At 40.3% G+C, this 121896-nt stretch overlaps 3 protein-coding genes across 8 annotated transcripts; 2 read left to right on the top strand and 1 right to left on the bottom strand.

Moving 5' to 3' along the window:
* Positions 1–722: 722 nt before the first annotated feature.
* On the top strand, positions 723–15431 carry esyt3 (extended synaptotagmin-like protein 3). Of its 2 annotated transcripts, XR_011692518.1 has the most exons (24): positions 723–1447; positions 2788–2829; positions 3042–3176; positions 3404–3480; positions 3650–3719; positions 3807–3896; positions 3982–4037; positions 4167–4287; positions 4509–4685; positions 5703–5785; positions 6601–6649; positions 6944–7033; positions 7185–7247; positions 7344–7403; positions 9794–9865; positions 10088–10174; positions 11248–11397; positions 11618–11991; positions 12155–12253; positions 12720–12851; positions 12972–13077; positions 13348–13397; positions 13984–14535; positions 14566–15431. XR_011692518.1 is itself a non-coding variant. In XM_071487852.1 (23 exons), the coding sequence occupies exons 1-23, from the start codon at positions 1094–1096 to the stop codon at positions 14021–14023; spliced, it is 2577 nt and encodes an 858-aa protein (XP_071343953.1). In that variant the 5' UTR covers positions 723–1093; the 3' UTR covers positions 14024–15431. The 2 variants fall into 2 exon arrangements, 1 of the variants encoding a protein (XP_071343953.1); XM_071487852.1 differs by having other exon boundaries at positions 13984–15431.
* A 1159-nt stretch (positions 15432–16590) lies between these two features.
* dnah7 (dynein, axonemal, heavy chain 7) lies at positions 16591–88866 on the top strand. 2 transcript variants are annotated; one of them, XM_071487305.1, is made up of 66 exons: positions 16594–17018; positions 17282–17378; positions 17536–17716; positions 17990–18065; positions 18591–18771; positions 18876–18948; positions 19201–19326; positions 20258–20377; positions 21287–21470; positions 21617–21796; positions 22119–22391; positions 22748–22875; positions 24314–24392; positions 24744–24968; positions 25150–25296; positions 25774–25953; positions 26860–27000; positions 27118–27485; positions 29215–29401; positions 36053–36246; positions 37543–37741; positions 37927–38067; positions 39203–39415; positions 39565–39674; positions 40604–40772; positions 42334–42436; positions 43157–43284; positions 43378–43590; positions 44449–44547; positions 44899–45147; positions 46446–46595; positions 49218–49400; positions 51238–51414; positions 51703–51834; positions 53802–54023; positions 55076–55273; positions 57818–57973; positions 58233–58401; positions 58915–59041; positions 59747–59966; positions 60148–60774; positions 61128–61373; positions 61613–61842; positions 62033–62363; positions 62483–62829; positions 63263–63443; positions 63781–63966; positions 64510–64673; positions 65745–65899; positions 68272–68462; positions 70426–70559; positions 70670–71005; positions 71218–71344; positions 71665–71859; positions 74543–74635; positions 74775–74951; positions 75146–75307; positions 75421–75621; positions 75845–76006; positions 76757–76942; positions 78080–78217; positions 80009–80239; positions 82366–82518; positions 85039–85216; positions 86032–86135; positions 88588–88866. In XM_071487305.1, exons 1-66 carry the CDS (start codon positions 16950–16952, stop codon positions 88792–88794), a joined length of 12009 nt encoding a protein of 4002 aa, XP_071343406.1. In that variant the 5' UTR covers positions 16594–16949; the 3' UTR covers positions 88795–88866. The 2 variants fall into 2 exon arrangements, with proteins under 2 accessions (XP_071343482.1, XP_071343406.1); XM_071487381.1 differs by lacking the exons at positions 85039–85216; positions 86032–86135 and having other exon boundaries at positions 16591–17018.
* A 1986-nt stretch (positions 88867–90852) lies between these two features.
* Positions 90853–118455, bottom strand: slc39a10 (solute carrier family 39 member 10). 4 transcript variants are annotated; one of them, XM_071487489.1, is made up of 11 exons: positions 118062–118455; positions 109273–109353; positions 105163–106452; positions 104651–104828; positions 99396–99571; positions 98503–98667; positions 98272–98380; positions 97870–98190; positions 96150–96230; positions 93800–93990; positions 90853–93617 (listed from the first exon to the last, which is right to left on the bottom strand). In XM_071487489.1, exons 3-11 carry the CDS (start codon positions 106429–106431, stop codon positions 93465–93467), a joined length of 2643 nt encoding a protein of 880 aa, XP_071343590.1. In that variant the 5' UTR covers positions 106432–106452; positions 109273–109353; positions 118062–118455; the 3' UTR covers positions 90853–93464. The 4 variants fall into 4 exon arrangements, with proteins under 4 accessions (XP_071343590.1, XP_071343750.1, XP_071343668.1 ...); XM_071487649.1 differs by lacking the exon at positions 118062–118455 and adding an exon at positions 113998–118007; XM_071487567.1 differs by lacking the exon at positions 118062–118455 and adding an exon at positions 110261–111451.
* Between the last annotated feature and the right edge of the window lie 3441 nt (positions 118456–121896).

Below are 121896 nucleotides of genomic sequence, written 5' to 3'. Positions count from 1 at the left end.
ATTGAGCACTTTTATACTTTTTTCTTTTTCTTTTTATACTTAAATTAAAGAATGTCTCCCACCCCTGGGATATCTCTCCCTGTCAACTTATGTAACTTACAAATTGAAAGCCTACTTTCAAGTCTACTTTTCTAATGCATTTAAAATATAAAAAATCGTGGATATTAATATTTCAATTTTTTTTACATTCAGTTGTAACTTAGGCATACAGTCTGCAATGGCAATACAACAAATTTGAATATGAAAACAAAACTGAGGGAAAGAGTGCAAGGAAATCTTATAATAAACAGAGCAGCAAATGGGATAAACTGTTGAAGTTTTGTATCAACTTGCCAATGTCACAAGAACCAGTCACACAGCAGCCAGTGAATTTCAAACCTCGACAGGTTTTTTTTTCTTGCTTTTTTAAATGTTTCATTCACATCGCATGTACACAGCGACCACCAGACTGCAGACATGTTCGTCCTGTATGTGTGGAGGTGCTTCCCTCTTGTGGTCAAAGTCTGCAAACAGTGCAATCTAGGGGCCAAGTTCACCACATTAAACCCATCCTGTCATCTGCTGTTTCACAACACTAAAGCTGTTTGGTTTTTTTTAAACTTAAAATCACTCATAAGTTTTTAAAAAATGATTATATTTATTGGCCATAATTTGCACTTTTTTTCGATTTTTTATTTCATGGCTCCCAGAGTGCGGATTGAAATCACAATAAACCCAGTTTCACAGATTTTATTTGACAGGGACGCTCACACACAGGATCTTTCTTTTTTCTTTACGACATAACCACCCTTTTTAAAGTTCTCCATGAACATTATTGGCATTCATTTTTAGGGTGGACTTCCTTTTTTTTGTCACGCACACTTCCCACCCACGGGCGCAGGTGTGCCTACCTGCGCTGTGGAAGTTTGCAACACGGAAGTCTTTACAGCTGCACCCACAGGGACTGTGGGAGATAAGTCTGATTTAGCTTTTATTCTTTCAGAGAGCCGCTCAGAAGTGAGGTGCAACAAGCAGAACATAAATCTGCACAGGCAGCGGTCGCTAACTTATTTTGGGCTTTTGACGAACCGGGTTCCAGCGGGAGTCCGACCCAATGGCATCCGCCGGACAAACGCATCCAAGCGGCCCGGAGAGCGGAGCGCGGCCCGGTGAGAGCGCGTCTGTCCACGGCAGCACCGAGAAGCTGAGCCCCGCCGCTGTCAATCGCATCCTGATGGAGTTCCTGATCTACTTTGGGAGAGCCGTGGTGTTCTTCTACCCGGTCTACCTGACGGGGTACCTGGGCCTCAGCATCAGCTGGGTGCTGCTGTGCATGGTGATGATCACCTGGTGGAAGAAGAATCGGCAGCTGAAAGACGTCCGCATCGGGACCGCTATTGAATTTGTGGACAATGAAACACATGTGATCGACAAGGAGCTGAAAAGTGCTTTACAAATGGCATCATGGGTATGTATCGCGCTGAAATCTAACACAGGGGCTTCTGCTTGGTAAAAGGCTTAAATGGGGCAAAAGCCTGTAAGGGCGCTTCTGCAGCCAGGCAGGAGAGGGGTCCAGATCAGCAGCACTCCAGCTACCACACAGAGACCAAACCCTGGATGTCAAAGCTGTGTTGTTTTGTTTTTTCTGTGTTTTTTGGTCACTGATATCTGTGTTGGTCAACCTAAACAGCCCCATATCCAGCAAAGTCGTGTAAAACATCCAGAAACAAGCGTCGCTCTGCAGGGCCGGTCACACCCGCTGCACCTCATTTGCATGACATGCCAGCTTTGGGCTGAACCTCCCGTACCCGGGGAGGGACGGGGAGAGCCGGGGAGAGCCGGCCAAATGTGCTGCTGACACCACACCCACTCATGACTCATGTGAGCTCAGAGGGGAATAACATGAAGGAAGAGGAGGAATGTAACTTGTACAGTAGATGTGAACTCAGATCAGATTTGACTGGTGGGGGCCTGGTGTGTGAGACACAGAGATGATGATGGTGACATACTTTACAGTGTTATGGCTTAAAACCTAAAAGTTTTTAATACATGCAGAGTTGCATTTTAAGACTTGCAGAGTTCTGACTTTATCCCACTGAGTAAGTTACTGTCAGCAGAACTCACTGAAGGTCTATTTATTCATTTATTTATCTTTATTTATTCAGGCAGTCTCACTGAGATTTCAATCTCTTTTTCAAGAGAAACCTGAGAACAAGAATCAGTCACAATCCACAGTCAACAACAAAGACAACACAACTACACAACACAAGAAACCAAGAAACGAATAATTAACAATAACAATTACAGTAATCATAAAATGTAACAAATAATAAAGCTTTATCATCTCCAAGGGAAATGTAAGAGTCTAGTTTGAGGGCGGTTTGCAGCTCATTCCCTTTAAATGGTGCATAGTAACTGAGGTTTTGTCTGGATAATGGGTGGACACATCACATCAATGATTCACAGTCTCTGTTACGGTCCACAGTTATGATGCAGCAGAGAAGCCTTGGTAAGCCCAGAAATAACCGCTGTGTTACAATTAAATTTATTTTTTAAAAAAATGTTAATTTGCATCTAACAGAGAGACCTTTTTAATTTGGTAAATTGACTCATTTTACAACATTTTTCAATTTGCATGATGGATAATTAATAATCAAAAACTGAATTATCTACATAATTTGAACAGAATAAGCAATAACTTTATGAACAGCACGATTCTCACCGTCACCGCCTTCAAGTCCAGCTCTGTGATTACTGCTGACTGGAAATTGGACTGAACTAACTGAACTGTCACGTCTCGTTTTTCAGGTCCATTTTCCTGATGTGGAGAAAGTTGACTGGATCAACAAGGTAACAAGTTATTTCTGTTAAAAATAAAGAGTCAGTCCTTATGGGATATCTTTCAGTCTTTACAGATCTAACTTTCCACCCCACATTTGAAGGCTTCATCTGTGTCTGAGTACAACTGTGCTTTGAAAATGGCTTAGAAACAGTTTGATGCATAGTGCTTTTACATATTCAACCAAGCTGTTCTCACACGCTCTGTTTTGCCATGTATCCAGCTCCTGGAGCAGGCGTGGCCTTTCTTTGGGATGTACATGGAAAAGCTCCTCAAAGAAAACATCCAGCCCGCTGTCAGGCTCTCCAGCGGCGCGCTCAAAATGTTCACTTTCACTAAAATCCATTTTGGACACGTAGTGAGTTTAAATTCGTTTACTATTTATATTTTTCCTCTTTTACTCACTTTCACACTCAAAGCCGTTTAAATCCTCCTGAATATTCCTATTTTCAGTTAAATAAATATCCTCCTGGCTGCATGTTTTATAAAGCAGGTAGAAATGACGGCATCACTCCTGTATCTTATAAACACAGGGTGTGGTGTCTTATTAAAGGAGGTTCCTTTAAAATGTTTTCCTAATTCCAGCCTCTCAGGATCACCGGGATCAAAGCCTACACCCATGAAGTGGATCAGAAGGAGGTGGTTCTGGACATGAACCTGTGGTTGGTTGGAGGCATTTTTCTCATCAGAGCTGTGTCTGTCTTATCATCAGGTGTTAAACATGTTTCTGCCCCGCTGTTGCAGCTTCACTGTGAGCAGTAGCCCAGTGGGTGTGCAGGTTGCTTCTCCTCCGCAGTCATTTAGCTCTCACCACCACTGTTCACTTTGCAGTTATGATGGTGACGTGGACATCGACGCTGAGGTGCAGCCGCCAATCGTAGCTGGTGTCAAAGGACTTAAAGTGAGCGTGTCACTCTTCTCTTCTCTCTTATCAGCATCACACTGTATGTGTTTGTTTCTCTTGTAAAAACTGCCCTCAATCCTCCAGCTCAAGGGGACAATCAGGGTCATTTTGGAGCCCCTCATTGGTCAAGTACCACTGGTAGGAGGAGTCACCTTCTTTTTCATTCGGCCCCCGGTGAGTAAATACAGACGTTTCCATTATCATATTGTGAAAGCTTTATGATTATTCATTGTTAAAACTCTAAATAACTTTTTTTCAGACCCTAGAAATCAACTGGACTGGCATGACCAACCTTTTGGACAGTCCTGCCTTCAGGTTAGTTTCCACAGAGCCCTCCAACCTTTTTTTTTTTTATTGGCTTAAGCAGTCTTAATAGTCACCTCAATCTTTCGCTGTTTAGTTATTTGGATGTAAAGCTCTCTCGTCTCATCTGTCCCCTTCCAGTTCGTTGTCTGAGGAGACCATCGTAGACGTCATTTCCTCGTTCATGGTGTTGCCCAACCGCATGTGTTTTCCCCTCGTAGACCAGGTCAAAGTGGACCAGATGAGGTTCCCACTGCCTCGTGTATGTAAGACATGCTTTACCATTTCCGTTTTATGCAGTCACCAACTTCAGTCGCATTACATATGGTAGGACAAAACCCCCTACCAAAATAAAAGTTTATGCTACTTTGACCACTGCAGCCTTTTAAAATATGCTTCGTTTTTATTTTTTATTGATTTATTTTTTTATCACGTGGGATGATGTTCTTAGTTTAAACCCTGCTTCCCTCCTCTGCTCCTCAGGGTGTGGTGAGGGTCCACTTGCTGGAGGCCAGAGACCTGTTGGCTAAGGATACATACATGATGGGTTTGGTGAAAGGCAAATCAGACCCCTACGCAAAACTCAGAGTCGGCAACCGGCATTTCAAAAGCAAGACCATCAAAGAGAATTTGCACCCGAAATGGAATGAGGTGTATGAGGTAGTGTAACACTGACATACTCATGTGAACTTCAGTCATTTTAGTATAAGTATTTTAATTTTTTAATTATGCTTTCAATAATAGGATTACTACTTTATTCAACCAGTGTATGTACGGTATGAACATTTTTTCTCTTACTCTGTAATCCTGCCAAGGGCATAGGTTTGGTCTCAACATTGGCAGGGACACAACAAAACAAGAGGACTTTTTAATGCTGTCAACCAGATTATTTAACAACTTATTTATTTACATATTATCATTTTTGTGTATTCATATTCCCATTAAATTCAGTTTACTACCTATTACTGATGCTCTGGGTGGGGAAAAAGCTCCTGATGCCTCTTTTTTGGTGGCATGATGTACAAAACATGCTGGGATGAACAGAATTCAGTTACGTCCCCTGCAGTTAAGGCAATAGAGGAAGAGGAGGGACATCTGAAAAACAAAAATTTTCACTCATGCTTGAGGTATGGACTGACATGGATAACTCATGGCCTCCTCCTTGTCTGGCAGTAAGTGCTTTATTTGTACATGAAGTGAGCCTCCAGATATTCCCCGCAATCAAATGCCTAAATCAGTCACCTCCAAGACGTAACCTCTGGGAGGGCACATCGGAAATATCTAATGAATTCACTCAAATATTGGTGCTGTCAATATGCAAACCTATGCCCTTGAATCCTGCATTTACTCTGGTATGCTGCTCTGCAAAACAGGCAAACTACTAAAACTCCATTACACATTGTTTGTAAAAAGGCAAAGACAAATCCTTTCTGACTGACAGATTGCAAAGAAAATCACTGTTAGCAACTCATTGTTTGAACGCTGAGGTTTCCACCTATTTTCTTGGAATTTCAGGGGTGATTCTCATCAAATAAGATTATGTTTATTATGTATAATCTTCTAAAGCTTTTCCCTAAATTTTAAATCCAGTATGCTGAGCTGGGCCATGGACCTAGACATCAACTGTCTCATCTGAGAGACTTTTCATAAACACCCAGCTTTTCTTTCTGTGCGCAGTTTGTCATCCATGAAGCCCCAGGGCAAGAGTTGGAGGTGGAGCTATATGATGAGGACACAGATAGAGATGATTTCCTTGGAGGGTAAGACACTGCCTAATAACACGATCGATGCAGTTTGAGTCACACGTATTGTATTCACTATACCACATTCCAGTCATGTCATTTTAACACTCACTGTTTAGTATATTTAATCCTTTACACTGAAACACATATCCCACCCTGGCACTACGTAACAAAACCCAAGGTAAAAAGATTACATTCAAATGTCAAAAATGTATTAATACCATTACTGGCTTGATTACTGTGTAATTATTATTAGATATGACTACCCAAGGAGCAAATAATAAAAATAAACCCACAAATCTTAATAAAGTGACCTAGCATGGTGGCTAAACACATTTTCCACTCATATACTTCCATGTAGGAAGATGACAAAAAACTTTCGGGAATATTTTCCCACTGTATATGTGCTTACAACTTGACTTCAGCTTTCTTGTGTCGAATAGAGTCATCATCCTCCAGTAATCTAATACAGCAACTTTGTCTGTGTGATTTATTGCAATTTGAAAATGAATCTTTGAATTAATGAAACTAGAAACTGTGGTTGAACTTGAGAGTTGGCAAGAACCATAAGCTAAATAATGTCTTCATGTGATGGGTCAACATTAATTCAAAATAGTTATTTGATAAAAAATACTATATTGCAGTATTTAATTTATACAAACATTGTTTTTACAGAATATAACTGAGTGGTGAAGTATACTGAGGCAAAAGTATATAGTTTGCTCACTTCTGGTGTTAGTGCTGAAAATATTAGTTTTTATTGTTAGTGGTATAAGGTTTTCACTCGCTGACATCATCATATTTCATTATGAAACATTGCCTTTCTGCATTAGGTATCACCTTGATTTCGGAGTGGTGAAGAGGGAGAAAGAAATGGATCAGGTGAGCTTTTATTTAATGTTGTGGTTACACTAAATGAAGTTAGTTGTCTCTTGTTTGTACAGTCTCTCTTCTACTGCAGGAAAAAAAAGTGGTATTCACAGGATAGTACAGAGAACTGTTTCCTGTTTTGATTGCCTTCAAAATAAATTGACACTTTGCATCAATAAAATTTCTAAAATGGAAAAAAAACTCCCAGATGCCGCTGTATTTGTAACCATTTTCACCAGTTTTCCATCTAAATTAAGTCTTAATATGAATGTCATGTTGATAAATGAATCTCTCTCACTGTTATAGTGGTTTCCGCTGGAAGGGGTCCAGCATGGAGAAGTTCATCTCAAGCTCCAGTGGCTTTCCCTGAATACTGACTCCAGCCTGCTGAATCAGGTGCAGTAGCCCCGTCTTTGCTTACATCTTATCTTATTCAACTTGACAGTCTCCTGGCCACCGCTCTTAACTGTTGGTTGCTCCTGTGTGTGACTGAGTTACCGTCAGTTGTGTGAATTACGTATTGCTCCCTCCCTTGACTCTCTTCCAGTCTGCCGATGGCCTTGCTTGTGCGATGCTTGCGGTGTATCTGGACAATGCCTCAAACATACCAGTAAGTGGCTTCTAACAGGGAGCGTTGCTGTTGAGAGCTGATGATGCAACATGGATTAAGGTATGTGCTGATGTGCATTTTTGTGGTTGTCCCCAGAAAGACCACAAGGAGATCGCTGAGCATCACAAACATGGGAAGCACTCAAAGGAAGTTCGGGTAAGACAAGATTGGGATGGGAACGGGAAAGTGGTACATATATATATATATATATATATATATATATATATATATATATATATATATATATAATTGTTAAGAATAGAAATAGACTTTGGTATGCTGTTTTCTTTGTCATAGGAACCTGAGAATAACATTGCATTACATATATATATACACAATCAATATGAATGCACATTTGATTTCTTATCAATCCAATGATCTTGATAACATGTTTTGAATTGGTGGTGATTTTACATTATTTTCTTCTCCAATACCAACATAACTGTTTCCACAAGAACCAAACTGTTTCAAAGACATTAGTCTGTACTTGATTTAACACCAGAATATGAGAACACATAATCCAGGGATCTTTGGTATGCAGAGGCCCAACCCCTCTTCCAACAGAACCTGTTCATATAAAGGTTTTATCTCTTGACATTCCCCATATGGTGTGGAGGAAACTTCACTTGTGTTCTCTTACATCTACAGCACACACAATCTCCCTTTTAAAAAAACGTTTCTGTTGCATAATGGGCTGCAGATGGACATATGCATTATGGGTTGTCAAATGCTTTTTAGACATCTGCTGTAATATGAAAATTTCTGTTTCTTTTTTATTTCTCATGAGCAATTATACGTGAAAAGTGTAGTATGTTAGAAAAATACAGCAACTCTGTATTTGAATCGGTAGCTCATGTCAAAAGAGGATTGTGTGTTGGATTTAGAGTAAGGACAATATGTGATGGAGAATATTTTATCAATGTTTATTCTTTAAGGGTTAAATGAAGCAGTCAGATAGTTTCCTTTTCACTTTACTACTTAACAGCTGAAGATCCTTTTGTATCTTGATATCAGGCAAAGGCCTGGTCACGTCCCATACTTTCTGCTGGGGCAGAGGTGTATTTGTCCCAGTTCATAGCTGGTATTTCCTGTTTGTCTGGTACATGGCTGTCATTTTATGAGGGTGTGTTATTACCAGCTGATGTTCATGTGGCTAGATTTCCTCCTTTAGCTGAGGCTTGTTCAGGGATTGTTTCAATGCCTATAGAAACACGCGGAGAAGAGCTGATGTGTAAAAGAACATATTTGTGTTGAGGACAGTAGCTAAATAGTCATTAAATCAATACACATATAGGCTGTTTTTTTTTAAGGTCCCATATTGTAACAGTGAGATTTTCATGTCTTTTTCGATTATAAAGCATTCAGGAAACTGAGCCTTAGAAGAAGATGCCTGGATTTCTGTATCTTTGTGATGTCACAACAAGGCAGCCCTCAGCCATGCCACTGTCCAACCTTGCAGGATTTGGTTTCTCTGAGTGTTCACCTGAAATCCGCTTTATATTTATCTTATCACTCAATGAACTCAGAAACTCTCTTCTGACCTTTTGTTACTAGACACCAGAAAAGTGTAAAATATGGGACCTTTAAATTCTATCTATCTGGTCATTTAAGCAGTGCTCAACAAATTGTGAAAGCTATTAGAAAGAAAACTGTGTTCCATCCTGTTTAACAAACCTACTTCATTTCAAGGTGTCCTAATTTGACCTGTGAACAGAGACCATTGCCTCTGAAAGCCCTCTGCTGGCCACTGTGTCAAAATACACTCTCCAAAGTGAGAAATGAAGTGTTTTAGGTTTCACTATCCTGGAATGTTAAAATGACACTCAGCCACACCCGTGCTAGCTGTGCAGCATTCAAACCAGTCGCATTCAGTCATAATGAAAGGCTGCGTAAACATCTGTTTTACGTGTCCCAGATGGTGTGCAGTGTCTGCACTGTATTAGGGAGTGGAATGCAGAACCTACCTGACCTGGAGGGCATCAGACTGCCTGCAAACAGACTCCCAACACCAGCTTGTTGCATGACTAAAAGCAGCATTTTAATGGCAGAATTCTGTGTATTATGGGAAAGAAGCACAGTATGAGAGATGTGATCAAGTAGTTGTAAATTACTATTTTAATTCAGTTCATATTTTCCTGATACACAATGTAACCAAAGCATTCAGATGTTAGCATCTCAAAATGTTATTTATTATACACAGTTTTTGATGATCTAAATCTATTTATCAGTCAGACAAATTCTACCATCATTTTACACTTGATGGATGATCCCAACCTTGTTTCTTCAAACTGCATCAGCACAACAATGACTTAGTTCACTTTTTAAAATCAGTCAGTTTGCTACCTCCCCTGGGTGTATAAACTCAGATATCAGATATTTGTCTATGTTTTCCTGTCAGCAAAAGGAGATAGACATCATACCAACCACTTCTCTATCCTTGTGTCAGATTGTAAACTGTGTTCTTAATATTGAGACTGACAGAAACACAGACTCGATGAAGCAGTGATAATAGATTTTCAGAATTTGCCTCACTCATTTGTTTTCAGCTCACAAGGAAAACTGCCAACCCCAACTCCTTTGTGGAATTTTCCATCGGTGAGGAAGTTCAGAAAAGCAAGGTACTCCTCTCACTTCATCACATTCAGCACTATTTTCTCTTCAGTTCACTAAAGTAATAGTCATATTTGTTCATTACTAAACAAGAAAGCGGGAATGTCACTGACAGATTGAAATGCTTTACTCCAAGATGACATGTCTGAGGTGTAAAGATGTGTCAGCACCTAACGCTATAGTTGTCTGTCTAGTTGCAACAAAAACAACTCATTATCTTCTTTCCACAGATTATCTTTGCATCCAAAGACCCGGTGTGGGAGGAGGGCTTCACCTTCTTTGTGCATAATGTTCAAACACAGCAGCTCAGTGTTAAGGTTTGTTATATATTGCTGCATACACAGCATACAGATGATTTCTAAGTACCTCCACTGTGTCTTAAAACATTGTAAAACACTTTACACATAAATTAATCTCCAGCATGGTCATCGTCAGTGTTTAAAATCTCTCAGATCTGAGCTGAGGAGAACTGCTGTGAAAGCATCACTATGTATGTAGCTGGACAGTAGTCAGACCCCAAAATAATCTATCAATATGATAATAAAGTTGTTCCAATCCTAATACTACATTTACATTTACTCATTTGGCAGATGCTTTTATCCAAAGTGACTTACAAGTGAAACTAGTATCAGAAATGCCTCAAATACTTCCTAAGTAATGGCACTGAGTAACAGTGAGTACGCGAGCCCATGAACCAATCCAATACCACATAACTTATAAATAATTTTTATAGTTTTACACTCGGACAAAACAGCAGTTTTCCCGGAAATCATCTTCTCTGCTCTAAAACAGTAGCTTACACAGGAAGTTTGGTTGTGCAGCCAGTGGCAACTACTGTTTTAGAGCAGCGAAGAATTGATTGCTGGCAAATAGTGTAACGTTAGTCATGTCAGCAATATGCTGCATTGGAAAGTCCCACCAGTAAAAAGGCAACATGTACAGTAGGTGAATCTTTAATCTTGAGGGGTGGCATAATTGACAGTCAAATCAGATGATAAAAGATAGATTTTATGGCATTCATGTATTTGTTCATGTTTACAAAGGGTTTAACCTGAGCCATGCCATACAACACTGAAAACCATCATATCACATACAGGGTTAGTAGTTTACAGCTGGTAATGTTATTTTAATGCATTGGTATTGGATCATTACTTGGTATTGGCTGATAAGCAAGTTTAGGTATCGGAATCAATATCGGGAAGGAAAAAAAGTTTTTGGAACATCTCTAATCATAAGTTTGTACGTAACAAAGCTGGCATTACTAGATGAAGGCTTCAAACCTTAATCGGCATCTCCACATTAAGAAATCATGGAGTTTTTTCCTGTACCTTTTTAAACTTTAATTTATTCACTGCTTCAGTATCTTTATGTCTGTGTTTGTGTGGTTCAGGTCAAAGAGCATGAGAAGAAGACTCTGCTTGGCTCTCTGAACTTGCCCCTGAGTCGTCTCCTCAACACCTCCAACATGACCCTGGACCAGCGCTTCCCGCTGGAGCGCTCCGGAGCAAACAGCCAGATCAAGCTAAAGGCCACTCTCAGGGTGGGTACATAGAAACTCATTCTCATACCAAAACAACATTCAGCTGCTTTCTGTTCAAAGCTAATCATCTCTTTCATTTGAAGTTAGTTTCCCTTTTGCTGTTATCCGTTTCTAGCGGATATAAGTCAGATGTTATTTAATCAAGCGTTCATGAGAACTTGCAAGTGAGCACTATTGCATTCATCTTTTTACATTTACCATTTTCTCAATCCCACGCTAGATTCTTACTTTGGAAAAGCCTCCACCCAAGATTATCCTCAATCCTCCACAAGCCACACAACAAAAACCACAGACCAACCAAGGAAGTAATGGCTCTGTATCCAATCCCTCCATTGCTACGTCCTCCTCTTCAGCACTTCCCTCCAACAACACACCTGCTACCCAAGCTTCATCTCAAAATTTGGCAGCTGATTCCAAGAATGGCTTTAATGAAGGTTATTTAACTCACCGCCGTGGTTCCTTCCTGGCTAATGAAACGTGGCGGACATCTTCTTCCACGTCAAACATGCGTCGGTACGACTCCCACAGCCTGCTGTCGGACAACTCCATTGCTTCGTCACGTTTTGACCTCTCAGAGGGAGCCTCATATCCAGAGTGAGTCTAGAGCTTGGTTCTGTATGCATCCACACATCTTTTTCAGGCGTATAGTGTGCTGACTTCTCACCTTTCCACGTCATGTTCTGAACTCTATGTATTTTAGCAACCGGAATAAAATTAATAAAAGTGTGATTGAAGAAATGTTTTTTAATCAATGCAGGGCCCTTAGGAAACATCAGGGTTCATTTGGGGAGATCCACCTGACTGTACGCTATGCCAACCTGAGGAACAAACTCATCATTGTGGTTAACGCTTGCAGGTACAGTAGAGGTTTCTGTTCATCTACTTCCAAGCTGCATGGAGAAAGGAAAAAGTCAAAACTCCAGGAACACTTGCAGCATACAGAAGAACTTTACTATTACACCTACATGATGAAGGCCACAAGCTGAAACATGTCACACTAATAACAAAGTTCTTCCGCATACTGCAAGTGTTGCTGGAATTTTGACATCTATTGTTTGCAGGTGCACCAGAAAAAGCGAGCCTCTCTAGTGCTGCCCAACAGCACTAATACTGACTAGAAACTTACTCAACCTTTAATGAAATGCACATGCATAGAGTAGCTAAGCCTAGCCTAACTTCTTTGTCAGCAGCTGGTAGAATAAAAAAAATACTTTTATGGTGTGAATTGTTGGATGCCATTATTCTGTATTTACTTGGTTTGAAACCAACATAACAAAACAAGAGATTTTCTGTCACTCATTGTGTGTACCTGTTGCCAACAGGAACTTATTCCCCTGCAGTGACAATGGCACAGACTCTTATGTCCGCCTATATTTGCTGCCTGACCAAACCTGGAGACACCGCAAGAAGACACAGGTCAAGAAGAGGACGGTCAATCCTGTCTTCAATGACAAGTACGCTCATTTTCATCACTTCAGTTCTGATCATCAAACTCATGTAGATTCTGTGTTTTTAAAGGCTCAGAGGTTGAGAATAAGCCTGGCCCTCTTTCTGCCAACTCTCTTTCATCACAGGTTTGAGTTTGATGTGTCACTTGAGGAGGCGCAAACGAGGAAGCTGGATGTGGCGGTGAAAAACAACAAAATGTTCCTCACACGGGAGAGGAAGGACATTGGCATGGTAGTTACTGCAGCTTGTGTTCGACCGTGTCCTTTTATTCCTCACACATGCTTTAAAAGGCAGTTTTTAATTTGTAAGACACTGTCATTGTTGAGACAAATATACAGCCGCTACATCTCCAGATTCATTAGGGTTCAATGACGTCAATGTTTTCTTTTCATATATAAAGTGCAGAACCAGTGTCCTGACTGTTGTGGTTGTCACACTTTTGGAGTTTGCTGCTCAGTCTGGATATTTGACAGAATTTTCAACTTCTGCTTCTGTCCACAGGTGATGATAAATCTTTCAGAGTTGGATCTGGTCAAAGGCTCCACAGAATGGTATGGTCCAGAGTTTTCTACTTTTTCATGATTTGGATGAAACAGTAGATTACAGAGGTGTGAGATTTAAGTCAAATGACTTAAGTCATACTAAGTCACAAATTAGAGGACTTGAGACTTGCTCAACCAACATTGATAAAACACTTGACTTGGCTTTTGACTCAGTATCATGACTCGAGACTTGAGACCTTGCATTATTTTAGATGACATGATCGGGTGATTTCTAGTGCCATGACCTGGCAACCTACGAGGATGGAGCAGACCAGCAGAGACCAATGCACAAGGCAGCTATTATGGGGAGGGGTTATCTTCAGAAATACTGAGATTTGGATTGCGGGACTTTGTTCTACGCTCAGGACACTGTCACTCCACTATATCTTTTACATAGAAAATAGTTGTTTACAGCTACATTATTTAAAATCTTGTTTAATCTTGTTTACAGAACCTTGAACTGGTTATGTGCTGGGCTATTATATAAGTCTGGTTGCAAAGGCCCTCTCTGATGAGCAGTAATGATGTATGGAAATGTATGTGAGGAAACAAATGGTAAAAGTATAAGAATATGTCACATCTCTTTCCCCTTAAGGTATGAGCTCACACTGCCCGGGCTGAAGAAATCCAGCTAGCAGGTGGAACTATGAAGAGCAGCCTCCCAGTCACTGCAAATACTTGCAGAATTGCATATTCATTTGTCTGCCTTATCATCTCCGGTCAGATTCTGGTTTTCCAAACGCAGCACTAAACTCATCTCAGGTAGTGGACATGCTTGGTGTTTATATGTCAAAGTGTGTATAGTCAGAAGCACATACTGTACAGATATGTTCCAAACCCCAGTCCTACTTCAGGTTTTACTGGGAATAATTGATTCAAGTGCATCTCAGCTCACTTATGTATATCTGACATGATTTTAAAATATATTTAGATTTGAATATACTGTTCTAAATGATCTTGAGCAGACAGACAGACAGACAGTTACAAAAAGGACTGTTAAACATACTTGGGTATGGCAGATAATGTTAGCATAAGCATTTCTAAGTATTATTTTGGTTTACAGGTAGAAATCAAATGATTCTGAACAACAATGCTATTACTAAACATTTTTTTTTCTCCATACAAAGAATGTAATTCATCAGAAAATGTTTGTATTTCTACTCTATTGATAAACAAGGTGTATATTTTGGATTGATATTTTTTTGTGAGAGGTTTGGTTTTTGAGTTGATCTAAGCCAAAGTTATCCTTTTGTATTTTAATGTAAATAGCTGTATTTACAGTTTTATGTAATATATTAAGGGGAATAAGGTAAAGAAAATGTGTTTGTTGCAACAGTCCATGAGAGTCATTGCATGGTGAGGAAGGGTTACATGCCTAAATACAAACTGACACCGATATATTCACAGCTGAAAGGTGTGGCGTGTGGGCAGCTGAGCTGTTCTACTGGAGCAGTAGGTTCATTTGAAGTGAAACTGCACCCAAGCAAGGCACACTGAGATACAATCCTTACTCAAGTGCAGCAGTGTGGCCAATGTTACTGAAGGAAGTAAAGAGTACATCTATTAAACCACCTGATCTTTGAGTCATCTTCAGTTTCAATATTTAAAATACATTCACTCCACTTTTATGAGTAGTTTACACGTGTTTCCAGGAAAAAGGATTGTACAAGTTGATTAACAAGCTTGTATATCCCCCGTTTCATTATTGTTTTGGTTTTGAGATGGTTTTCTGTAGAATTTAACTTGAAGACCATATAAATACATTAAGACATGGAAAAATTATTTGTTAGAACCATCATCTCGATACATCTCCATAGGTCTATATGTAAAAAATGTTGTTGACAACTAAGTGTGAAACGTTAAGCCAAAGATTTCAGTCTTAATCCTGAGCTGTTTATCTCTTGTCCATTTAAATTATTCGGTTGCTGGGAAATTTATGAAAACTTTCCAATTCTGATGTTTTTCGGTTGACACTCTCATTGACTGTAAAAGTTGTTTTCAGCTAACATTTTTCTGACAAATAAATGCCTTGAAGCAAATACATACAGATTTTTCACTTTGAATATGAGTGTGATTGGTTGTCTAATTACATACTATTTCCTACAGTCTATGAGTTGCTTGTCTGTTTGTATAAGCCCATGTACCCTGCCTTTCAACCTAATTAGTTGCTGGGCTTCAGCCCTTATTAGCCCTCAGACAGTCCTGGCTCCAGCCAGGGGGAGAACATGCTTGGGCATTCAACTCAAAGGAAAGGTGCATTTTCAAATTTGGGAAAGTTGGAGACTGCCCGGGGCCTTCAGCTCATAGAGCCAACTATACTATGATGATTTGGCTTCACGAATTTCAGTTCGTTTCAGTAAACAGAAAATTGCACACATATCTAAACATCCCTGTTGTTAAAGTCATTGAAACTAGAGTATGCAGACTCCAGACACTACCAGGTATTGTACTCGAAGTCAGACACTGAAGCAGAGCTATCACAGTGGACATTTTAAAATAAAACACATGCACATAAATAGCAAAACTCCCAGCAGTAACCTTCATTTGAAGATACACAGTCGGTCTAGCTCAGTATTAGTAGAAACAGAATAAAGGTTTCGCAAATCTGAAACTGTGTTTTAAAGAGTCTTTAGTCTTTCTGGGATAATCTAGTCCACATTTGACCAATAGTGGTTTCTGTTCTGGAACTGGTCTGATGTGGTCTAGATGGCAGTGAAATCACCCGTTTTGCATTTTCACAGATAAATAACAGCTTCACAAATTTGCACAATAAAAGGTCCTTGTCTCTCTGGGGTAATCTAGTCCAGATTTGACTGGTGCAAACATAGTGGTTTTTGACCTGAACCTTGTTCCAATATGGTCTGGACGTGGGAAAAAAAAAAACAGTGAAATCTCCCTTGTTTTGCATTTTAATATATTTAGATTTGAATATACTGCTCTAAATGATCTTGAGCAGACAGACAGTTACACAAAGGACTGTTAAACATACTTGGGTATGGCAGATAATGTTAGCATAAGCATTTGTAAGTATTATTTTGGTTTACAGGTAGGAACCAGAAAAAAAAAAAAAAAAAAATCAGAAAATGTTTGTATTTCTATTCTATTGATAAACAAGGTGTATATTTTGGATTGATATTTTTTTGTGAGAGGTTTAAAAAGAAAGGAAAAAAGTTATCCTTTTGTATTTTTATGTAAATAGCTGTATTTACAGTCCAGACTTGACTGGTACAAACATAGAGGTTTTTGACCTGAACCTTGTTCTAATGTGATCTAGACGTGGGGAAAAAAAAAAACAAAAAAAAACAGTGAAATCTTGTTTTGCATTTTACACAAATAAAGGCTTCACGTATTTATTTATAAAGCGGGTTTCCTGCAGCGTTAAGGCTTTTTCTTATCCACAGTAACAGGTGCAAAAGTTAAGTTAAAAGTTTCCCTTAACTTTACCCTTAACTGCCGAGTCGGAAACGGACTTCAGCGTCATCAACACCATTGCTTACTTAGCAACGGCCCTAGCAACGGCACAAGCTAACGTTAGCTTATGATAACTTTGCTAGTTCCAGTATGAGTTTATCGAGGAAAAACACGACTAATACAGATAGTGTAGCATTCTTACCACAAACCCGACCACAGGTAAGTTTAGCAAACTTAACCAGTAACCATCCAACTGAGTTACTTGTCTGTCGACGTTTTGAGGTTTTGACTTTTAGTTGACTATCTGCCTCTTTAACTGCCTCTTACACCAAGCTAACGTTTTCAGTTATTGTGTAGTTAAAATAACGATAACGATAGAATAAATAAAAAGTGAGTATCTTTTACCAGTCATTTTCCAGGTTGTTAGGTTGCTTGCTTATTTTAACCAAGACACATCTAACGTAGCTGTGTCAATTCTCCAGGTCCACAGAAAACAACCGTGGATGGAAACCAGACCTTCATTTTCGCTGTATCCCCCACTCAAGCAGAAACCTCAAGGAACTGACGACGCTTTGAAAAGTGGGTTCAGTTTTTAATATTTTGAGTTGGTAATCATTTTTCACTGAGATAACATATATTGGTTTTATGCCAATTTATATATATATGTTCTTAAATACTGCTGTGATATGTAAGTGTTATAGAAGTTCTGTTTTTGGTTGCTGTGTGTGTTATGTAGGAGATGTGCTTAGTGGAGTGACAGACTGTAGACCTGTTAAAAGTTATGGCAGAAGCCAGACCCTGTTACAGAAGAGAAAGGCAGGGCAGATCCCCGGGGCCTTCAAGCCCTGCAGCAGCAGCCGCACACAACTCAAGCAAAAGCACAAGAACCTCCGTGAAACTCTGGTTAAATTCATATGGTGAGTTGCACCTACATCACTGTTTCCTCTATGTGGGTTTAGGTTAACTAACTAACTAACTAACTAACTAACTAACTAATAAGGCACTTAAATTAAATTAGATTGTGAATTTTGTTTCTTATTATAAAGCCTTTAGGTGGCAGTAAAGTATTTAATAGCAGTTTTGTACTGTAAACTATAGATAAGGCCAAACAATAGCTACATTACACTGCCCAGGAAATTAAAGGCTATATAATAAGGAGGTTTTTGACATTTTTTTTGTGTTCTATTTAGTCAACAGGAGGAGGAAGATGGCAGCTGTCCACCATGTGGCTCTACCAAATTTACAGCACAGAGTGACACTGAAATGGTGAAATGCAGCACACACTTTATGAAATATATTTGTAAGAATACAGGCCCTCTGTTGTTGTGCACATGTCCATAATGAAGACATTGTGCTCATCATTCTTTCACATAATCTTTTCAAGACACTTGATATGGTGGTGTTTGTCACAGTTTTGTTTGGTTGGTGTCAGTGGTTGTAGTTGCTAGGTACTGTATGTCTCTTTTTTAATGCAGTCTTTTTTCTTCACTTAAAAATATCTATCATTAATAACTTTTAATGACACCTATTTCGTGAACTTTTAAAATTCTTGCCTATACTGAGGCCAAGCAATAACACTATCACATTTTTTTTATTTTAGCATTTTGATGTGTGTCAGGTCACAGTTGACAAATTAATCAGTGAACTCTCAATGAAAAGACAGCTTTAGCTCAGGTACACGGCATGGAATTTTTTCATCATCCAGTGGCACTGTCACAAAAGATCATGTCAGAAATTGTTTGTTTAAAAAGTCCCTACAGTTACTAAAAGTATAATATTCTGTCCAATCAGAGATACAACTACTACATCCAGAAAGGGATAGACCTGGAGAATGTGTCTCCCCTGGAGGACTCTTGCCTTGAGACCATTCTGGACATGGTGCCATGCTACCTAAAGAGCCTGAACACACCACTGGAGCTGTTGGTCGATGAGATCAAGGAGGACTACTTGCTCAGCGTCAAGAAAGCAATCCGTATTTATTTTACTTACCCTAAAATCTTAAGTGACTGGATAATTTGCCATTCAAAACAATGTCATAATCAAATATTGTTTATTGTCTTTTGTTTGTGATTTCAGTTAAATATACATTCAGAGATGCAAGAGAAAGTGACAATGACAAAGTAAAAGATCTGCCACCTCACAGAGTTGAGTAAGTCAGCAGGATGTGACGGAGAATGTTGCATGTTTATCTTGTGAGAAGTATACAGTGCTTCTACCTAAACATCTTGTGAAGCATGGCTTTCATGACCAGGCCATACAGACATTCCTCGTTTTCTTTTGTACAAGGGAAACCTAGGTTTCAATAAGTGGTGCCTGGAAGCCTGTAGAATGAAGAATCATATATTTTGCCAGAGTAAAAAAGTCTGTTTTTCTCAGTCCCTCTGTTATCTTTCACTGGCAGAGTGGAAGTATTGCCAAAACCATGGAACAAATCCTTTGTCCATGCGCGAAAGAGGATGAGAGATAAGCTTCACTCTATCAACCCCACTATGCAGCAAGTGCTGTGCCTTTGGCATTTCTCTTACAAGTAAGTATGCTGGATATATATTTTTTACTTTACAGTTAAAGCTCCATCCCATCATTAAGTTTACTATTTTAACTAAAATAAAAATGTAGGTGTTGAGTGAGTTTGATAATCTTTGGTCGAGTTAGGCTCTTAAAAATCACTGTTAATAATATACTGGAAAATTATTTTTTTTAGAAATGTTATTTTGACTTTTTAAAATATTTTTCATCATTTGAGGATTGTGTTCATAATTCTTCATATTTTTTATTGTGTAATGCTTATACTACAAGCCAGAAGCACAACATGTGAGGAGTAAACAGAAGTTGGTGACTCACATAGTATGAAGACCATAAAAACATGCAGTGCCAGACACAATATGAATATTGTAAATATACTAAATAAATGCATTCAGTGCTAGGTTTACCTTTACTAATCATGGCATTTTTGCACAATTGAATGTTACTCCATACATTATGTTATCCATAAATTCTATTTATACAGCAATTGTGGGAATATTTGTATGCTAACATTACAACATAGTAGCATTTGGAAGCACCTATCCTGCTGAAAATAAAAAAATTTGCACTGAGCAAAAGACAAACATGTGCATTATATATTGTATAAATCATTTCCTCTATTCATGAGGAATAGTATTCCTGGTTTCTGAAATTTCTGGGGACTGCTTTCCAAACCTTTCATAGTATTTGTACGCTCGTGAGCAGTATTTGGAAATAAAAGCTGCTGTTTTAATGGCCTGGACATGCACTAATGTTTAAGAAGTGATAGTAATAGAAAATGGTGCTAGATTGACAATTTATGATGTTTTCATGTTTTCATGCTTTCTGGTTTGTGGCTCCACTATACAGAATTATCATGTTTCACACGCATTACAATAATGTATGATTGCTGTCATCTTACAATCATCTTAACCTCTTGGATGACCTGCTTTCAGAAATGTCCGTCTGGTAGATGTACGGGAGTTCCACAGCAGAGAGGAGTCCATGGAGCTGTCTGTGTTTCAGCAAATTGTCACTAGACATGTTGATAATGCCAGAGGAATCCTCGTCGGAGAGTGAGTCCACATGATCATTTATCACCAAGATACCGGATCTCAGTTAAATAACCAGTAGAATCAAAATTGCTTTTCTTTGTGGATTTGATGAACAGACGTAATGGATGTGCAATGAACAGAGTTCAGGAGTACTGTTAACTAGAAAAAAAACACAATTTCATCTTTGAAAAGCAAAAGCATTGATACATTATATTTGTACTGCTCAGGACTTTAAATGATATTTAAATGATGTGAACAAAGAGATCTTTAAGATGGCATGGGTAAAATATGACTCCTCAGCAGTAATATCATTCATCACTCCCTGGATGGTGAGTAGGGAGTAGTGAATGAGTGATTTCTTCCACAACCTCATACTTGAGTTCTTGCAAATTTTCTGCATATCAGTACTCCATAAAGTTTGACCTAAGGTTGTATATCACAATAGAATAAATTATATATTCACACCCTAATGAAATTTTACACTATTTAAGATGAGTTTAATGTAACAAATTGAGCTTTCATTATGTTGCTTCAGGAAACACATTAGCATGTGACTAACCTTAGCTACATTATAAATAGTTAACCTCACCAGCAAATAACTCTGCATCAGCACAGAAGTTTTAATTGAAGTTCCCTTCACCTTTCACAAGTTGACCTGAAGTTCAGAGAAGTAGAGGCTAGTTCAAGGGGCCTGTGACATTGGGGCCATCCCAGCATGAACACAGAGCTGGACTGGCTCTGCCTCTTTAGAAGGCTTGTAATCAGCAGCTGTTGAGGTTACATGAGTTCAATCCAGCATATGACATGGTTATTTTGTGGCTGGTATATGTCTCTCTGACATTTGCTTGTGTAGTTTGGGTATTGAGTACATTTTAACAAATTTATTGAATATAATCTTGAAAGTTATTTTTTTGCTGTTTTCTATCCTAGTTGGATTCCTGCAGTGCAAAACATTTACTACTCTGGGTACAGGCACAAGCAGGTTCCTGACTTTAACAACATGGCCAAGATGTGTTCTTTCTTCAACTGTGCGGCTGCACTAATGACCACCCAGCTGCAGAGCCTTGCATTAGATTCAATAAGGGACTATACGAACCTAATTTCGCAGGACCTGGTAGGAGAAAGCATAAAAACTTCACAGACTAGGCTTAAAAAATGATTTCATTAAATTCTAGATTTTGACTTCGATGAATAGGTGGACACTTTTAAAGTTGTTTTTTTTTTCTTTTTCTTGTTTTGGTTTGTTCTCCATCATTGTAGCAATCAGAGCGAGTGTACGAGCATCCAGGCTTTGTGCTGCATCTGATCCTGGAAGACAGGGAGATTAAGTTTGAGCCTGACTTCAAACTGTATGAGGAGGCCCTCATTAATGTGTATGAGTTAATGCTCAGGTCTATCAGCATGGTACCTCGTGTGGAGACCAAACTGTTCCCTGACTGGGTAAGAAGAAATGTGGATGTGTGTTTGTGGTATTTATGAAAAAATTAACTGTATTAAGTCACGTTGTATTATGCTTTCCATGCAGTGAATGAGACACAAAAGGGGTCTTCTGTGCCTCAGTAATTATATAACACAGTGTGTATGCTCTAAATATTGGCAGTGGTTGGTAGGTTTCCCTGCTGATATGCTATTTGGATGCTCTGTTTTGTGTTTTTAAAATTCCAGTAGCTAATCATAGCATTGCATTCATTTTCTACTTGCACCACTGAACAAAAACTTTGGTTTTCTGCCTGGATGTAAACCCCACTTCATGTGTTTCCAGCCAAGCTCACAGTTTGGGAGCACTCTGAAACCCGTCATCCTGCCAGAGATCCTTGAGGCCCAGCAGGAGGAGGTGCACAGGGTGTTCTGGGCTGAGTGTGTCAGGCCCAAGGAGTATGTCCATGAGTATGATAAATATGCCACACTGGTATCCAGACAGGCAGAGGAAGATGTGGAGCAGTTCCTCAGTGAGAAGCACTCCTTTCAGGAACTTATGGAAGAGGTGGTACACTACCAGCATCTCGCTGACCAGATCCAGTACACATCATGCAAGGTACTTAATCAGCAAGGTGGAACTTGTCAAAAATGACAATCCAATTGTATGAACGTACAAAAGACAGGTCTAATGTAAGGAAACGTCAACTTAACAATCTGAGGTGATTTTGAGCATTTAAGGTGTAGATCTAATGTTTCTTCACTCTCTAAGTCCAGTACTAACTATTATTCCCCACAGGACACTATCTAATAAATCCTGAAAACAGAAACCATTTTAAAAACTCAAAAGCAACAGTCTTGATGATTACCATGATTACTACTGACTATGCTTATTTGAAAATTAGCTGTATTATAGGTGTATCACTTGACATTTTTAAAATATTTACTGATACTGACCTACACTGTGGGGTTTAGGTGGTACGCCTCGGAATGTTTGAGGTCCAGTCCCATAAGCTCATCCACTCTCTTGTCAAGCATGCTCAGGAGCTTCAGCAGAAACTGATTACACGCATGCTACAGGACCATCAGGAACTCAACAAGAAGTCAGTTGATTCTTTTTTTTTTTCACTTTTTCATTTATAGCATCATAGCAGGAGAATTTTCTCACCACATCCATGAAGACATTTTGAAATACAGCTGAAGCAAATGATCATTTTACAAACAGTTGACAGGGATTAACAGCAATTTTGACACGTACCACTGAAATGTGTGCCATTCTCTCTCAAAATAAACAGCGGGCCTTGAGGAAGAACCAGTTGTACAAAAAGACACATGTGCATTAAGATGCATGTGTGAGCAATTTGAGAGACTTAGTAGCATTCACCAATTTTCCGAAATCTATGATTTAAAAAATTCATGAGTAGTTCTGACCAGTCATGCGAGTCATGAACAATTAGACTACTTTTCTAGATAGGGGGTGAAAGACACTTGTTTAACTTAAAGGCACTATTTCTAAGTTTTGCCATTCTATATATTCTATATATTCTATATATTCTATATATTCTATATATATATATATATATATATATATATATATATATATATATATATTTTATGCCTTTATTTATTATAGTTGCAGTGAGAGAGGGACAGGAAAGTTGCGGAGAGAGAGAGGGGGGATGACATACAGCAAAGGCTGTGCTAACTCTTGTCTCTATCACGTTTCTTCTGCTGAAGTTAGCACGCTCTTGTCAAGTGACCATCACCACCACCTGCTCCCGGCGAAAAAAACAAAGCATGTTTTGCAATAGAGAAAATTTACAAATAGTCCCTGTAAGAATTATAGTGGCTTATGTGTTTCGAGTTTAAATATGAAAGTGAAATTGATTTGATTAAAAAATATCTGTAATAAACTTAATGCAAAATTTATATTCTGTTCATCATATTATCATCATCTTGGCTTGTCACTCTACTGGAAAATTTTGAAGATTCTAGTATTTTTATTGGAATATTTCATTGCAGCAGTTTGGAAAGTACATTTCAGTAGTTGCTGGAATTATCTCACTCCAACAGCTTCCTCAGGGTCTTTATACGGGTTGCTGGCCTTTATCATCCTGTTATAATACCTGACAGTCTGTCAAAGTGCAGTGCTGTTCCGATGACATGTCATTGACAGATACACTATTAACATTGTCTGATTGTTTTGGGACTTCTAATATGACTCTAAATTTGTTATGTTTTTGTTTCCTGATTTTCTTTTTTGTGCAGTTAAGAGAGTTTGGTGAATCCCACTTGGATCACTTGTAGTAACAAGCCTCACAGAAAATAGATAATTTTAGGACAAGAATATGAAAATGTTTTTGCATGAGGCCCAATGTGCAGGTCACAGGGGGTGTACAGTTGTACCCTTTTTGCTTTTAGATCCAGAGTTAGCTGCTCTGTCTCAGTGGTGCTTCTTAGCTCCAAGCTGTGCCATAATAAGATTGTAAGTCTGTGAAACCCCTCGTATATGTCACTGAATTAATTCTCTCCCTCTCACAGTCTCTGTAATGAATTTGAGAAGATTGCAGAGAAGGCATTGAGCACACCACCTGACACACAGAAACTAATGGAGCTTAAGGTAACTACCCCATATTCTTGTCACACAAACCAGCTTGGTGCAGTCTGCTGTGTACAGGTGTCTCTCACACCTTGTCCACAAAGCAGTTAGGAATGACATTGCACATTAAAGTCTCAGTTTAATGATCAGTTTAATTATAGATGAAATTTAGTATTTTTGTTTGTCTTTGGTGCATGGTGTTTTTTTGTTAAAGCCCGTTGGACTAATATAAACCTTATGCCATTGAAAACCTACAATATTTTAAATTCCAGGCTTTCTTTCATTTCACACTTTCTTTTATTATAAAATATTCTTGTGGTATGAATGGAATACTACACGAGTTTGTATTGTTACCCTAATGTTCCCATCCAGGCCTACATGAACAAGGTGGAGACCACAGAGCTGCCTATGTTGGAGCAAAGATTAGCAGACTCCAACACACAGTTGTGTTTCCTGATGGACTTTGTCACCTTCTCATCAGTGGACATGAAGCTCAACACAGAGACCATCCAGTGGCTTAGGCGCATGCCATCCATCTTTAAAGAACACCAACAGATCATTACTGAAAAGACAGAGCAATATCAGAGCGGCCTCAAGGTCTGTATTTCTTTATCTTTTTGTCTATTGTTGTCTGTTGAATTATTTTCAATAGAATCTGGATATTTTTGTATCCAAAAACTGTGATCTATCCCATTTAAATAATTAAAGGCAAGATAAAGTGAAAAAAGTTAATTGCAAGAAAACAAACTATGTGTTTCTGTATTTACACTCATTCCAGTTTTACCGTGAGCGTTTTGTGGAAGAATTGAAGAGCTATACTGTACAGACAGTGGAGTTTACCACCTTTGGTGAGCTGACTGATCTCAGCAAGTACTTGAAGAAAGCCCAGGCCCTTAATGCTAAGCTGGAGTTAGCCATGGAGAAGGTACATCAGGACTTCATTGCTCTAAAATATAGGTCTGTAGAAAAAATTGGTTTGGTCAGTCAAGGATTAATCTGTAGCAACAGTTCTGTCAAATAAAAAGCTACAGTGAGTGACAGTTGATGAATATTGTATATTGAGTTGATGCAGAAGGAGTGTAGTTATACTGATGCCCAAACAATGATATATCATATAACATGTCATAGCTGAGCATAATCTTTGATTTTATTCTGCATTCACTGTTCAGTGTATTGCTGCATTGAGTTGCAGTATGTGCATTCCAACATTTAACCTCTAGAGGGCATCATTGGCTATATTAATATTTCAGTCACAGGAGCTGTAATATGCTTTACCAGATGTTCATCATCCATACATTGACACTTACTTACTCATCCATCTATCTATTGTTTGCATGACTTTGTTATTTCTTTCTTCCTTCTATCCTTCCTTGTCTTCCAACCCTTCTAACACTCTGGAAAGATTAATGATTTCAACCAAGAGGAGGAGGCCTTTGGCTGGCCTGTTTCCCAGTACCCAGAGCGTAAGAAGATCCAGGACAAGCTCATACCTTTCCTGCGGCTCTATGAGACAGCCACAGATTTCCTAAACCAGTATGAGCAGTGGCTCCATGGGCCGCTGTCCGGTGTGAACCCAGACAAGGTATGAGCTGTGGAAAATGACTTTATATCGGTTCTGACTTGACAATGACATACTTTATCTTCATTACAGTGTTTCTTGGAATACCATCATACAGGTCATGAAAATGTGTGTCTATTAGGAAAACAGAAATCAGATTTTTAGTTGTGCCACTGAATGCACCTTTAAGTTTTTCTTTAAGTCTACATGTTACATGCGTTACATGTAGGTGTGGATGTTGGGGAGGTTATAGAAGCCATTTTAAATCCTATTAATGTTTGTTGTTTGGAGACACTCTTGAGTTTGTTTAGCAAGATATATGAGAACAGTGTGATCTTGTAATGTTGGGGCTATCAGGAGGGAATACTGGGTATAACTGATAACTTTATATTTATTTGCATGACAATTCATGCAATCTCTTGAAAGACCTGACAGATTACAGAAATACTAAACATATGTTGGAAGTCCATAAGTTGACCTGAGAAAGCTGTTACTGTGCAACAAACTTAGTTTAATTTGCCTGCCAATGAAGTGTAATATGAATGATTAAAGTCATTTCCAAAAATAGAATATTTCAGCACTGTGAAAGATGTGTATATCTCCATATCTCTGTGTCTGAATATACCAATGTGTTAAAGCAAGACAACTCTCTTTTTTTAATGACAGCCGTTTTGTTTTCATAAAGCATAAAACCACAAGACAAGATATAGAAATACAAAGTGATAAAAAGTCAGAGACCACTTTCCTTCTCATTTGAATGGGAAAGTGGTATATATATATCCACTATATTTATGTATCCTATACCCAAAAGTCTGAGACAGTTCTCCCATTCAAGTGAAGGGGAAAGTGCTCTCATATGCGTATGTATATAGATGCATGCTGTTCTAGTTAGTTACAGTGTCTTTGTCATACTAAACCCCATCCATGTAGGTAGAAGGGGATGTTGGCAACTACTGGCGCACACTATATAAGCTGGAGAAAGGCTTCGCTGAAGTTCCCAAAGCTCTGAACATAGCCACAACTATGAAGGCAAAGGTGGAGGACTTCAAGGAGCACATTCCTATTGTGCAGGTACGACACTAAAATAATAATTTATTATCTACACAGGTCAAAATAACAATTTTAAATAAATCATAGTTTAAACTGAAATGTCTTTGTATCTTTGTACTATTCTTGCGTTCTTCATAGGTATTGTGCAACCCAGGCCTGCGTGACCGCCACTGGGATGCCATGTCAGAAATGGCTGGTATCTCCCTGCAGCCAGCTGATGACCAGGCATGTGTGGCTCACTTCCTATCCATGAACCTGGATCAGCACCTGAGCAGCTTTGAAGGCATTAGTGAAGCAGCCAGCAAGGAGTACTCCCTGGAGAAGGCCATGGAGAAAATGGCCAGTGAGTGGGGTGACATTGAGTTCAGCCTCCTGGTGTACCGAGAGACAGGCACCTTCATCCTATCATCTGTTGATGAAGTCCAGATGCTGTTGGATGATCATATTGTGAAGACACAAACTATGAGGGGCTCACCCTTCATTAAGCCATTTGAGGTGGAGATACGGTAAGAAATATGAAGATTTGCTTGAAAATCATTTTGTCAAGTAGTTAAGTGTCAAGGGTATATTGTTTGGAAAAGCAACTCACTCATGAACTCATTAAGTCCATAGGAAAAGAAATTCTATAAAACACCTGTTGAGCTACATTCAATGCATATACATTCCTTCCTACAGGGCTACAAAGAACTTACATAGCAAATAAAGCTATCTGTGCCCCACCATCCTAAGCTCTTATGTTAACTTCCATAGTTTAACAGCCAGAGCTATGCATCCCTGTACAAGTAGCAAATTGTAGCAAACAAACAGAGAGATGTATATTCATAGATTCTGAAACTGACTGCTGAACAAATGCCACAGCATGTGGACTTATTGAAGTACCTACTTACAACCGTTTGGAAGGAGTAATGAAAGGTCTATGTGAAAGTTTTAATTGGATACATTTGAATCTTTTTGATTTAGATATTGGTTAAGTCCTTCAATATTCTGCCCCACTCTGCAGTGGTGTGACAGTTTTTCTCCTATGATATCCTAGCTGGAGCATTTAAATTTGTGAACAAATAGCTCTTTCTGAAGACCGAAATTGTTTGTTTGTCATAGAATTGTAGTTAATACTCTCTGTGAAACTTACAAAACAAAGGTTTCAGTTGAGCATACTGTATACTTCATTCATTGCGTTTCACTTATTTATCTCCCTCAGACTTCATCAAATAATAAAAATTCCTCATCCTCTATAATGTGTGAGATTGTTGCTGCCAGGCACAGTTTGACACAGGACTCTCTGCAACTCTTAAAAATCTATTGTGCATTATTGGGCAGGATGCTAAAGCTGTTACTATAATGCCAAGTTTTTGACTTTTTTTTGTAATTTCACATGAAGACTTTAAAGTGCCATTATCTACCCTGCAGGGTGGGAGAGGACGTTAAAGTAGTGAGGATAAATAAATCAGTTTGTCAGTATTCTGTACAAGGTACTACTTGAGCCAGTCTCATCTACCTTTTCAACTGCTTGCACTAACTACATGGCAGAGAATATCTGGAAATAAATGCAAAATACCTATATACATCTAGTGTTCCCAAATACTTTTCACCTCAGTGAAGTGATAATAATTAGAGGGTTCTTGTTATTCCACAAAAATGAGAGAATGATTTTGTTGAATTGAAATATCTGTAAGCCTAGTTATTTTCATTAGATAATTGGTCAATTAAATTTTTTAAAACCTTCTTGGTAAAGTGAAAATGGCAGAGATGTGTGTAAAGTGATATGAATTATGATTTGCATTTGTATCCACATATTCTCATTATGCCTCATCACCAGCGACAGCCAGTGGGTTTTTTCGGGTTGTCAATCCATCCCATTCTTGTGGATGATATCTCAGTAACACCTTGAGAGAACTTCTTCAAATTTGGCATAAACATTCAATAGGACTCAGGGAGGAATTGATTAGATTTTGGTGGTCAAAGGTCCAAGGTCACTGTGACCTCACAAAACACATTTTTTGCCATAAACCAAGAAATCATACACTAATTGTGACACAATTTAACACAAATTTCTAATAGGATAAAATGATGACGTGATGACATTTTATATCCAAATGGCCAAAGGTCAACTTCACTGTGACATCATAATGTTCTACAAAAACAAAAGAAGGAGAGATTGTGACCATGTCTCCTGCAATTTGACTGGTTGGCAGAGGGATACAACCACAAGGCCGTAATTCTGTTTTTTTCTTGTAGGGATTGGGAGGGCAAATTGCTGCTCCTCCAAGAGATCCTGGATGAATGGTTAAAGGTGCAGTCCACTTGGCTTTACCTTGAGCCCATATTCAGCTCCCCAGACATCATGACTCAGATGCCTGAAGAGGGACGCCGTTTCACAACTGTTGACAAAACCTGGAGGGACACCATGAAACAAGTTTCCCTGGTAAGTTGTTTGACTTTGTTTTGTTTTGTTGTGATTTTATCACTACATCAGGATGCAATAATGATTAGGGAGACCATTTGTAATACAAAGAACTCTCTGTGGAGGCGTTTTAGCAAAAAGATGAGCTTTTCCTTGGGTGGATCAGTATCCAGAAGGAGGAATAGGGAGGAGGATCTATTCTCAGGACAGATATTTCCAAGATAAGAGGACTGTATTTCATTACTGACAGGGGGACTATTATAACTATAAGGGGAACAACAATACATAAGGCAAATATGTCAGAAATAACCATGAATGGTAATAGGTACATGTTATAGTACATTTTAGTGGAGTCTGTGAGGTTGAACTTGAAGAGTTTTGAAAAGGCTGATAAATAGGCAAACATTACAGTAACTCATCTGAACATATATCTGAACATATATCTATAGACGAACAAAAACACTACCCCAAAGACCTGTTGGCCAGACATCTACTGTCGAAGTCAGAGCACTAGAGCCGGGGGGAATACTAAAAATATTTATATTTGATACTACTATCTTGAAACTAGACATGATCATATTCGTTACATTGAATATGTGCAGTATTGGCTGAGCAGGTCTCTCTCTCTCTCTCTCTCTCTGTCTGTCTCTCTGTCTGTCTCTCTCTCTCTCTCTCTCACTAATTGGTGCACACACAAGCACTCGCAGACCCAACTGTTACAACACTCATGTCAGTGCTGCTGCAAATTCCACCACTTTCCTACACTCTCTTAGCATCGTAAAGCAATGCTCACAAAGATCAGCCATTTGGCAAAAACTTTACTTCTGTGTCCCGGCCATGAGTTCCCTTCTGAAGGGTGTTTAGCACCAGTGGTAACGTTGTGACATTCCACAGGGCATCCTCGAAACCAGATACTGTTGACAGGTTCGTATTCCTGTTGCAAAACCTCAGTAGAGACTGGAGAGGCACAGTGGACATCTTTTGCACACTGTTTTTGTTAAAACGTATTTTTGTTTATGCACAGAAACTCTTCTTATTTAAATAAAGTTTGGGTTTTTGAGTTTGTATGCTGTAATATATGGGAAATAGTGACATGCTGCAAACCACGAAGTGGCCTAGCATAAGAAGTATAAGATCCAAATCTAAATATTTATTTTATATTTCTATGTAAATTTGTTGAACAGTAACAGATGGATAGTTCGGAAGAGCACAAAATCTCATACAACCATTCAATTGCTGTATTGATCTTACAGAGCAAATTCCTTCAGAATGGTTGTTGTGTTTGGATAATTTCTCTTTAATCTGAGTGATAATGATCCTCTGTAACTGTACACATTCAATGATGAAGAAAACAATAAAACAGAACCAGTAGTGGGAAATAGTGACATGCTGCAAATCATGAAATTTTGCTTGTTATGTCAGCAGAGAGCTGGGTTTAATGTTCAGAGGCAACAAAGAAGGTAGGTCTGAAAATCTTTTTCTCATAACTTGTAATATAGTCAGGAGTCCTGTGGCTTGAACTCCAAATAAAGATCTGAATTCAGATACGACATGCACAGTTCACGCCTGGTATATTACCAGGCAGTGAAAAATACAAGAATAAAATATATGATTGTCTATAATCAGATGAAAATCATTACACAGCACTGACTTGTATGACAGCATAAACCTGACCAGGTGGAGTAAACAAACTCACAATCATTCCCAAGCGTGAGAGTGACAGCAGGGTGAGAGTGACTCTGGTAAAAGGTAAATGGAGGGTCACAGAAATATATAGCAGAGGCAAAAAAGATTATTTAAACAAAGCTAGGTAGGGAAAGACAGAGCAGGGAGAGGAGAGAATCAGGAGGAAAAGGATAGAGAGCAAGGCAAAAACAACAGAGCGAGGATAGAAAGTGAGTGTTGCACCAGCCTCCTCAAAGAGTTTCCAAAGGGTAATTGGCGTCCTCAGTAGACCTGAAATGAGACACATCAATTTCAGGCAGTGTCCTCCAGAAAGCCCAGGCTGACTGCACCATCAAATAGAAATTATGGATTTTGTCTGGAAGGGGCAGGGCTGTACTGCGCCACAAAGAAAATGAGGTCACCAAGGGATAGGGAGCCTACACACAGAGATGAGCATGCATACTGTCTAGTCTAACTTGAGTTGTGTGTGCAGTTATGGAGCATGTTTGCACAAATGTTGGCACTATAATATGGCCTTATTTTGCCTATCAATCAACCTTATTATCTAGTTAACGTTCAGTCTTTAATATTTATTTATTTATTATTTCTATTGTTTATATTATTTATTGTCCCTGTTTCAAACATGGATCCTTCTGTGTTATTTGTTATGTTAATGTACTATGAACACATTTATTGTACAAAAAATGTGACAAGGTAGCTTTTGAGCTTTTCCTTATGTGTATAATAGTACTGCTGCATATTTGTGTTTTGTTAAACTGCTAAGCCTCTACAAAGCTGCTTAGTTACCTTAATGGGCTTAGACAGTCAGGAATGATTTTCCATTGTTACCGACTGTTAATCAGAAAGTAAATAAGCTATATTAATTTGGCATTTTCTTCCTTAGTAAGGCAGTTATATAGCCTCAGGGCCCTGAAGATAGTCAAAAATTTTGTCCTGTTTTACTTAGTGCTTACTGTGTCAAAACACTGATCAGAAGTACAGGTAATAACAGTGCACAATGAATTTCATCCTTTTCACCACACTAGCAACTCACACTGGTTGGAGACAAATTCTGTTGTTCTCTGAATTGTCTCTTAGAATGACCTTTTAATGCACATCACAACAAACAATTAGGTAATTCTTCCAGGTAAATTGTAACCTGTTGCCACCTCTCTCTGTGTATTAAAACATCCAGTCTGCTCTTTTTTACACAATAAGTCTGGTAAATGTCAACACTAAGGAATTTAATATTTGTGCCAAACTATGGTAAGAAATTAAGAGGATCCTGAACTGACTGGTAAGTGTGTACTTTACAAGAAAGACTACACACTTGATATACTATAACATAATACCACTTTTTAGCTGACCTCAGTTTTTTAGTGTTAAGAAAGACGTGAGCACAATTTGCTGCATAACATGTCAACATGAATGAATTTGAGAGCCAAAAGCTAACTTCCACCATCCTCGATATGTCCTTAAACATACTTTATTTGGGACTTCACAATCACATGTAGTTGTAGCTGTAGTGGTATGCTCATCATTGAACTTGTCTTTGTCATCTGACTCAGCAGTGAACACAGGAGCTGCATTAAGTACTCTGCAAACATACATTTTTTTCCTAATGATTGTGCCACCCACAGACAGTAAGTTACTATTTTCCCAAAGGATGTTCATGTTCAGTGCTCATTTGGACACAACAGTTAGAAATTCATGAAAGACATTTCCTTCCATTTATTCTGGAACAGTTTGAAGACCTCCTTCCTATAACTTTAACATCGCTTGAGGGGAATAATTCACACTGATAACGAGTTTTTGAGGATTTTGATTTGATAAAGTTTTTTTTTCTATGCTTGACTTGAGTTGAGCTGCTTACTGTCAATCTCTTGAAACCTCACATGAAAACTAAAGTCTCTGTGAGAAAGAAAGCCATCAAAACATGTTGGTTTACAACTAAATCATCATTTTTTAGGGCATCTCAGGAGTTGGGATAGCACTTAATGAAAGAAAAGGTGTGTCTGTGCAAAGTTCATATGACAAAATCAAAAAATTAATAAATAATGAATATAATAGAGGCAGTAAAAAAATATGTGGGAAATATAAACGAGGTTCAGAAACTAGAAAACCGGCTACTTTTTACCAGAAATGTCCTTCAGTTAACCTGAGGAGCATCCTACTAATGATTTTTGTTTTCTATACACTGAATGGCTACCAATCTGGATAGGACTGTTGAAAGTTTGACAATTCTAAATCATAATCTTGGGAATCCCAAATCTACTTGCTCTCCAGGACATTACAACAGTTTTAATTCTCAGCCCAGCTATTTGTCAAAATAATTTTAGAAACAAGATTGATGTTGAGTTTTGTGTCTTTTATCCACATTCTAAATATATATGGGAGACATACCAGTAGTAAAAGATGAAATCATTGTGGAAAGTAAAATTGTGATTATCATTTTGCTCTTCTTCTGAAATGAAAAATATTTTGCAATTTTTAAAGCTAATGATTGTACTTCACTACACTATATAGGCAAGTAATGGGAAAAACACACCCATCATAGGCATATACTGCATCCAAATCTGACAAATAACACTTTCCTTCACCTCACCCATAGCATTGGTTAGCAGTGCATAAAATTGGAATCGTCTCCACTCCATAATACCACAGAACAGTGTAATGTAAGGCGGGCTATGGGCTCCCCTACCCTAAAATCACACAAGGGTGTAATTCTTTGTACAACCAACCACTGGGAGCTGCTCAAGATCCACTGATCTTTGAGCGCCTTCACATGTCATTTTCCTCCACTTTTTTTTAATTTGCTGTCTTCTTTAATGTGTCATTTATCTGCTATTGCATGCACATTTGCAGATAAAACAGGGCCAAATCAATTTAAAAGACTTCTTTCAATTTGCCTGCGTCTGTTGAACTATGCAGCACACCACATCCTTGCAGGATGTGGTGTGCTGCATAGGGAGGGACATACAATTGACCCTCTAATGCTCATGGGGAAGATGACTAACATATTGTTTACTAATAGACTCAAGGATTCAGTCAGTAATAACACAACAGTAGACAGTAAAAGAATACCTCATTGAATATTACATTCACACTTTTGAAGATGTAATAGTCTGCAGAATGTGCCTTAAACACACAAGACATTTTATGTTGTGGATGTGTGGGGTGTATCAGTGTAGAACAAAAAAAAATGTTTCTTTAGGTCATGTTTTTTACCTGCACAGACTGAAGTCCTTCTATATCAGCTGTGGACAGGGGAAAAGAAAAAGTGCCTCTGTTGCAGTCATCATAAGAAATCAAAACTAATCACGGGAGATCAGAAGCGATTATCTCATTCTATATAGCCTTTACAATTCCACAGCATTCTTTTGAACAGAAGTCTTTCAGTGGACAGTGACCCTGTTACAAAGCAGAAGCTGTACCAAGTCAAAGCAGTGTGATACCATTAATCCTCTTTTTTGTAGCCTTTCCTATAATATTAATCATAGATTTTCCCAGAGAATCCGTTACTGTATGGTTGTGGCTGAACATTACATGTTGCATGTGGAGATGTGAAAACTCTTGGACATCCGGTCGTTTATAGATACAAAGCAAAAACAGGCTCAAGGCAAATAGATCATTCATCAAAGATTAAAGTATTCGGGGCTACCTATTAACCATCATCCATTTCCCTTACAGTTCATACTGTTTCCCTTTACAAAAGCTAGAAATCATGTTGACAATTGTAGATTCAGAAAATTGTTTCTTGCAGGTTTATCTATATGACTTATTTTATTATCAGGGTGGGTTAGTGATTAAAAGGCAGCAGAGTAACAGGTAACAGTAACAAAGGAAGTAAACCTTTTTTGATGCATCTGCCTTTTATTCCTATTAGGAATTTTCAGCAATAAAAGGCAAATAAGGGAGGCATGTCCTTATGTTACTCCACAGTAGCTCAACATTATGCCCCCTCTTGCATTTTATTTCATTCCATTCAGAGGATATCAGGCTGTGCACTTCATTTCAGAATCGCCAACGTTTTCATATGAGCAGATTCAGCATATGAGCTTTTTCATATGAGCAGGTTCAGGCATTCAGTGTCCAACCTTGAAGATTAGATAGACTTTTTATTTAGGCACTTCCTGGGGCTGACAGTTCCAGAGGATATTGAATTAGTGTACAGATGAGATGATATCAGAGCTGAAATATTTCATAGGTGCTAGACAGGCCTCAGGTAAAATCTCTATTACTGTCCCATCACAGATTTTTCTAGGGTGCTGTGTGACAAGTGGGCCTCACTGTGAAGCACAGAGTGGATGTTGCTAAAGGAAGATATTGCAGTTTTTTTGTGTTACCTTCAAGGCAGCAATGACAACACTGCACCACTGGAAAAATATGAGCACAACAAACCATCTTCCTGTCATATGTTTCCTTGATAAACTAACAATGTGCAGTGTATTTTAAATGTTATTTGTATTTTGGGATTAAAATTTGTGTTTAATTGAAACAGACACTTAAGTGCAACTCGTATCAACCGTGATGCAGAGCATTGTGTCATTTCATATACATCAGTTCTTATAGAAGAAGCAGCCATGGTACAAAAGTAAGGGTGTGCCTATTTGGGGGACAAATGTGATACAATTGCTGTTTTTTTTGTAGTGAGCCTTTGTGGCCTTGATTGCTCCATTGGAAAAATGATTCACAGTCCAAAGATGCCAAGGACATAGATATTTTCTTAGCAATGGGTAGTTACAGTATCAGCTGCTAGTGCCAATTTACCACCTTTAGAGACCTGAAACTAGGATTCTGAAATAATTCGGCATGGACCTAAAATTGTCAAAAGGGGTCGAACATGCTCATTTTTGTGTTTCTAATGTATATATATCCTTACTACTGCATCCATTGTTAAATGTTGGTGATGACAATAAAATGACCCATGTTGGTTTTTGACCTCTGAAACCATTGTTGAAGTAAAAGTACTTTTGATTACTTGCTTTTTTCTTCCTTCTCCTGTAGGACAAGCATGTGTTGGTAGTGATAACCATTGAAAAGATGCTGGAGAGGCTAAAAAAGTCCAACGAGCTTCTGGAGATGATCCTCAAAGGTCTTAATAACTACCTGGAGAAGAAACGTCTCTATTTTCCTCGCTTCTTCTTCCTGTCTAATGAGGAGCTGCTTGAAATCCTCTCTGAGACCAAAGACCCCACAAGGTAAACAGACAAATTTGTGCCCACAATCATAATTATATGTTTTATGATAATAATCATTATACTTGAGTACAATTAGTAGCAGTATCAGTTTTTGTGTGTCGTTGGTATACTTGGTTAGCCCAGGAAAATACTTAAGTCCACTTGTAGCCTGCTCTGAAAGAGTTTTAATTGATTTTCAGTTCACACAACGCTTAAAACTAGTCTGTGTACTGTGTGTAGACAGTGATAAATGAACTTAAACCCAAACCTGCTTCAGTACAACGATATTAGGTGAAGGAAATGATGGAAGAGATTCAAACAGAGATTCAGCATGTGAAAGGAACAAAGCTAGAAAATGAAATAGAACACACTTTAAAGGAGTTATGGCCTTCGAGAAACTGATGTTAGGGTTGGGAAATATTCAGCCAGCAATTGGATTTTTTTTACCACTAAAGTGTTCCTCCAGAAGCCAAGTTCTTACTGATAACCAACCCTTGTCCCATTTCACCCAGGTCGTTTGGTTAAATGTGAATCCAGACAAAATATGTTCCAGCCTCTTACTTTCTTCCTGCTTTCTATTTCTCCTTTCGTTTTCATTTTGCTATCCTTCAGTCCTCTCTCTGACTGTTGGGATTCCCATCACATCAGTAAAGGTGCACACAATCATCAGCTCTTCTGAAAAGACCAGATTTCTTCTGTACAGACTGGCTGAGTTTTGAGGTCTGCTGTGGAGGGCAGTGTAATGTTGGGGAAAGAGGGGAAAAATGTCTATGGCTTTTTTGAGTTATTGGTCACAGAATACATTGTTGGACTAATAAAGCAGCATAATAACAAAACACCCAGATGCCAAAGTAATAATATCTTAGCATCAGAACACTTGTTCCTATTTCCTATTTTCCTGAATGTTTTTTGCATACTGAGGCAATATGCCTATGCTTTGCAGCTACAGAAACATAGAAATGATGAAAGAACTTGTTCATTGTGTAACAAACAATAAAAATTGGCAAAAACAAGAACAATTTGTTACATTAATCAGGACCAAGGACAAGTTTGAGATTTGGGGAATGACAGAACTTACAGGATGTGGTGTGCACAAGAAAGAAAAACCTTTTTCATGTAAACAGTGGGACTCAATCAAAGCAGAAATTCCTATATATGTATATATGTGTGTATGTGTGTGTGTGTGTGTGTGTGTGTGTGTGTGTGTGTGTGCGCCTATACACACTTCTGTTTGAAGTAGTATATATATATAAATACTATAGATATTATACAATACCATACCAAGTGATTCCATTTTCTTGCTTTCCTCTCCTCCAGGGTGAAGCCCCATCTAAAGAAGTGCTTTGAAGGTATCGCTAGTGTGGTGTTCACTGATGTGCTGGACATCACTCACATGAAGAGCAGTGAGGGAGAAGTGGTGCAGCTGCTGGATATCATTTCCACCTCCAAAGCCAGGGGTCAGGTGGAGAAGTGGCTTTTGGAGCTAGAAAATGGCATGATTGCCTCGCTGCATAAGGTGTTGTGTGGACTGTTATTGCGCTTTATTGTTTGTTTGTTTTTAATGTTTCCTTTTATATTCACTCATATAAGCAACTGAACAAATGCAAAGTTGAGCCTGCACATTCAAGGTCTCTCCTGGTATCATTTCTAATAATCTCCGTGATAGAGAAACCCCGTAGTTAAAGCCTTTCTCCATTGCAGGTAATTGGCGAAGCAATCCAGGCATATCCCAATGAGTTGAGGATCAACTGGGTGCGTGCTTGGCCAGGCCAGACTGTGTTGTGTGTCTCACAGGTCTACTGGACGAAGGACATCCATGAAGCCATCAGTTCAGGACAGAAGGTGATCAGCTCTGTACTGTATTTGTTTGGGCCTCTCATGTATAGTATTTAATTACATTTGAGAAACAGAGTTGAGCATCTGGCTGACTTTGAAAAACAAAGATGATCATTTCACAAAACCTACTAGTGTTTTGGAGGAAAAAGACTCAAAGACTCTTCTAACCATCTGAATAGAAAGATAGCCCATCCTCTGCATGCACTGTTTCTAAATTTTGGTTCAAATCAGAATTCAAATGTTTTTATACATAGAGTTAACCCACATAGTTTTATTTGGTTAAAAAACAGACAGGCCAACATGTTTTGCTGAAACACATTATCTACAATATGCCCTGAAGTTCCATGATGTGTCACTGCTTACTGTAGCTGTAACCATGGTAACAACTGGTATCTGAAAAACATCATCTACAGTATGCTCTGATGTTGCATGATGTCTGTATCAAAGTTGTTACCATGGTAACGGAAACTGTGCAGTATACAATCTCAAGCAGAGGATTTAGTTTAAAGAAAAGATTTAAAAGGTTCCCAAAATGAGGTCAACACAGTCTGATGACTCTTGGACAAACAGATTACGTCCCAATGAATTTGTTACTTAGAGTAATGACTAACCTTGTGACACTACCTCCAAGCTTTTATCTACAGTGTTTTAAAACACTTAGGCTTTAAACACATAGGCATAGATGAATATGGGTTGAACAGCTGGCATGAATGAGAATTACAAACATCACATTGAATGAAGACCAACTATAGCTTATGAGCTGACATGTCTTATTTAGTTGATCTGGCCAGCAGAGGTCTGCTGCCACAACCAGGTGTGGTATAATGCTATTTTATAAAGGTGGAAAGGGAAGCCCCTTTGTATCACATGTTACATTTTTCTTTTGATAAACCTCAAGACACAACAGTTTGTTTTACTTCACAGGCTGAAGATCATACCCAGCTAGCAAAAGCACTTCCAAAAGAAGGAAAAGTGTGGTGTCTTTCTTGTAGACATCTCGACAGTGATGGACTTTGTAGTTGTTGCAGGGTTTAAACTTGTGACCTTCAGTTTATAGATGGGGCCTTGATAGCATCCTCTCTCTGTCTTGATAAACTCCAACAAGCTCTGCCTTCTCTTTAATGATGCCTCTCTCCCTCAGGCCCTAGATGCCTATCTGGAGCAGAACAATAGACAGATTGACGACATTGTGGCACTTGTACGTGGCAAGCTGTCCAAGCAAAACCGTGTGACCCTTGGAGCCCTTGTTGTGCTGGACGTCCATGCCAGGGATGTGTTGGCTGTGCTGGTGCAAAAAGGAATAAGTGACGAGAATGACTTTGAGTGGCTTAGCCAACTGCGCTACTACTGGGTGGTAGGTGGAAGCGGTAGAAGATTTGGTGCAAGTCTTTAGTGAGCCATTAGGGCCACAGTGATTAATAAAGGTACAGCTTAAATGATTTATTTCATTCATAAAAAATACTGAGTGATTGATCTCCGAATTCTGCATCACATCTTCTGCAGGAAAACCACCTCCAGACCAAGATGATCAATGCTGGTTTGCCTTATGGTTATGAGTACCTCGGCAACACGCCACGTCTGGTTATAACCCCTCTCACTGACCGCTGCTACCGGTAAAGCTACTACACAACCACCCTTGACAGTTCACTGTCTGCTTTTTTCTCAGATAAAAGTTCTGTCTGTAATGACTCCACAAAGCCTAAGTGGGAGATAGCTACATACATCCCAACCAACCAACCAAAAACCAACCAACCTCATTGTGTACCTGGCATTAATCTGGAAATAATTGATGCTTATCAAACCTATCCATTTGTGCACAATGCTCCTCAGCTAGCCACTAGAGCAGTTTACCCAGTTTTGAAAGATTACTATTAGAACTTGGCTGACTACTATTCCCATGAGACAATGTCAACTTTATGTAACTAAATGTATATAAATAAGAGTATGGATGTGCATTGTTGATGGGGAACACAGTAATTTTTTTTTACATCGTAAAACAAATATACACTCACCTGAGCTCTTTATTAGGAACACCTGGAGACCTGCTTATTCAATGCAACTGTCCCGTCAGCCAATCATATGGCAGCAGTGCTATGCATTAAATCATGCAGAGACAGGTCTGGAACTTCAGTTAATATAATAATAAATAACAAAGTGAAGAGGTTTAAATATGAGCACAGATATTTGGGTGGTCTATCATACCATTACATTTGTGACAATGAAATGTATACAATATGATGCACCTTGCAGAAACTTCACCACACCTCAGTTATGGTTTCAAACATGTTCTGTGAAAACATTAACAACAGTAATTTCCTTAATTCACTTTTAACTTATTAGTAAGTTCCTGTATTGCAGTGCAAACACTACCCATATTACAGTATAGGAAAATAATATATACTAAATAACAGTTTTGTCAGCAAGCTGGAGGAGACCTTTTCTGACATGTTCCTGTTGATAAAGATAGTAAATATGAGTGAAATCACACTGTATCTGAAATCACATTCCATAAGCTTTGTCCTGTCTCTTCATCCTCCCTCAGCACTTTGTTTGGTGCCCTCCACCTCCATTTGGGAGGGGCACCTGAGGGACCTGCTGGCACAGGAAAAACAGAGACAACTAAAGACTTGGCTAAAGCTGTGGCCAAGCAGTGTGTGGTCTTCAACTGCTCTGATGGACTGGACTACATTGCTCTGGGCAAATTCTTCAAAGTGAGTGAATTCTCTTACTATGACTTTCTGCAACTAGTTACAGTTAAATTTAAACACTCACAGATTCTTGAAAGCATGTTCACCTTGAAATCGCACACACATTGAAAGAGTGAAACACTAAGGCCCTATCCTACACCTGGTGAAAAGTGCAACACAAGTGTCTTTGGTTCTTTCAGACCAACACAATCATTTTCCTGTCCGGCGCCCATTGTTTAAATAGCAAACATACTTGCGCCCATTTGAGTGCCAATGGACGTTTTGGTCTTACAATGAGGTGTGGTCAGGCGCATTGTTGGCGCATTGCTATCTTGAGGTAGCAGGAAGTGATTGCACGATTGACCAAGAAAGACTGGTCTTAAATCAGTGGCGCATTGTCAAGAGAGTAATATGTTCCTAGATAAGCAGGAGCACAACGCGCCTGTTACGCACAAGCAGAGTGTACTGAAAATGCGCTTAGATGTTGGGATAAGTCAGGTGGAACATTACCATACAGCCTCAGAGGATTGGAGCATTCTTTGTGACATATTGTGCGTTGTATAACATTGTCATGTGTTATGCGTCATGGATGTCTCCTGCATGATGCTCTGCAGAGGAGTGTTCTTTCTTACTACCTGGTAAATCCACCACAGTGTGCCCCATTCTTCACCTAGATTTGTCCACCAAAATTTCATAATTAATTGAAGATTTATTCACTCTTCTCATCATATAACATATGATAACATATATTGTGATTTGTGCCAGTACGTCTCTGTAGAGCTGTGCGCAGCTCACTGATTCACTCAGCCCTCCCTTGCCCCTCAGAGTGCACAGAGCTGCTGTGTGTGGACTGGGCTCTCTGGTCAGTCACAATATTTAATCAACTCCCCACAAATAGAATCTAATTCTTTGTGAAACACTGCAGCATTATAATAACAATGCACCAAGGTCCAAGCACGCCTCACTTTCGAAGGGAATGGGAGATGGCACTCTGATTGGTTTAATGTATGTTACGCCAAAACCCATGAATAATTAAGAGATTTAGTACAAGCCTTTTGAACAATGTGCCTGGTGCAGCGTCTGTTTTTTCTGCCATTAAAATAGCAAAATTGATAGGGACACACCCAGAGTGTACTTGCACCATGCGCTCTAGACCAGGGTTTTTGGATCATTAAAATAGAGCTCTTTCCTACAAGTTAAACCAAGCATTAAAAAATATTTAACTTCTAATAATTGATTCATAAATAGATATGCCCACATGCTGTTACCCTCTTCTTTCTGATAGAAGTGTGCCAGAACAGATACTTCCACCACACTTGCATAACTGAGCATTTCAAAGAGTCTGATAGTACAAGGTGACACGGGTAAAAAAAAAAAACAAAACACTGATGGCTCAGTCAGGGGGCCTTGTTTACTGCCCCCAAATACTGCTGCAGTAGATCAGTGTCATGTAATTAAAGTTACATATGTGTGTTGAAGCCACATAAGCTACACTAAGTGATAGCAAGAAAACACTGATGTGTTTGTGTGTAATTGCATATGCCAATGTGTGTGTGTGTGTGTGTGTGTGTGTGTGTGTGTGCAGGGCCTTTTGTCTTGCGGAGCTTGGGCCTGCTTTGATGAGTTTAACCGCATTGATTTGGAGGTGCTGTCTGTGGTGGCTCAACAGATTCTCACCATTCAGAGAGGTTTGTGCTTTTTTTTCAGTCTTTCCCTTTGATTCTTGTGTACACAGGCAGTGTACCAGAAACAAATTTGGCAATCTCTCACCAGTGAAAAAGCTTTAGAAACTTTAGACTACAAAGAAGTGCAACATGGAGCTAAGGTTATTTGTGTAGGCTGGCCAGCAGGACTTCAAGCACAGCTTTGTTCACTGTAGCACAACATCTCCTATGGGTGCTATGAGTATCGAATGACTTGCCTGATAAGATGCAAGGGCCAAAGGGCCATACAGATTTTTCTTAGCCCAAAACTGCTGTTACTTAAGTGCTGTTGTTGTTTTCAGACCAGGACTTTGTCCTTATCTGAATCGAGGATTGAGGTTGTTGCATGTTGTACTGGTTATAAAGCCTTTATATGCAAATTAGAGAGTTGTAGGTTTTAATGTGAGACATTTTAAAGCTTCTAAGCCTATGGCTTAAGTGTTAAGGTTTGCATTTGTATTTGTATGTGCGCAGGCCCATGACATGTCTCTAATGGGCATGTGCAGTTATCATGTGATATGGCATACAGGTTTGGTGGACTTGGCTTCTATGGATATCATCCTCAAGGTGCTCATTACAAAAAGTGTACAAAGAAGTGGCAGTCCAAAACTGAAGTGGGAATAAAGAAATGAGCTATCTCAGCAGAGATAAAAGGTATAAGGTAAAGGTATAAGGCAAATACTCATTTAGTATCTGTGTATCCAGGGATTGCTGCCCATTCTGAGATGCTGTTGTTTGAAGGAACAGAGCTAAAATTGGACCCCTCCTGTGCTGTGTTCATTACTATGAATCCTGGCTACGCTGGACGCTCTGAGCTACCAGACAACCTCAAGGCACAGTATCAGTTCTCAGGCATTCTTTCTATTTTAAATGCCCACACTATAATAAGCATGTTTTCATTTATCAAAACTGCCTCTTTACACCAGGCTCTGTTCAGGACTGTGGCTATGATGGTACCAGACTATGCAATGATCGCAGAGATTGTCCTCTACTCGTGCGGCTTTGTGACTGCACGGCCGCTGTCGGTGAAAATTGTGGCTACCTATCGACTCTGTTCGGAGCAGCTGTCCTCACAGCATCACTATGACTATGGGATGAGAGCTGTCAAGTCTGTGCTTACTGCTGCCGGAAACCTCAAGGTCTCAAAACAGAATTACTTGGATATGATGGAATTCATTGTTCATTGTTTATCAGAATTTTTTCCCACAAAATAATTTCAGTCTGCTGCACTGTAACCGTGCTGCCACTATGAACATGTTTGTATTTCAATTTTTAGATGTCCCATACTGTTATTGTGACACTTTTGAGAATTTAAAGATGATTTCTTTTCAGGGAAGTAGGACAATCTGTGATCATAAGGCAACAGTAAGAAGAGTGTCTAACTGGGGTGCAACAGTTTCTCAACTCTTGCTCACTGTGTTGCTGAAAGTAGAGCTGAGCTAGCCAAAATGAAAACAAGCACATAGCAGAGTGTAATGTCTTACCTAATCTTCAAAACAGATTTGGTTAAATTTTTAATGCAGCGGAAGCACGTTTGTTTTAAGTAGGGTTGGGTTACATATTGCTAGTATTTTTATACTATTTGGACTGTATGCACAATTAAAAATTCCTTATCTACTGTGCAGGAGTAATCTTTCAAACACAGTAGGGAAAATTAGTATTGCCCCCTACCTACATATTTTCCAAGCACAACATGACAAACTTTTTTTATATACTGCAAACATGGGATATGCCCCCAGTTTGGTAACCTGATGCAAAGGTGTATGTTTTTTTTTAAACAAGGTTCTATCTAGAGTTGTCACTTAGACCCCTGGCTATAGCTAAGTCTTCTTGAATTGAATGGTTGGTTGACAGCTACATATAGCACAGATAAACAGTTTACAGTGAAACTTGTCTTCATAAAGCCCCATAATTCAACTGCTTTACATCTGTCCCTATTTTACCTTTGTTTATGTCTCTTATCTTCTACTTTTTCTCCTCCCTCCTCCTTGGGGCAGCTCGCTTTTCCAGAGGAGAATGAAGACATGCTGTTGCTGAGATCCATTATTGATGTCAATCTGCCCAAGTTCCTGGCCCATGATCTGAAGCTGTTTGAGGTGCGATAAAGTGGAGCTCCTCTTGTCTTGATTAACGGGTGGTACACATCAACTGATGTCAGCACATGTTAATGCTGGTCAGTTCATTTGGAACCACCATGCATGAGGAGGATTTAAGCCTGTTAAAGATTTCACTAGAATGTGTGTGTATGCAAATGGCTGTTTACACTGAGTTTCTGAATATGTGTGTCTATCATTCGTCTGTGCTCACCCCAAATATCTCAAGGTGAATGTGAAACTTGTGAAACTTATTTCCATCGTAAGTTATGTTTATTATGTATGTGTGTTCCCTCATTCAACCACGAGATTCCCTTCTCGCTGTTCTCTAACAACTTTACCTTTACATCACAGGGTATCACCTCTGACCTCTTCCCGGGGGTCAAGCTCCCACAACGAGACTACCGCATCCTGCTGGAGGCCATTGAGGAAAACTGCAGACGCATGAACCTGCAAGTCACTGATTTCTTCGCTGAGAAAATCCTGCAGATCTTTGAGATGATGATAGTGAGGCATGGTTTCATGCTGGTGGGTGAGCCCTTTGGAGGAAAGACCAGTGCCTACCGTGTCCTGGCAGCAGCCCTTCATGATGTCTGTGAAAAGGTATGATGTCCCAAATCTAACCAAGAGGCTGTAGAAACACGTGGACTCTGTGCTCTTAATCTGTTGACAAATGATAAAAGCTGGATATGCTAACTTTGAAAGCTGGAGAAATTAGAAAAGATATGATTTAAGATAACGGCAACTGAACTTGAGAAAAGACGCATTTTAGGCTTCAAGTTGTATGTAAGCCTATACAGTATACACTGTGCAGTATTTCTTACCAGGGAGGCAGCAAAGGCTCTGTAGCTCACGGCAAGGAAGCAAGTCTTGATCAATAGCGACTTTAAACCACTTTGTTTTCTTGGTTGCTTGGTAGTTGTCCTTGAGGTCCAACTTATCTGTTGTGTTCATGTCAGGTATTAGTCTGCTCACTTTGTCAGAAATTTTGAAAAAAAATAGCCTTATATTCAGATGGTTGACCAAGCATTTCTTAATTGTATTTCATTATGAATTTTGATGGGGTTTCCTGAGTCCTTGGGAATCACTCAGTCTGTAAAAAAAAAAAAAACAAAACAAAAACTCTAAACCTTCATGACAAGTAAAAATATGCATTACAATCAATATCCAAGGCTTATCTGCACTACATGTTTGTCCCAAGTAAACACATCCATCCAATTTGTCAGAGCTGTAGTCTTTGTTTAGTAGTTATCGATCTCACAGAGAAGAGCAGAACTGGCTTGTTGTATTTACATGGCTGAGAGGGCCGAGAGGCATCCCACCAAGGAGACAGATGAAGGCCTGCTGATGGAACGCCTGGGAATGCTACATTTATCATCGTCATCCTTGTCGCTGCACATCCACTGATCATGTCAAACCCCCCCTCCCCTCCCTATCCTTTTTGTATTGTTTTTTTTTTTTTTGTCAGCAGCTCACTCTCTCATTGTTTTTAACTCAAAGCGACACCTTGTCTGAAAAGCCTTTTTTCGCAGTTTTTGCTTTTCTCCCTCAGTTAGCAGAAGTCTTGTCATACAAACACTAGTCGTCTAAGCAATTTATGAGTCTTAGCGTCGACAAGTTAGTCAAATGACCAGCCATCATGCTCATTTATGCACATTTTTGTTTGTTTTTGCTGTTTCTTTTTTAAAAAGAAAATCCATAATCCATAACCTTTGAAGTAAATAATTCTTATATACATATATATATATATATATATATATATATATATATATATATATATATATATTTTACATACTGTATATGTGTGTATGTACATACTGGATCTATTCAGAATTTGCCTGTCCATCGATTTTTCTTTCGTTTATGATATCTCTATGTGCTTGATCTTTTTTTTATGCCAGGGTCTAATGGAGGAGAACCAGGTACAGATCACTGTTATCAACCCCAAGTCCATCACCATGGGCCAGCTGTACGGCCAGTTTGACCCCGTCTCTCACGAGTGGTCCGATGGCATCCTTGCCGTGAGCTACAGAGCCTTTGCGTCCTCTTTGGTAAGATTGCTGCCCATATGCATTTTAAACAGATTTTGATTCAGACACAACCAATCAAATAAGCAAACAAACACAAAGTATGGTCTAACTTGTGAAGCATCATGTTAATTTGGAGACTTGCTTTAAATGGTAATTAAGCACAAAGCACAAGTGCTATATTAATTTGATATCTGTTGATATCTGTTGTCCTGTTAAAGTATTTTAACTTTCCCCTGCCAGCTAATCAGAAACACATATTTTCTCTTGACTTGGTATTAATACATACAATTTAAATATTTCACTGGGTTTTTATGTTGGAATTCAAAAGCTGAAAACCTTTTGGTGCTGACCAGTGTGGTTGCTTCAGTCATGATGGAGGGTTGGAAACCCACATCATTTATCCTTGTGGAGATGCCACACCTCCTGGTGGATGAGGACATGGTTGAGGAGACAGAAGGAAGGTGCTTTACTGCTGGCACCCTCAGAGAGTGATGTTGCTTCTCAAGGTCATTGATTGAGTCTGTGGCTTTGAAACAACTTTGTGTTTATATAGTCTGCCAAACAGCTCCTCTTAGATCCACTGTCAGCAGCAAGATTTTTGTGATAAACAATATGGCCAGATATGTAGTCACTATCCTGTAAAAGACTGGGAGCAGATGGGGCCATAGTTTCATATGATTTTAAGGTCACTTTTCACATCTGTGCTAACACAGCCTAATGTGCTGTCTCTCTAATTTTGTAACATTTTTGCACTTTTTTACTAAAGTAGGCAAATTTAACTCTTGAACTACTGAACAGTAATATGAGAGGTTTGAATACTCCACCTTTGATAGCTAATTGGAGGATCTAGTGGAGGTATTTGTTGTCAATATTGTTTTGTGTCTTTCGGGTTGTGACAGTTTAGTTTTAGCAGTTTAGTTTTGTTATTGAGCTGAATTAGTATTACAGTGGAAGTTATGTAATGTCTGCTTATATCACAGGCATTTAAACCAATGCTGTCTCTGTGGAAACAAGGTATTTGAAGCAACTTCTTATTCCCAGTTAAAACAAATAGTATTTTTGAATCTCTGCTTCAGCCACATTGTGCTATACAGATATATAACTACTGTGATCTTGTGATCTGAATCACTTAGGGGAAGTGCGTCTGCACTTCTCCCTGTGGGTTAAAACACTAAAGCATGTTGCACTTGTGGTACATTAGGGTGTAACCAGAGGTCATACAGTATGTTCTGTATTATAGGTAGCTGTGCAGCAAGAAGGTGAGACTGAGATTGCATTATCATCTCCTCAGTCTTTGTTTACAAGTTTGGGATGGAACATTGTATAACAGACATGACATTCCAATTAATTGCAAGCTGATAGAAACAAAAGCTGCAGTGGCAGGGTAAATAAAAAAAAACATTTTGCTGTCTTGTTAAATTTAGATCTTTAATAACTCTCTTCCCGTCATGTGCATACACAGCCACAGACACATTGCAGTGGAGGCATGTCATAATGAAAAATCATTTGTTTGCCCTTTTGTCAGATTGTTTTCCAATGAACTTGTCATTTTTAAAATTGTCTATGTATATAAAGTTGTCATTTTACAAATTGTTTTTTTTGTCAATGAATAGGGGTGCAAGGAGTGGTTATGACAACCGAGGCAGTATATACGGATGCAATAAAAATAGAAAACAAGAACAAACCTTGTCTTAATTCAGTCTCAAAAAAGTCATTTTCCTCTTTGGGCTGTCTTTGTTTTTCCCTTTTTTTTCCGGCATTGTATTTTACTAAACTAATTGTTCGTGTGCTAATCTGGAGTCAGCAGCAATGTAGTGTTTTAAACTCTCTGCGTACACAATGAGATTTTTTTTTTTCAGTGCCAGTGCTCTCTGTCAGATCATTACATTACAGCATACTCACTTCCCTCTCAAGCACCAGATGGCCCCAGCCCAGGCATATCCATTTGTTTATATTACAACAAATCAATTTAAAACAGAGCTCTTGCCAGGCCATTTAACTGGAGAGCTGACACTTTTGTCAGCCTCTATTATGACAGTGTAGGTGTTAATTTTATTCATTTACCAAACATTCTTCGCTTAGATTATAATGCACATGAGTTCTTTGGCGACCTTGAAAGTACGCACAGGGATTTCTGTCAGTGGGAAAGAAGTAAATGCAGTATGTGTTATATGATTTGAGGATACAGGCACTGAACTTATAAACCCAGCCCAGAACACGACTTTCAATGCACTTTTAAGCCCTTCGTCTTAACTCTCCATGAATACTTTTAAAATTCTGTATATTTTAGCACTGCAGGGGCCCTCTGGTAGACTGAGCTTGATTTTTTCATGTAAAAGTTAAATGTTTTATGTATTTATTTGTCTATGTATTTGTCTGTATACGTGTTTGTGTCTCTTTACATCCATAATTTCATCCTTCCATCTGTCAAGCTGCCTCAACATCAAGAATTACATACATTTATATGGCTCCATTTTAGCCTGTATTTGTCTGATATGATTATCTTTTGGTTACCTACAGCCAACAAAAAAAAAGATAAGCCAGGTGGTCCGTGGTGTGGCCAATATTTTCAGTACAGTCAGTGGACTGTACTGAAAATATTCCATCATTGATGTGAGCATTCTCATTTCTTTTGTCTCTCAGAGCCCCGACAGAAAATGGCTGATCTTTGACGGCCCAGTGGATGCAGTTTGGATTGAGAATATGAACACAGTACTCGATGACAACAAGAAGCTGTGTCTGATGAGCGGTGAGATCATTCAGATGTCCCCGCAAATGAGCCTCATCTTTGAACCCATGGACCTGGAGGTGGCATCGCCAGCCACGGTGAGAAGCATCTTTACTTTGATTCAGGGTTTCATCACAATGTATCCTGCTGTTCCATTTTATGGCAGTGATGGTTTTCAATCTCTGGATATTCTTGAGGATGTATCACTTACACTTCTTATTAAGAAAAAAAATTGTTGTACAGAGATGGTAATTTTCTTACTGTAACATTGTACTGCACCGGTTCAGGCCAAATTTCGGGTAATACACTGCTCGGGTAATATATAATATATATTCGGGTAACATAACACCCTAACCCAGATTATTTTATCATCCCTTCAGTTACACAAAGGGTGTCTTAATGATGCCCTTGATCTCTGTCTTTATTATATACATTTTCTACTATTTATCTAAGTGATGGTGGCCTGTGGCTGTCTGTTTTGATTTTTTTGTTATCTACTCAAATAGTTTAGAAATTGTCAAAAAAGGATCAACCAACATTTTTTGGTTTTAACTATTACATCCTTGGGTCAGTATTTGCATATCATCTTTTTTTTCATCTATTTTTGATTGGCTAACCATTCCTTGAGTTCATGTCCTAACCAAGTCCCGTTCTCACCTTTCATGCCAGTTGGCAATAGATACAAAATTGTTTTGTGTGGATTTTCTCCTGTTTTCTCAGATTTTGGAATGCTTAGTTCCCTTTGCACTGCAGTTATTGCCACTGCTGCCTCTGTTGTTGGCCTGTGGGAGTGTAGACAACCATGTGCTAAGCCTGTAGTGTTGCTAGCTATTTCTTTTTACCAGCTAATGATGACATTTACCAGGAGGGAAAAACACACTGGAGTTTGATACTGTCCCTCCCCAGCTACACTCTTTTCAGATATGCTCAAGGATATGTCCAGCATAGTCTTTTTATTAAATGATGTCAGTTGTCAAATTTTGCAAAAAATAAAAAAGAGATGACAGGTGCTACACACCTCTCCATTCTTTTGAGATAAACTGCTGTCTTCGTATAGATATTATGCAGTATATAGAAAAGGTGTTTTAATTGTACCATTCTTTGTAGTTTGTTGTGATGTGGTAACAAAGGCTTGTCCTTGCAATACACACAGTCTTGAGAGAATATCATCTCTGCCAGACTCTACTTTTTTATTAAACAGACTTCCATTTTTGATTCTCTATAGCCTGGCATCTGCTCCTTTCATCATGCTGAATGCACAGGCATCATGCTTTTTTGTGATCACTGTGAATCCCCTCCACTTTGTTCATGGTCCCTTTTGTGCACTGTTAATCTCTCTTTCTCTTTTTGTCTATGGAACATATTTATCTTAAAACTTTTAACATTTTCTTTTTTTCATTTTCTCTACTACAATATTTTTATGTATATTAGATGTTTCTTGTGTGTCTTGACCCATTTCTGCTCATCTTGTCTTTTAACTTTTCTTGTACTCCTTTGTTAAACTATTCCTTGTGTGGGACTTGGAGCTATCGGATCTCATTAATGGCTACTCTTTGGAAAAAGGCTGTAATATAGTCATCAGACACTTTGTCACATATGCAGCCCACTCATAGTTACAGTATTTACCAGGATGATGTAACTACAGGGATGAACTGTTACAATGCTCCGTTGAATTAGGACAACAACACACACACACACACACACTAAAAACCATGAGAATGCTTATCTACACCATGTTGCATGTCCACACCTAGTTCACAGTATTTGATAAAGTTATTTTAATTCTGGGTCCTGGCCAGATACTTACGCTCAATAGTTAAGATATACATGATACTACATGAAGATTGATACTCTGATACACTGCTTCTGTTTTTAAATACTTAAGTACCACAGATATGGATGTGTGTTTTCAGATGTGATATATGTTTGTGGCAGGTGTCTCGCTGTGGTATGATCTACATGGAGCCTCATATGCTGGGCTGGCGGCCTCTTATGCTGTCCTGGCTCAATACCCTGCCAACCACAGTTAATGCCACGCACAAAGACCTCATCACTGGCCTTTTCGACCGTGTAGTGCCAGCCTGCATACAGCTCATTCGAAAGGCCACCAAGGTAGTGAACCATTCTCAGGAAATACTATTTCCTGAGAATACTAATACTATACATCAGTGGTTTGCAAATCAATAATATGTTCTCTTTACTCAAAAGGGACATTTTCAGTCTACTTGAGGATTTTACTTTAGTTTCTCATTACAAGAATGTTCAAATAATACATTGATGTATGTGTATTCCTTCTTGCATGTTTTAGAAGCAAAGCTTAAGAATTTTCAGTTTCTTACAGCAGTGATTCTTTGTTGACTGGTTTCATCAACTATATTGTCTCTTTTTGCTTTATTTCAGGAGCTGTCCCCGACTTCTGACACCAATCTAGTCAAGTCCATAATGAATCTGATGGACTGCATGATGGATGAGTTTCATGATGAAGCAAAGATGAAGAGCATGAATGAAAAAGATGCTTGCTCCTGGTTGGAGGTTTCTATTACTACTAATGTGCTACTGATTAGTATGATAGTATTATTAACAACAGCAACATATTGAATGTGTAAACCCATAGGAGGCTGCACCATTATTGAGGTCAACAACCCTATGAGAAGGTTTCAGCCCAGTTTCCTTGAAACAGTCTTCATGTACAATATCCGCTTCCCGTTCTCAGAAGTCTCAGCACAGCTTAATTAATAGTTAAATATGTAATTGCATGATGCAACATATACCATTCTTCCATTCTTGCCAGATCAGTGAATATGATACAGTACAAAGAAACAAAAAAATACTGAACTGATGCCCACAACCTCCAAGACTGACTGATCCGTCGTTTCACATCTCCCTCTGACTGTATCCTTTGTCTGTGTCCTCTGCACTTGAACACAAAGACTACTATCTGACCATTCACTTATGTTCTGTGCCTGCAAAAAACAGTTGCAGTAAAACAAACAAAATGAACTAGCCAAACATTTTCATGCCACTGTGAATCAAGATAAACAATCTTTATCATTATATAATATAATAATATCATAAGAATACAATCTATGTCTGACAAAAAAAATTGGAACTGGCACTGTCAAGTTTTGTTTTGCTTTGCATTTATATTGTAAGCCTGTGGTTTTGCTCTTAAAGCAAGCATAAATAAATAGTGGGGGCAAACAAAAAGGCATACATTAAGGGAGAAACTGCACTTTATGGTTAGAATTATTGGTTTGCTAGGCTGAACTGTGCAAGAAAACAGGCAGACAGTGACAGAAAACAGCTCTACATCATGACAGAGACTGTCAAGGGCCAATACTGCAAGATATATTACAAATTTACAGGCAAAATCCTGATGCCTGACCCAACAGCAGCTTTAAAACTTTTAGGACAACATTCTTACAGACCAAGGAAACCAATTTGACCTAATTTTACAAAGGGTACTTTGTAGCTTGATTGAGTTATTATCATCTTAATTCACACTGCTTGTTATGAACTGAAAAAAAGAATGTAACATTAGCTTTGGCTCATGTGGTACATTGAAAACCTTTTTATTTTACCCAATAACACAGTATTTACAGTATACTCCAAAGAGCTTGTCTTTTCCCTTTTAAATGTACTGTTCTAATCAGGTCTGCCTCCACACAGGCTCACTAAGAATGGAAAAGTTTTAGCAGATGAGCCCTCTCTTCTGCCCCCTGCATGAGTTCCAATTGATTTTTTTGCCTCTGAATCATGTCTTTTGAAAGCACTGCTATTATCCCCCTGTGGCAGGCTGCACTGATGAATGTCTTTCAACCTTCTCTCCCATGATTCTTAGCCAGTCATTATCAAAGTGCTGAATTAATCAGCCTTTTAACAGCAGGAGCTATCATGAGGCTGCTAAGCCTCATTTCCAATTCCTACAGTATTCCTGCTGTTTTTTCCAACAAAGTCATCTCTTCTCTGTGGATTCTGGTATTTGTCTCATAAAATAATCTGTGCACTGGTTGAGACACTTAATTGCAAACTTTTGTCTGCACCATGAGGTCTTTGAGTGCAAACCCTGTCTATGGACAGGGATTCTTTATGTTTGACTTGTTAGACTTGTTACAGTGTAATGGTATCTATTAATACCTCCATTTCTAACTCAATTTACACAATCTTGAACATAATTTTTTTGTGGGTCATGGTCCACTGGTAAGTAAACTATAATGAAACATACAGTAAGGGACTACTCAAACCTAAATAAATGTAAATTTACTTCAGTAACAATTAAATGCTGCTTTAGCTTTAGCTTTAGCAAAACTTTTTCACAATTGCCTCCCTGGTCCAATTGGCACACATTATATACAAGTACAATTCAAGTGAATGGGAAGGTGTGTTCAAAATCACTTGAATGGAAAGGTGTATCCAGACTTTTGACTGATACTGTACACTGATTCATCTGATTTAGCAGCGAAAACACCATGACATTTTGTCCTTTCCTTTTTACACAGGGCATTTTTGTGTTCTGTCTGGTGTGGTCAGTGGGTGCCAGCTGTGATGATTCAGGCCGGCTCAAGTTTGATGCTGTGGTAAGGGAAGTACTAATGGGTCCTCTAAGTGAGGAGACCCAGGCCCGCCACGGCATTCTGGCCACTGCTGAGGCTCCAACTAAACAGCTAACAGTTCCCCTGCCAACTGAGGGAACAGTCTACCAGTATCACTTCATTAAAGAGGTAAGTTTGTTACTGATTTTTGTGCAACTTTGCTGTATATTTTTTGGTCTCAAAAATACATTGTGATATTTATAAAAATGTGAGGGAAATTTTATTTGTGGTTTCCATTATTCTGAGTTAAAAATTGGATAAAAAGTAAGTAGAAGTATTTCTCTCACACAGTGAAGAATGTAAATGGTTATAATATACAGTAATTTTGTTTACACCACCATTATCACATTAACTGACAAGGGATAGCCCCCTCTTCACTGAGCACTTGTGGACTGGATAAAGTGATATACCACTAAAACAGCTGGGGAAGAGGGATGGTTATTTTTTGTCTATGTGGCCTTTCTTCAGTGTCAGCTTAAATTGTGCTTCAGTCACATTCCTCTACCTGCCTTGAATTTGCTCTCAGTAAATTCAGTTTTTATCAGGGAGGATAGTGAGCAAAGAGATGTTTTCACAGTAAGGAAAAATACTTTCCAGTTACCTCATCAAAGTGGATATTGGAGATATTCTTCTTTAAAACCTGTTTTGAAAAAGGTGTTGACTACCACTATTACATACAAAAATAGATTAATGGCACATCTGAACCTTGAAACCGGCATTTTATTTGGTTTTTTTGCACCATGTTTCTGTATTTATCAATGTTATATTCTGCTGAGATAACTGTAAAAGGAAATTTTAATTAGCACAGGGCTGGTCAGAGTAATCTGTTTAGCAGTTGTTAACTTTTTCTTCTTCTTTTACAATGTGATTAGAGAAGAAGAGCTTATATGGATTTAACCAAGAAGTACACAATGAGTTTGTCTTTAGTATAAAAAGCTTTGGGATGGTTGATGACACGTTTTGGTTCTGAGCCATTTATTTTATATACATAAATTATTGATGATGTTGTAGACTATTGATATAAATCAATAATGTTATGGGAGCAAAGGCATTTGTGTGCTGCATTTTGTCAATACAGTATTCTCACCTACAGATATATACATTGCCTGCTGGTGTGATTTGGTTAAATGAGAGCGCAATGGCCTATTTCTCCTAACATTTAAAAAAACATTTCTCTTCAGGGCCCGGGCCGGTGGGAGCTGTGGACAGATGTGTTGAAGGCTGCTCCCCCCATTTGCAAAGACATGCAATTCAATGAGATCATTGTGCCCACTGAGAACACAGTACGCTACATGGCACTGATGGAACTCCTCGTCACCCACCAGAAGCCCACCATTTTTATCGGTCCCACTGGTACTGGCAAGAGTGTCTACATTACAGTGAGTAGTCTGCTAGGTATTATTTCAGTGGCATAATGTTTGGAAAGCACTAAGGTATTTTATGTTAAAAAGAAAGGAATATAAATATAAATATTATATTTACATTATTTCTGTCTCATCAAACTGCATTATGTACATCATTGAGCAATTTTTCCACAACCATTGTCTTGGGTGGAGGCACCCCAAATCAAATGGGTCCTCTTGCCCTCCCAATCTAAGAAAATCTAAGGAAAAAAAAGTTGCCGTTTTTGGAAATAGTAGCCCATTTTCTCCAGAGATCCCACTATACTGCCATTCAGAAAACCTGTTATGCTGCTTATTTGCTTGTTTAACCTGAACCAAACAAAGGTGGTATGTTTTTGCTCCATGTGTGATTTTAAGCCCCTTTTACACAGCTTGTTCAAGGTGAGAATGTTGTGCCTTTCCACCTCTCCATTATGTATAGAAAGGTCTGAACACGGAATGGGGGGTCATTGTTGTTCTGTCTTTAAGCAGTGGGGGTAGTCACAGAGTTGGATTGATATCTGTGTAGGAGAAGCCAGCAGGCCACTGATAGCGTGCTGCTGTTCTGGAATCAGAGGCATTACATGTAACACAACAGAGTTTTATACAGATGTTGATAAGGCTCTGTGACTACTTCTGCTGCCAGCATAATAGCGAAACAACAATGACCCCTATTCAATTGAACCTTTTATACAGAATGGCAAGGCGGAATAAAGGTGCACCATTCCCACCTTCAACAGGCTGTTTAAAAGATGTTACTGCTTGAAAATGGCCTTATACTATACTTATAAATTCAGCCTGGGCATATACACTGTGTATTAAAGCGAAATTATTTTGAATTATTATTTTGTGGATTTGGTCTTTTTTAGCTGTATTTTGCCTCTGTTTCTGTCTTGTCTCTGTGCTCCTGGGGAATTGGGGATTGGACTTGCATTTTTAATAGAAGAAATTATTATTATTGTATGTAGCAAAACACAGCCAATGCTACCAATAACATCATTCTGTAATATGAGTGGGCATTCAGTAGAGCCCCAGTCTCAGGAAACTGGAGAAAGTGCTTTCAACACACAAATCATCTGGAAGCAACACAGCTACAGGCACCAGGTGTGAAACAGCCACTTTGGAGAAATAATGAGTGTCTCTGAGCAGACCCTTGACTATTTATATCAGGGACTAATCCCCCTTTCTTCCCTTTCCTTCATTAGTCCATCCATTAGTGCACTCAGACTTAGGACCCTTGGGAGAATAGAGGTCATCTCAGTGGAGAGTCTGCCTTGTTCTCTACTTCTTGCCTTTCTGTGTGGGGGAGAAGCTTTGTCCCATGCCACAATCAACAGACCAAGGCTGAATCCCAAATCTAGCAGGAGTGATAAAGGAGCATCAGCAGTCAGAGCATAAGAATGACTGGCGCTGTCTGCACTAGTGCCATCAGACAAATGTACACAAGGTTCTGTCACCTACCCCAGAATACTCTGAAGTGAGACGGAGACAAGCTGTGCTGTTGGTTTATAATTTAGATAAGAGGATGATGGCGCACTTTGACGGTATCCTGTGATCACTCATATCACAAGTCCACTTCAATTATAGAACTCATTGCCCACATGATTTCACAAGCATGTGCGTGTGCACAGGGAAGCTGGAGAGTGTGCTCTGAACGCACACAGTATAAAAGCACCATGGAAATAGATCAGATCATAATTAAATGCATCAGATCACCTATGACTGTGTTCTCTGCTCTATGTTCTGTGTTCGTAGAGAAAGAAGGGACCATTTAATCAAAATGACCTTTTGTTAAAGCCTCTTTTAGCTTTTAGTAAAATGCCCTTTTGTAAACCGTCATGCAGAATCTAAAATTCTTTGATTTTACCCTTTTGACCTGCAGAACATTACTTTAGAACATGTCCTCAGAGGGCAAGTAATTTCTTACTTCATTTCATAGACATTTACAGGGATTAACTGAGATCCAGTTTGTATATAATGAGATGCATACATTCCCACATTTAGTTAGATTAAAAAGTTTATCACAACCATTTGCCAGAATAAAACTGGAAATTATCATTTTATATGTACTCTACCTGTATATGGTATCTCTTTCATGGTGATTCAGAGGAGAGTGAAAATACTCATTTTCAACCAAATGAGCATTTGTGTCTTTACAAATTCTAGTTTGTACCCTTATTAAATGTATTTTTTAATTAAGTCCATGACATTCCTAGACCTTAATAAGTCATTTCCAGTCAGTCAGTTAGTTCCAAATATTCCATAAAAAACATACACAAACTACATATATTTTACAAAGAGTGTAATTTGTAAACATGTAATTATTCCATTATTTTATACTCAGTACTTGTTTTCTACAAGTCACTTTTTCAGATAGTATCTTTTTGTTTTTGCATTGCGTCATGATTACATTATTGTGTTGCTTATGTATAGATACTCATTGTGACAATATGCAGCATATGATATATTTCCATACTATGAGATTTGATGATAATCCGTGCTCTTATTTCTTATTTCTCTTATTTCTTATCTCTTGACCAGGACTTCCTATTGAATCAGCTGCAGAAGGATGTGTACAGCCCCTTATTTATCAACTTTTCTGCCCAGACTACAGCCGCCCAGACCCAAAACATTATTTTGTCCAGGCTAGATAAGCGGCGCAAAGGAGTTTTTGGCCCTCCAGTAGGGAAGAAAATGGTACATCCTCTTATGTTCATTTGATGTTTTATGTTGTAATGATTTGTTTGTTTTTCAGTTTACACTTCTATCAATTAAGTGAGTTGTTAAAATGTTGCAGTTGTAGAGATCTGTATACCTTTTATGACAGCACTATTTTATTTTGAGATGAGTCTGTAAAAAGTGTACTGAACAAAAATGTAGTTTTAAATATCACATACTTTCTGGTATTATCTGTATTTATTCTTGTTCCAAGTATACTAATGTTATGTCTTCTCAGGTTGTATTTGTGGATGATGTGAACATGCCAGCCAGGGAGGTTTATGGTGCCCAACCCCCTGTGGAGCTGCTACGACAGTGGCTGGACCATTGGAACTGGTATGACATGAAGGACTGCTCCATGATCAACCTGGTGGATATCCAGATCATATGTGCTATGGGACCACCTGGTAAGTAGCAGCTGTACTGTTTCAAAGCCAAGATTGCTTGACAAATGGCATTTTTTTCTGTCTTTTCTCTGCTGCTCAACTGCTGTGGAGACAATGTCACAAACCACTACCTGCTGTTTTGTGGAGCTCCTCACTGCCTTAAGGTGCTTACAAATAACAAGTGTTTACCACTTCCACCTCCACTACAACTACCAGTGTAAGCACAAAGGCACGCCTGTCCACTGAGGCAGCTGGCAGTAACAGCTGCAAGAGAAAGAGGGTGGGTGCCACTCTCAGGTACTCACACAGCTCCAGTATTTGCTGCTGGTGCCTGTGCTGTTCTGATAGAAAAGACTAGAAACCACCAGTGTCCACGATGGAGACATAATACATGTATTCATAAGCACGTTAAACAAATTGTAAGTGAGCACCATAAAAAACTGGGTACTGAGTTAAAGTACCAGGGACACTCAGTTGAGCATCAGAATATTATAATTTATCTTCCTTTTTTTTCTTGTTCTGCTTGTTGATTAGGTGGAGGGCGAAACCCTGTCACACCTCGTTATCTGCGCCACTTCAACATGATTACCATTAATGATTTTGATGAGAAGACAATGTATACAATCTTCTCCAGGATCATAGACTGGCATTTCACCATACGGTAACCACACAGAATATGGAACTTACATGGTGCTTTTATTGAATTGACACAGACTGTGTGTATATGTGTAGGAATGTTCATAGCCAAACCTCTGTATTATCCATTGAGCTTCTCTGTAGCACAGAAGGTGCTGTCAGGTCTTTTTGAGCTACATGGTTAAATTTCAGTTTTCAGTATATGGCAGTTGACCCACCACTTTTCAACTATCAAGAGAGCATCCCACAACATTTAGTAGAAGAATGCAATGTAAATCACTACAAATTAAAGATCATTATGCAGCTAAGACTGCAAAATTCAACATAAAGTTAAAAGGATAAATGTTAGCCATTAAAAAATTATTCTGTAATTAGAAGATGAAAGGTTTTCCTACACTCTTCTTGCACTGCTACAGTGCTTGCCTCAGAGACTGCAAGTCCTAAAGCAATCAAAGCTGTTGGAAAGGTTTCAAATTTACCCAAGCACTCATGCAGACAGTAATATCACTTGCATTTTAACATTTTTGGTATTTTGGAATCACCTTTTTCATACTAAATGTTCTTTTTGACTTATATGTATGTGATGTGTATACACAAAGAATGAGAAATGTGTGTGTGTGTGTGTGTGTGTGTGTGTGTGTGTATGTATCTGTGTATGTATTTTCCTAACTAATGTGTAGGAAACAATCTTCACAGGATCTGAACAGTGAATCAATCATTTCATCTACAGGTTTGCTTTCCCCAAGTCATTTGCAGGGCTCACCTCTCAGATTGTTAATAGCACTATGTCAGTGTACCAAGAGGCCACCAAGAACCTGCTACCAACCCCCGCAAAGTCTCATTACCTGTTCAATCTTCGCGACGTCTCCCGAGTCATCCAGGGCATCTGCCTAACACGGCCAGAGACTGCAGATGAACCATCTGCCATCAAACGGCTTTGGGTGCATGAGGTAATGTTGTACACTACAGAAAAGCAGTAGAAAACACCTGAGACCTCCATAACTTGTAACACTTGCCTGTCTTACTTGTTGCACTTAAAAATAAATTCCTCAGCAACCTCCTGTGTTGATCTCACTGTATCTGTCTCTCTCCTTGTCTCCTCCACTCTTTCTTTGTCTTGTTGGTCCTCAGGTCCTGAGGGTATACTATGATCGACTGGTCCACGACACAGATCGGTCTTGGCTTGTAAGCCATTTACAGGTGGTGACTCAGAGTCACATGAAGGAAAACTTCCATCAGCTGTTCCAACATCTGGACCAGGACCATGATGGAAAGGTCACTGAGGATGACCTGCGCAGCCTTATGTTTTGTGACTTCCATGACCCTAAGGGTGAGGACCGCAACTACCGTGAGGTGCGCAATCTCAACCAGCTCCGACAAGTGGTGGAGTCCCACCTGGAGGAATACAACAACATCAGCAAGGCGCCTATGAATCTCGTACTCTTTCGTTTTGCCATTGAGCATGTTTGCCGCATTTCTCGCATCCTCAAGCAGCCAAGTGGACACGCTCTGCTGGTGGGTGTGGGCGGGAGTGGGCGTCAGTCACTCACCCGTTTGGCTGCCTACATGGCAGAGGCAGAGCTTTTCCAGGTGGAGATCTCAAAGACTTATGGAACCACTGAATGGCGTGATGATCTGAAGCTAATAATGAGGAAGTCCACACAGGGTGAAGCCCACGGCGTGTTCCTTTTCACAGACACACAAATCAAAATGGAGTCATTTCTGGAGGACATTGGTAACCTGCTCAACACTGGCGAGGTAAAAAGGGAGGGAGGGGACACAAAAAAAGCCATGATGGATCAAAAGATTAATTAATGTGCGTGGATAGACTGATGAATGATTTGAGGTATAGATAACTTTTACAAGCAGGTGGGAAGATCGGTCAGTGAATAAAGATTTGGATGAATGGTTAAAAAGAAGTAATTATGGATGGTGGACAGATGGATGTGTTTAGAGACTGAGAAATGGATGAATGCCTGATGAATATATGGTTAGACAAATGGATGTCAATAGATAGATTGTGATACAGAGAGGAATGGTTTAAAGAGGTTCTACTTTACAAAGTTAATACCCAAATGCAGACCATTCTGTTATCCTTTGGTTGTTTCCAGGTGCCTAACCTGTTTGCAGTTGATGAGAAGCAGGAAATCTGTGAGCGAATGCGTGTGCTGGACCGGCAGCGTGACCGTGACAAGCAGACAGACGGCAGTCCCTTGTCCCTTTTCAACATGTTTATCGAGCGCTGTCGCACACAACTGCATGTCGTGTTGGCCATGAGTCCCATCGGAGACGCTTTTAGGAACCGTTTGAGACGTTTCCCTGCCCTCATTAACTGCTGCACCATTAACTGGTTCCAGGTGTGTATGTATGTTGAATGAGTTTGGGGTGGTCGCACCACAAAAGGCTTCAGGTAATTAATGAAAAGACAGGGACATTATATTCTCCATGAGTGTTATTGCCTCATCATAGAGGGTGAATAGAATTGTAAGACAAAAAGCTGCATAATAATTTTTGTTGACATAACAAGAAAACCATAGCAAAGAGTAAAATACACTCTATGTATGGTGGCTATAAAGCTTATTCTCTTCCTTGCCAGACCTGGCCCGAGGATGCTCTGCAGGCAGTGGCTTGCCGCTTCCTGGAGGATGTTGAGATGACAGATGAGTCCAGAGAAGGCTGCATCAACATGTGCAAGAGCTTCCACACCTCAACTATTGAGCTGTCAGTCCGGTTTTTGTCTGAGTTGGAGCGCCATAATTATGTCACACCAACCTCATACCTGGAGCTCATTTCCACCTTTAAAGCCCTGCTGAAGACAAAAAGAGAGTAAGATCAAGATTTAGGATATACTGCATGTGTACATCTGTTATTTGATGTTTTTGTTACTTCAGATGGTACTTAAGATTTAAAAAAATCGGACTCTGGATCATATGTCTTGTAGTTATAAATGGCTTCAATAGGAAACAGGGCCAAAAAGATAAAAGATTGTTCTTATCTCTTCGTGTCCTCTGCCCAGTGAGGTGATGAAGCTGAAACGTCGTTATGAGGTAGGCCTTGAGAAACTAGAGTCAGCTGCAGACCAGGTGGCCACCATGCAAGTTGAGCTGGAGGCTCTACAGCCACAGCTGCTTGTGGCCAGCAAAGAGGTAGATGAAATGATGGTTGTGATCGAGCATGAATCTGTGGAGGTGGCTGAGACAGAGAAGGTGGTGAAAGTGGATGAGGCTGTGGCCAACGAGCAAGCTATGGCTGCCAAGGCGATCAAGGATGAGTGTGATGCTGACCTGGCTGAAGCCATGCCTATCCTGGAGTCAGCCCTGGCTGCCTTGAATACTCTCACAACTCAGGTAAAAGGAAAAATGCGTTTTTTAAAATGTAAGATAAAGCTCTTACATTTTGCTCAAAAGCCAGGTGTACTGGAATAGTGAAGAGGGGGATCTACTGATGTGGTTCTTTTTATCTACAGGATATCACAGTGGTGAAGTCCATGAAAAGCCCACCCACAGCTGTCAAACTGGTGATGGAGGCAATCTGCATTCTCAAAGGCATCAAGCCAGATCGTGTGCCAGACCCCTCAGGTTCTGGTAAAAAAGTGGAGGACTATTGGGGCCCAGCCAAAAAGCTTCTGGGAGACATGAGATTTCTGCAGAGCCTTCATGAGTATGACAAGGACAACATCTCACCAAATCTCATTGCTGTCATCCGTAATAAGTACATCACTAATCCAGACTTTGTACCAGAGAAGATTCGAACTGCTTCCACTGCAGCTGAGGGCATGTGTAAGTGGGTCTGTGCCATGGAAAAGTATGACAAGTAAGTAATGTTCTCCTCCTTCTGTGTATGAAAACTGATGTATATCTGCAATGCCTGGGATAGCTTTCATCTGTCTTAGTGATTAACATGAAGCTCGGTTACTGGTTACTGAATAATCATTTTCCTGGTGCTGGTGATTCATGTAACAAGCTAAATCCAAGATGCGAATAATGTCAAGGGAAACATTTACATCATTATTGTTCTGACAATCTTAAAATACTACCATAATTTATAGAAGCTTAAGTCCATGTTTTGTCTGACAAAATTTCAGAATCAGATACATTTTATGATATTATACTTAATTTGTATAGATGAAAAAAGATTTAGGGCACCTTCTGTGCCAAACAGTGTTTTGAAATTTTTGTTCTTTTCACCCCTGGTTCACGCATCTATGAAATCCAACCAATTCAAGAATGCTTCATGTGTTCTTCAGGGTGGCCAAGGTGGTGGCTCCAAAGAAGGAGAAGCTAGCACAGGCAGAGGGGGAGCTGAAGGTGGCTATGGAGAGCCTGCAGAAAAAGCAGGCTGCTCTTAAAGAAGTCCAGGATAAACTCGCAAAGCTTCAGGAAACTTTGGATGCTAATAAAAACAAGAAGGCTGACTTGGAGAATCAGGTTTATGCTTTTTCTATGTGTGTGTGATTGTAGACAGTTGTCAATTTAGTTAAATATTTTGCAGAAGTTTATGCTAACAACAGTTTTCTTGAGATAGTAGTTCTACTTTAAAGTTAAAAGAGTTAAAAGTTGTTGCAGTGTCAGATAAAAGCCTGAGAACAGCCAGGCAAAGATAATTGACTCATAACCCATGGACTCCACCAAACAGCCAGTTTAAGTCAACGGTTACAGAATTACACAAACTTGCTGTGATTACCATGACAGTCATTCATTTCCTAAACCTAGGTCAGACCACAACAGCGCATTATTGCATTCCTCTTTTGATTATACCTCACAGGTGGATCTGTGCAGTAAGAAGCTTGAGCGAGCGGAGCAGCTGATTGGAGGCCTGGGTGGAGAGAAAACGCGCTGGAGTGAAATGGCCTCCGATCTTGGGAACCTCTATAATAACCTGACGGGGGACATCCTCATCTCAGCAGGCGTAGTAGCTTACCTGGGAGCCTTCACTTCCAGCTACAGACAAGTAAGATAGTGGACCAGATACTACATATTTAGGAAGATGAGTTAAGTCTCTGTAACATGTTCTGAAGCAGAGCTGCTACATTGGGAGTTTTCATTAATTTTGAGGCACTTCTACCAGAACAGTTTTAGGCCAAGGAAATCCAAAGGGCTTGAGAGCAGTTGAGAGCAGGTGAAAAATAAATACTGTGGGGCTACCAAGGCACATTGCTTTCTCTTCTTTCTTAGCCTCACAGATTTCCAAGACCAAGCCAGTATTTAAAGGTCATCTTTTATACTGTGTGACATACAGGGCCATTGTGATGCGGCAAAACACTAAGGAGGAGAATGAATTTGTTATTTTTATCATATAAGTGCATACTTGTGTTTGTGACTGGAGGTATGTGTGATTAGCTGCGTATGCTTGTATGTACATATATTGTGACCAGCATAATTATTCACTTGCATATGCTCTTATTTGTTTACAGGTTAGTGTGTTGTGTGTTTGTTTCTGTGCATGCAGTAAAGTGAAAATAAAGTAATTAACAGTAAGTGTGCTCCTCTACAGAATCAGACAGAGGAGTGGATGAATCTTTGTAAGAGGAAAGAGATCCCATGCTCCCCCAACATGTCTCTGATGAACTCGCTGGGCAATCCAGTAAAGATTCGTGCATGGACCATCGCTGGCCTACCATCAGACAGCTTCTCCATAGACAACGGTATCATAATCTCGTGAGTATTGAAGACAAACTTTTCGTTGACATGAAAAAGGTACCAGTATTTTCTTAGCACTTAGTAATTTATTATTAAGTGTTTATTGCACAAACAATCAATATCTCAGGCAACTTTTCTGCTGTTCTTGAACATAAAGCATCTGCCAACAGCCAGTCTTGATACAGATATATATTCCTATGCAATAAAGCTGTACCATGCAGTGCATAAAAAAAATTACTTGAATTGCAAAAAGAATTAGACAGTATCTCAAAATCATAAAATGATGAGCACTAACAGAAAACTGAAGCTCAAATGTATTTTTCACAAAAGCAGCTTTTTGGGGGTGTGGTACACCTGTAAATTGTTCCTAAATATAAGCAAAGGGATCAATGTTGTTTTTTTTTAAACCCGAAAGGCCTCTTCTTACTATGATTGAATGAATCAATGAATATCTTCATTGAAACTGCTAGATACTATTTATTTCTCACACCACTTCACTTTCCACTCACTCACTGTGCATATGGGATAAGTTCCAATGTTTTAATGGGGTGCAAAGCAGTGTTTTTGATAGCTGAGAGACCTGAATCACAATGGGTTTCTGGTAACAAAGGATCAGCAATAGACTGCCCATCGTGTGTACCCTAAAAAAAAGGAGACTGTGACAGAACTTTGTAACCTATTGTAGAATTGCCCATGTGACATTGTCTGATTCAACGTTAAGGTGCAGAAAAAAAACATTACAAAACATCTGCTTGTTTGTGTAAATGAAGCAGCAACATTGCTTTTTAATCACAATACTGTAGCCCCTGGTGTGCTATCCAACTGTGAGCTGTCTAACTGTGCTGAGAGTGAATGTTCACCCCTAAGCTGCTCTCTACATCTCAATTCTTGTCTCTGAACATCCCCCCTATTGTTGTGATGGTACACATTTGAGAGTTACAGGATCTTTCACTCTGACAAGACTGCACCGTTTGATCATGCACTGCTCTGTGTGTGTGTGTGTGTGTGTGTGTGTGTGTGTGTGTGTGTGTGTGTGTGTGTGTGTGTGTGTGTGTGTGTGTGTGTGTGTGTGTGTGTGTGTGTGTGTAGTAATGCCAGGCGGTGGCCTCTGATGATCGATCCCCAGGGCCAGGCCAACAAGTGGGTGAAAAACATGGAGAAGGCCAACAGCCTGCATATTATTAAACTGAGTGATGCTGACTTTGTACGCACTCTGGAGAATTGCATCCAGTTTGGCACACCCGGTGAGTAGAAGTATTTCTCTGGTATGATGTCTCTGCTGTTGCTGCCTACTGTTGTGCGCATGGGCTTCATTCACATTATTGCAGTTCCTCTTACCACCTGCTGAGGTCTATCTTTACCACAAAGTCCAGCTACTGCTGTGCACAGAATGTTTTTCTCCATTGTTCTCAGTTCTGCAGTGGAAGAATTCATATAAGGAATATTTCTGAGTGAGGTGTCTTCCCTGTCCACTATGGGGACATGTGCTAGCTGACATGACCATTTTTGTTTGTTTTTGTTTTGTTTTGTTTTCCAGTGTTTGTGTGTCTTAAATGATTTGTCTTTAACCTTAAATTGCAACAGCTTTGCTTCACTCTCCAGTGCTACCGTGTGGCTGTGACCTTGGTTCATAAACTGATTTCAGAACAAACCCCACTATCTTTTTACAAAAGCACACAACATAACAACAAACCCTGGAAAAACATTTTGTGCTTTTGTCTTCTCATAGGATTTTGAGAGGCTATGAAAGGGAACAGCAAGACAAGAATTAGAATTAGAAGCAGAGACAGCTATACAGCCATTAAAAAGACATCTAAATAATGACCTGACTCAGCCAGCCGTTGGGTCTTTGCTTACTGGCAGACTACAAGGCTAACAGTTCAGAGAGTAGCTTGTCCTTGGAGGGTGCAAAACAGTCCCCAGAGGGCACAGTTCCACCCTCCATAGCCTGTTTATTTCACAGTTTTACAGTTTCTTGATGTTTGTATTGTAGCCTATAATCCCGATTATGTGCCAGGATTCTTTCTTTCATAATGATTGAGCTAATGTTTCCCTACCAAATCTCTAGGCATATGTTTATTAAACAGTACAAAATACTGTTTACAAAGTACTGTTTAATCTGCTGAAAATATTAGCAGTGTTGATGTGATGTACCAAGACAAAATGATCCTTCAAAGCAATTCAGAGAGGGTTGCCTGATATGGTTGAAGGTGGTTCAGCAGTTGTCACTGCCTCTAAATGCTGTATGAAAATGAGACATAATTTCATATATGTTATAGAAGAGCCAATGTTCTTAACATGAGGACAGCATTATCACACTTAAGGAGAGATCACATCAAAAATGATGTCATGGAAAGAAGGCATTTCTAACTAGTAATGTTGACTTGCTTCACTGATTTCTTGGTATCGCATGTGTATGCAAATGTTCATGGAGCTACTTGGGCTGGAGTGTTGAGTGCTAGTCATGATCAAGGATGGTGAAGATTATGCTTTTGTTAGTCTTGTATATTGTGGCAATGTATTGCACATTATTTACAGTCCAGATTGATTTCATTTGGACAGTTATACATTTATTGTTGTTCAGATTCTGAGCTTCAGCACATTCAATTTGGGCAGATAAAAATGAAGTCAAACAAAATCATCATTTTTAATATTTTTTGGTAAATCCAGTCAGTATTTGGTCAACAGACATCAGCAGAAGCTTTGTATCTTCCCTGGTGATGTTCCCCCAGAGCTTGACTGCAGCTCCATCAGCTCTTGCTTGTTCTGGAGTCTCTCTGCCTTTAGTCTGAGCTTCAACAGGTTGAATCCAGCTCAGTCAGACTGAGATCAGATGATTGACTCAGTCACTCAAGGATATTCCACCTCTTCACCCTGAGATGGTGCCTTGGCTGTATGTTTAGAATTGTTGTCTTGCTGAATGATGAAATGTTTTCCAATGAGTTTTGATGCATTTGGCTGAATCTGAGCACAGAATGCTTCTGTGTACCTTGCTTCTGTCAGCAGTGAAATCATCAATAAATGCCTATTTGTCTGTTCCATTGGAGCCATATATGCCCCTGTCATAAAAGGACCAGCCCTATGTTTCACAGATAATGTTGTGGCTTTCAGTCATAAGTAGTACTGTTCTTTTTTTTCTCCACTCTTTGTTCCTTCCATCATTTTGATAGAGGTTGATTTCTCTTTCATGAGTCCATAGAACTTGTATGTGTGTGTGTGTGTGTGTGTGTGTGTGTGTGTGTGTGTGTGTGTGTGTGTGTGTGTGTGTGTGTGTGTGTGTGTGTGTGTGTGTGTGTTAGAAGAGTTGAGAGTATAGTACAGTAAAAGTTTGATCACCTTTTTTTAACTTTGACAGAGGAACAGCTAAAAGACTGCAAAGCTAAGAGTTGAAAGTTGTGGGAAACATTCCAGCTCTACCCTCTTTATCTTGTCTGGCAGCAAAATATTTGTGCGAGGGCTCAGCTGTTAAGGCAGCAGAGTTGGTCAACAGTAGACAACTGTGGTGAATTTGACAGCTCCCAGGTGGGGTTGTTTGTAAATGTATCAGTATAAAGGTCTCTCCTGAAAATAGTCAGCCTCCTGTGGTTAGAAAATATTGATAAACATTTTGTTTCAGTGCTGCTGGAGAATGTCGGTGAGGAGCTGGACCCTATCCTGGAGCCTCTGCTGCTGAGACAGACTTTTAAACAGGGTGGTGCCATGTGTATCCGCTTGGGAGACTCTACCATTGAATACGCTCCCGACTTTCGCTTCTACATCACCACCAAGCTACGCAACCCCCACTACCTGCCTGAGACCGCCGTCAAGGTAGTCTAGAGGGACACTGCCTTAGGCACTGTTGTATTTTTTGTATCCCAGTACACTTTCACACATTTCACATTGTAGAAACACATTTTGTTATTATCATGGAAAACGCAGTCATTGTAATACTTAATCACTTTACGGGAAGCAACTCTGCTGTGCATATTGAAGTCAATATTTTTTTAGAAAAGCCAAATCATGTTAATCAGAGCAATGTGGATTCGCAGCAGTTTCATGTGTGTTTTGTACCACAGTGTAATGGCCTGCCACTTATTCCACTGGTCAGCTTACTACAGTCTGACAAGTAAGAAGGGGCATCAGCCGTGTCAGTATTGTAATAACCTGCACACCAATGCTAAAGCGCCTTTAGTTGAATTTTATTTTATTAATGCCACAATGTTAGGACACATAGATATACACCTGTGTGCAAGGGATCTGATACCCCCAACCCTTCTAGTTATGACAGTCAGTGTAGTCAGAGTATTCCCTGACAGTAGCCACACATACCATGGTAGTTTTTAGCAGTTGTCTGTGTGGTTGTAATGAGCCGGGAGCAATCCTCCATGCCTCCTATACCCACAACCTCCACACAGATGGAGCAGGTGCCCTTTTAATCCCACCACAACTAAGGATAGATGTACTGTATCTTCCACAACAGTGCTGCTGCCAACACTGACGGGAGTAATAAAACACAGACTCTCACAGCGACCATACAGACATATACTTACTCTGCCTTTAAAATATTACATTTTTAAGCACACCTTGTAGTAACAAGCAGCCTAGGTTACTGTGCTATCTCAAGTGATTGTCACACATTACATTGTTATTGAAGTGTCGGGGCACTGTATTTTCTCTTTGCACCACACAACCTGAAATATGTAGATTGTTCCAGGCCATTTTGACAAAGGAGAGTTTTGGTCTAGGTTGGTCAGTCACACTGTGTCACTCTCACAGTTTGGGCTGTGTTGTGTTAATTTGAAAGTTAAACTTGAAAATTATGTAAACCTTTATTCCAAAACAAACCTTAGTTCTGCCGTTAGATGAGTGATACTCGTTAGGTCTTACTTATTGCATCATACCACTCAAATGTTAGCACATTTTTACCCTAGCAATACAGTGAATCATTATTCACTGATGCCACCTCCCCAGTGGAACAGAGTCTCCCAAAAAAGTATTCCAAGGAAAGGAGCATTAAAGGAAATTGCATTTCAGAGAGGCAAGGGGTTGGAAAGCATTACCGAAGATCACATTTCAAGCATCTATTTGCAGGGCCCCGCTCTTTATGGGCTGCTATTAGATAGATTCCACTCATTTTTCACAACTGGCTCAATCTTTTTTTTTCTCTTTTTATTTAAGCCTTTTTTTGCCTACAGTACAGTACAGTATGGGGCTTCCATTATTCCCACTAAAAGCACTACTTTCAAATACAAGAGGCAAGCATCTAGGAAACTAGCCCTTATGAAGCTCAAGGGACGAAAAGGAGCCAAGGAGGGTGTATGTGTGAAAAGGACGAATGGGAGATTTATGTGGGCTCTGAGTCTTTACCATCAGCTCAGTAGGTCCGCAGCATCAATAGAAATAGAATTAGGCCCCGGAGAAGTGCACTCGTTTATTAGGGCAGAGAGTAGATAGCAGATATAGGCTTTTAACCTCTGGGTAAGTGCAAAGCAGGATGAGTAAGGCTGTGGTAAAAGACACTCCTTCACTTCAAGCTGTAACACCTTTTTACAGAAAAGAAAAAAGGTAAAAGCATCCTACCTGTACTTTCCCAAGACTGGAGTGGATATTAGAATTGATTAGGTACGTGATTAGTGGGGAGAACAGCACTGGGGCAAGGTAATCAACACTGCACTGTAAATGTCTGAAAGCAAGGATGGGTTTACACAACCTCACCCCCAAATACACACAAACACACATTTGTGCCTGTCTATGCCTGTAAACTCTATTCATTTCTTCCTCTGTGCTGTAGGTGACCCTTCTGAACTTTATGATCACCCCGGAGGGCATTCAGGACCAGCTGCTGGGCATTGTGGTGGCCCGGGATAGGCCCAACCTGGAGGAAGAGAAACAGGCTCTCATCCTGCAGGGAGCAGAGAACAAAAGGTACAGCAGCTCACACCAAACCCAAATCAAATTTTAACAAATAAAATAAAAATTCTTTGTCAAAGTGCAAACTGCATACTTGTTACATTTGCCCTTGTATTTTATTTCAGACAATTGAAGGAGATTGAGGACAAAATCTTACAGGTGCTTTCCTCTTCTGAGGGCAACATCCTGGAAGACGAGACGGCCGTCAAGATCCTCTCCTGCTCCAAGGTGCTAGCCAATGAAATCACAGAGAAGCAGGCTGTGGCTGAGGTGACAGAGCGGAAGATTGATGAGACCCGTATGGGCTACACACCAATTGCCGTGCATTCAGCCATCTTGTTCTTCTCCATTGCTGACCTGGCTAACATTGAGCCCATGTACCAATACTCCCTCACCTGGTTTATTAACCTCTTCATCAGCTCCATCGACAGCTCAGAGAAGAGTGACGACTTGGAGAAGAGGTAAGCAGGCCTGACAAATGCTGTGGCCAAATACCAGTTCCTACAAGTCACTTAAGCTGATTATCGAACCATAGAGGTTTCTCTCCTCTTGTAAACTGTTAAGAATATTTTGAATGTAACACTAGTAATAGCTCATGATTTTGGATGAGTTTATGAATTATGTTTGATTTGGAACAAGATTATTAAAATGCCACCATATGCATCTTCTTCAGGTTACAGATCCTGGAAAACCACTTTACCTACACACTATATGTCAATGTGTGTCGCTCACTGTTTGAGAAGGATAAGCTGCTCTTTTCCTTCTGCCTCACTGTCAACCTGCTCATGCACAACAAGCTGGTAGGAATATACACACCCTCCACACACATATAAACATTTTCAATGCTTTTCTTAAAAGAATGTTTAAGTTATTTGGTAACACATTCAATATGGCTATTTGATTGGTTTATTAGTAAGTGATTATCTGATCAAAAAAAGCTGAGGGGACTAATTTTTTGGAGTCAGCCCTCTGTGTGATTGCTTTAGATTATCTGTATTTTGCATTTTCAATTTGCATAAGGTCGTTACCCGAGATAATCCCCAGGATGGTGAACTTTTAAATCACTTACAGTGGAGAATCCTCTGCTGCTGTAACTCTTTAACAGTAATTAATGTTGCAGGTGGATGAGGGGGAGTGGCGCTTCCTTCTGACAGGTGGTGTGGGCCTGGACAACCCCCACTCAAACCCCTGCACCTGGCTCCCCAAGAAGTCTTGGGATGAGATTTGCCGCCTGGATGAGATGGAGTGTTTCAAAGGTCTGCGGCGCGACATGGCTCGCCTCAGGGATGAGTGGAAGAAGGTCTACGACAGCCCAGTGAGTGTCATTAAGCCGACTGGTGGTCTGGGTGGGGCTCTGTCCGTGGATGTTGAATATAATTCTGTGTTGGTAACATTAGGTGCGTTTTGTCCCGTCTCTCTTTGAAAAGATTCGTAAGGTTGAATACCTGATAAGACACCAGTTAATCTTGGTTAATTCTGATATATTTGAAAATCAGCATGTACAGGCACCAATTACATCAAAATACCCAAGACAACTGGAGAGAGAAGAAAACCTGTAAATCCATTTAATCAATACGCACCCTAATAGTGCTGGCATGGCTGGGGTCTGCAAATCTGTAAACATGTTGACTTTCTGCTGAAGATGTGGTTGTGTTTAGCAGTTTAGCAGGTAAGCAGTCTTGAAAGTAGGTCACATTTAGCACTGACAACAACATTTGAATTCTGGATGTTTCGCAGGAACAAAGTCCATAAATCAAAAAGGTGAAGATTAAAGACTAAAGGTTTTTACCCAAGATTTTGCCAATATACACTGTATGTGAACAATAATGCAAACAGTCTTCGGCAGAACTGTTCAGCACCAGCTTGAGCAGTCATTTTCTTGTGAAGAGCAAACCTCGCATCAATACCACTTGGGGTGTTGTGTACTGCTTTGATTTAATAGGCTCAAAGATCAAATTATTCAAAATGTAACACTTTTTGCAGCTGACCTTTCAAAGTGCACCAAATCAGATTATGGATGACCAAGTCGGTGAAATATGGAGAAAACATCTCTGACTTTCCACAAATATAGTATTAGTCTCATTTAAAAATAACGGTGCATTGTTTTTTCCTCTCCTCTTCTTCCTTTGAAAGTTGTGTAAAAGACAAAAAAAAGCAAACAAAATCAGATTTCTCCTCCCTATGAAAGAGAGGGCTTTGGTGGACTGTGGAAGAGAGAGGAAGTAAGGTATGATAGAGGGAAAGAAGTTATTTAAACTTACAGGCAAACCTCAGGAAAACTGTTAACGTGTGGAGTGGGATGAAAAAGGAAACAAAGCTAGAGTGAATAGGTTGCACCAACAAGCCAGCCTCACCCACCCTGCAGCTCAACAGGATTCCACAACACTCTTACATCCCCCAACACAACAACAGTGTGACAGAGCTCACCCTTATCTTGCCCCATACATCAGGGAGCACCTGCTACTGCTACCTCCATATCAGATGTGTTGAGATATGAATGTAACACATTTTCATTATTAATATCTGCCAAACAGGTTTTGCATTTGTTCATTTTTTAGAAAATGGTCATTGTGTGACAAATTATTTTATTAGCTTGTCAATTACAATCTTACAGTCCTTAAAATTCACAGTCTATTAATTTTTTACAGTGTCTTGTAACTATTTACTGATTGATTAGATGATGCAGATTCCCCAAAGACCTTGTTAAAGCTTTGGCCTATTATTGTATTATTATTAATTCATATCAAATGAATGAGTTAAATTATTTTTAATGTGGAGTAGAAAAAGTGCACAGTGAAGAAAAAGAAGATGGAGAGAAACATAATTTGCCTGTCAGGTACAGGTGATGCACATATGTGCTCCCTCCATCTCTGAAATATAAAGAATCTGAAATTGAAGTTTTATCTAATTAAATCTATTCTGTTCCTGTTGTGTTAGCCACCTCTATGCAATCTAGATGCAAGAACAGCTGTTTAATCAATGTGTGGTGCACACATGCTTGTGTCTTTGCTGTCATACACACATACACACAAAGACACACACACACAGGCACCATCTTTGATTTATAATCAACAGAATCAGCCATAACGCTTCTATCTAATTAAATCTAGTTTGTTCCAGTTGTAGAATTCACATTTATTCAATCTTGATGTAACAACAGCTGTTCAATCAAGCACACAGGCACTCCGACTCACACACGCTAACACACCCCTGTACACACGGAGAATCCCCAGGAGATCCTAAATAGGTGTATCTGTCTCAAAGCACCTGCCAACACACATAGCCAGAAGTCTCCCGACAAACAGCCTGAGGGAAATAATTCCAAAGTTTCCTGCTACCATTGCTCACTTCTTCTGTTAATCAAACATATTGCTCTGACCCAGTGCCCGATGGTTTTTCTGTTTCCCCACCTCTTTTTCTTTTCACTTTTTTCTTTTCCCCAGTCTGTCCCTTTTCATACATATTTATCTTTCTCCCCGCATTACTCTCCTTCCCATTCACATTACAGATTACGCCTCTTTTTGCTTAATTAAATAGCTTAATCTTGCAACAGCTCAATACTGTGCAACGCCACCCCAAACCCCCCCTCAAAAGTTGACAAAAGGGCCTTTAGCTACATGTTTCTTGAAGGTAACATGATGAGGGGCATGATTCCTTTACTGATGAATAAAAATGACTGAATTTCCTCAGTCTAACCCGCATTAAAAGATGTAATTTGTTCATCTCTGTGACTTCACAGGTTCTCCTCTGATTTGCTTGATTATATTCTACGCCAATCACTAGAGTATTTTATTAGACTTTATGTTTATGAAACAGATAATGGTGGAAGATAGGTGATGAGATATCTGCAGTATATCTTCTTCCTAGAAAAGGTCATTTTAAAGTGAGTCATGCTAATATTTAGAAGCAAATGCACTGTGCTCCAGTGTGGAGTCTGAAGTAATTTCTATTTACCTACAGTGTAATTTCAGTCTGGGTTGTGCTGTGTGCATTTGCAGAATCCCCATCAGACTCCCTTCCCTGATGAGTGGCAGGAGAAGCTGAGCCATTTTCAGAAGATGCTGGTCATTCGTTGTCTCAGACCAGACAAGGTCAGTTCATATGGTGTTTTTTGGATTGTATAACGTTCTTTGGTTACTGAGTTGTGAATCCATTTCCTTAAACAAACAATTCTAAATACTTTGGGAACTGTTTCACACAATAAACACATTCCTTTAATTTGTCCTCCAGATTATTCCCATGGTACAGGAGTTTGTTTCCAACAGTTTGGGTCGTCCTTTCATTGAAGCACCACCCTTCAACCTGAGTGAGGCCTTTGTTGATAGCCACTGCTGTGCCCCCCTCATCTTCATCCTCTCCCCTGGCTCAGACCCCATGGCTGCATTGCTGAAGTTTGGAGATGAAAAGGTACAGAGACATCTGGGAAATTCAGCGGCTTTGAAGCCTGCTGTGTGTACAAACTCAAAATGAAAGGAGAAATTGAATCCTCCAGATTTGCCAGGCTCCCACACAAGCACTGAAAATTATTTTGACTCCTTCCAGGGTAAAAAGCAGCTACATGAGTGAATGTGTGCATGTGCACAACTGTTCTTATCCCTTAGGGCTTTACTGGTAACAAGCTGACCTCCCTCTCCCTGGGCCAAGGCCAGGGTCCTATTGCTATGCGCATGATTGAGACAGGCATTAAAGAGGGCACCTGGGTGGTTCTGCAGAACTGCCACTTGGCCACTTCATGGATGTCAACGCTGGAGAGGGTCTGTGAGGTCAGAACACACACATGTTTTCTATACACAGACTGTACATTCAATGGTTAAAAGGCTAATACATTACTTCCAGTAGGTTCATTTATTTACTTGGTCTTTGTGGCTGTGAGCAGGAGCTGAACCCAGATACCACCCACCCAGACTTTCGGCTGTGGCTGACTAGTTACCCATCTCCCACCTTCCCTGTGGCTGTGCTTCAGAATGGGGTGAAGATGACCAACGAGGCTCCAAAGGGCCTCCGCGCCAACATTGCACGCTCCTTCTTAATGGATCCTATCTCTGACCCAGAGTTTTTTGGCAGCTGTAGCAAGCCGGTCAGTGTGTGCGTGCGTGCATGTCTGCGTGCATGTGTATGCCTTGTTGGCTTGCTGTGTTTATCTATCATGCCTATATCAGTGGGTGTCCTATGTTTCTTTGTGTCTGTTATCACCCTGCTGTGCATTTCAGTATGTGTTTGTTTTACCTGTAGAAATACTAAACAACTGCTACTATTCATCTAAGACTATGTTTTTCCATTTGTGCTTATCCTCCTCTCAGGTTGTATTCAAGAAGCTACTGTATGGCCTGTGCTTCTTCCACGCCCTCACCCAGGAGAGGAGGAAGTTTGGACCTTTAGGCTGGAACATTCCTTATGAGTTCAATGAAACCGACCTCCGGATCTCTGTACAACAGCTGCACATGTTCCTGGAACAGTACCAGGTAGGTAGCTCTTTCCTTTCATGGATGATCCTTATATTTCTTGAATTACTGACAGTATTGTTCTTATTAAAGTCCCTCCATTTCCTCAATTGAAGTTAGTTACCAGAAACACCGTCAAATGTTTCCCCAATTACAGAATTCCATATTACATATATATATAAAGTTAATCTTCACAAGATACACAACTCTTCACAAGATAAAACTTGGTCACACACAGATATACATTCACCATCCATATATACAGTATTCAACATCTAAGGAGATAATGGAAATTCTAGCTTTTACAAGTGGTTTCCTCTTAACACAAGTGTCTGTTTTTATTCTCCATATTCAAAACCCCTCTTGACATTTTTCCACAAACAGATAGCACTCCAGCCCTCCACCAGTCTCAGTTCCTCTGCTGTAACTGAAAAAAAGTGGCAGAAATTAACTACTGAGGATATCTTTTGTGAAGAGTGACATTTTCATCTTGTAAGCAAGTATCGCTCAGTGAATTTGTAAGTGAAACCCTCCAGCAGAAAATGTCACAGTGGCCACAGCCCTACCCTTTCACCAAGTATTACATCAGCTTCTTTTTCAAGTCCAGCTTCTGAAGTGAATATCAGCCAGGTCTCCTGTTGCATAGGAAAGTACACACGCAGAGGGAAATCCTGCATCTGTCAATGCTCACCTCCTCCTAAAATGTGCAACCCTATCGCAAGATCATTCTTTGTTTCCTGTGTTAAATACCTGGTTTCTTGTTTCCTGCAGGAAGTGCCATTTGATGCCCTCCGCTACATGACTGGTGAGTGTAACTATGGAGGGCGTGTGACAGATGACTGGGACAGACGGACTCTTCGTACAATCCTCTCAATCTTCTACACTTCCAAGATCATTGAGGACCCTGACTATAAGTTTGATCCCAGTGGGATTTACTATGCACCAGCTGAGGAAGATGTAAGAAACAGACACAAAATTGCTATAAATCGTAGCCAACACCAGCCTTAGTATCAAGAAGGGTTCTTTATAAATTCACAGCTTTAGCTTAGATTTGGCTGTAACCACATTAATATACATAGGGTTTTACAAAGATTAGGCAATGCCATGGTATTACCTGGGAAACTTTTCACAGTATTTCACATTGAGTGGGGCAAAGTCTGTTTTAGATGCAAAGCACCTCAGTGAACTGACTTGTCACTCAGTCACATTTAGCAGGCTGCAGATTCACCACAAGGGGGTGCTGTTCGCTGTTATGTAGCTCTCTTTGATCATCTGTGAAATGCCACTATTTTCACTGTCTGTGATTGTGCGAAAATACAATCCTTTGTTAACAAGGTGGCTCCCCTCCTTCCATTATCAAGTATTTATTCTACACAAACCTACATATTCCGGTTAGAGATTACAACATACACTTGGAGCTGATATGTAAGAGCTGTGCATCAAGGACACTGTGTTTTTGTTGTATTCAAGATAGTTGGTCCTTTGTGAGATAAAATACACTGCAGTACAGAGATGTTAATTAGCGTGTTATTGGAATATACATATCAGAAGTCTTCTTTAAATATCCTCCAACAATATGGCTTCCACTTACAACAGCAGATCAGAAACAGTTCTTTGACCACAGACCTATCAGCTACACAAAGCCCAGAATATCACTACCTTAAAAACTCAAGAAAAGTTAAACTCTCTTTAATGTGTTTGTTTCTAAACTAAGCATATTATAGGACTCACAGTTGCTTAGCACTGTTGTTGAGCTACCTTTAAAAAGTCATTAGGAGATAAAATGTGTGTAACAAGGCACAGCAGGCAACCACCATCAGTGAAGGTTGATATATTTGTTAACACAAGTGCAATCTATGGCGCGCTCCATTTTATTTGGCATTTTGTTCTCCAGTGCTGCACCCCCCTCCAGCCACATCTTTTATTCATGAAGTCACATTTACATAGTCATTATCATAAATGTCAGCAATCTAAGGAGCCAACTTGTTTTTCAGAGACTGTTATTACTGGAGATGTTTCCTGATGTTGCGTTAAAAATTGTTCTCTTTCTTCACTTCTCTCCTCGCCCACTGTTTCTCTGCATCTCTGTTGCAGTACAACAGCTACATAGTATACACCAAGTCGCTGCCACTCAACCCGTCACCAGAGATTTTCGGCATGAACGCCAATGCAGATATCACCAAGGATCAGGCCGAGACACAACTACTCTTTGACAGCATCTTGCTTACACAGGTAAATCCACCTAGACCTATGAGACAACGGGGATTATATTGAATAGCTGCAAGTCAGTAACTAAGCAGCTGTTGGTCGCTTCCCAAACCAACATGACCCCCCTCTTGGCCAGCATCCAGATGTTTAGCGAGAATGTCAGTACTCAGTTGGTTGATTTTCAAATTATAGTTAACATGCATCACACTCTTACCCAGCAAATACATGACATGAACATACACACACAACCAATAGACTAAAGTACATGCATTAAAACACATTTACCTAGACACTGAAATACTGTCTCACACAAACACACACTCAGCATCAATATGCTTCCGCTTTTTTAGGATCTTTGCCAGCCTTAGATATTTCACTGTCCTCCACTAAAATAATCTATGCAACATTAATTAAAGTGAAAAATAAAAATAAACATTTCAGTTGTTTGTTGAGAGACTTCTCAAAGAACAAAAAGTCAGACTCCAAAGACACAGTGTGACTCACTGTGGCAGATCTGTGTGATCCCACATCATTATATCTCAGCTCTGTAGAGTTAGACTGTGTTGGTTTGCTGAGGATTATAGTTTACAGCTTCCTGGTTTCAGTTAATGTCTGCTGCAAATCAAATCTAAGGCATTTCACATCAAGGCCAACTTGACACAAGTACGGCTTCTCCTGCAAAGTGGAAAGAGATATTTATTTATCCGTGTATCCATTTATTTATTTTAAGATATAGTGCACTGCCTCTCCATTATCAAAAATTTCTCAAAGTTTAAATTGTCTGAATTCCTGTGGGAATTAAACTTGATATGAAACAAGTGCTAGGGATCAAGATATAACACCAAGCAAGAGTGTCTCTATATGTGCCTCTTTCAGCTCCTTATGTACAGACCTGACTTGCTACAAACAAATAGAAAATTATTTCCGTAGGCATTGCCACTTCTAGACTTCAAGTTAAAATTAGAGTCCAATGGAGTCTGACATTTATTCACATAAACTCCATTCAACAAGATTAATAATGGCTTCAGTCATGTGTGAACTTTATTAGCATCTAATACAGTCTCATCCGTCTCAATGACCGATAAACATGGAGATGCTTCAAATGGAATGAAGCAACTATTTGTCATTCCCCTACTGTAACCCCAATGTCATTAGCCAATGATTATCCATTACCGCTGGCTACTGAATGAGCATCAAATAGGTAAATGTTGCAAGTTGGACTGAGAGGAAAGTGGAGGAATCATAGATGAGAGTGAATAATTATCAGCATGAATGAATATTATAATTGTTGATAAGACTGTGTCAAATCAGTGTGTGGGAGAAAATTGAGGAAAATGCTGTGAAGACTCTGTGTGTGTGTGTGTGTGTGTGTGTGTGTGTGTGTGTGTGTGTGTGTGTGTGTGTGTGTGTGTGTGTGTGTGTGTGTGTGTGTGTGTTTAAAGATGACATCCTAAGATTATACTTGCTCGAATCCCTCTGAGCCTGAGAAATGACCACAAATTAAGAAGGGGAAGGTAACTGATAAGACTGTGATATTCTGTGCCATTTTGTGTCCTTTTAAAAGCATAAATCTTAATCAACCTGGCACAAAGATGATGAAATATACGCAAAGTAAAGTCAGAAGTCAAAACCTCTTTAACATCAGGGTCTTTTCAGAATAGCAAAGGAGTCCTAAAAAGAGAATACATAATTTGACAAGTCAAAGGCAGCAAAAGATAATTTTTCCCAAAAAATGATGAACTGTCAAAGCAATCCAAGCCATGAGTCCTTCCTCCCCTTCTCATCCATCCTCTGATGCTCTGTGTCTCTGATCAGTCCCGCTCTTCAGGCGGAGACGCCAAATCCTCAGATGACATGGTCTTTGATGTGGCAGCTGACATCCTAAGCAAGCTGCCTGAAGACTTTGACTTGGAGGCAGCAATGAGGCGCTTTCCCACCAGCTACAATCAGAGCATGAACACAGTGCTGGTGCAGGAGATGGGCCGCTTCAACAACCTGCTCTGCACCATCCGAGACTCCTGTGTCAACATCCAGAAGGCCATTAAGGTACATACTTACATGGAGCTGATAAAAAGGGGGGGGTGTATTATACTGTCACATTTCCACTGATTGAAATTTGATGCCATTGCCAGGAGTTTTAGCCCATATGTGAGATGTACAACACTTTTCATATTAGCACAAAGGGCTGGCAGTTATGTCTTTAAACTTATTCCTCGTCCCCTTGATCCCGTGATCCTTATTATTTGGATAGTTATTATATGATATAAGGCCTTGTGCACTGTAATTACACTTAATTTGTTTGTTTTAAATAAACAGTAAGGCCAAATGATGAATTATTATTGATTTTACATTTCTGTGCAGTGAAAGCAATATTTCTTCAGTAGTGGCACACCTCTGCTGAAAGATTACAGGCGAAACGCTGGTAATACATCCTCAGAAATCAAATGCTGTAAGCATCAGAACAACACACCGAATGCACTAATGTAACACTATAATTTCGCTATTAGTTAAACACTGGGGAAATGTGTGGAAATTAACTACTGTACAGAAAAACTGCTTCCACCTACATGTCACTCTGTGTTATTGGTTTGTAGCATTTTAAAAGGCACTGTCTTTATATTATGCAGTAAGTAAATGTATGAGCAATGAGCAGTCTGAAAAAATTAAATGGACACTTTTACAGAAATGTTGATGACCCTTAGGAAATAACTGGGCTGAAGCAGCTATCTAAATTTTGAAATCACGAAGTAGTGCTTTGACCTTCTCTTCAGAAAGTGCTCTTTCTTCTGAGAACTGAGCCGACCCTGCTGCATATAGTGTCTCCATTCTTGCAGTGCTATTATGTATTCTAGCCACTTCCCTATGCCTGGACTAAAGACTTTACAGTACAATCTACAGCAGTGCATGCAGCTCTGTGAGGGGGTAGGGCACAGTGGTGCTTTGAGCTATATACTATCATTAACACAGTCACAATGACAAAGCTGATCAGATGCTGATTAGCAGGCATAATGTTTATCATTTTCATCATATTAGTTTAGCATATTAGCACACATAGTGCAACTCAGATGGAAATGCTGTGTTTTTTAAAGGATTTGGTCATAAACCTGTAGCAGAAACAGAGGGAGATTACTGAACTTATTACTGTTCGTCATCTCTGCACCATGTATCTCTGTCTAAAATTTCATGGTAATTCTTCCAGTAGCTGTCGAGACGTTTCATTTTAGATCACGGTGGTGGAATAATGTTACCATCTCTACAGCCACCCTGCTAACACAGCTATAAATATGTGTGTGTCTGGTGCCAGGTTTCCGAAGGAGTAGTTTGAAACTTAAGTTGTGGTTGTGCAGTCACTTGATCCATAAATAAACAAGGGGGAAGGTGCCTAAGTGGTAGGAGAGTGTAGGTAGTTGGCACTAACCACATCTGCTGTGTCTGATTAGCTATGAATCTGCAGACTCCCAAATAAATCGAAAAGCCTTAATATTATTTTGTTGTGTTGTTTTTCTTTTTCTTTTTTCTTCAAATTGTTACCAAGACACACTTGAAGTGAAACTAGCTATTTCGACCATAAAATCCATCCCTCCAGCCTTGTATTTCAAAAGTTTGAAAAATTTTGTTTATACCAGGACATAGACTTTACTTAGTTTGTGTTAGACTAGTAAGGCTGCAATTATTTGGTCATAGAGTCATCTGAATATGTGTAGCATTGCACTCAATTACACCACATAAAGAAAATAATTAAAAAAAAAAAAAACATCCCTGAACACACACATGCTTTACACCATTTAATAAACAAAATTTCTACATGTTTACTCTCCTCCTGAGATGCAACTTTCTCATAGGATTGAATTGGAGAGACCATAAAAGAACATGATGTTTCATCATATTGGTATTAAAGACCCCCTACAGAGTAACAAGAGTTCTCATAATTTGGTGGGCCGTCACCTATCTCCAGAGAGAGGTTTTTAAGTGACAAGCTTAGATTTCTCTCATATGACTTCCCTCTCATGTTCATTTCAGTGTTATAACAATGCTTGAACAACTTCACATTTTCAGGTAGCAAAGATGTTAATCATGTGTTTGTAGGTGATTGTAGGTTTGTAAATGTGTGTGTGTGTGTGTGTGTGTGTGTGTGTGTGTGTGTGTGTGTGTGTGTGTGTGTGTGTGTGCAGGGGCTGGTAGTGATGTCTGCTGAGCTGGAGGAGGTGGTCAGCAGCATCCTGAAGGGTCGTATACCAGGGATGTGGATGAAGAAGTCCTACCCCAGCCTCAAACCACTGGGAAGCTACGTCAATGACTTCCTGGAACGACTCAAATTCTTACAGGTACTGAAACCTGCCATAGCGCCGATTACCAGACGCTGCATTATTAAAGAAGTGTTTTGGGTTATTTGTAACACAAGGACACGAGGAAGAAGAAAGTGTCTTCTTTATTACACTGCTTGTAGAGTCAGATGAGTACAAATATATCACCATGGTCATCCTGCACTGGAAGGCAAATACCCAACAAGCAGCTTGCTCTTGGAAAAAAATAAAGAACACAGAACACACTCCTTAAATGGTCACGTCTCTACAAGTCTCTGGAACCCCGTTGGCTTGTTTGGCCTCAGAGGTGAGGAGCTGGTGTCACATGGAAGAGTTCACTTCAGTACATACTGTACCCTCTATAGTCAACTTCAACCCTGCCTTGAGCTGTGTCACATTTGAGTTGCACAAGACCACTTAATTTCACTGTGGCTTATCAACACATAGGAGGTAGGTGGACCTATCACAGTTGGTAGAGGAAACACATGTAGAGACACACGGTCTGTCATGTGAGTCTGCAAAGTGAACTGCTTCATTAACTGTCAGTTCCCATGTTTCCCTTTTCAATCTCCACTGCTTAAATATCCCCCTGTTCATCATTACTCAGCTGAGTGAAAAGAACTGTGTGTGTGTGTCTGTCTGTGTGATAGTTATCCAACTGAAATGTCCACCCTTGACTCCTCTCAGGGTGAACTGGAAAGTCTTGGCTTCCTTATCTGTGGCAGCAGGTTTCTGGACAGACTACATCCACACTTAAAGAAATGTGGGAATAGTTTACTGTTCTAACAGCTTAGGGAAGAAAAACATTAGTTTCACCTCAATGTCTTCAGCAGACTGTACGTTCTTCACTGAGCTTAGCATGAAGATGAGAGACATACATGTTGTATCTTGTCTCATGTCCAGTTACCGGTTACTTGTTCAGCATTTGATGGTTATTAGATGGTTCCACTGTGTAAACTAAGTGCCTGTAACAATGGCAGTTCTTTCCCCCTGCTTCCTGTCTTTCTGCTAAGCTTGGCTAAATTAGTTTTTCATTCTCTGCTGAGTGCACATAGAAGAAACTGATGTTCTTCTCATCTCATAAAGCAAACAGGTATATTTTTGTTTAATATCAACTGGCAGGCTAATGGATGGAAAACACTAAAAGAAAGTTTGATCCAACTTGCAGTCATGTTTATTAAAGTGGTATCCAGCACACTTGCAGTAAATGGACTGCATCGATATAGTGCTTTTCTAGTCTTAACGACCACTGAAAGCACTTTACACTACAGCTCACATTTACACACACATTTATACAGCACTTGTTCTATACGTAACACATCTCTCTCACACACACACACACAGTCATCAGGGGCATTTTAGGGTTCAGGTTCAGTATCTTGCCAAAGGACACTTCAACACTTTGAAGGACTAGAGGAGCAGGGGATCAAACCACCGTCCTTCTGATAAGTGGACCACCCGCTCTGCGTCCTGAGCCACAGCTGCCTCATATGAATACTGCTTTATGAGCCCCCACACTGAGTGGACTGTTTTATAATAACCTTGACAATTACTGTAACTGTACAAATTTTATGTAGAGCTTACATTACTCCCTCCAGATCTAAAGAATGGACCGCAGCTAGCATAGCTGTTGGTAAGTGGGAACTTAAATCCACATGCTGTGGCATTAACCAGGAGTCACGTCCTTTTGGACAGAAGTGATTAACTCAATATCAATATCTATGAATAGAGATCTCCTTGTTGTTTACTTTCGGAGGTCCACGGGTGTACAGCTGTTTTCCAGAAAGAGCTAGACCTCTGATGTGCCATAAGAGTAATTTTGTTGAATTGGGGAGTTTGTTAGAGTATTTGTTTTTGGCCGTGCTTGTGGTGTGTGCAGTGTGGTCTGACTTTGGTCCACACTAAAATATCACAACTTCTGACCAAGCACTTGCAAAGCAAAATATGTTCCCATCTCTACTTTGTATTGAGAGCTTATTAGCAAATGTTAGCATGCTAACATGCTAAACTAAGATGATGAACATGGTAAACATCATACCTGCTAAACATGAGCATGTTAGCATTGTCATGGGGAGCATGGGCATGAGTGAGCAGACTCTCAATAGATAAGATAACTGGTGACCTGAAATTTCAAATCCTCTTGGTGTGGAAAAATCAGAAATGAGAAGTGATGTTAATAATGGTTCAGAAATATTTAGGGAGCAAGTGAAGAATTTCCTTTTTCACACTGCAGTGTTGTTTTTAAATGAGATATGATAATTCTGTGTTGACCTCAGCTCACGTTTTCTGTTTTGAAAACCTGTGACTGATTTTAAAGTTAAGTTCCTTGAACAGAACAGATTGAGCCTGTTCTCACCCACACATAATCAACTGAACATTATGTTTAACAATATTGTATTATAGTTGTGCTGAAGTGTATAGTAACCTGAACCTAACCAAAACTCAACCATGTGAACCCATCTGAAACCCCATGTGTCCACAATATTCTGCCAGGTTGTGGTTGTAAATGTCCCTCTCCTCTCTGCCCTGCTGTGTGTTCAGGACTGGTACGATAAGGGTACACCTGCTGTATTCTGGGTATCAGGATTCTTCTTCACCCAGGCCTTCCTCACAGGCAGCCAGCAGAACTATGCCAGGAAACACACCGTCCCTATTGACTTGCTGGGCTTCGACTTCGAGGTTCTGGATGACAGACAATACAAACGGCCCCCAGAGGACGGTAGGATGCTACTGAGGGGGAGGAGTAGCAAGAGTGGTTATAGGGAGAAGGAGGGATGGTAGTTTAGTAGAAAAAGTGGGATATTAGAACAGCTATTGAAAGATGACATTCAGCAAACCATCCCCTAGTTTAATGAAGACAGAGGAGAGATACCAGGAAGTTAGAGAGCACTTGAAGAGGGAAGGATTTAGGAGGAAGTGGAAAAAGATACAAGGTTTCAAAGCAGACAGCGAAATAAGAGGCACATAGGCAGTGGGTGGAGGAGAAAAAACAAACAGATGAAATCTGACATTAGGCTGACTGAAAATGAGTGAGGCGGAGTATAAAGTTAAAGCAAAGCCTCCCTTCATCTCGCCTGCATGCAGGTCTGCATCAGCCCCTCGCTGTGCCTCCCGCTCTGCTGTGAGATTCTCAGTCAGACTCACAGAAAGTCTTACCATCAATCAGTTCCCAGCTAGGGCCCCATCACACTACCACAGCCCATACTGCCAAGCTACTAATCTGACAGTGTGTTTGTGCATTTGGGTGTGTGATACTGACAGAATGCCAAGAGGCAGTTATCTCTAAATCTCGGCCCTTTTTCCTGCCCCATTAATGGGGGAGCTCACATGCAGTAAGAACAGACAGTGTTTTCACACACAGGTCAGTCCAGTGCGATTCATGAAGTCGTGTGGTTGCTATAAGAGCCAACATCTGCATGTGTTGCAGTCACAGGGTTCCTCCATGTCTGTGGGTTATGTAGAGTTTGTAGAAGGAAGTGGATGACTAATGGTAACACTCACTACCTCTCTTCTGGCTCTGAATGTTCGCATCAGGTGTGTACATTCGAGGCCTCTTCCTCGATGGCGCCCGCTGGGACAGAGAGACCAAACTTCTTGCTGAGTCCTACCCCAAAGTGCTGCATGACCCCATGCCTGTGGTGAGGAGCGCACACAGTCCATAATACTATTGATTATATCATTATATTTAAGAATCCTCAGATTCAGATAATCAGACTGAACTGCCCTTTTGTCTAACTCCATGCATTCAGCCTGATAACATATTAGCCTCGGGCTTGTTTATAGAGATGTAAATCACAAATCACTCTTGAATCTGTTCATTCAGTTCAGATCAAAGACTCCTGGCTACTCACTGTGTAGTCAGTCCACTTGTTTACTGAGCTAAACGATGACCTCACAGATCAAATGCACTTCAGTACGTACGACAGTAAGTGAATGCATCACGACTACAACATTGAGCTCTGATTCTCACAGTATGTTCAACCTGTTTCCTTCAGTTTAGTAAAAAAATCTACACAACCACTGCTTCTAAGTGTAATAGCTCCAAAGCCCTTTATTGACGACAGTTATCACATTATGAATGCTACTGTGAGTTTCCTGATCTTTTCATAAGCTTTCACAGCTGAGCTAACAACAGTGCTCTCAGTCTCAAGTGAGGGGAGTCCCACTGCTAAAAGCTACACACTCAGTCTGTTACAGTGCTGCTTCACTCTAGTTTTAGGTTGAAGATTCCTTCATCACGTACTTAACACATTTAAATCACTAAACAAATTAGAGATGTAAGTGCTGATTCAGAGGTCTGGAACCAGGCCACCTCAAACACAACTTCCCTAGACTAATACAGTGTGACAAAAACATTTCACCTCAGGGTCCAATTAGTAGCTGTGAGATAATGTTTGTCAGCGGCAGATGGAGTTTGCTTAGTCGTCATAGAAATGTAAATGTTTATGAGGACATAAAAGTTTTTTTTTTCTTATTCAGAGCTAAGTTGTTTTTTTACTCAAAGTTTAGTTTCTTCTTCTAATTAACTTTTAAATACATTAACGTGTATTTTTTTTTTTTTGTCGCCTGCTGTTTCCAAGGTCAAGAACGACAGAAACTAAATTTAAGATCCAGTTTCATCCTTCAAGGAATCAAGAAATCCTCCTCATTCCACCCCAGATCAGACTCTGATACCTTGATGTCTCTTGTGTGATGATAATTGGTGCAATTTTCAACACAGAGAAGGTTTTTAACAGAAAGAAATGTGTGGCTTTATACTTTAGATATTGTTTGACACCTCAGTGAGGGCAGCTATTTAGTGTGAGGTGACTTGGTATTGTATGGTGAGAAACACTAGCTACATAACATATTGTTATATATAGTTTGAGAGGAGGAGGTTTATTGATTCACCCTCTGGGTGTCAGAAAGAGAAGAGATATAATTCTAATATCAAATTATTAAAATTGAGCAGCGTTATTTAGCTTGTAAACGCCTACGAGGATTTTTTTTTTTTTATCAGAGACCAATATTGCAAATCTCCGAGGAGAAAGTGAACAACAAGCAGCCGAGTGTGGCTGCTGCTCCACCCAGGAGGATGTTCACAGCTCCTTGTTCTCTGGACTCAACACAGAGCAGCTTCAGCACTTTTTCACATTGTGCCTGTAGGAAGCCTGGCTGCTTCTCTCATCCTCATATTAATTGAGTTTGATATGCTATATGAAAGAAGACTGACAGAGTGATGGAAACAGAGTGCCGCTGGCTAAGAGCGAGGACTGATCAAGTTTTCCTTATTTTCTTATTCTTTTTCTCCCTCTGTTCTCTCTTCCTCTCTATGCATTCAAGAGATTATGAATAATGCACAAGACTGACTTTTTTAATATTCAGACATTTCAGGGCAAGTTATTAACAGAATCAGTTTTTGACAAGACCAGAACTTAATTAAAAATGTGTTTATTATTTGTTGGGGAAAAAACACAACAGAGGCCGTGGCTGGCTTTGAAATGCAAATCTTCATAGAGGCGCCCGTTATGGAACCAGATCAGTACTTCTCTGGCTGCAACTCAACAAACTGTTTTTGTTTTTTTATTTTTTATTTTTTTTACTTTTTCCTTGTAAGATGTTGTTTTGAGTGGCCCATTTTATCCCTTTTGCATAACCAAGGCTTGTTAATAGCCCAAAGGGAATATTCCTTGTTAATGCAATTGTTTCATAAGTTTATGTCCCCAAAGTTAAAATGTGTTAATTGTTAATGTTTGGATAAGAAACTGAGATCCAGGTTAGTTTCCACTGTGTTTCACGTTAATCTGTCCTGACCTTTAATATAATCTGATCTTGTTTCTTTTAATTCAACCACGTATGTCATCAAGCATGTGTCCTGTAATTAAAACGGTTGTCTCTGTTGCCAGTTTAATTATTCTACCAGTCAAACATTTTGAAAGGAAAACAACCTCTAAATGACACTGACTCTTTGCCAAAGTGGCATATCAAGAAAGAAGCAGGCAAACATGGCAGCCACATCTTGAATTTTGAATCCAATCGTTTGCCCCTGTTACCCCTCTGTAACGCCTCTTTATGCTCCCTCCCCTCTCTCTCTCTCTCCCTCTCTCTCAGATGTGGTTGAAGCCCATGAAGCGACAGGACATCCCCCAGAGGTTGTGTTACGTGTTGCCCGTCTACAAGACCAGTGAGCGGCGCGGCACCCTGTCCACCACCGGCCACTCCACCAACTACGTCCTCGCCATGACGCTCAACACCGACGTGTCCCCGGAGCACTGGATCAGACGAGGGGTGGCGCTGCTCTGCCAGCTCAGCTCCTAGTCTCTGTTTGGTTTTACACAAATGTCGGGACAAACTCTGTAATTGTGATTAAAAGAATGAAGGAAACTCACAGTCTCTCTCTCTCTCTGCCTTTTTTATGCAGCACATCGGGCAAATTCCTGATTTTTTAGAGCGACACTGCTTGATTTGGTGTTTCTACCGGTTTGAATCCCTTTGTCCGTTAGTTATGGAGGAGAGGACACATCTGCGGATAATTCGGCTGCCGGTAATAAACTCCCAGACGCCCCGCATATAAATTAGTTAGATTAGCAGTTTTAGCTCCCAACTGTTCCCTGGTGTGTCTGCCGTACAGCACCGGTGAATCACACATTTTTAAACTGACAGTGTCTTATTTGGTGTTTCCACCGGTTTTAATCCCCTGGCCCGTTTGTGATGGAGGAGAAGACATCTCTGTGGATAATTCGGCTCCCGGTAAAAACCTCCTGAACAACTGGTACTGAAGGAATTCAAACCGGGAGAAGCTTACAGCAATGGTGGCGAAGACGACAACTCCCATGATTCCACGCTATTTCATGACGTCACCCAACGACATCTTTTGTTATTGTTTTGATTGAGAGACCTTTAGCGGAAGAAGTTGCATACTGTGTGTTTAATAATGAGTTTAGGGGTTAAAAAGTAGTCGAACACTTGGCTGCTAAATGTTTCCTGGGCAGCTGGTTGTTTCAATGTTAGTTCAAGCAAAAAAAAAAAAAAAAAAAAAAGGCGTATAAGAGTTGAGAGTTATCATTGAGATTGAAGTGGAGCTGTCTGTCAGTATGAGGCCTGGAGAGGAGACCATGCAAGTGATGAAGATAATAATGAGGCTCGACAGAAAGCAAAACTCAGAGATATGAAAGGGAGCTGACACTGGGAAATGACCTTATTAGACCAAGGAGCAAAAAACTTGTGGATGAGCGGAAAATAATTTTCATGGTGAAGAAAAAAAAAACCCTTCATGACTGCACAGCAAGACGAGGCTTCTCTCCAGGATGTGGGCGGACATGTTTCCTTGTCAGCGATCAAGAGAAGACTTCATGACCAGAACTTCACCATGAAGGCCAGTCTGAAGTTCACAGAAACATACAAAAGGAACCAGAAACAAAGTTCTGTGGACTCATGAAACAACATTAACCTCTAGCACGATGAGCGAAAGAGGAAGGCGTGGAGAATAAAAGAAACTCAGCCTATGACCCATGATGCACTTCGTCTGTCAAACATGGTGCTGGCTCTTTCATGACTGGGGCATATATGGCTCCAGTGGAACTGGCACACTGATGGAAGCAGCGGGATGAATGCAGAGGTACACAATATCTTTCTGTGCGCACATTCAGCCAGATGCATCAAAACTTATTGGATGACATTTCATCATTCTGCAGGATGCCGACTCTCAACACAAGACCAAAAGAGTGAAGAGGTGGAACATCTTCGACCGACCAAGTCAATCACTTGATCTCAGTCTGAGCCGCTGAAGCTCAGACTAAAGAGACTCCACAACAAGCAAGAGCTGAGGGAGGCTGCAAAGCATCAGATGATGTCTGTGGGTCTTTGGGCACAATGTGTTAAAAGGTCTATATCTCACACTTTATATATTGTTGTAAACCGTCTCAAGTTAAAGCTGATACTTGCAGTATATTTTATTTCAAATTGAATGTGCTGAAGCTCTGAGAGAAGTATAACTGTCCAAATACTTAGAGAGACTTTCTTGTGCACTCATCAGTCAGCAGGTAAAAATGCAAATTTCAGACTGGCTTGATTGCTGATTGGAGAAATACACTCAGACCCTGCTGGTGACATCATTATGCAGAGCTAGCGAGCTATGACAGCTTTTGCACTGCAGTGTCTCAGCCGCCCCTCACACAATTAGTTTTCAAATCTACCTCCATTCACTGAGCTTCAGCATATATTTAAGAATCAGAGTTCCCAAACCTGCTGATCTGGGAACATAAACAGAAGCAGGAGGCGAGTGGAGGCGGAGGAGTGTTTTGGATGGATGTGTTGTGCTGTTGTGGATTTGAAGTTGTCTCTCTGACATTACACAAACCCCACAGAGATCAAGAATCAGGGATCTTTTCAGAGTTTATTATCTTTCTGTAATGAGGAGAACGCACAGACAGGCAAACAGCACATATGTCACATTGTACATTTTATATTCAGATTACCAAACAAATATACAGACAACAAAGCAAAAAAGAGAACAATCATTGACTTTCATTGTATGGACAGTTTTTTTCTGCCCATTAAACGGTGAAGAAACTTTGTATTTGGGGCATAGCGTCTGAAGTGTCACTAACTTATCAAATATGTCACAGGGCAGTTTAGAAATGACTGAATACTGTGAACTCCTGTTTAAAAGAGAGCAGATGATGAGCTTGTTTGATGTTAGAACAGTGAAATTACATTCAGGTCCTGTTTAACAACTGTGTTGCCCTAAAATTAAGTTTAAAATTTAAAAAAAATGCCTGCAAATGATAGAGAGGATGATGAGTTATGTTCTGCCAACAGCTTATTTGCTTTCAGTCAACAAGAAAAGCTCGTAACACTAGTTACACTACACCCCAAACAAACTTCTCATTATCTTCACACTCACTTCATTTAAAAAGTAACAAAGGCTGTCAATAGTTTAACTTTGCAGTACAAAGAATGAAAACAATTTTACACTCGACACGACGTCTGTACCGTTTCACTCATGCTTCATGCATGAATCAGTCAGATCGACAACATGAGCTCAATGTGACTGACGGTGAGTTACAGCCAGTTAAGACGTAGATGATGGATGTCACACAGTGACAGGATAAATGAAGCCACACACGTTATCTGTGTGCTCCAGCAGCTGAAGCCAGGGCTAGCTAGCTTAGCATGTGAGCAGCAGAACAGCCAATGGAATGTAAGGGGCGGGGTCAGGGCGGGGCGGAGGCGGGGTCAGGGGCAGGGTGGGGCAGAGGCGGGGTCAGGGCGGGGCGGAGGCGGGGTCAGGGGCAGGGTGGGGTCAGGGTGAGTGTCAAGCACCAGCCACTGAAATTCCACACTTGGGCTAGTTTTGGCACAGATTGACATCCAAACAATCATGAGGAATGCCTGTAAAAATAATGATAATAATAATAACAATAATAATAATAATAATAATAATAATAATTATGATCTGTGGTTTGACAACCTGGGTTAATCATCCACTACAAGTGCAGGGAATGCTCATATGAAAGCACGTTATTCATTGTCTTGCTGTGAAACAAGAGTACTGTCTTTTGCCTGGTGTGTCTGAGATTGTCAGTATGTTCAGCCATTCTTCGACACAACTTTCTAAACTATTGGCAGGAACAGATGTTTGCTTTTAGCAGCTCTGCTCAGCTACTGACACTATAACGACCTAGTGTACGAACAATACATCAAGACATCTGCGTTAGTCCAACAACTCAACCTCCTACTGTAATTGAATGTCCGCTGCAGGGCGGTCCGATCAGACAAAGCACCTTTTAGGAACTCAAAGAGGCACCCTAAATTAATCTAGTAAACTACAACACTTTTTGATGAAGACACAAGTAAGAACTTGTTTTTCACATTTTGAAGCTGCTGATTTTTACAAAGAAAGATAAAATATAAAGGCCTAACACAGATATGTCTCATGTGGCTACAGATTGTCAAACCCTTAAAAAAAAACTGGTCAGACACTTGTAATTTCTAGTTTCTAAACAAAAAGACTGTAAATGCAAATTCAGAAAGGCTTTGGCAGCTGTTAGTTATCACTATGAACTACAAAGGTTTAATAATCCCAAAAATCTAATTTGACAATTAAATATAACTCAAAATTAATAAATGGATAAAGTTGCAGCAAAAATTAATAACACTGAGTCATTTAGATCATCTCCCACGTAGAGTCAGGGGAACGCTCTTCTGTTCTGACACTGCAGCTTAAACGCCGTGGAAACATTTTGCAGGTGAAGCGACACGAGCTGAAGGGTTAATCCCAGATGTTGGCGCGAGTTAAACTGGGCTTTGCGTCTCTTTACGCTGTGATGGTGCGCGGTGCAGCTGTGGCGCTGCTCCAGTGGCCAGGGCTTGGCACACAGACACGAGGTGTTTGATACGCGGCGTGAAGACATCCACAGCTGGTGATGGATGGCGGACGGGACACACAGCACAGATGTACGAGGCATGGATGATGGGACACGGCACAGGGTGGATGAGAGATGAGGACGTAGGAAGGGGTGCGACGACAACACGCTAACAACAGGTGATGATGGATAGGTGGCGAGCTGCTGGGCCGTGACAGCTGCATCTCTGCAGGACCGTGGGTCCTAAACCACCTTCGTACCGTTTTAGATGGAGTTTACTGGTGGAGATCAGAGGTGATGTTTTTACGGTTGGAGTGCAGCTTCGCTCTTCTTTCATTTCATTCGGCCTTTTTTTTTTTCCGCTGCACAGGGAGCAGACAGATTGGAGCTGACAGAGGGGAGGGGACAGCGGAGCAGAGAGTAAACATCACTAGCAGAGTCATGAGATATGCATAAACTACCGCTGCATGTTCAGAACGGAGGCACGGGCCATGAACGAGACTCACACTGCATGCAAGACTGAGCAGACATACTGCAAACAAAGCATGTTAAGGCCAAGAGGAACAATACTAAAACATCTAGCCCTCCCCCCCACCTCCCCCTCCCCTCCTCTCTCCTCTACTAAAAGCCAAAATCAAAAACGATGCGGTCTTCGAAGATGGCGATGAGCAGCATGATGCCGAACCCGGTCAGCATGCCCAGGTTCTGCAGGATAAAATGTCCCAGCTGGCAGCGCTTGTGGTCCTCGCTGTCCCCGTGAAGCATTTCTGGCAGCTACGAAAGAGACAAAGTAACCAGTTGGGATCAGAGAAGGACTTCCAGGAATTAGAATTGCAGATCAGGACGCAGAGAGAAGAGGACTGAGCGCCCGTGTGGGAGAGGAGAAAGTGGAAGTTAAGCGGCGGGGGGGGGGCAATTATCACTCTGGGGCTGTTGAATGCACTGTGCCAACTTACCATATCCACCAGGGCCACATAAAGGAACATGCCAGCTGTGATGGCGAAGATCCAGTTGGTGACATTGTGTGTGTACTGGCCCACAACTGTGCCAATCATCATGCCAACGTAGGCCATGAGGGCGGACAGCAGATTGTAGACAATGGCCTGCTTCACGCTCATCCCGGCTTTCAGCAGCACTGCAAAGTCACCTGTCAGCCAGGAGAGAGGCACACACTCATTTAAACACCATTACAGCGATTTCCATGTATCCGTCTCTTATTCTGACACCTCGCGGAAAACTCCATCCCAGCCTGCAACGCTCCTGAACGACTCTGTCGGGCTCAAAGGTTGTTTACGAAATGGCAAAGTCACATAAAGTGTGACGCTGCAGCAGTGACAGCGCTGTGTCCAATTTCTGTTTACAGTGTGCAGAGTGATGTGCACTTTGCTGCACTTAAAGCCCTCTGTGAAAGGCTGGCACATGTCACGCTGCATGTTTTTATTTATTTATTTTTTTTCAGTCTTTTCTGACTCTGCCTTCGGCGATAAGGTGAACCTGTTCAAAACACCCCCCCCAACACACATCTGCCACCGCTATCTGTCTTCAAGTAGGTGAAAAACAGACTCTTTCTAAGAAATATGTCTTTAACTCTCCCCAACCCCCCACCCCACCCCCCGATACACTTATGATTACATATGCATGCCGTAGCCTCTCTACCCTCTTCAATCATTGCCGGGCCAAATGCGGGAAGAGGCCCAAGTCTCAGCGGAAACGCCCTGGATTTGGAAAGAGAGATGAATACTGAGAAGGGGGTGGCCTACATTTCCTGCACTGTGTAACAAGTGGCCTCTTTTCCTCACTAATTACCACAATGAATATATTACCACGCTGCTCTCATCCATCAATCAAAGCCAGAGAAGAAGAGAGTGAAGTTGAAGAAAGACAGTCGGCACACACCTCACTTCAATGGCCTGTTTTTTTTTTGTTGGTTTTTTTTTTGGCCTCTTCAAGTCAGTGTAGCATTTCCTGCCTCCCTGGTTCCAGTCCTTCAGACACTCAGACACGCCTGCCACCGCCTCATCTACCGCAATTAACACACCCATCACTGCCAATTAGCTTCACTGTGGGTGGTTAAAGACGCCTCATAATCATCATCTTTGCCATCCAGCTGCCAGTCGGGGGACGGCTTTTGTGTTCAGGAGGAGCTGAGAGGTGCACTTGTCAAACTGCTGGGTTTGTCTGACAAGTGGGCCCCGATGGGGGTGAAGGCACGACAACAAGTGCTCCTCTAAAACGGGCTCCGAATCAACAGGAAATGTGAAATGCATGGAGGGAGGAATAAAAAAAAAAAAAAGAGAGAGAGAGAGAACGATATCGCAAATGTTCACATGCGGCTTGGACAGGACTCGTGCTGCAGTTAACCATCTGGAAACTCGAGTACAAGTGAGTAAAAATAACCATAAATCACAAAAATGTTCAAATCAAAGCTCAAGCTCTTCTTCTATATGAAGCCTGATAGCAGGTTTCTTGGCACTTCAAACTGCTAAGTGCTGAACATCACAGGCGATAAAGCAGATTTTCGCCACATTAGTAAAACCCAAATGTGTTTCATCCCTTTTCCCCCTGAACACAGCAGTAACAGCAGGACAGGACGCTGCTGGTCAAGACGAGGGGGAGCAGGCAGACGAACCTGGGCTATTATTCACCAGTTCACGCTCGGCCATAATCCACACTACTCGATTCTTCAAGCACACAAACGAGGCATGGAAACTGCAGTGTGATGAGACACATCATTAGTACCGATCTGCAGTGGACGGCCCCGTTGTCTGTCTGTTTCACCAGGCTCTCGCCACCCCTTCCTCGCATCATAAACAAACAGGCAGAGGAGTTAAAAAAAAAAAAAAAAAAAGCACAGCTCGGAACAAAACTGTTCGCTGCTGCTGAATCAAACCGACTCAAAAGGGTCCTGGGAGAGAACACGTCTGAATGCAAATGAATGCACCGGCAGCTGTGCCATCTTCCAGTCTGACTGTACTGAACAATGTGTGCCAGGCGCGCTGCATCATCTTCACTGATAGACACATTGACAGGCCATTTCACTGCTGTCAGACAAAAGCCATTAATCAAAAAAAACAGTACAATCTTCTGCAGAGAAGAGAAGAGTGATGATTATTGACACCACTGGGTTTTTAACAGGTTTCAGGGGGACAGACGATCGTGAGACTCAGTCAGATTCAAGTTTCTACGCAACAACAGCTTTGTTCTTGTTGAATAAATTAAGTGCAGTGGTGTGTAATGAGCAAATGACTTGTTTTGTTAAGGTTTTTTTTTTTTTTTTAACACCTTCTCTTGGTGCACTCCACTTACCGAGTTCGTGAGGTAATTCGTGGCAGAAAACAGCCACTGATGTGCTGATGCCTCCTGTCAGGTTGGAGCTGAACGCTGCACCTGCAGAGACAAGTTCAGTGTCAGAGAAAAGTCTGGAAACTGTTTAACAGCAATAGTTCAACATTAGTTTCACTATTCATTTCCTATCTCCCCCTGTTTCCTGTCTTTATGCTAAGCTAGGCTAACTGGCTGCTAGCTGTGCCTTCATGTTTTAAGGAGAGAGGTATCAAAAGCCAATTTGTGTATTTCAAAATATTGAACTATTACTTTTCTTCTTTTAAGCCTTTAGATTTTCAGAGGAACAGAATTTGATGGTAAATGTTAGTAGCAGCATAATATTTGCATATTTTACAGAATTTAACCTAGTAACCATAGTAACTATTAACCAGGCACAACTTTGAGTGGGGTTTGTAGTTTGGCGTCCTGACCTTCTGAAGACCTTTTGATGCTTTGTGATTCTCCCACGAACCACATACACCCTCAACACAAAAAAAAAAACCTGCTTCATATTCAGAGTAAACTTACACTTTGTTTTTACTTGATATGTAATATCTGAGATGTGGCAGATTCTCAGGTCTGTAACCAGGCGGTAACAAAATAGAAACTCAATAGAGATGCAAAGTGGGAGGAGCTTTTTCAGACGTATAAGCCCTTTTCATTTTTCCCATAGACAATGTTACATGGTGCACAGCTGGAGCTCTGCTGTGAGAGAACTTAAACACAAACTCTCAAAGTGCATTTCAGCGAGAATCTGTCACATGAGACGCTGACAGAAAACCCCAGGGAAAGATACAGTGAAAACATTATCTGCAGCTTCAGTCAGTTCACTGTTAAAATCTGGTTTCTTCTCCATGGCAACAGCACCCAAGGCTCTATGATATCTCTGGTAAGTATTATGAGCCACAACAAAATGATTTCTCAGAGACAAGTTGAAATAATTAAAATTGGTGGTCATAACAGGGTCGTTACATTCTCCACGAGAGTCCTGAGTTTCTGTGTTAAGTAACATTAAGATGGTTTCAAGAAAAAAATGAAATGGGAAAAACAGAATGAGGAAAAACACTCCAAGAACCAACAGCTCCTCCCAGCTCACTGCTCTATATCATCAATGCTTCTTCTTGTTGTGCCTATATTTAATTTTGCCTTAAATAGATATATTCCACTTTAATGTCTGACTGAAAGAATAACTGAAGGAAACTGTCAAACAAACTGTCTATGAACTATTATCTCAATATACTCAATATAACAGTGCACCACTTTTTCCACCTAACCGACGGTTTCAGGGTCTTTATTCATTTCAGTGTGTAAGGAAATGACAGAATGGTTCATGATGGGCCACTCATTATTTGCTGGAATTTTTTTAAAGCTTGATTTTCTCACTTTTCTATCTGATGCGAGATCAAAGCTCCAGGGAGTTGATCATCAAACCATAATGATAAACATGGAAAACAACAGCTGCCTCTGAGGTGGGATGTGGATTTGATGTTAACTATAGTTTGCTGAAATTATTGTACAATCATGGATCAATAATGTTAACCCCTTTCTCTGGTGCCTGCTGCTGAATATGAAAACAACCAACAACCAACCGTTTCCATAACAACCAACTGCAGCCGCTGATGAGTTCCCTTGTGCTAATCGTTTGTCATATTTGTGGCTGATTTACACAGTGACACAGTAGATTCCAGTCGAACCCTGTTACCTATAGCCAGGCCGTCACTGAAGTTATGCATGCCGTCGCCCATGATGACCATCCAGGCGATGCTGGCTATACCAGCGTCCTTCATCTCCTGGTCGGAGTGGCAGTTCCCACCATGAGAGTGCCCGTGGCCGTGCGAGTGTCTGTGCCCGTGACTGTGCTGCTTGGCCTTGCGTCCGTTCTCCTTGGTGGGCGAGTGGTGGTCCTGTTGGGACTTTGCGTGTGCCAGCGGCGTCTGGTTGGTGGGAGAGTCGGGCGTCTGGAGCTCTGTCAGCTGCGTGTCGTTGTGACCGTTGTCGCAGGAGACGGCCGTGCTGTCAGGGTCTGGGAGAGAGAGGAGACGTTCTAGTGAGGGCCCCGCAGAGATAAAGCCGCGCTGTGAGCTGTGACCTGAACACTTCTTACCCTCGTTGAGTGGCTTCAGGTGCAGCCACTCTGCATCTGAGCGCCGATTTAACTTGTGATCAGACAATTTCCTGCCAATCTTCCCCTCCTCGTTTGACTTCTTCATGCCCTGTGAGCAGAGACACAATTTGATCCACAATCAACAGAACTAAAATCAACTGCTTGTGAGAATTAGCATCTGATAATAACAGTGAGGTTCCACTGTCTGGAGCAGGCTGGAGTTTATCTTACCCTTTGGTCTTTGTAGTGTTTAAACATGCCAATACAGTGTTCGATGATGAAGAGGAGGTAGATGCCGGCTAGAGCTGTGAGCCCTTTCCAGACTCCATCAAACGCTGTTACCAGATCAGTGTCGTGCTTTGTCCCAGGCTTGCTGTGGTCGTGCTGCCCTTGAGACTGAACACAGAGGAACAAAAGACGACTCAGAGGCGGATAAGGATAACACATTTATCAGCACGTAAGATTTTATCTCCCAGTCTGACAGATCAAATCCTAATGCCTCTTCCCTCTGAGAGGAAGAACACTGAAAAGAACAGACTGAGCAGTGTGGGAGAGGCAGAGGATGTTGATTATCACTAAAATCACTCATAAAAAATGAAACAGTGAAATACTGAAAATACTTCACTCAAGTTTTTCAGGAAATGTTTTATTTTTAGAATCAGTTCAAATGGTTACTATATCCTTCCTGAAGTCTTCCTGAAGATTTTTATGATTCATATCTCATTTATATCATATATTGATACTGTCAACATCACTGCAGGGTAAATAACTTTTGCATGTTTCAATACACTGGAGTTTATGTACCGGTAATGTTGGACAAACATTTAATCATGTGTATGACATTGTGATGCAGCCACAACTTGACACCAGTGGGGGTCTGCTATTAGATGATTCAGTGTCCTATTTTTTCACAAAAAAAATGTAGGACAACACTCTTTGAAGCTGTACACATACCACCTTGATCTTTTACATATCTATTTACATAATTTCACTATAGTTTTCCTAAAAATGTTTATGTTAACATCTATTGTCCAAGACATGAGCACAAATGATCACATTCAACAGCTCCACTACAGGTTTTTACTGTGCACAAGTCGTCCTCTGGCTCTCTGTGGTTTACTCACATGAGGGAGCAGGTGAAGGAGAGCGTCGCCACTGAGCGTGCCCACTGCCAGCGCCACCAGGAAGGTGAGCAGGAACTTGAAGCAGGATTGGTTGAGGATGGGCACGAGGACCACGCCCAGCAGAGACAGCAGGCTGATGATGGTGATGGACACAAAGCCCCAGACCCAGACCCACACTGGAGACAGAGACAAAGACAAGGGATCAAAGATGAGTGTTTGCGCCAGGAGCCCAGAGCTTGGTAGCCACATGATGTTTTTAAAACGTAGTAGGACTCTTTAACTGCGAAGGTCCATAAGCTCCATTGTTTAGAATAAAGACTACTATTCATCTACCAGCTAATGTATTTCTCCCATACTGTTCACATCTGAAGGGAACGATGCTTCAGAGGTTTTCAATCCATGGCGTCCTTGTGATGACACATGATGCCGACAGCGTGAAACATAAAGTGACATTTCAGCAGAATTCGACTCGCCTCATTTTTCATTCAAGGCCGCAGACGCACGACATGAAGCAGAAGAGGAGAAGTCAGAAAGGTACGCTATCACTTAAACTGTCAGTCCGGCTGTCAGTCCGGGACGTGTCTCAAAACAGCACAGGACCGAGAGAGAGAGGAAGTTTAAAATTCTTTTGTCACAGAGGACAAGATGTTTAATGTAGTATGAAATTCAATGTAACATCAAAGCTGGTGGCGTGTTTGCTAAAGTGATGCCGGGTCCTTCACTGCTGACATTCAGCTGTACTGTAGGTCGTCCGCTGACTAAATCACAGCGTGCACGTAATGCACATCTTACAGACAACTGAGTTTGACATTTCAGAAGATGCGTGTCACAACACACTCATCTACAGCTTTGTAAATACAGCACCGAAAGGTACGGCAAACATTTGTTCCTCACAGTTTCTTAGGTTCATATCCATGAAATTTATTTCCTCTGTTTTATAGAGTCAAAGATTTTTAAGTGTATTCTACTATTACATGTATTTACCAATATAAATATACCAATATGGTTATTTTTCTCATCTTTTCTCATATTAAAAGCTACTGAGCAATAATAGATCTTATTTACATACACACACGAACAGAAACTAACACTTAACATTGAATCAAGCTGTTACTGTCCTGTTACTGAGCTGCAGGATTAAAAAAAAAACATAACAAGAGACTTACAAAAGCCTCTGCCCAGGCAGCAGTCGCTGCAATCAGAAAACAGGAGGCTAAAGGGGAAATATTTTAAGTGAAGAGGCAGAAATTGATGCTTAAGTTCTGATTACACAGTCACTTTAGCTTTTGAGAAGTTTGCTCCCCAAACCACAACTCTCATCGCAGGTTTCCATGCGTCCTCTAAAACAGGAACAAAAATCATGAGGCATGTGGTGTGTTGATGATGGTGGTAATGGTAGCATATGATTCACAATATTTTAATATTCATCAAACCAGTCAGAGCCCCCATGTTGGGTATACAGTTACTTGCTAGTGCAGTCCTAACACTTCTATATAATAAGTGTTGTGTAATTTGTTACTAAGCATAGATCACTATAACACAAAATGTATTTCTGTATTTTATATTATACCTATCTTGTTTTGTACATTACTACTAATATACATTTGATTAATTCTATGCATATAACAGATTTTGTGTTGTCCTGAATAGGAAGTAGAGTGAAGAGTTTGTATTTCTGTAGGACCCTTTGATGGTAAAACTAAAGGTTCTATAAAGAGATTTTGAACAATAATACAGCTTTAAGCAACTATTTTCCATGTAAAGATATGGTGAGGTAACATCTGTTGATAACAACAGCGTGATAGCATGTTACATATGACCAATGTTTTGTTTTTGTTTTTCTCTGCTACAGCTGTAAGGTGCTAGTTTATCGACTGTATGTGACATGGAGAGAGACTCATCATTAGGTAGTGGACAGGTTGAATTCATTTTCTCATCATAGCTGAGCATATCTTTTATAACCCTCACTTTCCTGTTTTACTGTTACAACCATTTTCAATGTGCCTTACAAAAGTAAAGATGCTCCAGTCGACTACTTTCTTATTTGTTGCATCAGGTGGAACAGCGTGTAACCCTGAGAGGCAGCTGTATATCAGCCCGACAGCACATCAGGTCCTTCGCACTCTCGCAGCTCATCTACTTCTCTGTCTCATTACCTTTATGCAGTTGCGGTTTTGTGTGTGTGGAGGCGGGCGCAGGTTTGAGGCGAGGAGATAGAGGGCGGTGATGAGGGAACAGAAGAGAGGAGAAGGAGACCCACTGGTCTGTGTCTTCTCTCCAATTATGCATCTCTTTTGTGCCATGGCTCAGAAAAATGGCCCAGGGTGTTGCTTAGGTTCTCTTAATTGGCACAGCGCACAAAGAGAGGGGTGTGGGGACCAGAGACAAACCAATTGCAAATTTTCTGAGCTCCCCCATGGATGCCAGCAGGAGGTAAATGAGAGGTAGCTCGGCAGCGTGTGGTGATGTCTGTGGTTGAGTCTTGGTGCACCAATGCAGAGAATCTTTTCCACTAATGAGGAGCCATTCCTGCCCTTTTGACTTCTTCCTGCTGTCTTCCTCATGGTCATTACCATTTTTATGACTGTTTTCAGCGGTGGCACACTGCCTGAGGCACATGTGATACAGGTGTCTCCAGAGGGCCGTGTGCATTTAACAATTAAAGATTAAGAGTGAGTCAATTTAGGGGATTCCTCCTATCTCACAATTGAATCCTTAGTGCCTGCTGCTTTGTCAGTGTCATCTTATCCCAAGTGCAAAACTGTGATGTGTGCACAAAAGCAACAAACACTTTGGCAGCTAAGATTTTTTTTTGCAGTTAAAAGAACACTTTCTACCTCCAGTTAAAATAAATTCAGGTTATGCTGAACGTGTTATGACCCCGCACCTTCCATATCATCCAGCTTCTTCCCTATTTTGCATAACTTATATGAAAACTAAAATCCACCTGCACTGCAGGCATAATAACCAACATGAGAACACAACAATGCAGCAAATGCAGCGTGGTCAGATTGATTACTACACAGGTTCACAATACATTTCCATTCCAGGTGTGGGGTGGCCCACACACACACGCACGCATGCACACACGCACGCATGCACACACACACAGTACCGTAACACATAAATCCTAAGCCTCAAAGATTTGCGGCCGGTTCTTATGTGTTTTGTGTGCAGAAGGTGTGATTGCAAGCTTTTATGGCTTTATGACCTGTAAATCATTAACTTTAAAACACTGATTTTATCATTTGCATTCTCATAAACACTGTGATTTTTTTAATAATTTGTATTCTCATAAACCTTAAAAATACAGTGAGGTCCCAGAGCAGGGCTTAACACTGACCTTCATTCTTTATAGCTCATCTTACATCTTTTTCCATTTCTGGGTTTTCTTTATGAATATTCTTAATTCAGAGATTTGGAACACAAAGAAACCATTGGGAAAAGGATGTCTTTTTCAAGATAAGTGCCTTGAGTCCATGAAGAGGACACAAAAGAAGTCATTTTGCAATTTTACAGGGGTCAGCACAGGAGAGAACCACTCGTTCATTGCCATAATAAAAAAAGGCCCACGTTGTCATAGAGGCAAAGGTCATGAGTGCTGCAGTGAGGTGTGGAAATGATTCTGATTCAGTGTCCATCACATGATGTTTTGTGTTGAGGACTGCCAGACATGACCCATTTATTCATTAACTAACTTAACAGTGACTTTCTCTCTTGATGAAAATACCAAAATAAAAAATTGTGTTTGACTGAAAGAATAAATCTGTGGTAAATACTTGACAAAATGACCAAAATCTTTTGCCACTGATACAGAAGCTAGCACAAGTTCTGCTCCAACAATTTGTAGGCTTATAAAAGTTAAGTGAATTTCCCGAAAAAAACAGATTTGGGTTTTGAGAAACCTTTGTGGCTATAAAAAGTTGAAATAAATGTGATTGCACTGATTTAATTCAGTGGCAGTGTGGTTGCATACTTGGCACAGTGTTATCAAGGGTTATTAAGATCAAAGAGCACGGTTAACAATAAACACGGAAAACAACTCTCTCTCCCTCTATGAGGCTGTGCTTGCAGTTTTGTGAGACTGTGAATGTCAAGAGATCTGAACCAAAACATTCACAACCAGAAACATCAGAGATGATTCTGTCTTCATCTTTAAATAAAAGATAAATAAGCATCGGTGGTGTGGAAATACAAGATGAGTCGTGAACAGTCTGTTCCCTGAGCCTTGGGGTCTCAGATGTGCTATCAAATTACTGTAAGACACTGGAACTGACTTTCAATACCCTGTTTTTTAAACTAATGTAAGTGTTCAAATTACTCACTGATGATATTCACTGTTGCTGTGGATAGCAGAATGAGGGAAAAAAGTTATCCCCATCCACAGAGGGTCTACCCTCTCCATCGACTCAAAATGAGAAAAGATAGAGCAAACAATAGAGGGTCATACAGAGAGGATGATGGTTACGATTCTCGATTCACCTCAATTATTATCATCACTGTAAAATATGACTTCATTAGTATAAATAAACATTTGATTATACAGGTCTGCCACTCCTCCCCAAGAGAAAAGCTCCAGGTTACTCATCCTGATAGGATCACATTATATATACAATGGTTTCTGGTGACGTCCCAGTGGTTTCCCTCTTATGAAGATAGCTGTTTCCTCAGGCTGATGGCACCAGATAAAAATAATCACTTAAAGTTGTACATCCACTGTGCAAATAAATCTCAGCAAAATATCTGTGAGAAGATCATGCAATTTTACAAGATTCAACACTATCTAGGACAATGTTTACCAAGCTGGGGGCCGCAAAGGTATTGCAAGTGGGTCGAGCAATAAATAAATGAATAAATAAATAAAATTTGACAATTTATCATCTATAAAAACATAAAAATGTTTTTTTCTTCTCGTATTATGGCGAGAGACCAATGATAGGAACTTTTATGTATGTTTATGTATATGATTGCGCGTGAATCTCTCCTCCCTCAAACAAAATGCTGCTAAAGAAGAAAGAAGAACCCCTAACATGGATATTGAGGATATGTTCTGTAAACATCTTTTATATATAATAACCTATAGGACATGGAGTGTTTTGTTTTATGTCTGCTGGCTGTAGCTTTTTTGGGTCTTGACCCTAAGTGGGTTGTCCAGTACTTTAGACTGAGCTCTGAGCTGAAGTTTTTGTTTGTTTTCTTCAATCCAAGTCTTCTCTGTCAAAATGGACTGACTCGATAAGATACAAGGCTCTTACCGGCACTGAGGGGCTCCAAGGCTTCCTGCGCAACATCCATCTGGTGGTAATGGCGGATGCAGACGCGACTATCTATCTGGTAGAGCAGGGCAGGACACAGGTAGGTGAACTGGCTGGGGGAGATGAGGGACTCGGGATTCAGGCCATAGTAGGTGAGGAGCTGAGTCAGATTCAGGCACTGGAGAAGGAAATAGTAGGAAATGTCTCATACAACACAACTCTCGAACCTTGTTTCAAGTGATATCCTATTCAAAATGCGCTAAAAAGTGTAAACACTTCTACTACCAACTACTAACTGTAAAATAACTGAACCACACACATGCCGACTACATCTGTTGTTCTCCATCAAAGAAACAAACTGAAAACTTCTTAGAAACTGTCAAACACTCATCCCTCTGCGAAGGATTCTGGGAGATATCAGGTGGCATCTTCTATCCCAGCAAACACTTCTATGTCCTTTAAGTGTCCTGACGTCTAACAAGTCACAGACTTTGAGTTTAGAAAAGTCCTACCTCCTCGTGCTGGTGTGCCAGTCCGCCTGGATGCCCAGGCAGGATGGGGGCTGGTACAGTGGGGTCGACGGGCTCTCCTGGCGCTTCTCTCTTATCTTTATGAGAATGACTGTGACCATGCATGTGTTCATGTTTGTGGTCATGGTCATCAGATGTAGGTGGGAGAGGTGACAGGGTTTTGTTTCGCCCTCGCTGTCCTCTGACCCGTGCAGGATTTCTGGGCTTCTTTGTGCGGCTTTCTGTTGGGGGAGAGGAAGGCTGTAGCTCCTGAGGGACTCGGGACGGCTCCAAGTGGACAGAGGGGCCCTGTTCCTGGTTGATGGGAGGAATGTCTGTGCCGGTCTGTATTTGATGGACATGATTGTGGTTGTGGTCATGATCACCGTGGTCATGATCACCGTGGTCATGATCACCGTGGTCATGATCGCTGTGAGGTTGAGAAATCAGGTCTTTGCGGTCAGACTGCACCTGCTCGTGTTTGTGCTCTTTGTCATGTGCGTGATCATGGTCATGATCATGATCATGATCATGATCATGTTTGTCCTGCACATCAGAATGTTTATGGTCACTATCCTTCACCTTGGTGTGATTATGATTATGTTCTGTATCATGTCCATGATCGTGGTCATGATCATGATCATCATGTTTATGGTCATCCCCAGTGGGTGCACCAGCAGCAGGGCTGGCAGCCGTGGTTTGCTGGCTGCACCGTGTGGGAACTCCATCTGTGTGTGGATGTTGGGAGCTGGGCTTGTGGGGTGGATGACCATGCCCGTGCCTGTGCCCGTGCCCGTGCCCATGGCCATGGCCATGATCATGATCATGGGCTTCATCGGTGGATGAATGTGAGTGAAGCCCCTCCTGCATATCCAGCAAGTCGAGGTGGGCTACATGGTCATGGCCCAGTTCCTCGTGATCCACACCTACCATCTTCACCTCACCCAGACCCAAGCTAAACAGCAGACTCTGAAATCCCTGGAAATCCAGGCGGTCCTTCTGGCCGTAGCGCCTGAACAGCTGCTGGATGTAGAAGCGCTGCTCCTCCTCGAGCGTACCCTCTTGTTGACTCCTGGACTCCGGTGGCACAGTGGCTCCTCTCACATACGGAGCCTCAGAAATCTGCAGGTCGCTGTGGGCATGCTTGTGATCGGCGTGGTGATGCCCACCGTGCTGATGGCTGTGCCCTTCGCCATGGCAGTGGCTGCACTGATGAAAGAGGAAGGTGAGCACACACAGGAAACAGAACTTGGTGTGCACGTGGACTCGCATTTTCCCCTCGCTTATGGTCCCCTGCGAAAACAGGACAGTGACAGCAAAGCGACGATGAAATGCAGAGTAATTGGTCGTGGTGAGTGTTAGTACTCAGTATAAAGATATATGACAAATAAATGGTAATAAATGTGGTATTGCAGACTTCATGTGAGGTTTGACACACAAATTTGAAGAATTTTAAAATTGTTTTAAAACAGAAAGAAGGTTTTTGGATAATTGTTACTTGGTTTAATCAAATGTCAGGCACCTAAATAAATTTTTTTTATAGATGAAAAACGGGGTTATGGAGAATTTTTTTCTGGCTCAAATGTGTACTGTCACAGCCACATTCTGAGCAGCTGTGTCTTGCTCCAAACCTCCTTACCTTTGCTTTAAGACCACAATGGCTGTGTTCATTTCATATGGCTGAACTATGATAGTGCCAACGCCTTGTGATCATGTGTGACACCTGCCTAAAATGCCAGCATAATTAAAGTTGAAAGCTGAAATATCGCAATATTCATATCTATCTTTATATAGCTCAGTGTGGCGAATGTGTGCAAACATCACATTAATGACCACATTGACATCCAATGCAAGGAATTATGTTCCACTGTTATGCATCAGAATTACTTTAAAATTACTTTTTATTTTTTATTTTTTATTTTCAGTCAGTGTTGAATGTGCCTGTATATCCTCACATGGTCACTTTTTAAAATTAGTCATAGTATTGAAAAATAATTTGAAGTAGAGCCCACACTCAAAAGTATTATGTATAAATAACAGGAGGCAAGTGGTAGCTTTCACCTAGACCTAGATGTGGAAGAACTGTATAATAAATATTATGAATCATTAAATCAATGATCTATATCAGGCATACAAAAGTCTGATCATGGTTTATCAATGATGCAATGAGACACTAATTATCAAGAAACACAAGAATTAGTATAACAAGCTTGCACATAACATAAAAAACATTCAGACCACCTACACTGCTACCTTACATATCTAATAACTGAACCAGGGAGTCTTCTGCAGCACAATAAACTCTCTAGTGAGAATTGTGTAACAAATTGCTTGTTTTCCCCCCAACTCTCAAAAGCCTGAGGCAGCAATATCATTTCAGTCAAATGATCCTCATAAGGTCTCTTGTGAAGCCTTGTGGGTGGTTGATGTGTGAGAGGTGGGGGTGGAGAATAGTAAGGGGAGGTCAGATGAGGATTACTGCTGGATAATGGTAAGATGTCACGCAGACCAGACAAACACACAAACACATGCACAGGTCTTTGCTTGTTAGCAAAGTTTTTCACTGGATTTACAGCATGCACAACATGAGGGAATAGATTTGTGCTGTGTGCAGAGCACTGATACTGGGTTAAATGTTAAAAACAAAGTGGGTGATCCTCCTCACAGCTGTCAAAGCTGGTAACAACAGATTGCACACTGCAGGCTTGTGGGAGCATCAAAAACAAAGACAACAATATAACTACTAAAAAACAAAAAATCAGATGGAAGGATACAAAAAATGAGCATCGGCTCACTTAAATAATATCGCACAAGAAGCTCATTTTAAACAAAACATATTGGTGATAAACTCACAATTCAGTTGCTACACAGTCTGTGTTGCTACAAGTGTGGAAAGCGCAACAATCTACCAAGATCTATCCACCAAAAATATTTTAATCACTAATTTAATTGCACAGTATTTGCATCAATCCCACTAAAACATTTTACAGAGAACACAATTTAAAAAATAATCATAGCAAAGACAAAGCCACTGTTGAATCCTCAAAGCCTTGATCATTGACCAGACGACATCAAATGCTTATCACCTATGGAGTTCCTTCTCCCCATATAACAAGATCAAGAGCTTGTGTAAAACTAGTGTTTATATCAGTATTTTTAAAAGTATTGGGTAATGCAATATAATGGACACTTTTTTTGTCAAAGTCAAAATGCAGAAAAGGATTATTGCCGTTACTGAAATTTCTGTAAAAATTACATTTTAAAATAAAATTAAAAAGAGCCACAATAGACCCAATGTGTTCACTTTTACAATGAGTCATTTAGGTGATAAACCATGTGGTGCAATTCAGCACCTTCAAAGGGCCTTAAATATTGCGAACACTTCAAAACCACGACAAACATAACTGCTCAATCAACACCGACTTCATTCTCATTTATAATTACCTCTGGAAAGCTGAGCAGAGACTACTTACCACTGTGTGCCCTTGAATGAGTGGTGTGTGAAATTAAGTTTGGCCAAGTCGTGAATAATGGCGTTCTGACTCAAAGCTGCAGACGTTAAGTGTGGTTACAAGCCTACTTCACGGCTGCTCGACAAGACAGTGTTTATAAACATGAGGCAGCAGTGACCTATGAACCTCACAGCAGATAGGTTGGGGCGAAACCCGGACCTATTTTTAAGAGCACACCCTCTGAGCAGCAACAGAGCTCACTGTGTTTTCCTGATGAGGATCTTTTCTGTGTTTGGCCTTTGAGGGAAACAAGAGAATCTCTATTGAGCTTAATAGTGTGTTACACAAACCTCAATCCGAAAAGTAAGCATTACAGATCTATGTGTGCTCAGATTTTTTTTCTCCTTAATTTGAGACTGAGTATTAATTTATTTTCTGCATGCATTTACAACTTGAGACTCTAATAAATAAAAAATGTAGTGAGCTGTACTACAACATGCACTGCAACCCAACTGTTTGTCTCAATCAGAGAGATCTTAATGCAGGAAACAGCACATTACACATACACTGATTTCCTTGAGTTGTCTGTGATGTAATCACAATTTATGTCAGCACAGGACAAGTAAGTAATCCTATCATTATACTGTGAACTGTTACTCACCGTAATGTGTTTCCTCCTGCTTGGCCTCCAGTCCTGGTGCTACTGTATGAGGGGGGTTTTCCAACTCTTCTGAAACATGCACTGTGGAAAAATATTACAGAAGTGAAATTCAGACTCAACCAGATACACTTTACTTCAGGTCAGGTCAGCAGGATAATTTACAAACATGACGAAACGTTATCTGAAACCTTCCGCACTTTGTCACGAGGTTAGAAATACAAGTTTCTTCCCACCTTTCAGAATTCATCAAACTTGTCTCTGCAGTGAGACCACAGCAGCTTTCATGTACGTATTTGTCCAGTCTACACTTGATATTTCATTTCCATTAACAACTTCTGCTACAGTATTTAAACTCATTGCTTTCATTCTCTTTGCAGTAAAGTCAAGCAGCCTCCTACTGACAGCACTGCTGTGGGAAGACCAGCCTACGATGCCTTTATGTGCTCTCCTGAACAAATCATTTCAGATGACAACATGAATCAGCCAACAAAGTGTCAAATATGGTCAAAGTGAGCTCACTCATATCCTAATGCGTACCCAGTGGCCAGCCATGACTGGCCAATGAATGACTTGTGGCTTATTCAGAGGAAGTTTTGTGACGATGTTGCATTTGTGGACGTGTTGTCGTTAGGCCAGGGTTGTTGCAACTGATGCTAGTGGAACACTAGCACAAAGCCTGACTCTTAGATGCAGATGCCTGGTCCTGTTTTACACAGAATATGTCAGCTGGATCAAAATCACAAGGGCTACCAGTGTTTATTTCAGGCATGGCAGCTCGCTTTCACTGTAATACAGAGCGGGGAAGCCTGCTGAGCAACATGGAGCCCTGTGATTACTGAACTGCAGCAAGCACAGTATCCGCAAAAAAAACTTACCTGTACAAGGTTTTCAAGTACTGTATATGTGAACCCTGCTGGACCCATCACTGAAGCCATAAAAAGACCTTAGGGATGAAGACATTTTAACACGTCAACACATGTTTACTCACTGTCATGACTGACTGGGACACTTGAATAGAACAGAAGCAATGTGATGGCAGGAACACACTGGATCCGTGGTGTATGCGTTGCGAATGCCGTTGCTGATCTCCTGCGGAAAAACATGCGTGTTCAACTGGCTGTGTCGCTGCTACTGCAGCTCTATCTGTCTTCATTGAGTTTCCAGGATACTTATATGTTGGACTTCTCTTCATTTTCATAATTTATTTAATTTATTTTTGACAGAAATAATCTCTAAAATGTCACTGTCTCCACATACAGCTGCTAAAATGGTCAAAAATTATTTTTATATTTTTTCATGTCTCTGTCATATTATAGACATAGAGACTACAGTGGAAGGTGTTGCTTTTGTGTAATATTGCTGGTACGACGTAAATCAGATCAGATGACATCACCAGGTCTTTTCATTGTCTATCTTTGCTGCAAGACGCAAACTTCTGCATCATGAGAGGGAGCCGCAAGCACGCCTCACACAGGCAGTGTGCTCGCTCTAATCTGGTAACATGGGCAGTGAAATGAAAAACGAGACGCACGCGTGGCACCTTCAATGTGTTCCCAGCCTTCGTGTTATTATTAACTAACTGTTACTAAGCTTCTCCTACTAAATCAAAATGGCTGCTATGACAAGGGCCTTCTGTAAAACCACAGTACTTCAAAACAGTCTGATGTAACACTGAGGTGCATTCGATGACCAATCAAAATAACAGAGCAAATGGCTTCTCATTAATTAACAGCAATTAGCAGAGAAAAGACAGATGCCCATACAGTACAACAGAGAACTTGATAGAACTGGTAGAACAGGAACTGATGTAGTCAGTGCTATGCTACTGAAGATAGAAGATAGAATTGCTTGTTGTGACATGTTGTTCCGATAAAGTGCTGTGAACAATACAGTGAGTGGCCCTGATCTAACAGAGGTCAGAGGAATTTTATGGAAATGTACTGTATATAAAAAGATGGACAGTTTATCTTGAATATTTTTATTTGTTTCCTTGAGGTCTGACCCTGAACACAGCAGCTTTCACTCAAGGCAAGTATGATATAACTTAAGAATTTATATGTGATACTGTCATTTGGGACAAATTTAAGTGTAAATCAGAGTATATGAGGTTTATAAATACTATTAGATCTGAATGTCTCTAGTTTCATTTTGCAAGCTACAACTACCACATGTGTTATGTTAAGTTAAACAGCTGGAAAATGTATTTACAATTCTTATTTCTGTCAGTTATCAAACCTTTATAAATATATATATATATATATATATATATATATACATATATACATATATTGCTCCTCGCCTCAAGAAATGTTTTCCCATGTCTTTTCTAGGACAATGTCAATGACCTCAGGAACCTTGTTATTTCTCAAGGAAAAAAAATGACTTTGGCCTTAAGCTGCTTCATATGATTCTCACACGACCATACACATCCTTCTCATCTCTGTATCAAGCCAGTGTCTGCAAGGAAGCTGGAAGAGGAATGAAGTGAAAAAAAAAAAAACATTCTGGTATTCAGGAAATGCCACTGAGTGTCTGATCTTTACTGTTACAAAACAAGTTACAAATACATAATTAAAGTGTTTAGTTTTTGATCCACTGATCCAGATTTGATATTTGTATTTCTTACTCAACACAATACACTGTCAGCCTCGTGATGGACGTGCACTAAAACTAATGAAGTCAATAATGATCATCTCTGCATTGAGACAAACGTAACCTACATTTCAGCTTTCCTGTAACTTGTTTCCTACCATATTCAGCTTAATGTTCAACTGTGTTTTTAATAATATCCTTAGGGAGGATAGGGCAGCAATATACAGACATTAAAATAAGGTTTTCATTAAATAAAGGCAAAGCCACCATTTTACATTCTCTTGTACTTCACATTCCCAATGTACAACAAGATGGCAAGTGTTGAAACTAAAAATTATGCTGCTCTTTAAGGTAAAAACAAATAAAATGCAATGGTTTGCAGAGAGCATATTAAGTTTAATATGAATCTTTGGGAAAGCTATTTAAAACTGACATAATGTGCTACTTGCTACATTTGAACAGATCAGAGTGGTGGTCAGTGACGGCTGCTGCTCTTTGCAAATAAAACATGAGCAATGAAAGATAAAAGATGTGGTACTATCAGATAAAATGTTTTTTTTTTACAATTTTCCCAAGCATCATAATATTATACGCTCTTGAAATATGACACATCCTTAAAAAGCGAGGCCTGTTTCCCAGGGCTGTGATGGTTACATGAGAAACTATTAAGCTTCCTTTTTAAACCATGCTCCTAAGCCAGGGAACCATACAACCAGATACTTGCACTAACTGCAGAGTGAGGACGTAATTTGTTCTTGAGACAGAAAAATAAAAACATGTCAGTGTGGAGGTTTTCTTAGTAAGGCCTGAGGCACACAAGAGATTGCAGATGTCAGCCGCCACATGGACCCAGCTCACAGCAGATGGTCTGTGAGAATCTTGGAGGACAATAATCTGCTCTTGTATCATGAGACTCGGGGAAGTCAGAGAGAGAGAGAAAAAAAACACCTGAGTTCAAGTGACACGTGACATGCCGACCATTGCTGCTGGCAGCTATTCAAATAATAACTTGTAAACTATATTCGCCTTACCCTTCACTGCTTCCTAAGCATTTATTCGACAATAGCGAGGCGGCAAAGTGAGATGTTACACAACACTGACGAACAAATTGTGAAATCATCACAGCTTAGCTTAACTGTCCACAAGATGCACGAGCATGTATTTGGTGCATGTTTGCAGGCACAGTGCTTTTGTCGTAACACAGACAATCACCGGCTTCTGCTGCAAAACACTCGCAGGATAAAAACAAAAAAAAAAAACAGAGATCAAGGTAGTCATTTTGACAGGTCAAACCAGCAATCCTCTGATCAAGAGTAGCTATTCTGTGGAATTTGTCATAAGCTGTGTGGTAGGTCTCCTGCAAATCTCCTGCCTCAAGTACCTGGTATATTCACAGTAATATAGAAAGCCTTTATCTCCTAACAGCCAGTCTGACAATAGGGCTCATCCTAGCACACTCAGCTCAGGTAGTAGGGGAAGACACATGTGGTTCAGAATGACTTGATCCCGACATGCTTGTCATTGACAAATTAATGACAAAGAAAAATCCAACCAATGTATGTCATGCAAATTTTCAGCTTCTCCCAACAGCCTTAAATGTCCATGTGACTGTCTTACAGAGGCTGTGAGAGTAAAACAAATCTAGTGGGAAAACAAGGCCATATCATCCAGCAAGCACCGTACATCCCTGTGCGGTATGACTTTAGGCTTTGGGACACCATGACACATGCAGGTTCAGATACCAGTGCAAACAGGCCGCACCTTCTCTCAAATTCTTACGGAGTCAAACCGCCCATTACACAACAACAAATACCACAAAAAGTTCAGGTTTTGCAGGTTGAAGCTACTGAGTGGTTAAGTCAGTGTCACTGATGGAAGATGCCGTATATAGTCCTGAATTCCTCGGGTGGGATAAAGGAGGCGCAGATACAAAATAGCGAGGGAGGACTGCGGTGAGACGCAGGTGCACGGCTGATGCTCCGTGGCCTGGAAGCATGTTCATCATAGTGCAAAAGAGTGTCAGACCGCAAGGCTAGAGTAGACACAGGCAAGTAAACACAACAATCAACTGAGTAGCACCCTGCGCACGTCTAATATAAATACCACCCTGGAAAAACACCGACTGATGCTTACCTCCGGACAGAAATAAGCCAAAAAGGACAGGAGTTAACACCACACCAAAACAAAATGTTCACGTTGCCTGCGTCTGCACTAACATATCTAACAGGTTGAATGTTTTGAGGATTTCGGGTCCAGTGACTTAACTAATTTGTACAGGGAGGAGGGAACCACAGGGAGGGAATGTGTGTGTCTGCGTGTTTGAGCAGTCAGGGAGCCGTGTCTAGGATCAACCACCTGACCAGCTACTCATGGTGGATGTGTGTGTGGCGACATGTGCACTGAATCGGTTGGACATTCTGCCAGTTTAGCATTTTTGCTTTGATGTAAATCGGCAACTTGAAAAGAGTAAAATGGACCAAAAACCCAAACAATGGAATGTCCTTCAACATTTTAACTGAACTAATGTCAGCAGAGATCTGTCTTGTAGATTCAGCCTGACATAAAAAGGTATATAGTATATTCTATCTAGTCTTAAACATCAGTGGTAAACAAGGCATTTGTACATAAAACTGATGTGTATTGTGATGTTGATCGTCAACAAAGTCCAACAGAAACAAAGCATAGACCACAACAGACACTATGTGCTGTATTTACATTATATTTGTTAAAAATTATTATGGACTTCTTCGAGGGAACAATTTATCACAACGGAGTGTGTTAGGCAACATCACTGGGCTGGTGGTGAAATGAGGGGATAGTGGCAGCTGTGTGTGGCCTCTGCACAGATGCTTTTCACACATGCAATGATGCAGCTGCAGTAATGTTCATGTGGAAAGAACTGGCGGCTTTTGACGTACCAACCTTATCACGATAAAACGTCAGAATTTTGCTCGTATCAAGGTGCTGCTTCAGTAGCGTTGGTTCTACTCCGGGAATTAAAAGTGCAGGGGCTCAAGCAGGCAAGCATATTTGATAGAATCACATCTGCCTTGTCTATTAAGATTAGAAAAACATGTCGGTCAATATAACCATTAACAAAATACAAACGTAGGAAGACAGCTTTATGGTACTGTTCAAAATACCCTGATGCATAGACAGCCGTAGTGTGGGAATGGTGTTACATGTGGAGCAGATTGTGGACATTGCAAGCACTAAAACAAACAGATCAGCCACGTCTATGTTTACAAAATCCTCATTAGAAACCTGCAACAGTGACTTTCACTGAGGGTTTGTACTGTGAGGTTCAAGGCCATTTTTAGCAAATTATATTGCAGGACAAATCTCACACAAAAACATAACATATCAATTAACATAGAGGCTATAAATAAATAATCTACAAGAAACATCACCACAAGCTTTTTGATGGTAATTTAGAGTTTGATTAATCACATCAATGTGATGTGGATCTGGATTTTAGGGTTGATTTCAGCGTCAGTATGTATAAGTGTGAATAATGCCCTTAATATGCACCTTTGGTCCACAGCAGATATGAAAAAACTGAAAAATCAAAGAGCCTCAGACTGCATACGATCCGGCTTTAACAAAAAATTCCAAGCTAGGACACGACCGGTGCAATCCTGTGTTCACAGTTTTTGCTTTCTTTGTAAGCCCGTATAATCCAAAAATAAGTGGCAGAACCTCCTGTAAACAGTTTCATATTCAAGCCTAACTTTTCTGTCCACATACAGTAAGCCTACTCAAGTGTTTATTGAGCAAAGCTGAGATCAAAACACAATTTCCACAACAGCATTTAAGACATTGTGAGAATTTGATATGAAAGACAAAGTTGGTTGCACCGTAACACACCGAACAGATGAACCCATCAGGTCCCATCGGGAAGTGTTTGCGTCTGGATGCTCTTATCCAGCACTGCCCTTCATCTCAGTTATACAGCTGCACATCTTGGGATGTAAATATTATGAACTTTTGTATGTTTACCAAATTACAAAGCCAACACTTATTCATTTAGCACTGTAAGCATTTTAAAAAGCAAAATGACACAATGGAAGTCTATAATAATAGCCTTACACTATACTTTCAAACTGGATGCTGCAATCTTAAGGCGGTACTGGTATGTCGCAGCTGTTAATAAGAACTGGTTACGCAATTTAATACTGCAGTGGCCGATACAGTTCTTGAAACATTATTAAGGTTACGTAATCTTCAACAATCTTTGCATTTTTCATCCACTTGTGGAGGCAGCGGTTGGTGCACATACGTGACACAAATCGGTTCAAATTGCTAATGACAGTTTACATGTCAACACTGAATCTGTAATTTCAGGCTAAAACTTCTCTAATCCTGAGGCCATAACATTTCTTTGTCCTCTATAGTTGACTGTGGTTCATGAGAGAGAGCTAAAAATTAACACTGGCCACCAAGGCTGTTCTTGCTTTATCAAATCATTTTGATTAACTGCATTTTTAACTGGTGCACATTAAATTTTGAGTTCTATTAGTTAGTTACTCATATTTTGATAAACTCTTCATAACTTGTGATGTGATGCTTATTGGCACTCTACCTAACATGACCCACCTTTCACAGAGTGGTAGTAATAAGGCCTTTTCTGTTAGTGTTTACATAAATTTCAGCTCCTTGCCGCTTCAACTATTGGAAAGTTAATCAGATAATGTCTAAGGGAAAAAATAGATTTCTATTCTGGGTCAGGTGTATCCATATCACACTGGCAATGTTATTTCCCTAGAGTCATTACAAGCCAACAAAAAAGGCCTTTACAAAAACAGTATTTTGTAAACCTTTTCATGTGAACGAACAGTACACCCTCATATTTTTTGGGTTGTGCTGGACAATGACTTGTAATATTGATTACAGTTAGCTTTTAAACTGAGTGGGGCAATCAACTGGCTTTCTTAGGCCAGACCAAAAGGTTAAATTATATATATGTGTATTCCAAATCAGCTGTGTCTTTACTTTGCATTCAAAAGCTACATCGGTTTTAAGTAAATTTCCAAAACGTCTGGCAAAATTAAAATGTGATGCAGTTTCAGAAGTTCATATATAAATGTCATATTTATGACTAATGAGGGATTTTTCACACGCGCTGTCTAGATGTGCTACATACTGTAGATAGCTTGTATTCAAGTGGGACTCTGAGTCATTTCTTTAATAATATGCCAACTTTTCTATCTGAGCCAATCCTCAAAGTATGCAGGGTGGATGACAGCTAAGTGTGAATTCTGTGGAGCCTTGTGAACTTGTACATCTGCTTCTCCAATCCTGAATCACTAACAATTCAGCTGTTAGACATTTTAAAATTGAACACACTTTTTTTTTTTATGAAAATACCACAAATGTATGACATCAAACTAATGCACATTCAACAAGCTGACATTTTGCCCACATTTATGAGTGATAAAATGTTGAAAATGCATTTGTTGCAGCTGTGGAAATAAATGCACACTAAATTGATCAGCATTCAATTGATTATACTCATAACTAAACTACAATATAACCATTTAATATTTATCAGGGGACAATAGCACTAGTCTCATTTGCATATGACGAAAGGCAGCCACAGCGGAGGGTCGCAAACATGCTAAATCAGCCCAATTAAGATGTGCGAAACTAATTTAAAAAAAACAAAACACAACAACAACAAACAAACAAACAACTAGTCCGGTTCCAGACTAGTGAAGCCAGTTTGTTACTAAGGCTGAGCAGCAAAACCGCCCCGCCGGCGAATCCGGTTACCGGAGGGGGATTCACCGCTACACGTGGTGCGCACAACGACAGGAACATGTGCCAACAACCGTAATGTTTACACCGACGAAGCTGCTTAAAATAACCACGGGGTAACTAGTCGCTAATAAACAAAGCGAGATCCCGGAAGGTATCAAAGCTAACCGAGCTAGCGCGTTTGGTTTGAGACACCCCTGTCGGTTAGGCTAACGCTCGCCTGGAAACGAAGGCAATAATTCAGCTAACGTTAGCTAGCGGACGAGTCACGGGAAATTAGCTTTGAGGCTTACAAAGAGCAACGCTAACATATGCCGTGTGAGAGTCGGTGACTAACGAGCACAGCAGCGGTTAGTAACATCTACACGTCGTTAGCAAACGCTGCCCGGGTCCATGTTGTGGGAGTGAATGATAACAAATGGGTTTTTTTATATAGTTACCTCACTCGAGTGCCGTGTGCATCTCCTCTCCGCTCGGTACCAAAAAATTAAAAAAAAAAAAAAGAGCCGTTCGCTTTACGTCGACGCACGAAAGGCGAGTTATTCCCCAACGGCTGCTGCGAACTTTACGTAGTATCCCGGTAGAGGCGGAACCGCAGTCTACGCTATCTCCGTAGTGCATTGAAGAAAGCACTGACGTTTCTCTCCGCCGGACTGTCTGCGCTGTCATATGACTAGTGAGGGAAATGATGCTCAGACGGTCCAACGTGGTCTGACTGCTGCGGAGCTGTCACCAGAAAACACACCCATGTGTTGATTCATATCCTCTCTTTGTTTTTAAGTATAGTAAAATGAGGTCACAACCTTTTATTAGAAACTATAAATGTTCCCTCATGTGGACCAAAGTGCACCATACATTCCTTTAAGTAGACAAGATGATTTTTTTTTTTTTTAAACCACATTATCAAAACTACAGTTCAAAATGTTTGATCAATTAGTCTAGTAGTCTTCTTTCAAAACTACCATAAATTAAGGGAAATGTGCCACTGAAAAACATAAATACAAAAAAACAAAAAAAGTGTTGTTCAAACTACTGGTGGATACGATCAAAACCCAATGTGGACATTAAAAAAAGAATAAGCCCTGCAAACCTCACCTCAGCAGGATTTAAATGTTACAAAATGAGGGGGGAAAGTAAAAAGAAAGAAAAAAAATAAAAATAAAAATTAGAAAACAAACAGGAATAAAAGAAATAGGCGAAGACAACACAATATATGCAGTGGATGAAACTCAAGCATTTAAATGAATATCAACCAGAAATAAAAGTACAAATCTCATCAGGATGTTTATTAATGTCTCCTTTCATATTATTTTGAGAAAAAGAGGTGCAGGTGAGGCGTTGACCAGGTGTAAGATGACCAAGAATCCAAGAATGGACTCTATTCCAAACAAAGATTGAATACTTTGAGTTTTTTTTTATCAGTTTTATGCTGAGAAATAAGCACAAGTCATGACTGGGGGTCATAGCTGCTACTGAGGATACAGAAGTCATGTCTTTGGTGTTGTGTGTGGTAATGTGGGGGTTTTAATCACCTTGGCAGGGCTTTACATCCTACAGCGACACACAAAAATTAGCATGGAGGGGTTTTAAGACTGATTCTGGTTCTTTTTTTTTTACACTTCATAGTGATTATTCATTCTGATTTATTCAGTGATTAGTTGAATTCATGTGACAAAATAAAATAGATTTTGAGGCTTCTTTTAGTGTAAGTTGTTTGGTGGAGTAGGGTTGCACTATGAGAATTAGGGCTCATGACCTCAGCATTTTCATAATCCTGACTGTACAGCCCTGGTGCTGAGGGAGTTGTGTGTAGGACGCTGTGTTTGTTTGTGTGTGTGTGTGTGTGTGTGTGTGTGCTTGTTTGTGCAAGTGAGTGTGAAGCACTTGGACGTTCCATGTGGGGACACACAACAAATTTCTGTTAGCCGTGCACCAGCTGGGTCCACTTCCTCGCTCCTCCCCAACCTAGGTTTCCCCTCTCATGTCAGCTTGCCTCTCCTGATCACAGAAAGATTAATATCAAGTGATTGGCAGCCGTGTTCTCACTTAGCACTCCAGTCATGGTGCCCCAGGGTCTCTGCTAGTCGTAAAGCAATGGTGGAAGTGCCGTAGTGGCTTTCACTGTCATTTAGCCAGTACCCAGCCCCAGCAGGCAGAGGATGAAAAGTGCCAATGGCCGCATTGAATTATGAGCTCGACTCAGCCCTGGCCGTATATACAACCCAGCGCAGGGAGCCATTTCCTGCTGAAATGCCTCTTGCTGCAGATTACTGAGGTAATATTTCCTGCACTGCAACTAGAGTGGTTATGGTCCGCAGGCAATCTACCTGACGCAGCTTTTGCCCGTGCAGCGACGACTGGCATGAAAGACGAGGCATTGACTCGTGGTGAAATTGCCCTTTTTATCACTCAGTGGTTAAAAAGGTGAGGTGATTTTTAATGAGGACAACAAGTCTAATTTCTCACACCAGCCTGAGACCATAAGGGCTTTAAACAGCTATCATGTGCATAATTACAGACACGAGTGAAATAGTTCATTTGAGTCACATACTCTATTATAAACCTATATTACCGGAGTCAAATTAAGGTTGTCCACATTGAATGCGTCCTTACATTTGATGGTAATAGGCATAGGAGATATGCAGTCTGGATCCTGTGTGTGTGAGTGCATGTTCCTGGCTGACATTTTGCTGATACAGAGCAATACTGGCACCCCAGCAGACCCGCTGGTGCTCGGTCCTGGAGGGCAGCCAACAACAGAAAGAAAAAGAGAGAAAGGAGAGAGACTGAGAGAGAGGGGGAGAGAGAGATACTACAAGTGACAAGTTTTAAATATCAGCTCATTAGCCACCTGTAAACTCATCTAAGAAGCACTAATGGATTTTTCATTCCCTTTAATCGGGTCGAGGTTGGAGAAAGGCGAGTACACTTGCTTGTTTCCGTTTCGGGTTTGTTGTACTTGCCTATAGTGCACACACATACTACTTTAATGGACAACCAACACCCAGAAGCTCCAGCTCACACATCCTCGATCGATGTAAGCACAGGAGGAGCCTCCAACAAGCTCCATGCTGGGTGCGCTCATCCCCTTCTTTCTCATGTAAACTTTGGAGATCCCTTGATTAAATATCTGCTGATGTCCAGACACTGAGGCTCAACTCCACTGCTGTAGTAGACAGATGGGTTGTAAAAAATGAGAATTTGTATAGGCTAGAGTGGGGAGAACACTCATTCACATTCATTTTTTTTCTACTTATATTAAGAGAGTAATATTTATTGAGCATATCAGATATCTAATAGATATCTTTGCTGATATTTAATGGAATCCATTCTTCCCTCTGTCTGTGCAATGTTGCCTATGTGCCACTGGCTGCCACACAACCCCAGAACAAACAGTTGGCAATGTGCTCCTCAGCCACACAGAACCTGTTAGTGCATTAGTGCTGCACAGTGGAACAGTGCACCAGCACTCCTGTGTCAGCTTAACCTTCCTGCAGTGTGCTTTGCCTTTCTGCCCAGCAGACATGCAATTTTATCTCAAAGTGTTCTTGGACTTCCACATCTTGTCACAAGTTGCACTGTTCCTAATAACTGCCACGTTCTATTAACATTTTACACTGTGGAAATTTCGAGCTGGGAGCACTTTGATATATTTTGCCTCCCCCTGCTCTGTAGGCATCAGTCAGCTTCATTTTCAGGTTCTCAGTCAGTTGCTTAGAGGTTGTTGAGTGTTACCAGTTGAAGACTCAGAGACTGAAGAATCATTAGATGATAATCTCTAATGACAACTCTTGACCTGCTTCACAAGTCCCAAGGAGTCACTAAAGGCCTAATGAGTAGTTCTGAGTTTTTTTTTACAAGTAGAAGTTCATGAATTTGCTTATTTTCACTCCAATTTGTTTCACTCAAAATATGTCAATTGCCCTGAGGTGCTCAAACTGCATACAGTTGTACTTTCCTACTAACGTAGTAATTCAGTTATTCAACCTACTATAAAAAGCCCTGATAAGGTTTACTACAAGCTTGCAGAGTACATGCAGGAGTCCTCTCTTCTTCAGAGTTTGATCCTTTTCTTTACACTAGACTCTACATGTGTTTTTATAACCAGCTAATTATTTTTTTTTCCTGCTGTTTGACCTGGTCTGCCTCAGTGTTTCCCCACACCTCTTATCCAAACATCTCTGAAGCTGCAGGAACATTCATGTCTATGTTATCCTATCTCTCAAAAAAAATTAACCCTAACCCTATCGAGATGAACACTAAATCAGTCATTAT

The sequence above is a fragment of the Trachinotus anak genome, unplaced genomic scaffold (assembly GCF_046630095.1).
Source record: "Trachinotus anak isolate AG129_WGS33_773 ecotype Australia unplaced genomic scaffold, CSIRO_AGI_Tana_v1 ptg000001l, whole genome shotgun sequence".
Taxonomy (NCBI): Eukaryota; Metazoa; Chordata; class Actinopteri; order Carangiformes; family Carangidae; genus Trachinotus; species Trachinotus anak.
This window is presented reverse-complemented; position numbering and strand designations above follow the sequence as displayed.

What these genes read in the sequence shown, in the direction of transcription:
- esyt3 (XM_071487852.1), top strand. Translation starts at nt 1,094, where the DNA reads ATGGCATCCGCCGGACAAACGCATCCAAGCGGCCCGGAGAGCGGAGCG. An exon ending in AGCACTCAAAGGAAGTTCGG is followed by an intron (nt 7,404 to 9,793) that starts GTAAGACAAGAT and finishes ATTTGTTTTCAG; the next exon opens with CTCACAAGGAAAACTGCCAA. An exon ending in AATCCTGTCTTCAATGACAA is followed by an intron (nt 12,852 to 12,971) that starts GTACGCTCATTT and finishes CTTTCATCACAG; the next exon opens with GTTTGAGTTTGATGTGTCAC.
- dnah7 (XM_071487305.1), top strand. Translation starts at nt 16,950, where the DNA reads ATGAGTTTATCGAGGAAAAACACGACTAATACAGATAGTGTAGCATTC. An exon ending in ACCTGCTCAACACTGGCGAG is followed by an intron (nt 60,775 to 61,127) that starts GTAAAAAGGGAG and finishes GGTTGTTTCCAG; the next exon opens with GTGCCTAACCTGTTTGCAGT. An exon ending in GCACCATTAACTGGTTCCAG is followed by an intron (nt 61,374 to 61,612) that starts GTGTGTATGTAT and finishes CTTCCTTGCCAG; the next exon opens with ACCTGGCCCGAGGATGCTCT.
- slc39a10 (XM_071487489.1), bottom strand. Translation starts at nt 106,431, where the DNA reads ATGCGAGTCCACGTGCACACCAAGTTCTGTTTCCTGTGTGTGCTCACC. An exon ending in TGGCACACCAGCACGAGGAG is followed by an intron (nt 104,829 to 105,162) that starts GTAGGACTTTTC and finishes TTCCTTCTCCAG; the next exon opens with TGCCTGAATCTGACTCAGCT. An exon ending in CAGTGACGGCCTGGCTATAG is followed by an intron (nt 96,231 to 97,869) that starts GTAACAGGGTTC and finishes TTGTCTCTGCAG; the next exon opens with GTGCAGCGTTCAGCTCCAAC.